Below are 144179 nucleotides of genomic sequence, written 5' to 3' on the forward strand. Positions count from 1 at the left end.
TCTTACAAATAAATTGAAATTGAGTTGACTTGAATATATAAATATCAAATATATCGGAGATATAAAGCAAAAGAGATTTATAAATAAATTGAATAGAGATTTGATTAAGAATAGATTTCTTCTTCAAATTAATTAGAATCTAAGCTTTAATCACATTTAAAATTACTATATTAGTCTTTTAGAAAGGGATAATAAGTATTTCAGGTATAATCAATACTATGGTCAATTGTTTATTATCAAATCGATAATATATCTCTTCCAATCAGGTATTCCAATTATTAGCATCTTTTTATTTCAAATAATTAATTGTAAATTATTAAAGACTATCTCTAATTAAAAGTATATTTTTTGATAAGAAAATAATAGAAAAATACTCAAAAAACTATTCAAGACATTGATTAAAACAATCAACTTTAATTTGGATTTCTACCAACTATTTGTAACCTAGAATTACACTATATAAACCCAAATCAATAATAAAAATAGCAAATAAGATTATTATTAAACATCAATTATGAAATTAAGAAATATAAAATAAATAATAGCTTTATTTTATATATTATTATAGCTTTTGATTTTAATTAATAATTCGAGTAGTATAAAGTAGAGTTTGAATATAGGGAATAATAATAAAAGGAATATTATATCGATAAAAGCAAGTCATTTGCTTCGGAATCTATAAGAGATTAAATATTATATAAATATTCGTTTTTCGAAAATATATATAATAAATTCATAAAATCACTTCCCATTAGTTTTATCAAATCAAGGAATCTTATATTCCGGATTATACTTAAAAAAGAACTTTTATCTAAGCATATTAATTTAAATATTAATCTTAATAATACAAATAGACTCGATAGCTTTTACTTACATTTCTTAGTTTATATTCTTCTCAATATTCTTTTTTATATTATAGAACTCTTTATTTTCTCTAATCTTTTGGATTTCAGTTATAGTGTTTATATTATTTGTATATAATATAAAACTGCAATTCACTCCTAATACAAAAATGGTAATACTATAATTGAAATTGTTTTCTGAAAATAGAGTATTATTTAACTTAAAGATTCTTATATAGCCAGTAGAAGTACAAGGAGGATATTAAGTGTGAAACTGAGTAGATGAATTCGAATTACTCGATAAACAAAGAGTGCTTCTAGAAATAGTTAACGAATCAATATTACTAGACAGCTTTTTAATTGTTCTATAATGATTATATTCTCAAAGTATAACTTCGAGTTTATCGATTTTAATAAGCTTAATAGCTAGATCCTTAATAGTATAGTATTTGTTAATATAAAGACTAATAGCTTATTAAAAAAAATCGGATATTTTTCTTCCAGATTGTAAAAAAGAGTTATCGGATTAGTGATTTCTGTTTGTATAATTAATAATCTAAATCTATAATATTATATTAAAAAGTTTTCTTATTAAATATTATTAGGTATAAACCCAATATTCATACTCAATTTGTATATAATCAGCTTTAGTAGGATTCTTATAAATAACTACAAGCTAATTAATCAATTACTATTCTATTAAGCGGGGGACTTGAGTGTATAGCGAAAATATATATTTTTATATCTCTCCTTCCATTTGATCTACTATATAAAATTATTATTGTATTTCTGAAATAAGCGAATTTTTGTAAAGTTTGAGTTGTTTAATAATCAATAACTATTAAAAACTTGCTTTCAACTTTATATCATCTTTGAATTTGATAAAAAATTAATAAGTTTCAAAATATATGAATACTCTATTACAATAATAAATAAACAAGAATAAGATATTTAGTAAATTTGTAAATTACTTAACAAAACAATTGAATTTGAAAGGTGTCACGAGAGAATATGCCTATATAAACCCAATTAGCTTAATGCTCTTGGTGATATCACTTTTAGCGTGATAAAAGGGATCTATTATTAATATTCAAAAAGGATTGTTATAAAGATTAACTTTACAAGCAGAGGTTTTTCTTATTCTTTTTTTTTTAATAATAGGAAATATCTTCTCAATAAAATCGATTAGAATATTAGGAGTCCGAACTTTGCGATTCGCAAGAAAATCTGTATAATATTGTTATTAATATTTTAAAAGTTAAAATAGATAAACAATATTAAAATTATACTATAATAATTCGTTTTTGAATTTTACAATTTCGTTTTACAAATCCTCAAAGTTTTAAGGGTCGGTATTTGTTCTTTTTGTAACAAAAGAGTGTATATTGATATGCTATTTTTGAGAGTTAATACCTCAATCAAGGAATCATTTTTAGATTGTTTATCCTTTCTATATCTATTAATATTTATATTAGAACTATAAGGATTGTAACCATTACTCTATTAAAATTAACTATTATCGGCGAGGAGTATTCAGCTAGCGAAAAGGGAAGAGTGATAGAGTTTTTTTAAGGTAAATAAATTGGATATAATAATAGTACTTGTAACTCTGTATATTAAAGATTTGTTGTCTTTTATCGAATAGATTTATTCGAAATCAGTTCTTTTTCTATAAGTAATATTAATATTCTTGATATATTTAAAAAGGTATTATAATTATAAGGTATTATTTGATTGGCTATCAAATAGTTGTACGATTATATAATAAGTTATAGATAATATAACATTTTGCTTTAAAAGAATTACAAGAGCAGGATATAATTTATTCTTAGAATCTATAATTATAGAATTAGAAGCAAAATGTTTGTAAAGCGTTCCTATATATTAGCTATATATACATGATCGTGCATATGCGCAAGTACGCATATAAGTGATTGCAGCTGCGATTGGGTGCGATCCGTGACACTATATATAACTATCTCATAACCTTAGAACTAAAGTTTTTTTTTATATTAACTAAACAAGCCATTTATTGAAAGACTCTTTTCACTTATATTATTCTAATATTAACATATTAATCGAATTTGAGATTCGGATCAAACTAGATATCAAGCCATCTAATTAAAGATTAGGATATTATTATTTCCAAATTGAATAAAGTAATAGAATATTGAACTATTAATTTGAAAAAGAAAAAATGTATTAGTTTTATTTTAACTAAATCGAATTGAATTATATTCTTTGAGCTGAGTTTGTATAATTGTTTTATAGTTTTTTCTAACAAATTAATATTCTTTCTCCAAGTAAATAAATTAGTAATAAAAGCGATATTATCAATATATAAAAGGAATTTGATTGAATTGTTTTGGAAAAGATTTCTAATATAAATCAAGAAAAGGATTAGCGAGATAAGGCTGCCTTATAATATTCCGGTTGAAATTGACTTGAAAGATTCGATTTGATTATTAAAAGATAATTTTAATTGTCTTTGTTGAAGAAATAAAACTATCCAGAAAATAAGATTGGTTAGTAGTCTCAACTTTTTGTAGATATTTAATAATCGATTTTTTAAAACATAATCGAATGCTTCTTTATATCCATAAATAAAATCGAAGTTTTATTATTAGTTTGCTTGTTGCTTTCAATCTCTATATTCAAAAGGAAAACTGTATTGATTGCCGATTTTTTTTGTTGTTCTTTTATTTGGTTATAATATAAAAGATGGGTAGTTTTCTGCTAAATATTCTAATTATTAAACTAAAATCCTTTTATTTACTTTTCCTAAACAATTGAAAAGTACAATAACTCTATATACTTTTGATATCGAATAATCTAGTTTCGAAGTTTTTTTAAGAATTACTTTAATAACTTGTTTCTAGTATTATAAATAATATTCAATATTGAGAAGCTTGTTATATAAAATAAAGAAGATTTGTGAAATAGCTTTATATGCTTTTATAATGATTTCTTAAATAATACTATTTGAACCAGGAGTTTTCCCTTGAATTTTAGTTGAAACAGGTATTCTTAGTTCGTTTTTAAAAAGATCAGACTATTTCTATTCGTTGAATTATTGATATCCTTCCCATTTAGATTTGGCTGTAATAAAAGATTAAAGAAACAAAATAGTTCGAAAAGTAAAGCATTTTTTTTCAAAAGAGATTTCTGAAGCAATATCAGGAATCCTTTGATTTTGATAATCCTTTATATAAATCATTACTTTGAAAATAATTTGAATGTTTTTTTTTTTCTAGAAAATCATTCTAATAATTCTTTTTTATTGTTTTAATAGCTTGAAAGTATTTATTTCTAATAATTCGATAAGCTTCTTTTGAACTAATATTTTTGAGATTGAATTCAATTTATTGTTTTACTTTTTCTAGTTCTTTTCAAAGGCTTTCAATTCAGGAGATCATTATAGCTTAGCTCTTTTGTTTATTATAATCTTCGGAGTATAGCTTTTTATTGCCTTTTGAATAATCCTTATAAGTTCGCTAGCAGCATAATCTAATTTGGAATGATATATATTGTTTTCTTGAAGGAAATCAATTAAATCTTGTATAGTTGTTATAAATATACTTAGTTTGATTAGAATAAGCAAATGTTTTAACTTTGAATTGTAAAATAGATTCAAATAGCTCCCAATTGGCTAACTTTGTATAATATTTGATTATTGGCTCTTGATAAAGGGTATTTGGATTCTCTTTTTCTTTTAATTCAAATAGAATTCCTAAATGATTGGATCCAATATTAGAAAGTGTTTGTCAATCTTGTATTCTTGAAGAGATACTTTGAGAAGCTAGTGTGAGGTCGAATATACTTGGATTTATCAGATTAAATTCGAAAGAAAGTAATAATACCAGGTTTATTCAATAAACTTAGATTTTGATTTTCAATTTATTTTACTAGTTAATCGGTATTAACACTTTTGTTTGAAAAGGGATTCTATAATGAATGATGGGAATTGAAGTCGTTTAATATTATTGTTTATTAATTAATCAATAGATTATAAAGGGACCGATTAATTGTATATCCTTTTTCTTATACTTGATCTGCTTTGTTATATATATTAATAATTTGAAAGGTTTCGCTTCCATTTTGGCAGTTTATTATCTATATATCCGGGTTTATTAGCAAATGAGGGACTAAATTAACTATAGCTCGGAAGTCTTTGGAAATATATAGAAGGATTTGGGATTTGAGATTGGGATTGAAGTTAGGAAGAATTTGTATAAAATTGGAGTGTATAGTCAATCTGCAATTAAAGAAATTGATTCCATTTTTTTGAATCTAAGATTCCTGAATTAAAATCAGATTAATATTAAGCTCAAAAGCAAGTTATAGAATATTTTCTATAACTTGAAGACTTTTGTTGAGATTTATTTGAAAAAATCTGATATTATTATACACATTGATTAATACTGTTAGCTTTTTTGTTAAATAGCTTTGAAGATTTTTATAGCTTTTAAAGCTAGCTATATGATTTCCTTGACAATTAGAGTATTTGATAATAATATAAAAACAGAGTTTTCCTTTTAAATTACAGATTATACAGAGATATATTACTATAATATATTTGCTTTTATATAATTTGTAAGAAAGGTTTTTTTTACAATATAAACTTTAATGCCTAAAGCCCTAGCATTTTTGGTATTGTGTAGTAGGTTTGGATTTATAGAATTATTCTATTCTGATATTAATACCTACAATATATAACCACTTTGAATAACTAGTTTGGTTTTTAATTTTGAGGCAAAAGCTATAACGATAACACTATCTTTTTGATAAACTCTTTTGATTATTATTATTATTATTATTAGTAATTTTCAACCGGGCCGTATAGGCAAGCCTCCCAGGGGGCATTACAGTTGGGCTAACTGCGGGATGATCTTCTAGTTTACATGATCCCCTTTTCTAGAGATAGGGTCTCAATACCCTCAATAGCCTCCCAAGCGATGGCTAGCGCACTTGCGCCTTTATCTCCGATCCTCTGAATGTCTCCATACACACTTTCCGATTTCCTATATAATATTTGTTTGAAAATTGTTTTATCCTGTAAGGATAGCTTTTGTATATATTCTATTACAGTATAATATACTGTATACTTCAATTTTCTTTCATATAGTTTTTTCTAGATCTATTCCCTCCTATTCTCTACTTATGTTCGCCTAAATCAATTGATCTCTTTCCTTCTCTCTTTCTATTCTTCTAATAGTATTTTAGAGCATATACTTTTATAGAAATCTGTTATAGCAATGAATTTAGTGAATTTGGCTAGTATATATATTAGTTGTTTCAGTAGTCGTTTTTGAACTACTTGATTATAGGGTGGGTATTTGGGCTTGATATCTGGGGGCCAGGTTTCATAGGTCGTGAGGACTTTGTGGCAATGTACAATATGCTTGGGGGATTTGAATACTCCGCATGAGCAGTGGATTATTGCTTCCTTGTATTTAAATTGTCGATGGTAGTTTTCGAAGTTGTTATGTACTGAATGGATTGCTAGTATGTAATAAAGAGTTGTTTATAAGAGTTTTAATTCCTTAAGATATTTGTTTATACTCTTTAGATTTCATTTTTTGATATTGTTTGGAAAGTATTAATATCTATTTGATTCACTACACCTATACTGCTGATTCCATAGTAGTTTTTGCTATAAAATGGATATCACTTGCTATAGATCGATTTGTATACCCTAAGACTGATTTTCTTGTTCCTTTATTAGCAAGTACATCCACATGCTCATTTTCTTCGATCCTATATAGCCTGGCAATTATTTGATCTGAATCAAATGCGTTTACATTAGTTTGTAGCATTTGAAAAAAGCCTATTACGATATAATAAAGGCTGTGCCTTTTATTCCCTATATTACCAATATATTATCGATACACATACAGATTTCCATTTGTTTTATATCAATAATATTTCTAATCGCTACTTGAAAGCCTCAGTATACCCCGATCACTTCCATATCGAATATATAAGAATTGTAATGCAATCCATTATTTCCTTTATATACTACTGTCTATTCTCTATATACAATATATCCATATCCTACTTGCCTACTATCCTTATCAATCTGTTCCGATCCATCAGAGAATATAGTAATCTGATCATATATATACTTGTTCCACCATTCCTGAAACTGCTCTGCCACTACCTTTTTTATAAAGCCTCTAATAAGATCCATTCGATATTCTGATATATAGTAAGGCCCTGCTAAAGTTATTTTCTTGATTTGGGGAAGGTATTGACTGATTATCTAAACCTTTATTCTAATTGACTGCAATTGACCTTCCCTGCTACCGGAGGAATAGATGGCTCTTATCCCTTGGTGATAAAGTGAATGTTTTGGATTAATAGTTTAGACACGAAAAGCTACTCTCCATTTTATTTATTCTAATACTATTTCTATTAATAAAAGAGCGCTATCCCTTATTATCATTATATTCAGAATCGTTCACCAGACTAAAAGGATTCCTCTGATTGCTATTCATAGGATCTTATTGATAATTAGAATTGCTCCTTCTAATCGAATACTCATTATTACTAATATCCCATCTCGATATTGTTCAATAGTTTTTGTTTGTTCTGTATACCATACCTCTACCCCATAAAATAGAACTAGGTATAAGCAAATGATCACTGCTTTCCATAAGGATGCTATTGGGGATCTGTTTGTAATCCAAGCTAGCTCTTGAATATAATAAGCCAATTTCCAGCCTTTGGCTGCTCGCATTTCGATATACTGTTTGAATATAAGCTTGCAATCAAACCACACACCTAGCCATTATAGAGCTGATCCTAATGCGATCGGTGAGATAGTGTAATCGCAATTTATTTCGCATACCGAGTTGATAGAATACTTATACCATATTATATAGATCATCTCCATCTTTTCAAATACAAAGATTATTTTATTCCTAGCTCCCCAACGGAATATGCTTTTCACATCTCTTGCTAGCATTGCAACGTTTTGTTGAACGCTTGCTGATGATCGGTATAAACAGATGTCGTCTGCATACCCGAATCGGAGTTTAGGGTCTTGCTGGAGTAGCTCTGCGAGATAAAGCATATACAGGATTGGCGAAAGAGGTAAGCCTTGTGAAATATCGCATTCCATTATACTGTAGCCAGTTATTGCTTTGTTAAGTCTAACCCTAAATTGCCTTTAGATTAAGAAGGAGTCAATCAAAGCAATCAGATTCTATAGAAACCCCTATCCCCTTATTCATTTCAGAAATCTGTTTTTAAGTAAAGCATTGAACACTCCTTGTACATCCAGCATAACCATTGTGATCTCATAGCCTTTATTGAGCGCTACTTCTATATCGTAAACAAACAACACTACTAAGTCCATAGTCGATTGTTTCGGAAGGGCACTGCAGTGTTGTGGACTGAGTATTTCTTGTATTAGGGCTATCCACACTAGACGTCTTACTATGATCCTTTCAAGGCCCTTCCCAATACAGGAGAGGAGGGCAATAGGCCACTATGATCGTGGGGATGTTCGCGTGGGGATGTTCGGTCTGTCTTCCCCACTTTTGGTAGTATAACTATCTCTGCTTACTTTCATACTGTAGGAAAGTGATTGAGCTGTAAACATTTATTGAAAATGGTATATAGAACTGGGCCTATTTCCATTCAGATAGCCTTCAGTAATCTCACTATGATCCGATCTGTCCCCGGGGATATACTCGAGACCCTTATAATGTTATATTTCATTTCCTTTATAGAAATAAACTTCCTCTAGGGTAGTTTTTCCTCATTTTGATTGTATCCGAAATCCGGGAAATTGTTGATGACTTTGAAGCGCTACAGAATCTCCGAGCATAGCAGCTCAGCCTTTTCTTTATCTAACATAGCAGTACGTTCGCTTATTATGATTGATAAAAAGCGGTATATAGGGCTTAGGTTATACTATTCGATTACTTTATATAAATCTCGATCTGATTTTATCTTATTAAGGAATTTCCTTTAGTATCCTTTTTTGGCCTGTCATATACACAATAGAAATGCTCTGCATTCTGTAGAGTAATCGCTATTGGTTATATGGCTCCAAAAATATATATCTCGAGCGATTGTGTAGTCGGGTATTCACCAAGGAGCCGATTTTCCTATCTTTCGATCCGGTCTTCTTGTCATTTTGATTATCTGTTGTAATACTTTCTGTATGTTTTTAACAGCTCGATTTAGGACTATACTTGTGATTACTGTTTGTGCTTCCCGTTTGATTTCTGTTATATTAATTGATATTATTTTTTGAAACAGAGGTAGGTTTTCCTCTCTGATACAATATGTGTATTAGGATCTTGATGCTAAGCTTGCTTTTTGTATAATAATGAGAAGAGTATTGTAATTGAATCCACAATGTATATTAGCCCTGACTTTTATATATATTTTTGGGATATTGGAAAAGATTAGATTGATTACATATCCTGCTCTATGTATCACTTGCCCCGGAATGTTTATGAACTTGAAGCCTCTATCACTAGACTATTCCGTGAGCCTATTGCCATTATATACTGTATTCATACCTGGCTTGAATAGTATGTGGTAAGCATTAAAGTCTCCCCTAATGATTGTGTCTCTAATTGATATTAGATCAAGGATCATCTCTAGAACTCCTGAGGTATTCGGTTCTCTATATAGATTTAGTAGTTTAATTCTGTTTATAGAAAGCCATATATAATCTCTATACTCCTCTCCTGCTAATTGTAGTACTTGTAATCTAGTCTCAGTTCTGATATATATCATTACTTATAAGCGTCCCTACCCTTCCTCACATATCCCGCTCCCCCTTCAGGAAGTCACTAAGGATAGACATTAATATTCATTATATGTTTGAATATATATATTGGATATTTAGGGCTTTTGTATACATATTATATCGATCTTTTCCTCAAACGCTCACTGTAATACTGCTACATACAGTACAAGGCTTTTCTGTGTATTTATTTAGATAATAAATAGTGGTTTCAATCTATTCATATAGATCTTTTATTGTTATATTATATCCCCCAGTTATAGTCTGATTACTCAAAGTTTCAAGGTTGAGATTCTTATTGATCTTTACTGCCCTATTACGGGTAATATGTTGGCCTTACACATTCCATTCTTTATTCATTAAGCTCCCCAAGATATCGTTCACTTGCTTTTTTCTAGTATCGCTTTCCGAGTTGCTACTATCTTTGTATTGGGAGATTGCATCTATCCTAGATTTCCTTTTCTTTCCTTACATTATTATTGATATTTGAACTGTTATTGCTAGTGCTGAAACGATAGTAGTGCTGATTTCCCCTGCTCGTCGAATGATCTAGATCTGCTTTTGATTCGAGCATACTATCTTGCTATTCACCTGTTGGGGCTTGGTGGGGCAGTTGTTATGATCTGCTGGGAAGGGCTCGCGGTATCCTGCGTATTGTATTGGGTGATTACAATCCCTGATTGGCTTATAAATAGATAACGGATATATGTACTTTCTGCATACCGCTTCTCTTTTGCATTTCCAGCTTTCATAATATTACTAATACTCTAGGTCATATCTTCCCAAAGCTCGTCTTTTACTTGCTAGGAATATTCGGATCTCGTTGAATAGGTTATAACGAGGTGGCTATTCCTGAAAGGATAGTATTTAGGTAATCCGATTTTGCTTATCTGCTTTGAGCTTGGATCTCGCTATCTGTATTGGATGTAATTCTGTTTGATATCAGATTTCTTTCCTCATTTATTTTTCTCTAATCTCTGTGGACATTCCCAGGAGATTGGTAATGATTATCGGGACCCCTGGTGCTATATATGTATATTATGGCTTATTGATTGCGAGATCTGTAGCTTTAGTAGCTGCTATAGCCTGTTGTTTGTTCGCAAAAAGGACTATACAGGCTTTTAGGGAAGCTGTGACTGCCCACCTAGTTCGGGTGGTTATTACTATTGCAATAACTCTAGCCCCTAGAATAGCAATCTTTGGGATTACCTTTACTAGCGTCTATCTGATTCCCTATAAGAATAACTTTATTTTAGTTTATTCGTCAAATCGGAAAAAAAGTCTTTCATCTATATATTCTAATCTCGGTGCTTCACTGATCACCTACTTGGGCTTATTTGTAATCTTTACTTTTATTATTGAACCGGAAAAAGTAGCAATCACGGTTTTAAAGATTTGAAGTATCCCCACATACATTTATATAATTAGCTTTACGCTTTCTATTGCTAACTTCGAATTGAAGATCCCTTTTGTACCATCTGTAATGACTGTTAATGCTCTGCATACTAATTCTCCTGCTAGTCGGCTCAGATCCTGTTCCGCAAATTGCGCTGCGAACTGTACAAGGATCATCTCGAAGCTGGTAAGTACTAGAGCCTTGTCTGCAATGCGCTTCCATTATATATCGATCTTCTTCTGAATAGCTGTCTTCACAACTGTTTTAATAATATTCTGGCCGCTTTTGAGCAAGCTTGAGAGGGGATCAGCGTTTTTGTTGCTAATCCGCACTCTCTTCGGAGCAATGGTTGAGGAGCGGTTATCGAGATCGATTGGGGAGCCCGCTGTTTCTGTAGGTAACAGCTGGCTCGCCGGCCCTCTCTGATTCTGCTGCGACAGCATTCTCGAGCCAAGCAGCTCGGAGCGCTACAGCGATCGCGCTGGTATGTATTGTATAATATGATTTCGGGATATCCGTAGATATGGTTGTTATGAGCTCGTTTGTGTTGTTCTCTTTTGATTATTAGAATAAACCAAAAAGGAGTTTTTATTGGCTTAAAATCTATATTGAAGATTTTAATTTTAATTATAATCAAATTTATTTCTTTGAGCTCAGAGAATTTTTTTATAAGGATATTGTGAATAATAATCTTATATCATTCTTGGTCTTTTTGAATCTTTTCGAATTTGATAATATTTTTCTAGATAGTTTTCTTTTTAATTAAAAATTATATTGTAAAGAGATTATTAGTAATAATAATGATATTGTTATTGAAAAAGAATATTGCTACAGCAACTATTAATTCTTTGATTCCAATTTCCTGGAAGGCTTTATTAATCTTGTTTCGAATCATTAAAAACAAGAAGGTTTGGAGTTAAGGATTTCTGGTTTGATTAAGAGTAATCATTTTTGGATAATATTAATCTTTTTCTTTATTAGAATAGATTTGTTACTTTTTCCTTTAATAACTAGATTTTATTCCCCTTCTTTTATAATATTAGTGTAAAAAGATTTTAATATTAATATTGTGGTATTAGTGGGAGTCGATTTGGTTAAAACTTTAGTTTGAGATTTGATTTTCCGTATAGCTGTTTTCAAATAATTGATTTGGGATATAATGATTTTGGAAGCTGTAATGAGATTTCCTTTTTTAATATATTCTTTAAAGATTTCTAAAAGGTCTAATAGCTTAAATTGTTCATCACATAATTGAAAAAGAGTGGAAACTAAAATTATAAGATCTCTAGTTTTTAGAATAACTTTTGTTAGAAAAGGTGCTCATACCGCATATCACACTATGCTATATCGGGATTAGCCCGCATGTGACACTGTCGAGTCCACACATATATATCATATAGTCAATATAGAGGCCTCTTCCACCCAATCTTCTAACAGGTTATGAGCCCGGGTTCGCGTGGCGCTAGGATTAGTCTTCCGGAGTCACTTGATTAAAGCTGCAACAGATAGTAGCTACTCCGTCAAATCCGGAGACTGTCGTCTTCGTAAATATAATTCAATCCTAAAGACATCCAGATAGCATCTGGCCCAATATGATTGAGTAATTGGGGGAGCGCAACTCTGCTCAGTGAATGAATCTAGCTTCGATGCTATTGTAAGATTTCGGTATCCTGTATGATATTGTAAAATGTACAGTGCTATCACGGTAGAGATCGTAATAAATACTCAGATGCACAGCATTACAGTAATCTAATCTATAGGGTTGAAGACAATAGAGACCATACAAAATACTCAGATACACAGCACCACAGTGATCCAACCTATAGGGTTGAAGAGAGCGACAAAGCTCTAATAGACGATTACTACCCACTTTTATTTTCTTTTAACAATTCGAGAATCCCAATTACAATACGATTCCCTCGATTTCCCATCTTTCGATTCTTTTCTTCATCTCGATCCTTATAAGCTCTATATCAATAACAACAATACGGTATAAATAATCAATAATGCCTTACAAATCGATTAAACTTTATACAATTAAGGGTTACCTATAGAAAACCTTGAAATTGAGAATGCTTTGGATATAGTTTATAGGAGAATTACGAAAACCCATTTGATTTAATAAAGATTTTCTTTATCTCAGAAATTTTCCCACCATCCCCCCCATTTCTTCAATAGTTTTCCAATCATCCATATTTATAATCTAATAAATATAATGATTATTGGATTATTGTTTTATTTAATATTAGTTTTTATAATATTTAATTTGTTTCGCTTACCAGTTCCGCTATTTTACAACATCTTAGCTCTCAATCTTATTTCCTTTCGATTTCAATCTTTTTTCACTTATTTATAATTCGTGTAATATATTCTATTCTGACAGATCAGTGTATATTATTAAGCACAAATCGACTGTCTTTCTTTTCGATCACCGTTTTCATACGATTTCGACTTCGATCTTCTATATCGATAATGGCTACACTAGCAATCAAAGGGAAGGAAGAGTATATAAGGAACCGGAAGGTCTATAAGGACCCAAAGACATTGAGTGTAGGGAGCCGGAGATTCCAAAGGGAATTGAAGGCGATCCGAAACCATATATAGAGAAAAAACGGATGACTACGATAGTGGGAGAACGTGTATTATTATATTTAGATAGGAGATGATGGAATCATCTCCTATATTCCTTATGGTAGAGATCAGCAAGACCAAGGTGATTAAGGGTATCACTATCAGTTTTGTATTCCCTCTTGGATATGTTCAAGAGGGAGAGGAAGAGTTGTAGAATATACTCTATAGGGGAATGCCCTAGTGTTCCATTATATAGAAGAGGTATACAATATTTCCTATACTCTTATAGAGGAGAGCAAAGATCAAGGGATCCTATATAATCAGAATGATTATATAAAAGACTGTATCCCAGCTTTTTTATTAAAAGGGAAAAGCTATAGAGATACAGACTTTATAGGTCAATAGGTATTGTATCACCAATATAATCTTTATACCCTTAGAAAAGCATCTACATTAGGTATTGGGTAATCCTAAAGGAGAAGTTTTTCTTTAAAAAATTGATTAAAGATATTGGTTTCTGGAAGAGATATTATCAGTGATCAAATACTCCTATAATTATATTACTTGCTGATCCGAGAACGCTTCCTAGTAGTGTATGAGATCTGATCTATTAATTTTATAGCGATTTTGATAACTACAATCTCAAAGCACTTTCTGGCATCCGTTGGAATCAACTCGCTAGCTTCAAAACATTTGTTAGCGATCCTCGAGATTCACCGAATGAGAGTAATCAAACACTACACACATACCTATATAATACAGATCATACCGCTTAGCTTGATTGAGATCAATTATAGCCCCAACTTACAATATAGCCCTCCATAGCTTTCGATAAGCTACATAGCTTCAGATATGCGATATCAGTATAAGGGAGTGTTAGAAAAGGTGCTCATACCGCATATCACACTATGCTATATCGGGATTAGCCCGCATGTAACACTGTCGAGTCCACACATATATATCGTATCGTTATATAGAACTTAATAATATTAAGGCTTTTCCACCAACTCATATATGATCTTCTAACAACTTTTTTAAAAGTAATTAAATTGTTTTGGATTTTGAATTGCTTATTTGGATTAATAAATAATATAATAGAATTTCGCTTTTTGTTTTGATTGAAGATTTAAGTAATGTTGTTTAACTTTTGAGTAATAAAAGGATCACTAAATATACTGAAATCTTGTATTCTGATTTCAGAACTAATTATTTGATTGATTGATAAAATAAGACTTGATAATTCGATTAAAATTCTTCTGAAATAAATAAACAAATTTGAGATTATAAGAGAACTGAAAGTGATTGCTAGATAGATATTTGGTATTATAAATTGATCTAAGATAACTTCTCTCATATCTATATCTAAAAGAATATTCAGATTAATATTTGAAACCTCTACAACTATACAATCGGAATATTCCATATTGATATTGAAATTAGATTATCTATTCTAAAATCTTAGAACAAAGTTTTTCACACATTTTTTCACATACATTTCGTATTTCGAAGCATCGACAACAATATCACAACAACTACTGGCCAGAATCACTTAAAAATAATTGCAATGAAATTGTATTGATAACTATAATCTAGAGCAATCATAAGAAGATCATATTTCGAAGAAAAAGTTTCCTTCGAAATTTGTTGTGTGGCAATAAGTTGGTCGTGGAGGTTATTAAGAAACAAGAAATGGATAAGATATACTATAAACAGTACTAAGCCGTTATAACTCAGCTCTATAAATAGCAAATCTCTACTTATCCAAACTACTATATTTCTAATGTATACTTCCCCCTTTAATATAATCAATCTAATTGATAGCAAATGTTTTGATAAAACATTCGCTAATTGATTATTTATTAATTAATATAAAATTCATATTCAACTTTTATTTTATTATCAATAGCTTTATTTAGCTAATAGCAATATAGCAGATATTATTATGGAATACTTTATTATATCTATAGCAATAGGATTATATTTAGAAACCTGAATATTCTTTATTACAAAACTCTTTTCCGATATATCAATCATTTTTGGCTTGCTATAATTATAATGTTATAATCTATATATAGATTGGGTGAATATAATACTTTCTTTTATTTCTCGATATTGTGTAATGTAGTGTTATTGTAAGGGGAGCTTGTGCTTTCAAGTATTTATAATCAAATCGATTTAGTAATAATCTAATAATACCTTAATTCTTTAAAGTATTAATTTAAAGACCAAAAGGGTTTTGGATATATTATCGTCACCAAAGGTTGTTTTCTAAAAAGTTTATAAGACAAAAGATTATCGATTATTATATGTAAAGAATAATAACAAATTTAATAATAATTATAGATCTAAAGATCCTAATATAAAATAAGATATATTTATTGAAATAATACTCACCTTTAATACAAATCATTATTGTATAAAGGCTTATAATAGAAATACAAATATACAAACATAAATAATACAAAACTAGCCGAAGATATATCTAATAATAGTAAATAAGATCGTAGAATAAAGATAAAGAAAACCAAATTTAATAAGAAAACTATTATTATTCTTTTCGATATTATTACTAACAATTCGAGAATACGAAACAAGTCTAAATATAAAGGATATTCGATAATTACATATCTCAAGCTTTGTTTCTTTTTATCAATAAAATAACATTTATATAATACAAATCACCTAAAATAAATTAGATTAGACTATAGTATTCAAATATAAGCTTAATTATATTTCTATAAACAATTTTACTAAAAATGAGCAAAGTTATAAAGATATACTTCAGGAATGTAATAGCCTAACGAAAGCACTTTTTATAATACCATCACACTTATATAATTTTATTCGAAATTACTATAAATCGGCTTACCTATAAAGAATCTCTGAAACTGATATATCAAAATTCTTAGTAGAAAAACCAGACCTCAATAATGAAAAGATACAAAACACATTCCCTAATTGGCTTTGAAACAAATTACTAGCTTTCCTTTCTCGAAATACTAAGGTACTATCACCACAATAAGCTTGGGATTATAAAATCGAACTAATGCTAGACAAAGAATCATTTTATTTCAAAAACCGGCCACTATCATTATTGAAACTCAAAATAATTTGAAAATAGATTGATAATAATCTCTCTAAAGGATTTATTTGGAAATCAAGATTTTGTAATGCAGTATTATTCCTTTTAATAACAAAGTCAAAAGGTAGAATCTGTATTTATTAAGATTATTAAGAATTAAATAATATTATAATAAAGAACCATTACTTTCTATCTATTATATAAAAAACTCTTAATACATTATATAATACTAAGGTTTACTTCAAATTAAATATTATCACTACCTTCAATAAACTATATATCACAAAAAGAGATAAATGGAAAATAGCTTTTATTATATATTTTGGATTATTTGAATCCCTTATTATACTCTTTGGGTTATACAATACACTAGCATCTTTCCAGTATTATATTAATCATATACTTTTTAATAAATTTGATAAATACTATACAATATACCTTAATAATATTCTTATTTATTTTAATAATAAAACAGAATACAGGGAATATATATAAATAATTATCCAAAAACTCACTAATGCAGGTTTATAGATCGATATCAGTAAATACGAATTCAAGATAACATTTATATAATATCTAAGCCTGATTATCATCACAAACGGTATTAAAATGAATACCAATAAAGTCAAAGCGATTATATCTTGAAAGTAATCTTTTTTAGTAAAGGATCTACAGTGTTTTCTAGGATTTGTTAATTTTTATTAATAATTTATAAAAAACTTCTTGAAGATTTGTTATTCTTTGAATAACTTATTATATAAGGATATTTTCTGAATATAGAATTAAATATATAAGAATACTTTTGAAATACTAAAATAGGTTTTTATAACTACACCTGTCCTTGTGTATTTTGATTATAATAAATATATGGTTTTAGAGACTAATACTTTGGATTAAGCTTTTAAGGAAATGCTTTCTCAATATAACAATAAGAATGTTTTACAACTAATAGCCTATTTCTTATTAAAGCACTTAATAGCAAAATGTAATTACGAAATCTATAATAAAAAGCTTTTAGTAATAATCAAATCAATAAAAGAATAGTGATCTGAACTTCAGGGCTTGCAATAAAAATTCAAGATTCTCATAGATTATAAGAATTTAGAATATTTTATTACAACAAAGACCCTTAATCAACAACAAGTTAGATGATCTGAGTTTCTATTCTAATACAACTTCTGTATTATATACAGACCAGATACTAAAGCTATTTGTCTGGATGCCTTGAGCTGTAAGCAGGAAGATAGATCAGATCTTTCGAATTCTGATAATAAGTAGTTGAAGAATAGAGAAAAAATAGTTTTATTAGTATAAAGATTCAATATTGATCTATATAAAGAATTGATAGAGAAAATAACACTAGCATCTATGGATTTAACAATATTTATGGGAGATAAGCCTATTGATAAATTGATTAATAATATCTATACAAAATCCGATATGGCATAATAATTATTAGCAGCAATTAGAGATTCGTATATACAAAAATAACCAGTAGAATTCCGAAAGACTATAAGAATTGTTATATAGAACTATGGAGTATCTAATAATAGAATATATTATTGTAACAAGCTTTGGATATTGCTTGATAATAAGCTGAAAGTACAAATTATCTATAGAATACACTTTTCCGGTCTAGTTGATCATCCTGGACATACTAAGACTATCGATATCATTTCCCAAACCTATTAATAATTAAATATACACTAAGAGATTGGTGTATATATGTAAGCATATACGTTGTATACTTATACTAAGTCATCAAAGTCAGTTTCATTAGAATTCTTAAGATCTCTTTCAATCTCATTTCGAGTATGGTCTGATATATCAATCGACTATATCACATCTCTTCTAGAAAGTAAATACTATAACTCGATATATAAGCACATCCTAATAATGATATATAGATTAATAAAAATATGTCACTTCATTAATATAAAAATCTTAACTATAGAAAAACTAGTTAATATATTTATTAGTCAGATATATATCCTATATAATACACCAAATAATATTATCTCGAATCGAGGCATACAGTTTATATCAGGATTCTGGGTGCAATTGTTGAAAAGACTAATAATAACTTTAAAACACTCTTCAGCCTTCTATTTGCAAATAGATAGGCAGATAAAACATATCAACTCAGTTCTTGAGCAATACCTATACACTTTTATTAACTTCTATCAAGATAATTAGATGAAATGATTACTATTAGCAGAGTTTGCCTTTAACAATATGGTTTCGGAAATTACAGAATATTCTCTATTCTTTGCTAATTACAGTTTTAATCCAAATATTAATATAGAGTCAAGCAAACCCTATCCATCAGAAATAATATTAGCTTAAAAATATGAATTCTTTAAGGATAATAAAACAACAAATAGAATAAAGAGGATTCTGGATTAACTTTAAGTACTCGCTAGGCAAGCCATAGATATATACAAGGAGCATACAAATCGATACCAAATCGACTTGCTTTGATATTATATAGAACAGAAGATATTCGTTAATATAAAGAATATAAAGACCTTTCGAAAAGCAAAGAAACTAGATAATAAATAAATCAAATTTTATAAAATCATTAAAGTTTATTCACAATCTTGTTTTATTTAATTACCAAAGAATATACAAATCTTTTCTATCTTTCATTATTCTTTATTCCTACCAATATATAATAATAAACGATTCCTAATGCAATCCCAGATCAATAAAGTAGAAGCTATTACTACACAGAATAGAGTCCTTGAAAGGGAAAACGATAAAGAGGAGCTAGTTCAGAAATAGGTATTCGAAGATATTTTAGATAATTATAATAAGAATGAATATCACTACTTAGTCAAATAAAGATATTACACCTCAATTTAACAACCAGCCTCAGATTTTAAAGATAATGAAAAGATTATAGCTTACTATTATTACTTACACTCAGAGAAACCAGGTCCATTGAAATGGGTACTGGAAAACCCAGAGGCTAAGGCAATTTTGATTTCTGAATAAGAAGCTGTAAAAGAATTTGGGGAGCAAAGGTATTTATTATAACAAAAGAAAGTGTGGTTTGTATAGTATACTTTCTCTCAGTTTGTTTAGAATAAGCAAGTTTTAAAGAGGGAGATACTATCATAGATTCACTAGCATAATATATTAGCGTAGTGGATGCTTAGTCATCTTTGCCATTATATGGCAAAGTTACATTGTACCACTTTCAACCTCTTTGTAGAATATCATATATCCAATCTAGTACCTATCCCTTGCACCGTAATATATTTACATTTATTATTATATTCAAGTTATTTAATTTAATTATTTAACATTAACTGTTTTAACAATCTGAAATGTTTATATAGTAATTAAATTGATGGATTTATCAAGGTATATATCAATTATATTTCGAAGGTTGAATTCTTTATAATTTTCAAAGCTATATATAAAGAATCAATTATCTTTTAGAATATAAAATCAGGGTTTCAAGGAACAGGTTTAATATCATTTAATCCTAAAGCTGTATTCTCAAAATTAGATATTCGAATTTGTATATCTATCTCCCTCTCTTTCGATTTAGAATAATGAATCTCTTAAATCCCTTGCAATCTAATTGAAGTTCTTTTTTAATCAATATTAGTTAAATCTCAAATAACTTATTATCAATCAAGTTCCCCAATACTTATATTTGAGATTATATTAGCTTTAGCTAAAGGTATAAAGAGATTAGTTTATAAAAACATACTTTTGAATATAGAGATTTGGATCGAAAGGGGAGGGAGTAGGTGTATGAATTCGAATATCTAACTTTGAGAGTACAGCTTTAGGATTAAATGGTATTAATCCAGTTTCCCAAAATCTAGTTTTTATATTCTGAGATGTAATTGATTGTTGATATGTAGCTTTGAAAGCTATAAAGAATTCAATCTTAGAGATATGGTTGATATATACCTTAATAAATTCATTAATTTGATTATTATACAAGTGTTTCAGAATATTAAAATATCCAATATCAAATAGTTGAATTAAATAATTAGAATGCACTAATAGCTTTATGTATACTATATTATTTGCTTTACAATATAATTGAAAAGGTATTGATTTATAATTTTCATATCCATCCAGTACTAATATTCGATATTTGCCCTTTCTTCAATGAATAGTATGTTTGTTGAAATGCTTTAACCATTCTAATCCTATCTCATTATTTGTTCATTCATTGGAAGTAGGTTTAATAGCTTAATCTACAGAAAGATCGGTTTCGGTAGACCAATTCGAAAGGTGGATTTGTCCTTGAATTATCAGAAATGGAGGTATAGTTTTACCTTCTCCATTACCACATATAATTGCTGTAGCTTATTCTCGATTGTTTAACTGTATTGCCTTGTTTCTACCATTTCGTTCAGTATTAGTTATAACTATATAGGTAACTATAATCTCTATTATGAAGTCTGTTTTATCAAAATTGTAGAAATCGCAGTCTTGAATATTATATTTCGCTTATATATTTATTATTATTTGAAACCATCTTTCAATAAGCTTAGGATCTTTATAGAAAGCTTTTTGAAAGTTATAAATACAATTAAAATATGTTTTTAATTCCGTATAATGCTTTACAAATCAATAAGCCCAAAGCTTTTTAATCTTTTTTACTTTTTGTAATTCAAGAATATAATTCATTATATTTTCTATATTATTCAATTTAGATATAAACCGTCTATTATTTATATCAATTATATATTGAAGAAGTACTTTCTTTTCTAATTCAATTATTTTATATTTATTTACTCAAATTTCTATTTGATTATTTCAATCATTGATTTTATTGTGTAATGTAAATCGAGGTACTAAATAGACTTTTGCAATTTTTATAATTGTTAAATTTTTAGATTTTCGAATAATTTCAATAGCTAAAATAATTCAAGCTTCTTTTGATTATATTTCTATAATAATTCATTGAGATATTGTGAATTGGAATTGAAGTGGTTGAATAATAAAAAAAGTGGCGATCTGGTGATATTGGCGACCCGATGATAAACCATGTTATTCGAAATTATAGAATTCAATAAAAACATTTTATTTGATAATCGAATTACCTCCTACATCCAAGTAGAACTCAAAATTAATAATTATATCGAGAAAAAGATTGTTTTATATATAATCGAGTTAGTCTACTATTTTATTATACTGGAAATAGCTTGATTTAAGAAATACAATCCCTGTATTGATGTCACGGGGTGACACTAAGCCCTTTCTGTCCTGTCCTGTCCTGCTATATATATGAGAGTAAGATAAAACTTTCAATTCTACCTCCTAGTCTTTTAGACGTTTAGCTCAACAATAAAGTTTCTGAATACTCCCAAAAGTAATCCTGTAACATTAAATAGAATTACCCTTGATTATAAATAGAAATGTATAGGAAAGCCCACTTATAGCTTATAGGCTATTAATCTGAAGGCTAGCATATATAGATCCTATCTGCCTATCTAAATGCCTAAAGCATTAGAATCCAGAATTCTAAAACCTTTTAGTAAGTAATAGTATAGAGATTATATCTTAAGGAGGAAGATAATATTATAAAATAATACTAAGCCCTTTCTATTCTATTCTATCCTACTATATGTCACGGATCGCACTCAATCGCAGCTATAATCACTCACGTGTATGCTTATGCATGTGCATAATCATGTGTATATAGCTAATATATAAAAATATTCTATAAACGCTTTACTTTTGATTCTGTAATTATAAATTCTAAGGATAAATTATACCCTACTTTTGTAATTCTTTTAAGATAAAGTATTATATTATTTATAATTTATTATATAATTGTATGGTTATCTGGTGGCTGATTAAATAATATCTTATAATTATAATACCTTTTTAAATATATTAAGAACATTTGATATTATTTATAGGAAAAGGATTAATTCTGAGTAAATCTATTTGATGGAAGATAACAAACCCCTAATATACAGAGTTACAAGTATTGTTATTATATCCGATCTATTTATTTCAAAGGGACTCTATTGCTCTCCCCCTCTTACTAGTTGAGTATTCTCAATTGATGATAGTTAATCTCAATGGAATAATAATTATAATCCTTATAGTTTTAATATAAATACTGATAAATATAAAAAGAGTAAATAGTTTGGAAATGACTTTTCGATTGAGGTATTAATTTTCGAGAGTAGTATATTGATATACACTCTTTTATTACAAAAAGAATAAATGTTAATTCTTAAAGACTTTAAGAATTTATAAAATGAAATTGCAAGATTCAAAGACGAATTATTATAGTATAGTTTTAATACTATTTATCTATCTCAATCTTCAAAATACTAATAGCAATATTATACAGATTCTCTTATAAATCATAGAATCCGGATTTCTGATATTTTAATTAATTTTATTCAAAAAACATTTCCTATTACCAGAAAAAGGAAGAACAAAAAAAATCTCTATTTGCGAAGTTAGTCTTTGTAATAATCTCTTTTAAATACCGATAGCAGATCCTTTTTAAATCTGGTTGCTTTATCGAGCAATCTACAAATTCATTAAATATTCTATTTTTGTTTATTTATTATTGTAGTAAAATATCCATATATTTCAAAGTCTATTAATCTTTTATTCAAATTCAAAGATGGTATGGAGCCAAAAATAAGTTTCTAGTAGTTATTGATTATCGAGCAACTCGAACTTTATAAAAATTTGCTTATTTTGGAAGTATAATAATAATCTTATATAATAGATTAAATGAAAGGAGAGGTATAAGAATATATATTTTTGCTGTATATTTAAATCTCCTATTTGATAGGATAGTAATTGATCAATCAGCTTATAGCTATTTATAAGAATTCTGTTGAAGTTAATTATATATAAATTGAGTACGAATATTGGGTTATATCTAATAATATTTAATGAGGAAACTTTTTAGTATGGTATTGTAGGTTTAGATTATTAGTTATATAAATGGAAATCATTAATCTAACAACTCTTTTTTGTAATCTGGAAAGAAAAATATCCGATTTCCTTTAATAAGCTATTAGTCTTTATATCAATGAATGCTATATTATTGAGGACCTGGTTATTAAGCTTATTGAGATTAACAAACTCGAAGTTATGCTTCGAGAATGTAATTGTTATAGAACAACTAAAAAGATACCTTTTAGAAAGCTATCTAGTAATACTGATTTGTTAACTACCCCTAGAAGCACTCTTCGCTTATTGAGTAATTCGAATTTATTTATTCAGTTTTATATCTAATATCCTTCTTACACTCCTATTAGCTATATAGGAACCTTCAAGCCAAATAATATTTTATCTTCAGGAAACAATTTTAATTGTAATATTACTGTTTTTGTATTAAAAGTAAATCGCAGTTTATATTATGTACAGGTAATGTAAATGCTATGGCCAAAATCTAAGAGATTGGAGAAGACAAAGAGTTTTATGATGTAAAAGAGAATGCTGAGGAGGATATAAATCAAGAAGTGTAAGTGAAAGCTATCGAATCTGTTTGTATTACCAAAAATCAATGTTTAAATTAATATGCTTAGATAGAAGTTCCCTTCTAAGTATGATCCGGGATATAAAATTCCTTGATTTGATAAAACTAATGGGAGGTGATTTTATGAATTTATTATATACATTTTCGAAAAACGGATATTTATATAATACTCAATTTCTTATAGATTCCAAAGCAAATAGCTTTGTTTTTATTAACAAGATACTCCTTTCATTATTATTCCCTATATTCAAACCCTGCTTTATACTACTCGAACCACTGATTGAAGTCAAAAGCTATAATGGTGTATAAGGTGAAGCTATTATTTATTTCACATTTCTTAATTTTATGATTGATATTCGATAATAGTTTTATTTGTTATTTCTTATTACTGATTTGGGTTTATATAGTGTAATTCTAGGTTGCAAATGGTTAATAAAAACCCAAATTAAAGTTGATTATTTTAATTAATACTTTGAATAACCTTTTGAGTATTCTTCTACTATTTTCTTATTAAAAAATATACTTTTAATTAAAAACAATCTTTAACAATCCAGAATCAATCATTTAAAACAAAAAGATACTGATAATTGGAATGCTTGATTGAAAAAGATATATCACCAATTTGATAATGGATAATCGATTATAATACTAATTATATTTAAAATACTTATTATCTCTTTTTAAGAGATTAATATAATAATTTCAGATACAATCAAAATTCAGGTTTCAGTTAATCTAAAGAAGAAATCTATTTTTGGTTAAATCTCTATTCAATCTGTTTATAAATCCTTTTTGCTTTATATCTCTAATATATTTGATATTTATATATTCAAGCTAATTCAATTTCAATTCATTTGTAAAAAAGTAAGAATTATAAGATCTTTATAATCATATATATAGAGATTGATGATATTATTTTGATTCACAAATCTAATCAAAATAATAATTATCAAATCTCAATTGCAATTGTTGTCTTAAATAATTCTAAATCAGAAACTATCGCTACTCTCAATCACGTTATTACAAATGTCGAAATAGAACCTCTGATTCCCAAAGTTTACTAGCAATATCATTAAGTGTTCTTCAAGTGCAAATCCGATATCCTATCTTTCTTCCGGTTGTATAATTATAAGATTATATTTGAAAAAGAAAATGAAAAAGCTTTCAAATACAATCCTTTGTATAAAATATCACTCAAACAGCTTAAGGTCGTTAAAGAATATATTATAAAGAATTTTGTCAAAGGATTTATAGAACCCAGCCAAGTATTATTCACAATGCTGATTCTCTTTGTGAGAAAGCTGAATGGAAGTTTAAGATTTTGTATAGACTTTTGATTATTCAATTCTTTAATATACAAAAACAAATATTCTCTACCTTTTATTAATAAGATACTTGTATGATTTATTAATACAAAGATGTATATTAAATTAGATATTCAATAAACATTCCATTATATCTGTATAAATTCAGTTTTCAAAGAATATACTACCTTTCGCATTCGATATAATTTCTACAAATACAAAGTTTTACCTTTTAAACTAATAAACGGCTCTACAATTTACCAATAATATATAAATAATATCCTATTTGATTATTTAGATAATTTCTGTATTGCTTACCTTAATAATATTCTTATATATTCTGAAAATAAAGATGAATACGAGGAATATGTTAAGTGTATCCTCAAACAACTTGAGTCCACTGGCCTCCAGGCAAATCTCAAGAAGTGTGAATTCAATATCAAATGTATAAAGTATTTAGGTTTTATTATTTTTATAGATAGTATATAAATCAATCCAGAAAAGATTGAAATAATTGCTATTTGGACTTATCCTATTATTGTAAAGGGTGTTCAATCATTCTTAGATTTTTATAACTTTTATTACCAATTCATTAAGAATTACGGTATAATAGCAAAACCTTTTTATAAATTCACAAAAGTGAATATCAAATTCCATTTTAATAAAATCTATCAAATTGCATTTGATATACTTAAAGACAAATTTATCTCTACTTCTTTCCTATAGTATTATGATTATATACTACTTTATATATTGGAAACCGATATATTTGATAGTGTAGTTGTTAGTATGCTATCTTAAAAATACAGTAATGAATAATTACCAATTGCTTATTTTTCGAAAATGATGGTTGCTATCGAGTTGAACTACAAAGTTTATAATAAAGAAATGCTTGTAATTATCAAATCCCTAGGTTACTGAAAAGCCGAACTTACTAAATCCTTATATTAGATCAAAGTGTATATCGATTATAAGCGTTTAAGTATTTTATATCAATTAAACAGCTAAATATTTAATAAATATGCTGAACAGAATTATTTACTGATTATAATTTTATTATTATATATCATATTGAAAAGAATAATTCATTTACAGATGCGTTTATATGCTACATTAACAAATTGGATTAACAGAATAATATTAAGAAGAAGAATTGTTTTCAATAGCTTATAAAAGATAACCAGGTGAATATAAAGATTATATGCGAATCTCTATAACAAGATCTGGATATAGTTGCAAATATCAATATACACATAATCATATTGCTTTTTGATATTATAAATTACATTATTGAAGCAAATAGATCCTATTCGAGTTTAGAAGCTCTATGTGTTTAGATTATCAAATCGTATAAGCATCTTATGCTCGAGAAAGGACTCTTGCTTTATAACAATCGATTTTATATATCGAATACCGAAAATCTGTGAATCTATTTGATTCGTGAAGTTCACGATTCAGTTTTCATTGTATATCCTGATGTTAAAAAGATCTACGCTTTTTTGGCTAATTAATACTATTGGAAGAATATGAACGATACAATCGATTAATATATATGGAATTGCTACAAATGCAAGTGTAGTTCTGTACCAAGAGATCGCACTCCCAGTCTCCTCTATCTGCTCCTAATCTCTACGCGAGCATGGTAATATATCACTATAAACTACTACAATTTCAACAAGGATAAATATAGTTACGACAATGTATTTATTATTATCGATCGATTAACTAAATAAGCTATTTCGATATTCTATTATAAATCAATCGATTCAAGAGATCAAATCCGCTTATACCTATACTATATATACAGATACTATAATGCCTCAGAGACTATAATCTCTAATCGTAGTCCTCAATTTATATCCAAATTCTGATAAGAATTCAATAATATCTTAGAAATGCAAGTCAAGTTATTTACCGCTTACTACCTGCAAACTGATAATCAAACTGAGATTTATAATCAATATTTCCAATAATACTTATAACCCTTTATAAACTATTATCAAGATAATTAATCTGAATTCCTATTAATAATAAACTACGCTCAACTTACACTTCCCCATAAATCATTAGATAATTAAACCCTATATAAAACCTTATATGACTATCTATCCCATAATCCCTGGGATTGGAAATTCGACTTCATCATATTTATCAACAATTTGAATATAACCGATATTAAAGAGTATATCAAACACAATAAACTAATATTCAATTGAATAAAAGAAAATATCTTGTATATACAAAAAAAGATATTTCAATTAGTTAATTTGTATTACTGTTTAATCAACTTTGATATAGGAGATTATATATAGCTTAGTATAAAGAACTTTTTGATACAATAATTATCCAAAAAATTGAATTACTCTATTCAAAATAGATTTAAGATTATTGATTGGACTAGAGATTCCTTTCAATTGAATTTATCATTTATTATAAAAATTCACCCTGTATTTCCATCTAGCAAGTTCTGTAAAGCGGCAAATAACCCACTTTCCGGATAAATCCTTGAACTATTGCTTTTAATAAATATTATTAATAATACCAAATAGGAAGTGGAGTATATTCTAATTATAAAAAAAGTATGCTGATAGTTTAAGTATAAAGTATCATAACTGAATACTAATAACAATCTCATCTGGTACCCTACCTCTAACTTAAAAACTGCTTTATACCATCTCTGTGATTTTTACTTACAAAATCCCATTCTGCCAGAACCCTCTGTACACCTACCGAAGTGAATTTATCTCTACAAGAATAAAAAGAATGATTATGATTTCATAAACAATAATCAATATATAAATAAAAAAGATAAAAAGAACTTCTTTAATTTATTATTATAATAAAGAAAATCCTAATTACACAAAAAGCTGAAAGCAACCGAACAAAGATGAAATATCAATAAAAAAAGTCTTTTTCCCTACTCGACAGATTTAAACCAAGCCAAAAAGAAAGCTTTTACAAGTATCAACAATTACAATCGGGTAAGATATAATAGCAAAAACTGAATGGTTTAAACCGAAATATCAGTTAAGTTCTTAGCTAATAGTAATAACAAGCACACACAGAACAACTACAAGCCAAAAGATAAGATAACCCTTAGTTACAGTATACACAACAACAAGACCAAACTAGCGCTCAATCACACCCAACTATTTGCGAATTATCAAAAGCTCTACTTTCATTTGAATTAGAACGAGCTAATATTATTACTCCAATTCATCTCCCCGCACTGCAATCTCCGCCATACAACGCTCCGCGGCTTCTCGAGTAAAGATAAGAGAAAGCATTTCTTTCGAAATACAACTCTTTAGCTTTTCTTGTATATCAAGCTACCTCAAAAATTAACTTTGCTAAAAGCTAGCAAAAATTATAACTTACCTTTACTATATTGCTATACTCAGTAATAGCTGATTGATATTGGAAAAATATCTTACGCATATTCTTATTAAATAAGTATTTATATTTATACTTATTAGCTAGATAAAGTAAATAGCAAGATTAACCAGATAATTATTTAGGAAGTTGATAATAGATACTATCTCTCTTACCGGAAATATAATTGTATACACAGTCAGCACAAATCCAATTGTTTTTTTAAACATATTATTCCTATTGTAATATCATCTTTTTTGATAATCTCTTATTTAAAGATCCCCATTTATTAATATTAACAAAGCTAATACTTTTATAATAAGATATATTGAATTTATAATCAGATTGACTTTAATATAAGGCCTCCAGAATATCTTTTTTAACTATCTCGCCATCATTTTCGAAATCACAAAAATGATATACCACTACAATCAACTTATTAGCAAACTTTTTTTCGTAATTATTAATACAATCAATCAAGAGATTATATTTTTCCTCCAAATTCTGTTTTGAAAGATAATAAAACGGATATATCCAATAAGCATATCGAAAATCAACCCCACCCTTAAGCACATTGCCTTCAGCATCTATAATTGTATTTATTAAATAAGTCAATTACAAATCAGAAATATCAAAAAAAAGCCTTACTTATATGCATCTTTATTGTTCAATCTATCTTTCTTATTATTCTCCTTTTCGCTAACAGAATTATTACTACTCCCATTACAACTCGACTTCTTCTCTTCCTCAATAGAATACTTACCTCATACAACAAAAAAGATAAATATTTTCTTTACTGCAAGCTATAAAAAAGTATATCAGCAAAATAAATATAAAAGAAAATAAACAACTTACTATTGTATATATATCCTCCCACTACTTCAGCTATATTAATAACAACTTGCTCTTATTATTATATTTTCTTGATAATATAGAAGACATATTGATTATTAATCAAGAAATATAAAAAAAATAAATAACCAAAAAAAATTTAGAAAAGAAAGGAAAATTCAGGTAATCTATATATTTCAAAGACTTCGCACTATTACTAAACTATAGGACGGTTTCCTCCATTTCCCATATGCTTTTTTATTATGAAAAAAGCAAAATTTGTGTATATACCCATTTACCATATTATATTATAATATAAACAACAACACTTTATTAGAATTACTAATACATCTACAGATTAGGTAATTATAAAGTTTAAAGGCAAGCTTTTTCGAAAAGGGGAGTAGTATTATGGATTGCATTCAATTACAATTGTAATCATTTATATATATACTTGTGCATATATATAATCACATATATATAGCTAATATATAGAAGTGCTCTACAAGCACTTTGCTCCCGATTCTGTAGTTATAGATTCTAAGGATAAATTGTACCCTGCTCTCGCAGTTCTTCTAAGGCAAAGTATCACACTATATATATAAAAATAAAATAGAACTTCTAGTTCTACCTCCTAATCTTTTGGGCATTTAGCTCAGTAGTAAAGCTTCTGAATACTCCCAGAAGTGATTATTATTATTATTATTATTATTATTAGTAATTTTCAACCGGGCCGTATAGGCGAGCCTCCCAGGGGGCATTACGGTTGGGCTAACTGCGGGATGATCTTCTAGTTTACATGATCCCCCTTTCCTAGGAATAGGGTCTTAATACCCTCAGTAGCCTCCCAAGCGATAGCTAGCGTATTTGCGCCTTTGTTTCCAATCCTCTGAGCGCCTCCGTATGCGCTTTCCAATCTCCTATATAGTATTTATTTGAAAGCTGTTTTATCCTATAAAAATAGCTTTTATATATATTCTATTGCAGTATGATATACTGTATACTTCAATTTTCTTCCACATAGCTTTTCTAGATCTATCCCCTCCTATTCCCTACTTATATTCACCTGAATCAATCAATCCCTTTCCTTCTCTCTTTCTATTCTTCTGATAGTGTTTTAGGGTATATACTTTTATAGAAATCTATTATAACAATGAATTTAGCGAATTTGGTTGATATATATATTAGCTGTTTCAATAATCGTTCTTGAGCTGCTTGATTGTAGGGTGGGTATTTAAGCTTGATATCTGGGGGCCAGGTTTTATAGATTGTAAGGACTTTGTGGTAATGCACAATATGCTCGAGGGATTTGAATGCTCTGTATGAATAATGGATTGTTGTTTTCTTATGTTTAAATCGTTGGTGGTAGCTTTCGAAATTGCTATATGCTGAGCGGATCGCTAGTATACAATAAAGAATTACTCGTAAAAGTTCTAATTCTTTAGAGTATTTGTTTGTACTCTTTAGATCCCATTTCTGATACTATTTGAAGAGCATTGATATCTATTTGATCCATTATATTTGTACTGCCGATTTTATAACAGTTTTTACTATAAAACAGATACTACTTACTATAAATCGATTCGCATACCCTGAGGCTGATTTTCTTGTCCCTTTGTTAGCAAGTGTATCCACACGTTTATTTCCTTCAATCCCTATATAACCTGACAACCATTTAATCTGAATCGAGTGTGTTTGTATTAGTTTGTAGTATTTGAGGAAAGCCCATTGCGATGTGATAGAGGCTGTGCCTTTCATTCCCTATATCACCGATATGCTATCGATGCACATACAAATTTCCATTTGTTTTATACCGATGATATTTTTGATCGCTGCTTGGAGGTCTCGATATACCCCGATCGCTTCTATATCGAATATATAAGAATTGTAATGCAATCTACTGTTTTCTTTGTATACTACTATTTATCCTCTATATACAATATATCCATATCCTACTCGCCTACTATCCTTATCAATCTGTTCCAATCCATTAGAGAATATAGTAATCTGATTGTGTGTACGCTTATTCCACCATTCCTGAAATTGCTCTACCACTATCTCTTTTGTAAGGCCTCTAATAAAATCCGTTCAACACCCTGGTATGTAGTGGGGCCCTGCTAAAATCGTCTCCTTGATTCGGGGAAAGCACTAACTGATCACCTGGACCTTTGTTCTAGCTAGCTGCAATTGGCCTTCCCTGTTGCCAGAGGAATAGATGGCTCTTATCCCTCGGTGATAAAGCGGGCAGAAATGAATTATATTATAACTACTTTCTAGAATATATTATAACACAAAGTAGATTCGCTACACCTACAGACGCTTTCCCAGCTCACTTGTGATAAAGCCACTAGTACTAGACTTCTGTAGAATCTTCTGACTATATTAAACCACCTATTGTATAATTACCTTCGGAAGTTCCAGCCAGAACCAAAACCATTCCTTTACACCTCCATTCCTGTTTGCTTCTTAAACCTATCTGATACCTCCATCATGCCCTCTGCCCTATAATATCCAATTATAAACCGACACACACATCTATCCTCTCGAGCTATATAAACAGTATCGCTATCGCTGTCATTATATACTATGCCTTACAGCTAATAACCGTTTCATATTACCTTGCCAGATCTCTCCTGTACAATAAGGCCGATTATATCTTACAGACTTACTATTTCAGATTCTTAGTCAGATAGCTTTTCTATAGTATTTCTAATCCACTAACTAAAGCTCTACTTGTAAAATCTATTCCCCTAATATATAATTTGTAATCGAAAATAGAACACTAGAAGTGCATTACATATATATATTATAGGATTGGCCTCTACCTGAGATCCTCCACCGCTATAATATTAATCGAGCATTGTTGAGTGTGGCTTGCTAAAAGTATTCTTCCTATACCAGAGCTCCTCTATTATTATATCGCTCCTGTGTATTCGAAAATAAGATACTAAAAACGTCCCTCCTCCTATTCCATATATACTCCCACCAGCCCCAGTAGATATTATCCTAGTCTTTGTATACTTCCTATTACTCCCCTTACCATTTATAAATATCCAATCCGGTATACCCATAGATCGTATATATTGTTGGGTTATGAAAACTCTACACGCTAGCGCCCCAAAAGTGTTCTATCGATTTTCGTTTGTCAAGTTAAGGATATCGGCTTTGCTCCCAATACAGGTTTCAATCAGACTCAGCTATATTATAGAAGCTTCATTATCCGCTATTTCAAAGGCTAGTTCCGCTTCACAAACGTTCTGCCGCGATATGCTTTGGCTCTACTCCCCATACAGATTCATAAAGACATAATTCCGCATCAATCCCACTCCCATCTCCCTTCCATTATCGAATAGTTTTCATCTCCATTTTGCTAATAATCCTTTATTCCAAGTATCTTCACGATCACCCTCTAATAATCAGCTACGCATACCTTCGCTTCCAGTACAGCCTCCGATTAGTATACAACCACCACCCGGCTCCAGCTGACTCTACTTAGCTCTCCGATCGCACGATCGAAGGTTCGTAGGATACACCACGTACAGGTGAGAGTCATCGTATCCCTCCCAGAAGTGATCCCGTGACAAATCCTCCTATATAGATTCTAATTCAGATTCTAATTCAGATTCTAATATCGAAAAACGTCTAAGGCGATTGTGCCTCAGGCATTGCTTACAAATACTCCTTTAACTACGCCTTCAAATATATCTTTATTAATCCTTTCAATTCAATTAATAGATTCTATTACTATTATAAAGCCTATTATAAAACTAATAATAACATTGAAAAGCCCTTGATTCTTTTAATCTAATTACTTCTTTTTCGATTACTTTATTCAATGATTTAAGATTGTATACTAAATTGAAGTAGTTTCGTAGGCATTTAGCCCCCTCATCGATCAGAATAACCCTGTCCTAATGTTGACGGTAACTTATAATCTATTAGAAGAAAACTTAAAGTATATCAACTTGCAAATTTAGCATGCTTATAGAGATATATGATTACATAATACAGGAGTATTATCACGGGGGCAGGCGGGCGGGATAGGGTTCTAATAACTTTACCCTAATCTAGCAAAGTTATATTGATTCGAATAATAGGTTCAGATTGAGAATTAAGATATAGCTCAAAAAACTATAATATAGGATCTTCTAAATTGAAGATATACAGAATTTTTACAACAAGCTAGCCCAATCAGGCTCTAGTTTGCTTGTACTTTAATATAAGTATTCTTTTGATTTTCTTCAATAAAACTAGTATATTATATAAACTCATATTATAACATTACCCCCCTTCTAAGGGTCGAGCTTTGTTGAGGTGGTATATTATGGTTTATAATCTACAGATAAACAGGATTCGGTCAAGCGGGATTAAGTTTGTCAGGGTATTTATAATAAAAGTTGTGAATTAGTTTTTATATGTTTTTTAAATAACTTATAGGTTTTTCGATTGATATATTATAATCAATCTAATAAATAATATATTTCAAATAAGATCCTTTATAACCTTTTCTTTTCTAATAAAAGTTTAGAATTTTGATAACCTCAAAATATTCGAGGTTATTTACTTTTATAAGGAATGGTAATGAATTATACTGCCCAGAAATAGGATTATTATATATAGAATATAGTAGGTTGATATAGAAAACAGAATAAATCTTTATTGAAACCAGAAGCTTTAGTTTATAGATATAAAGACTTATTGGATTTAAAATTTTAAAAAGCTTGAGATTCTTCCAATCGAGCTTCTTTTGTAAACACAGAGTCTTAATATTTCTGGTATTCAATTAGACCAAATCGCTGGGCAGATATTTATAGACAGGGGAATAATAGATATTAGCATTTTTCGAATATTGAGCTTAATTAATAATCAGTTTGGTTTATAAATACAAAAAAATGGTTTTTATTTTAATAATGAATTCTTTAGTGTTTTGTATAATAGAATAGTTATTTTAAAATGATATAGATTTGAAATTTAGATAGAAGTGGAATCTATAATTTGAGAAAAATAGGGTTATCTGGATACTTTTGGATCAAGTATTGTTAATAGAGAATTCGGTAAGTAGGAACTATTCTGCTTAATCATTCTATAGATATATTATATATAATTGGAGGTATTACTTTAACATTGTATTAGCCTTTTCAATTTGTCTATTAGTTTCGGAATAGTAAGTGGTCAAGAGTTTAATAATTATATTTAAGCGTTTGCAAATATGTTTTTAGAATTCAGAAACAAATTGAGCTCTGTAATCAGATATAATGAATAAAGGTAAGTTATAGAGTTTCTAGATATTTTTCTGAAATAGATAAACAATTTCTTTAGAATTATAGATATTATAATAGGGTAAGAAATGTTTCATTTTTGTTAATTGATTGATTATTATTATAATAATATCGAAACTAATACTTTTGAGTAAATATATAATAAAATCTATCAAGATATTTTGCTAAACTCTTTATAGGATCGGGAGCGGGTAGAGAATTCCCTTTTGGCCTTTACAATTCGGGGCAGTTGTCAAGGTACGGGTAAAGACTTATATTGTACCATAAGGGTAGAAGAGCTATGGAAGAGTGAAGCCCTACTTATAGGAAGTAGGGCGTACTAGTATACTGTGCCTGAGGCATAAAGGCAATTACAGATTATATAGTTAGCGTTGTAATAGTACTCCCCGCTTAAAGCAATTGGTTCACGATCACAATACCAATTGATCTTTTAGAAAACAAAATAATATTAAAATACTCTAATTTCTATTATTGAATTAAAATAAACTTTCTTAAGAGTAATAATTAATTACCAAAGCTTTTTAGATCTGCCTCGGCCTTGATTCGGGGATACACTTGGTATAAATACTAGCAGGGGATCAGGAATAATAAATCTTTTGAAGTCTACCCAAGCGGATGGTTCTGGTTTATCTGGATTTGCTAAATGGAAAACGATGATTATGTCTTCTTAACCACAAAGGTTTTCAGCAGGTTGCCAAGATATTGGGTGATGTTTCTATTTGATTTGGTAGTAAAATTCGTCCTCGTTATAGTAGTCAAATAGTTTATTGAATTCCCACCATTTGATTTCCTCATTCGTTTCGTTATCTTTTTCTAGGATACAGTTTTAGTTTTGATGGGATTCGGCTTTATTGATCGCTTCTTGACCAGCTAATCCAGATGAGCAGTGGAATGATTGGAGTAATGAGTTATAGAATATTAGAAAAATCTTAAAACTAATAAGGAGCTGAAGTAGATAGACTTGTTTATAAACTTTTAAAATCTTATAAAAACCATCCCATTTGTTATTACCTTTCTTTATTGAACAATTGGTTTTTATATTCTTAATACTAACCCATACTTTGTTACCTTCTTTATATAAAAGAATGTTGGTGCAAGTCTTATTAGCATAATCTTTATATTTCTGAATGAATTGAACAACTAAAGCTTTTAATTTTGTTAGAATAATATTAAATCGATCTGCAATCTCATTGGTCTTTAGAAACTTGCGTTTGTATTGATATGATAGGTTTAGGGGAACAGATGAAGAGAGCTTAATATCGAGGTGTAAGTAAAAACCATAGTTAGCGAAGAATAGGGATATGCTGGTAATCTCTGAGATAATATTATTAAACACAAACTCCGTGAGTGGGAGTCAATTATACCAGTCATCTTGGTAAAAATTCATAAAAGCCCGAAGATATTGTTCTACTATAGCATTAATCCTCTTTGTTTATTCGTTAGACTCGGGGTGGAATAAGAAGGATTGTTTCAAAGTAATCGATAGATGTTTGGATAAATGCTTTTAGAATTCTGATATAAATTGTAAATCTCTATCGGATACTATATTATTAGGTATACCATATAGGTAATAGATTTTTTCGACAAACCAATTGGTGAGCTCTTTTGCGGATAGTTCTATAACTAGAATGAAATAACACATTTTTGTTAAACGGTAGATAACTATAATGATATATTAATGTTTTTTGTTATAACGTTTGTTAATTAATAATGGTGTAATATAGTTAATAGAGATATTGGATCAGAAATAGAATAGTATTGGTAAAGGTTTTAGGAATCTGGGTACAGCAAGATAGAAGGCTTTGGTTCAGAAACAGAGTTGATAGACTTGTACATAAGTTTCGATTTCCCTTGATATATTGAGCCATTAGTATGTACGAGAAATAAAATCAATAGTTTTAACTCAATTGGGATATCCTACCAGACCAGTAGAATGCATTCGGTATATAATCTGGGTGCGAAGTTCAGTAGAGAAGGGAACAAAGAGGTGATCGTGATAGAAAATTTTATTATTAATTAATTTATAATCTTGAAAAGCAATTTGGAAATCTTTTCAAATTGATAATAGTTAATAATAAGCAGTTGGATTCTAAAGTATTTTACACATAATAATGACTAATTTGAATGATTTGTATACTTTATCGATAAGATTATCGATCGGCTTCTCAATATTGAAGATAATCATACCCATAAATATTACAGTAAGATCGATGTTATTATTTATTTGTTAGATGAAGTTCTTAAATACAACAATATCGAATACTTTTTTTGGGAAAATTGTTTGTAAGCGATTTTTGATTCGGTTGTTATTAGGGTTGGTATGTACAAAGCGATCTTTTGCTTTTCTATTTAATGTATTGGGGCGAATTGCTTTAAAACCCAATCTGTATATAATACAAAAGTTGAAATTAGTCAGGAATTCAGTTTATCTAGTTTATCTTTGATTCAACATCTTTATCGATATAAAGTACTCTAGATTCTTATAATCAGTAATAATCTTGAATAACTTTTGAATTCCATATAGTTCGGGTCTCCATTCTTCTAAGAACTTGATGATAATTAATAGTTCCTTATTATAGATCTTGTAGTTGCATTCAGTAATATTATATTTTGAGAAGAAGTATATAATCGGGTATAATCGGCTTTTATCGTTATATTGAGAGAATACTCTGTCTGCAGCCTAATCAAAAACATTTGTTTTAATAACTATATGGTGGTGGTAATCAAATATTACAAGGACTAAAGCAAAGGCAAAAGTATGCTTTAGATTTTCAAAGGCATTTTCTTAATCAGCAATCTAATTCCATATATTCTCTTTTTTCAGTAAGCAATTTAAAGATTCCATGATTTTAAAAAAATTGTGAATGAAGTGTTGATAAAAATTAGTGAACCCTAAAAAGTGTTGAAGATCTTTTAACTTAATTAACAACTTTTATTCAAGGATAGTCTTAATCTTGTCAAGGTTCATCTCGATATTATCAAAAATAATAATTAGATTGAGATACTTTGTTTTTCTTATTTCGAACTTGTATTTGTTAATGTTAATTTATAATCCAGTATCAATAAGTTTCTACACAACTTTACAAATTTGTTTTTGATAATCTATAATATTCTCAGAATAAATCAAGATATTATTTAGGTATACTATACAATTCTTATTTAAGAAATCAAAAAGAATATAATTGATATAGTTCTAAAACAAGACAAAAGCATTACAAAAACTAAAAAATATTACTAAGGATTCGAATAAGTCAAAACGAATTGTAAAAACAATCTTTCATTCATGATCTTCCACAATCCATAATTTATTAAATATAACAATAATATTCAATTTGGTATAAACTTTAGTATAACATAAGGTATCAAGAGTTTTTTTAATTAGTGGCAACAAATAACAATTCTTAATAATAACATTGTTCAATCTATAGTTGTCGGGATATCGATCATGTGATCTAAGAGGGCACTGTATTGCACTAGCGTATATACTAACGTATGCACTAGCGCTAGCACTTCTACTATATCAAGTACTAGCTTCCCATAATTAATAAGGATCAAGACAAATAATATAATCAATTATATTAATAAGAATGAAGTACTTTACACTTTAATCAACACCAAATTGATACCAACACTAATTAGTGATATCACAAATTAGGGCCTTGAATTCTACTAGAAAGCACTAGGTGTTTAAAAGTAGTATTCAGGATTAATAGAAATTCTGAAGAGACCACAAAGAAAGATATCATTGTACTGGATACAGTGCGCTTTCTCTCCTTGTTGTACTAAAGAATATACTCTGGATAATTGTATCAGGAAAACATATTCAAAAGAATCGACTGATCAAATATAACAAATCGATTTTGCATCCATCACATATTCACCTTTGTACTACATATTGTATAAAGTAAACCCTTTATTTAAATACCTTTTATATACCCTCTCATATCTCTTATATCTATAATCTACCTATAATCTTCAAAATATCTATAACCTTCGAAATACCCCTATACATATTCTATCATATCGGACAATGATAATACCCCGATTACCTTTAAGGTTATCAGCAAGGAATTATATACGGAAAAGGAAGAGGAGCACTGCGAAGAGTGATTAAGCCTATTAAAGGAACAACAGGCTGATAGTGGAATTGTTGATTTTGACTTTAAGGAGTTCACCAAATACATCAAATTCAAGTACAAGCAATACGACTATGAGGATATCAACAATAACAAACTAGCCGAGATCTTTTATAATGACTTTAGTATATTTACAAATAAGCAATTCGCAAAGATTCATTAGTTAGATACACGAAAGCTATGTATGGTACTATATGCCCGAGGGGTATAGATACCGAAATTAGGTGTTAAAGCATCTACAGCTTTATATAACCAATTACATAGGTCTACTATAGATACATGAACGAAAGACTAAGTTCAGAAAGTTCTGAAAGATTATAATCTTAAAGAACCTAAGTTTAGATTCAGAATAATTAACAGATTCATTAACAACAACTTCGAATACAACGAAGATAATCAAAAAGATAATAAAAAGAGTAACAAAAGAAGAGATCCTGATAATAACGATAATGATAATAGTGATAGGAAGGACAATAGAGATCGACACAATAGGGATAAGAAACTATCAACACATTCTAATATGTAATCTCTTATCAGTTTATCGAAATTCTACACTAATAAAAAGAAATATAATGGGGATAACAATAATTTCGACTTCAAACTCTCGATATTCTACGAAATCTCACGATATGTGGAGGTGCCTATGGATATGTAATACAAGGTATTCCCAATCATACTAAAGGACAGCGTACTCGAATTCTTTTATGCCAACTACAAAGCACTATTATCTACATTCAGAAAGCTTTGCACTTATATACGGAGTAACTTTGAGGGAGAAGAGTACTAATACAATATACTATCTAAATGAAACAGTATTACTTTCAAATCGATTAAAAAGGAGTATAAAAACAAGCCACTTAATGAATATCTTATCATCATAATCAAGCAGCTACACATACTACAGCATTAACTTGATCCTGCTATGCAGCAGATATTATATTTACATAATAAGTTTATACTAATATGTAAAAACATTGAGGTATGTAACCTAGCTTATTTCGACCCCAAAAAGGAGATGTCTGGTTTAATCAACCAACTGCAACAATCTATTAATATGTAGGAGAGATTGCATAAGGAAAAAGATACAGTGCTATTCACTAACAGAAGATTCCGTAGCAATAATAACCAGAATAGTTCAGGTGGTTCTAGAGGTTTCAGAAGCAGTAAATTTCAGAAGCAATAGCTTCAAGAGCAATACTAATAGATTTCGATAACAATCTAATTCTTCGAATCAATGAAATCGTTGCTAGATATGTAAGAAAGAGGAATATCGATCAATAAAGCATTCCTAGGAGGAACAGAATAAAAACCGATGTGAATATCGGGAAAAGATCAAGGATGATAGTAATAATACATTTAATAAGCGCTACGATCAATGGTTGATTGAATACAAGGGAAAAGCTATTAATACAGAATCTGATTCAGAAACCGAAATGGAACAATTCTTTGCAGATCTTGATATTGATAATACTAAAGAAAAAGCATTTTTCGTTAGTTCAGAACCTGTGAATAGCCAAGAGATATTCAATCAGTTATCAGTCAATACGATATTGCATATATTGATTAGAGACCCTGTTGAAACTACTCTACCAGCAGAAAGTGCGATAGATGTCTTTTATACAAGTTACACAAGCAAGGAGTTTTTCGGTATATATATCAATATAGCTTGTGCAGGTAAATCTACAGTTGGGATTAGACAATATCATACATGGCAATAGGTATACCCAATAACGTATAATTCATAAACAGCGGGAGTGGTGAATATACGTTTTGGGAAGGGGATTGTAATATCAATAGGTTCATTTTGTATCGATATACTATTTGGATACATTATTTTTCATATTGTGAATATCGATATTCCATTTTTATTGGAACTTAAGGATATAAACTGGCTTAAAGTATTCTACAACAATATCACTAACAAATTCATCAATCCAACTGGTCAATATTCTATTATTAGGAGATACGGGCATGTATTTTTGATATAAAAGATAAATATGGATTAGTTTATTCAAGAGTTTATTTATTAGAATAACTGCTATTTAATAACTACTAAGCTATAGCATTTATATCAATAATTCAGCCATCTATCTGTATAATGCTTTTATAGTGTATTACAATGCGTAGGCTATAATGAGAGCAATAATGTTATAAAACATCTTACCAAATATTATAAACACTATTAAATGTATAGTAAGTCACTCGGACGTTTCAGGTTCATTTTATTAGAGGATACTAAATTTAATTATACTATATACATCAATGTTATGTACATTGCAGGCGAACCAGTTTTGTATATTGTTGATGAGGCAATACGCTATCAAGCAGCTCGATTCCTTGAAAATATTTCAGCTAAGTATATATTCAATATTTTTTGAGAGTGCTGGATTGATGTATATATAGAACTACCAGATTATATTATTCATAATGCAGAAAAGAACTTTGTGAGTAAAGAGTTTGTCCAGAATGCAAAATCTATGTCAATCACCATTAAGAGCGTACCAGTTGAAGTACACAACTCTGTAGGTATAGTGGAGAGATATCATCACTCTTTATGCTGTGTGTACAAGATCTTGACTAAAGAGCTTGAAGATGACAATTTGACGAAAGCAATGATCCTGCAAATGATAGTGAAAGCTGTGAATGATACAGCCGGACCGAATGGGCTTATTCTCACACTGCTAGTTTATAGGATATATTCTAAATTGAGTGATATTAACCCACCAACCCCAATAATTATTCAACACACGAAAGCTACAAAGAAAGCTATAGTAGAAGTACGTTATATACAAGCTAAGAGACAGATCACAAAAACGCTCAGACTGAGGAATAAACTATTTACAATATCAGTTCTTACTCTACTGCTTAATTCACAAGTTTTAATATAAAAAAAAGGAAAAAGTAACAATATATCAAGCAAGTGGACTAAACTATATACTCTGATTGGAACGAATGGGGAAATATATGAAGTGGAACTCACTAGTGAACCGACTAAATTTCGATCTATATCTGTATAACCTTTTTATGAAGAGCCTGAAGAAATCGAATCGAATAACGGTAATGATACGAATAGTGATGACGACGGTAATATTATAATAGTTGATATATTACAAATAGAAACACCACAATCACAAACACTATCACCAGCAGTACAACCAGATATACAATTATGTTGTTGTATGAGAAGCAATTTAATTAATATAATTAATTTGATAGATATCGATATTAAGCTATTATTATTATAACTAATTATATTCTTGTAAGATGATATATCTATATAATATAAGGAATTACGATGCAAGGAAGTTAACAGACTAATAGAAAATGGAGTCTTTAAAATTATCTTAAAAGCTAGTATACCATCCGGAACACAATTATTTAAATCACAATTTATTAACAAAATAAAAGAAGAAGGTATTGATAAAGTATACACAAAATCACAACTAGTGGTTCAGATATATCAAAATACAGGCAAAACTACTGTTTTGATGTAATTATTAATTATTCAATATGTTAGCTAGTGTATTATATTTACATTTGCCGCTATTTTGCAAGCGTCAAACAAGCATATTCAGATCTATTTATGGGACATCACACAGGCATACACTCAATCAACCACGACTTTGAACAGATCTATTTATATAGAAGTATTAGAAGAGATCAGACTTGATTTTGGATATGTGCTATATATCATAAAGCCTTTATATGGTGTACCAGAAGCAGGAAATCATTAGTTTAGAACCTACTACAATCACCATAGGGATAGGCTAAATATGACACAATCTATATACAATCCCTATTTACTTTACTCCAATAACAATATCGGCATCGTAAAACTACAAATTAATAATACTCTTATAATTGCAAACGAAAGATTTGTACAATTAGAATAAGAGTAGTTGGAGAAAACCGGATTTATAACTAAAAACAAAAAGCAACTCACCAAAAATCATCTATTTAAGTTTAATAGTGATTTAATTACTTTTAAGGGTAATAAAATCTATCTGAATCAGGAGAAACAGTATAATAATCTCCGAATAATCACACTGGGGAGTATTGATATACGGGGAATAAGGGGAAAGATTTGAAAGAATGTCACTTCGAAGAACCAATATATTGTTCAACGTACGAGAAGTATGTATATTGCAACAGTATATCAATCAGAAGTATTATATCATCTTTCAATTACTACCCAAATAATAGATTCAAAGAAAAAAGATGCTATTAAGCTCAATAAGATTATCAAATAGCAAATGAATAATTCAAGAAGAGGATTAACCTTTATATCTCTCAATATAGATTCTATCGAATTAATTGTTTTTACCGATACATCCTTTACTAATAATATTAATCTATTATTGCAAATCGACTATATTATATGTTTTGTAGATAAGTACAGCAATACTAATATCATCTATTGGATATCAATCAAATGCAAGAAAATCACTAGGAGTGTACTAGCTTTTGAGCTATATATATTAATTCTAGATTTTGATATTGGAGCTGTTATTAAGAGTATTATCAATACTATTCTCAAATCTAAAAAGTGAATACCACTCATGCTTTGTACAGATTCTAAATCACTATATGACCTATTAACTAAGCTCAATACAAACACGGAAAAACAACTCCTGATCGATATTATAGCTCTACAACAATACTACAAAAATAGGGAGATTACGGAGATTAAATGGATTAACGGGAAATCGAATCCTGCAAACGCCATGACTAAAAACAATGCATGTCAAGCTTTAAAAGATTTGATTGATATTAATAAAATAGTCATTAAAGTAATGCATTAAATAAAAAAAGAATAATGAAAAGAGAGCTAAAGGAATAGGAATAGAACACTATACTTAAAATTGAATAATAAACTTAGGCTTAAAGCATATAATCCATTCAATTTAAGAGTTGCCAGTATCGGGATATCGATTATGTGATCTAAGAGAACACTGTATTGCACTAGCATATATACTAGCGTATACACTAACACTAGCACTTCTATTATATCAAATACTAGCTTCCCATAATTAATAAGGATCAAGACGAATAATACAATCAATCATATTGATAAGAATGAAGTACTTTACACTTTAATCAACACCAAATTGATACCAACAATAGTAATCCTAGCAAATTCGAACACCCCCCCCAAGCTTTACAACTAAAAAGAGTAAGGCAGCTGATTAGAAACAGGATTTGTAAATAAATTCTTTATTTAGGTTATTATCAAATTATTTACAAATAATTTGGAGCTTGGCTGGGGATATTGGGTGATCTTTATTATACAAAGACTCTTTGCCTGGTATAATCTCAATCTTGTAATCCCAAAAGCATTGTAGCAGGAGCTTGTTGGTAAAAGAGAATAAGAATTCAGTGAACAGATTACAAAGTTAGGGTAATAACTTGTTCTGAATCTCTATTATAAATGGTACAGGTTGGTCAGTCTTTTTCATAAACTTCTTGATATCGCTTTTCATGATATTGCAACATAATTGAATAGAATTGTTTGTTATTATACAGTATAACTCACAAGCTTTATCTAATTTATCCCAGGTTATTTTTGTAATATAAACTTTCTGATCTTTATAGAATTGAATAAAGCTATTAATTATAAGGAACTTTATATCATTTATTTTCTATCAAATATTTCGTAAGGCGTTAGTCAGTTCCTCAAAAGGCTTCTATAGCGATAGAAGATTCAATGGGGGTAAAACGTTTTGATTTTATAACAGTCTTTTGTGTATCCTAAAGTCTACGATGATCCACACTAGGGTTGATTTCAAGATTGGCCGGTTTGATATTATTTTGATGCGAATCTCTATTTTTCCATTGATTCAATGAGTATAGCAGTGGTTTGAGTTGGATAATATTAAATCAGCAGGATCTATATTATAGAGGTTTCTATTAGTATTTTTTTTTATAACTAGAGTCGGAAAATCGTATTCCAAAAGTATTGATTGGTTTTGAAATGAGAAGAAAGGAGTCTGAAGACTTTCATTAATAACTTCTTCAGTAAAGGCACAATATAGGGTTGAGGTAGATTTCTTTGAAGTAAATTTCAAAATAGATTTCCTAATAGATGTATATAGTATTGAATTAAGCATTATATTTGTTGGGGTCGGTATATCATTACAATCAGGGACAACAATTGCAGCAGAGTTAACTAGACAGTAATATCTAGAGCAGTATGTGAATGTGAACTTAAGAATCATTGTTACCCAATTAATAGTAGAGTTATAATACTGAAGCCATGGAAGATCGAGGATTATAAGGTCTGCGTCGGAAAGATTGGTAATATAGAATAAGCTAATTTCTTTATGATTATTAATTCGTAGATTTAATAGTGTATACTGAGATAGGATATCAGAAGTTCTTTTGTCTGCAAGTAATAGGTTATAGGTAGTAGAGAGAGGATATATAGGGATACTAAGTTTAGATATAAGGGTTCTATCTATAAACCTATATCTCGCAGCTCCACTATCTACTAAACCAATGAATGGGATAATTATGTTAGGTGTAAGGAAAATTTCCATTAAGATTTTAAGAGATTTGCTATTCATTGTTCTAAGATACAAAGGATCCTTAGATATAATCAATCTCTTAATCTATAAAGACAAACTTTCCACAACAAATCTTGATTCGCGATTATAAATCGAGATTAGTTTTTTAATATGCTTGGCTGGGGAATTGAATTTCCGTTATTATTTGAATGTACAAAGCCTTCAACAAATCCACCCAAATCTCTGTTGTTAATAGGGATTGAAAAGGCGTATCGAAATAATGCCATAGCAATCGGGAAACAATTAGCAAACGGGAATATATTCTGGTAAGTAGGGCTATAAGCATTGCAATAGGGTTCGGGATTGTGATAATAATCAGTAATAGGAAAACGATGGATATTCGGAGTGTGTTGGTTTGTAGTAGGGGGATGATTGGGGTATTGTATAGTTCCTGAGTTGGTATTATATTTTGCATTATTACATCACTTTTCTTTGCAGTTGAATTTGATATAACCAGGCTTTTTACAATAAAGATAGAAGTCAAGATCTAAACATTGTTCTTTATTGTAATGTAATAAAGATCGCTGGCCTTAACGAGCAGTATCCAGTTGCATATGATCTCCAAAGGGATTAGGTGTAGGTATTACAGTAACAATAACAGGCTTCTTTTTATTAGGTTTTTTCTGATCACTAAAGTTAATGCCTTGATTCTTGTGTTGATTATCAAAATAAATCTTTTCTTTTAAATCATTGTAAATGCCTTGCCACTAGACTACCCACACATCGATGTCGGTGGTAGAAGGTTTATTGAAGCGGTTAACTGAAGCATCGATTAATTCTTGTGAGATTTTGAGTTTAAGATCAGTGATTTGTTGTTCAGTAATCTTCTTGTATTTGATAATGAATTGCTTGAATTTGGTAATAAAATTACCAAATGGGGTTTTCTTCATTTTATATTTATTATAATCCATAAAAACTTTGTGTGAGAGATTTAGAGTTTAGTATTGCTTGTTTAATTTATGTTAGATACCTGTTACAGTGTGTTATTCAGAGGGTTAAAGGTTGGAATTATACGTGTTGTTTATAATTATATCAAAGTATATCTGATTATTCGTATAAGCAGGGCTAGAAAGTAGACTAGCAAAAAATATGATTTTCTGAAATTCTGATTCATTTTCGTAATCCGTAGTCAAGTAATAATTAACTGTATTACAAAAAGTTGTGTACTAATCTTGGTACTTTGTAATATCTTGCTTATTACCATTAAACTTTTCGGGAACAGTGAGATATTTGCAATAAGATAAAGCTTGTGAATTATTATGAATAATAATTTTCAATATCTTAATTGTATTTTTCAATTCGATAATCTTTGATTAAGCATCAGTAGCTTAGACTTAAGCAATGACAACTTGAGTTTATAATAAGCCTGCAATCAATTCGATTGATTCAAATATAACTTGAGCAGTAGCGAAGTATATAGCATTTAGATTATTGAATAGATTTGTAAAAAAAAAAATATCGGCTTCAGTAAAGTTGAAAATGTAATTTAAGAAAAGGAACTACGGAGGTAAACTAGATGTAGATGCTTTTGATATAAATACTTATTCATCTATTTTCGGCATTTTTTGAAGTTTAAAATATTAACGGTAGGGTGTACAATAAATCAATGATGGGTGCAATCGGTATGATCGGGACAAAACATCAGTAGAGCTTTGAAAATAAAATAAAAAATAAAGCTGTAATAGTTTATTTGAAGATGGTATAAACTATCAAAGTATAAGTAAAGACTTATATTATATTATAAGGGTAGAAGAGCTATAGAAAAGTGAAACCCTACTTATAGGAAATAGGGCGTGCTAGTATGCTGTGCCTGAGGTATGAAGGCAACTACAGATCATGTAGTTGGCGCTGTGACAGCAGTGTAGTGATAATTATAATAGTTATGGATTTATTGTGTAATATAATCATAATATCTAGGTTAGTAATAATTTCGAAATAATAATTCGAAGGTTTGGGTATGATGCGGGTGATCGATAGCGGGCGATTCATGATATAGACAAAGCAGGTAGGTTTTCAGGGGATTGTGGTTGGGAATGTATAGTTTCTTTCAATAATACAATAGATTATTGTTTTCGATATATTTGACAAAAATGATTTTTGGATATTTTGGGAATCCTTTTTATAGAGATTTCAGAATAGATTCGGATATAGGATCGGCTTGGTAGTCTTTGTGGAATAGGGTAAGCAGATCAGCAAAAAGATTTAAAAGAATTTCTGAATCTTTTAGTTGTATTATAAGGTTGGATACAAATATAGCAAATAGAATTGTAGGCTTTATAACTTTGCTATTTTCTAACAAAGTTATAATATTATCGAAATCTAAATGGTTGATAATATCGATAGGATTAGGGTTTCTTTAATTGTAGGTAGTTATAACAAAGCATATTTTTTTTAGCAATCTTGGGTTTGGTTAGAGTAATAGTGATGGGAAACAGGTCGGAATCCAGATTCTCTTGTTTCAGGATAATACAACTTTGATATAGAAAGTATTCATCCTTTTCTTTAAGGAGATTTTCTAATCTCCTGATTAGTACATCAAGTTTGGCATCTAGCTTCCCAAGACAATAAATGATTCGGAAATTAAATTGAGATAGAAATTCAGATTAGTAAGCTTGATAACGGTTCAGTAGCTTTGTAGTAGTGAAATACTCTAGATTTCGGTAATCGATAATGACTTGAATTAAGGAGACAGTGCCTTTTAGCTCCGAGTACCACTCTTCAAAATAGCGAATAATAACTAACAATTCTTTATTATAAATCTTATAATTACATTTAGTTGCTGAATATTTTTTTAAGAAAAACATAATAAATCTCAGTACTCCCTCATTATTGTATTAAAAGAATACTTCAATAAATATATAATTGGAAACATCAATTTCTAAAATGACTTTCTTTTCCTAATCAAAGGAAACTAGGATAAGGGCTTCGATAAATACTTGCTTCAATTGATCGAACGCTTTTTGATAGATAGGGCTTTACAAAAATGAGATATTCTTTTTGATTAAGTCTACTATCGAGCTGATAATCTTCGAGAAATCTCTAATAAATCGTTGATAGAAATTTGCAAACCCAATAAACGCTTGAATGTCAATTATAGTAACAAGTAGTTTTCAATCCATAATAATTCTGATTTTCTTTAGATCCATTCGAATATTATCCCTTCCTATAATAAGACCTAGAAACTTAATTTCGGATTTCAGAAATTCGTATTTTTCGAATTTAGTAAACAAACCAGCTTCCCGCAATGCTTATAGAACCTTTTAAATATAACAAACATATTCCTTTCGGATTCGGCTATATATCAAAATATTATCCAGGTAAGTGATACAAAATATATCCAAATATTTTTACAGAGAATTATTAATAAACCTTTGAAAGGTTGTAGATATTTTTATCAACCCAAACAGCATAACTAGGAATTCAAATAATCCAAATCGGATATAAAACACAATTAGATATTCCTACCCTTCTTTTATTTTTATATTATTGAAGGTAGAGATAATATCAATCTTATTGAAATACTTTATTCCCTTTAGATTGTTTAAAGATTTTTTTATTAATGGTAAAGGGTATCGGTCCTTAATCGAAAGGTTATTCAGAGCACAATAATCTATACAAAACCAAAGGCCTCTATCAATCTTCTTGATAAACAGAATAAAGGAAATAATAAGGAAAAAGTTTAGCCAAATAAATCCTTTTCTAAGATTCTCTTCCAACTATTTTTTCAAAGCTTTTAATTTGGGACGGGATATGGAGTACAAGGTATTGAAAGAAGGAATAGCTTCTTCTTTAAAACAAATCTTATAATTGTATGATTGATAAGGGAATAGCTTTTTTGTATTCTTTAAGGAAAAGATATCTTTCTAATTTTAAAACTCAAATAATAGATTTTTAAGATTGAATACCTTCTTTTTCTTATTTAGAATATTATCGATTTGTTTAATTGATATTTGGAACATTTCATATTTCCAGCAAACATAAACTAAATAGACTTTTAGAGAGATTGTAACTATATCCTTATTCTTTAATCCTTTAGGGTAGACAAATAGGTATATAAATCAGGCTTTTGAAGAAATATCTAGCAAAGCTTTTATATAGAATAGGTAGAATAGAATATTATAAAATTCATAGCAAAACAAACTATCAAACTAAAACAAATTTATTGTGAAGTCAATACAAAGGTTATGTTTCTTAAACCAAACTATTTTCAATATAATAGAATAATAAACTAGCTCGATTATATACAAAACAATCTTCTTCTCGATATAATTGTTGATTCTGAATTCTATTTGGATATAAAAGATAACTCAATTATCAGACAGAATGTTTCCATTAAATTTTATAATTTTGAATGCTATAGACAATTGGTATATTGATATTTTCTGGGAAGATATTCAACTTCGATTTGCAAAGGCAATTTCTTTATATCTACTATCAATTATAGTGTATATCGGAAGAATATCTTTTTCCAAAAACAAGGTGACAAATAGAATTATCAGATCCACACAATTATTTAGTTTATCTTTTAAAGAAAAGCTATAAATAGTAGCAGCAAATAAACGGAGGATACACAAAGAATCATCCTGATTGCGATTTAGATCAGGCATATTCTATTTCCCGAATTGACTAAGCTGATTAGCAAGTAAGAAGAAGAGCAAAATGGGGAACGGATAGGGACTCGGCCTTTTGGAGGATTGTTTGATACAGGGCTGATTCTTGTAGGGCTGGTTGTAATAGTGATAACTTGGAATTGAATAAGACAGATATCGGGGTATGGGCAGTCTTGTATTAGGTGGCTGGCAGAGTTGCAGCGATAGCATTTGTTGCATTCCTGTTGTGAATCCAGGTTTCTAGTAGTGTATTCCTTTTTTCCTAAGCTCAGGTTTATTGGGTCTCCAGGAGTAGATTTCGGGCTAGTGAGTTGTAGAGACGGAGTAGCGATTATTCTTTGGAGTGAAGTTTCGAAAACAACAAAACGAATACAATAGACTTATTGTTAATATTAACAGAATCAGTTATCAAGTTGTTATAGATAGTTAGTATATTAACGAAATTCACGGGTCGAAGCGGGGTTATGCAATAGCATGTCTTGTAGTTCGCGAGAGATTCCTTGAAAAAGGAGCTACGTAGTATCACGGGGGCAGGCGGGCGGGATAGGGTTCTAATAACTTTACCCTAATCTAACAAAGTTATATTGATTTGGATAATAAGTTCAGATTGAAGATTAAAATGTAACTCAAAAAGCTATAATACAAAATCTTTTAAATTAAAGATATATAGAATTTTCATAACAAACTAGTCCGATCAAGCTCTAACTCGCTTACGCTCTGATACAAGCACTCCTTTTAATCCTTTCCAATAGAATCAGTATATTATGTAAGCTCATACCATAACAAGTATAAAAAAACTAAGGTTAGCTTCTACAAATCTATAATTAAATGAATGTATATATTAATCAACTATAAATACGATTACGATTATAAGAGTCGATTAATAAATCAACTGAATTAAATGAATCTCTAGATAATATTTTATAATAAAAAGATACGTTTATATTCAATTGAACATTAGAATATTCTTCTAATTTTGTCACGGCGCCAAGTACTCTACCACTAAGCCACGTAACCCCAAAAGGGTATAAGTAGTTTGATCAACATCAAACCTACTAAGTAGAGTTATAACCAATCCGTGACAAATTTAATGAATAAGTTATAAATAGCTTTTATTTTAAATCTATTAGAATTTTCCTATAATTGATAGTCTTCATTTGTTTAGGAATAAATTAGTGTTTAATAATTTTTTAGTTATAAAAGAAAGAACTATAAATACTATATATCCTTATCACGTGACCTGCAAGTCACGTGCTTCCCACGCATATTATAAATAATATTAATCGTAAATAAAAAGATAAGAGAATATACTTAGAACTAAGTATATAAATATAAAGGATTAAAGTAGAAGAAAAAAATATTAATTGTCTTCTTATTGTCACGGTGTGAGCTCACGTGATATGCTGGTCCTATCGGAGAGGACCGAAAGGAGCGCTCGCACCGGAGCGCAAGCGAGCTAGGGCCCGATCGGGCTAGCTCGCTGTGAAAATTCTGTATATCTTCAACTCAGAAGATCCTGTATTGTAGCTCTTTGAGCTACATCTTAATCCTCAATCTGAACCCATTGCTTGAACCAATATAACTTTGCCAGATTAGGGCAAAGTTATTAGAACCCTATCCCGCCCGCCTGCCCCGTGATACTTATAAGTTTTTAGAAACAGGGACTATAAATACTAGCTTAAACATTACGTGACTTTCAAATCCCGTTTTCCGCGTACATTACTAGTAAATTAATGCTCGCTCATCTAGTATTCATAAGAGGATGATACTAGAATATAGAAAAAGGAAGGAGGGTGTAAAGGTAAAGCCAGTATATATGATATACAGAAGAAACCGTGAATTTTGAAATTAATTAATGATAAATATAAATGGAGGAGCATGATAAAGAAGATGGAAAGAGTTAAACTGTCTCGTTTCCCATGAGGGGTGGATGATATTGATTATTTTTGTGTCTATTATTTTTAAGTCTGTCATTGCTTTGTGTTTGTTGAGCTCGTTCATCAGGACTTGATCTGCTGCAGATTTAGGTGAGATTCTATCTACATGATACCTTGCAATCTGATGTATAGTCATTCTGATATGTATTATACACATTCAAAGCTCCAATGATAGTTCAAGGAGGTAGTAAAAAGGATCACACTGATAGTCCAAGCAATTCTAAGGTTGGTACTTGATTTCCCGCCCTACTGCGAGTATGCAAAAGGAAGTATTGACTCTTGGACACCCCAATATAAATCATTCGAAAGTCAAATTTGTGATCGAAAATTTCTTCTTCGGCCATTGCCTCAATCGCTTTCTCTTATTGCTATCCATAACAAGACTGAAAACCCGGATCAGGACGACCGATGGGCTTGCCCAGACTCCTGGTTCCCTAATGTTGAGTATGAGGAAGCTTGAGATGGCTTCTTTGATTTGAGCTCGGGCATTTCGATAGTGGCAACATTCTTGCCGCTTCCAACCAATGATCTAGTTGAATGCATGGAATTTGGTTGCTCGAGACCTGATGACGGGATGTTGGACGCCACGGACCTTCTCAGTCGATGTAAAATTCCATACTGTAGTGTTGAGTAGAAGCGGCTTTTGATGACTGTGCCGATATAGAACGTGGAGAGGGCAGGTATACAGCTAATGATGACAAGGGCAAACGTTTCAGCATATCTGATTAGATAAACATTAGTAACTGTATGAATGTACTCCATCCTTCTTTCAATCCAACCATTGCAATGATTGTGGCTTACACAGTAATGATAGCAATCATGCCAACCCAGAAAGGATCTCCGTGTTCTCCAAGATCGCCGTACGTTTTATAAGCCATGCCAACACAATCCGCAATGATAATCCTGAAGTGATGTCAGCAACTTCAGTTACTCAGAATGATGAAATCCTCGAAAGAGTTTTTCATATGAACGACTTACAGAGCTTCAAAACAAAAGACCCCATAGATGGCTCTCCTTTTTTGGGGAGACATATTTAAGGTAGGTACAACAGCCATGGGAACGAGGAACAGCACGATGTCAACTATGGTGGAACAGACAGCATTGGCGATAGCTGAAGATGCAGTTTTCTCGGTCCTCAAAAGCGCAGCTTGGATATTGTTGGCATCACCTTTTCTAGGAGTGTACCAATATCTGGCGATTCCAATATTTTGGACCTGTATCAAGAAGAGGAATATATAAAGACCGTAGGAAACAATGCGAACCCATTTGAAAACACCAAAAATGCGTTTATAAACAATGATGATGCTGATGTGATGGCAAACTTGACCGGCGATATCAGGATTTGGGACGCGAACTGTCTCTGAGATCAAGGAGATGAGTATCTTGCCGAGTCAATGTGATATTAAAGAGGTCTTACATTGGTATAAGAGTCGGAGAGGAAGGAAAGAGGTACATCCCAACTGTGTCTTCCCCAACCTTCCGCTGCCACTGATTACCACGCCGGTAGGTAAGTGAATGATCTGATCGATTATTGTGAAGACTTGGGACTTACATGAGTATATGATTCCCCAATATCCAATAGCGCCTATGAGTCCAAAGATGGAGCAATCTAGAAAATACATCAGTATGAATATTTAATAACAGTAAAGGTTGATATCTCACAGTCGTCAAGATGTAGTCTCTTTCTTTGCTTCAAGCTAGTATTCACTCGAGTACAAACGCATAACGTGCTGATTATGATGAGAAGTATACCCGTCCCAAGAACTGTTGGAGCCTGAGTGGGAGGGTCAATGAAGTTTGTTGGAGCTCCACTGGGGTTCACAGATAGAGGGGTTGTGTTTGGATCAAGGATTGGAGTATTCATTGTGTTCCAAAGTGTCGGGTAGATGCTTCCAGGAATCGAGGCATTATTGTGATCATGAAAATGGGCTAATGATTTTCATCTTATATCTAATTTAGTGTACGTACATGCTATGCCTCATATATTGACGCTGAATCTTGGGCGCCAACTATATGCACCGGTGAGGCTAAGGAGAAGGCTCCCAAGCATCTACAAAGAGTTTTCCTTGTCAAATACAGATTGCTAGGAGGTTTGAAGGTTGTAACATCGTATCAGTGAATATCAGACTGTGCCACATGCACTGGTAAGCACTGCAGCTGGGTAATTAATTCCCATAAGTTGACTGTCTGAGAATACTAGAATATCCAATTATCATGAGGCTCGTCTAACCATTATAGGCCGACTTACTTATATGTTCTTGGCAATGCCTACCTGGTCGCGTAACACAGGACTGTTCCACCCGAGGGTGGTAAGCAGAACACACGGAGGCAGTGAATGTCTGTATTTAGGCGCTTTTAATTGCAATTACACAGTCTTAGCGGTAAATATAAAAAGGGTACTTTGTTAGAGTGTAATCTTTATTTCCCATCACAACCATATCGATCCCACTTACAATCCATTCGCAACCCCTACGCAATAGAGAACACCAAAGAATACTACCATCATCATGCTTAATCACTTCTCATGGCGGCACATTCCGGCCCTCTTGACTGCGGCCCCTATGTTCCTGGGGGAACTATTTCATGGTCTTCTTGAACCAAAAGCCGCCCTCCTCACATGGGGTATGGTGGAGGAGGTTGCTCAATCACGCGAGGCTCAGATTGTCTATTACGGACACACGATGAGAACTAGTACACTGGGCATTATCTTTATTGCTGTGTGGGAGCTTACGGTCATTGGCATTGGCAGAGTGGTATTGGGGGAGGGACACAGCACAGACGGTAATACGGAGTGTATCGGATTTGCAATGGACTATCGGTATTGATGAACGAAACCAGAAAACTATCGGATGTCTTGGGTGGTAGTCGGCTGGATAAAAATATAAAGACCAGATTTTTGGGTGCATCCCTGTCACTGTTTTTATTTTCGCCTCGTTCTTATTCACCTATTGTGGTGGTACCTTTCGTTAATGGTAGTAATTGCTTGTGAGATCTGATCACGCTTCTGCACCGAGAATTGGAAACAGCGCCCTATTCATGATGCTTCCTATCATGTTATTAGCTTACAAGCTCAACTTTCCATGTATATATACGAAGGATAGATTATTACTCACCATGAAACACGCCCTATAGCCCAGAGCTGCCAACCTGGAACGGACACAAATTCCGATGATTTGCCTAACTCTGGTATCTCGAAATTAGTGGCCTCAAGAATAGTTCTGTAGAGGAATGGCTCAACAAATCTGAAGCCGTGAAACTCGGATGACTTTGCATAGTAGGCAGAATCACGATGCATTGCACCAGGAGCTGTACAGACCCATTCGCCGACAGGGACCTGGTGACTGCCGGAAAGTTCAAACGGTTTAAGGGCTACGCGCCGCGTGCTCACTATTTGGTCAAGTCAGATTTTGAGATTTGAAAAAAGTCGTAACATGTTCTTGCTAGCTTCGACCGGGTTTAGTCGAGATGATTCTTTCATGAAGCTGTCGAGCAACGGGAACCCCCGACCCTTGGATGTATCGAATGACTCCCATCCTATCGATTCAATTTCTAGGCGGATAAGAGGGATATACTCAAGGCGAAGGCAGAAATCATGCAGCACAAAACATGCGGTCTGGTCTTGTCAGAATCTGGTCGATCTCACAATAATCAAAAGCATACCGTGGAACCATTAATAATCCATTGTATACAGTCATGCTGCTGTGCTATTAGTTGTGTACTCAGCCATTACAAATCACAGTCTCGTTCTTACATGCTCGGGAACTTCATGCCCGTACTTCTTCCGTTCTCTCTGTTCAAGTCGCTGTTGAACGATCGGCATCAAGGTATCAAATATTATAGTTTGAGAATTAAAGTGGCGGGCTAAGAATCTCCCCACGATACTAGCAAACATGGGTTAGCCGTGTTCAATCTAGCCAGCGGTATCTGAACCATATTCTTACGGAGCAACCACGTGAGGGAGTACTCGTACTATCTCAGAGATAACTAGAGTATTTTCAATAAAGCCAACACTGGCTTTCATAAAATCAGGATTCTGAACTGAGCGCGAAGTTAGTTGATTATTACATCGATATTTATTCCAGTTGCTCATACTCACCCAAGTCTTTACCAAAAAATGCCATAATATTGGAGTAAGCAATAGCCTCAACCAATACTGGGAAGAGTTTAGGAGACCTAACGCCTAAGAAAATCAGTTAAGCATTCCATTCAAAGATTAGTCTGAGTTATCTTTTACCGTTTTTGAGCGGTCCAGCTAGAATTTGTCGATCAAATGTTACCCTAAGATGGCAGCGCAGGTCTGGGAGTAGATTAGGTAACCAGTTGGTAAGATATGTCTGCAGTGTTCGAGTGAGAGGCACCGAATCGTGACGCCTAGAGTTTGCCCAATTAAACTTATGCATCGTGTACTCAGGCTGGAGAATCTCTTTTGCGGTAGCGGTCAACGAAAGTACAGTATCCGGAACAGCATTGATTTCTTGGATATGGTCCCAGGTAGAAACAAAATGATAGCGATTCTCTGGAACATCAACGAGGAAAAGTTTCCCATTTGCCTGTCAAATATTGTCAATAATAGCGGTTCTTGATCCAGCGAAGGGATAATCTAATTGGTATATTTTTTGATCAAAACCTAGGGATCAGAGTTAACATGCGTCACATACCTGTCGAGCTTTTAAAGCAGTACCTCTACGCATGTGTGTTCACCCTTGTACATGTAGTCTCCTCCATCATCACAATGCATATCGGACATCTGAATCGTATCAGGCAGGTCAGGCGAAGGGGTGTGTGAAATACTCTTGATTTTGTGGAACAATAACATAACTCAACTTAGCCATTCATTGGAAGAGGTGAGCTGCAGATGAAAGATGGGATGCCAAACTCAATGGAGTAGCAGTGACGATGAGGGGGGCAGCCTCAATGCAGCAACAGCCTCGAAAAGAATCAACCTTGACGCATCAATCATTAACCTCATTGCCACTTATTCGGTTAATCCATGTCGTTGCTCGCGTGTATTTGATCAGTGAAATTGAAATTTTTGACGTTGATGGTGTTGTCGATGTGGTTTGAGGGCGAAGTCCTTGAGGGGTTGATCTGGGTTCGCCCCATCCTGTGATGTTCTAATAAGCCAGTTATCAAATTATCAGCATTAAGTACCTATTTTATGAATCTTAATTGTAATCGAAAGCCAATCATATCTAGTATGAGGGTCGCCGGTTGGAAACTTAAAAAACTGCCATTGCTATTGGCCGTGTTTCCCACTTTAATCACATTCAAAATGGATGGGTGTAAAACGTCTTGTCTCTTTGCAGGGATATCTAAAATGTCCAATAAGCGCCCTCCAAGCCAGAATACTGGCCAAGAGGTTCAAATCAAATTGCAAAAGTTTGGACCGCCGTCTAATTCCGAACAATTGGTGGTCGATTCATACACCGGATACTTCCTCCACCCATTGTATCAGAGAATCATCAATTGCTTCAAACACAAAAAAAATCAGTTCGTACGTCCCTCTCGATCCCCCTCATAGCACACGCGCACGCTCTGTCCAGAAGGAGAAACCGCGTGTATGTCGGCCCTAGCTCGGAAAGATGATCTCCCAATACACGTTTCTCAAGAATCAGAGCAACTACCGGTGCAGACTTCGGACGGTATGTTGAAGGTCAAAACAAGAGAAATCAATGGATGCGAGAATCAAGATACCTTCCGGCACTCGTGGGATGTCATGGCAGTGTTTTTCGCGTTGCTACTGCTGTCACTCATGTCTTCTATCGATGCCACTATTGTAACAACAGCCCTTCCCACAATTGCTCGAGAATTCGGTAATGGTCAAGATTATATCTGTGAGTTACTCTTGTCCTTCAATTTTCTGGAAGAAACTTGCCAACATTTAATCATTTAGGGGTCATTAATGGATTTTTATTTGGATCCACTGCGACACAACCACTTTTTGCACAGGTATCCAATATCTTCGGTCGTCGAAATCCGATGATCCTTGCTCTTTTTCTCTTCGCATTAGGCAGTGGAGTCGCTGGCGGTGCACTTAACTCAGAGACACTGATCACCGCTCGTACAATCCAAGGCTTGGGTACGAGTGGTTTGTATGTCTTAGCCGATATTATTCTCTGCGATATCATTCCACCACGGCATCGAGTGCCTTACTTAAACGGTGTACTCTCAATGGCTGCCGTCGGCTCGACAGTGGCTCCTGTTATTGGGGGCATTCTGGCGCAGAAAAATTGGCGATGGGTTTTTTGGATAAATCTACCTGTGTCGGCTGTTGGACTCATGATTATCCTATTATGCCTAAAAGTTAATTACCCGCCAAATCCAAACTGGAAACATGCGCTGGCGGAAGTTGACTTTATTGATAACGCTATTTTCATACCGAGTATAACTGCAGTACTTCTCGGCCTGGTCATGGGTGGCTCTCAGTTCTCCTGGGGATCGTGGCATATCATTGTTCCCTTAGTATTTGGCTTCTTGGGATGGGTGGCATTCCATATCTTTGAGCCTTCCACTCGGTTGTGTAAGCAACCAACAATGCCACCGAGATTGTTCAAACATCGCACATCTGCAGTTAGCTTTGTTCTTATCTTTCTCGGATCTATCATTATAACAGCTGCCAATTACTTTCTTCCTGTGTACTTTCAAGCCGTGAAGAAAATATCGCCTCTTGATTCTGGAGTTTACTATCTTCCATTTGCGCTCGCTATCATTCCAATTGGTGGCCTTGGTGCAGGATTCATATCCAAGACCGGCCTCTACATACTTCTACATCGGATCGGATTTGCATTGTGTGCCATCGGGGCAGGACTTTTGTCTACTTTGGCAGCATCTTCCAACAGCGGCAGTTGGATTGGGTTCCAAATCATTACATCAAGCGGAGTTGGCCTCATATTTACATCTACCTTGATCTCTACACTTGCACCGTTAAAATAAAAAGATGTAGCTATTGCTACTGGTGCGTACTCATTCGTGCGCTCTTTCGGCTTTGTGTGGGGATCGACCATTACTTCAATCGCATTCAACAGCCAGATTAATAGATATCTGGGGATAGTGGAAGATGAGGCAGTGCGTGGCTTGATGGCCAACGGACAGGCATACGCGTACTCAAACAAGGGCACGATTAACGCATTGCCCGCTACCGCGCAATCTCAAGTCATAGAGGTTTATGTGAAGGCTCTACGAGTGATTTGGCTGATACTTGCCGCTATCTCCTGCTTTGGATTTTTTGCACACTTGCAGAAAAGCATGCGTAGTTACGGAAAGAGAAGAGAAACGAGTTTGGGTTAGCTGAGAAGAAGCCCAAAGACCGTTGGTCAAGGAACAGACCATCTGATTCAGGTCGGAAAATCTAATGAATTGTTGGTGGTATGACTGAGTACAATTGGATGACAATGGAATATGCCCAGACGCTTTTGACTGCAATTTACGGGGCCTGCAATGTACTGGTACTATGTTATCATATGGACTTGCAGATTTCAAACCATCGTCTGTTTATTAGTAGCCAAATGGGCTAGAAAATTAGTTACAACCATGTAGAACAACTTACTCAAGCAAGCAAGGATTGATATAAATTGTAACTCCCAACATGTTACTTAGCCTCATGCTTCCATACCATTGTGAGTCACGTGCTCGCTAAACCATGATTGTCGATGGTATGAGTGATTAGTTGGTGCCATAGATTTTGTAGGGCATTAATTATCTGCATATTTTTCAAGCCACCCTCTACGTAACCGAAAAAAGCGGCGGAAATTGAGTACTCTTTTAAAAATCTTTTTTAATAGTTTATAAATTCATTTCAAATTAAATATTGAAATTTGAAAAAAGCTAATGAAAATTTGAGTCTTTTTTGTATTGATATGGCGTGTTTTTATTATTTAATATTATATCGAAAAGAGATCTTAATTGTTGAAGTTCTTTTGAATGGTGGTTAATTTCCATCGCTTTTTTCGGTTACGTAGAGCCTCCTTCCTTGATGGAGGGGCATTTGATTAGCCGAAAACGAGGGGAGGTCAATGCTCAGCGTTATGACTAGTTCTGACAGACCATTTTCCTGCATAGGAGCGGCGTCGAAATTCGTATGAACCTTGATTGTAAGATTTTACGGAGGTTATAAGGGTAATTAATGTAAACCTCACTTTTACTAAAATCTTGCTGTTTTTATAGATTCTATTGCTGCTTTAAGCGATTTGAATAGATATTGAACTATTTCCTCTCAAAATTCAATATTAAAAGCTTTTACTTGCTTTTTATCAATTATAATAACTTTACAGTATTTAAAGTATTTGAGGCTTTCTATAGGTTCTAAATAGATTTAAAATAAGAATTCGAATTCAAAATTATCACGCTAAAAGTGATATTACCGATAGTATTAAGCTAATTGGGTTTATATAGGTATATTCTCTCGTGATACACCCCCGAGATTGCTGACTAGCTGATTATAGGTGTCACGGGCAGGCAGGCGGGATCAGGAATCTATATTCGATGGTGCTAAGAACAATAGGTACAGGATGTAGATTAAGATGTAGCTCGAAGAATTACAATACAGAATCTTCCAATGTAAAGATATACAGAATTTTCATTTATAAGCTAGTCTAATAGGGCCTAGCTTATTGCTTATTGATTATATATATCCATATTATAATATTATCCTCTTCTTTCAGATCGAGCTTCAATAAAGCAGTATATCACAATTCACAATCTTATAGGCAGGTAATTCAGGTTAGATAGGTTCAGGTTTATTAGGATATTTATAATAGAAGTTGCGGATTAATTTCTATGTATCTTTTAAATAGCTAATGGGTTCTTCGATTAGCTTATTGTAATTAATCCAATGGACAATATATTTCAAACAAGGTTCTTTACGATCTTTTCTTTTTCAGCAGGAATTCAGAATCTTGGCGGCTTTGAAATACTCCAAGCCATTGATTTTTATAAATAATGGTAATAGATTATATTATTTAGAAATAGGATTATTATATGTGGGATATAGTAGGTTAATATAAAAAACAGAGTGAATCCTTATAGAGATAGGAAGTTTCAATTTATAGATATAGGGGTTTATTAAATTCAGAATCTTGAATAGGCTAAGGTTCTTTCAATTAAGCTTTTTTTGTAAATATAGAGTTTTGATATTTCTGGTATTTAATTAAATCAGGTCACTAGGGGTATATCGATGGGTAAAGGAATAACGGGAATCAGTATTCTTTAAGTATTGGGTTTGGTTAATGGTCAATTCTATTTTCAGATATAAGGAGATTGCCTTTATCTTGAAAACGAATTCCTTGATATTTTTTATAGCAGAATGATTGTTTTTGGACGGGGTAGGCTCAAAGTTTAAATAGGAATAAAAACTGTAATTAAAGAAAAACAAGGTTATTTAAGTATTTTCGGATCAGGTATTATTAATAGAGAATTCAATAAATAAAAGCCATTTTGCTTAATCGTTTTGTAGGTAAGCTATATACAATTTGAGATATTGCTTTAGTATTGTATTGATTCTTTTAGTTTATCCATTAATTTTAGAATGGTAAGTGATAAAGAGTCTGGTAGATACTTTTAAACACTTATAGATATACTTCCAGAATTTGGATACGAATTGAGCTCTATAATCGGAAATGATTGTTAGAGGCAAGTCATAAAGCTTCCAGATATTCTTTCGGAATAGGCAAGCGATTTTTTTAAAGTTATAAATATTATAATAGAGTAGAAAGTACTTTATTTTAATCAGGCGATCGACTATCACTATAATAGTATCGAAATTAATACTTTCAGGTAGATGTGTAATGAAATCTATAAAAATATCTTGTCAAACTCTTTGTGGGATTGGAAACAAGTAAAGGACTTCTTCCTAGTCTTTATAATTAGGGGCAGTGCGATAGCAATTATAATAATTGCGAACCCACTGTGTGATATAATCATAATAATTAGGCTAGTAGTAATTTCGGAATAACAGTTCGAAAGTTCGGGTATAGTACGGGTGACTAGTGGTAGGGGACTTGTAATATAGGCGGAGCAAATGAGATTTCAGGGGATTATAATTGGGAATATACAGTTTCCCTTGATAGTATAATAAGCTATTATTTTCGGAGTACTCAGTAAAAATGATTCTCGAGTATTTCGGGAATCCCTCTTATAGGGATTTCAGAATAGATTTGGGAACAAGGTCAGCTTGGTAGCCTTTTTGGAATAGGAATAACAGGTTGGTAGGCAGGTTTAAAAATGTTTTTCAATTCTTTAGAGGTATTACAGGGTCGGGTTCTAATATAACAAACAGAAATTCAGGTTTGGGTATAATAAAATCAAAAGGATTAATAGTATTAGAGTTTCTCTAGCTTTGTGTAATATTATTATTATTATTATTATTATTAGTAATTTTCAACCGGGTCGTATAGGCGAGCCTCCCAGGGGGCATTACGGTTGGGCTAACTACGGGATAATCTTCTAGTTTACATGATCCCCTTTTCTTAGGGATAGGATCTCAATACTCTTAGTAGTCTCCCAAGTGATGGCTAGTGCACTTGTATCTTTATCTCCAATCCTCTAAGTGCTTTCATGCACGCTTTCCGATCTTTTATATAGTATTTATTTAAAAACTGTTTTATCCTGTAAGGGTAGCTTTGTATATATTCTATTATAATATAATATACTATATGCTTCAATTTTCTTTTATATAGTTTTTTTAGATCTATCCTCTTCTATTTCTTGCTTATGTTTGCTTGGATCAATTGATTCTTTTCCTTTTCTCTTTTTATTTTTTGATAATATTTTAGGGTATATGTTTTTATAAAAATCTATTATAGTAATGAATTTAGTGAATTTAGTTAGTGTATATATTAGCTATTTCAGTAATCATTTTTAAACTACTTGATTACAGAATAAATATTTAAACTTGATATCTAAGGGTTAGGTTTTATAGGTCGTAAGAACTTTGTGGTAATGCACAATATGCTCGGGGGATTTGAATGCTTTGTATAAGTAGTGGATTGTTGTTTTCTTGTATTTAAATTGTCGATGGTAGTTTTCGAAGTTGTTATGTACTGAATGGATCACTAGTATGTAATAAAGAGTTATTTATAAGAGTTTTAATTCCTTAAGGTATTTGTTTATACTCTTTAGATTTCATTTTTGGTATTGTTTGGAAAGTATTAATATCTATTTGATTCACTATATCTATACTGCTGATTCCATAGTAGTTTTTGCTATAAAATGGATATCACTTGCTATAGATCGATTTATATACCCTAAGGCTGATTTTCTTGTTCCTTTGTTAGCAAGTGCATCCATACACTCATTCCCTTCGATCCCTATATAGCCTGGCGACTATTTGATCTGGATCGAGTGTGTTTGCATTAGTTTATAGCATTTGAGGAAAGCCCATTGCGATGTGATAGAGGCTATGCCTTTCATTCCCTATATCACTGATATGCTATCGATGCATATACAGATTTCCATTTGTTTTATACCGGTAATATTTCTGATCGCTACTTGAAGGCCTCGGTATGCCCCGATCGCTTCTGTGTCGAATATATGAGAATTGTAATGCAATTCATTGTTTCCTTTACATACTACTATCTATCCTCTATATACAATATATCCATATCCTACTCGCCTATTATCCTTATCGGTCTGTTCCGATCCATTAGAGAATATGGTGATCTGATTGTGTATACGCTTGTTTCATCATTCCTGAAACTGTTTTGCCGCTACCTTTTTCGTAAGGCCTTTAGTGGGATCTGTTCGACACCCTAGTGTATAGTGGGGCCCTGCTAAAGTCGTCTCCTTGATTTGGGGAAGGTACTGGCTAATCACCTGGACCTTTGTTCTGACTGGCTGCAATTAGTCTTCCCTGTTACCGGAGGAATAGGTGGTTCTTATTCCTTGGTGATAAAGCAAGTGTTTTGAATCAATAATTTGGGTATAGAAGGTTGCTCTCCATTTTATTTATTTTAATGTTATTTCTGTTGATAGAAGAGTGCTGTCTCTCATTATCATTATATTCGGGATCATTCGTTAGACTGGGAGGACTTCTCTGATTACTATTTGTAGAACCTTATTGATAACTAGAATCACTCCTCCTAATCGAATGCTCATTATTACTGGTATCCCATCTCGGTGCTGTTTAGTGGTTTTTGTTTGTCCTATATATTATATCTCTGCCCCATAGAATAGGGCTGGGTATAAGCAAGTGATCATTGCTTTTTGTAAGGATGCTGCTGGGGGTTCGTTTGTGATCCGGGCTAGTCCTTGGATGTGATGAGCTAATTTCCGGCCTTTGACTGCTCGCATTTCGATATGCTGTTTGAATGTGAGCTTGCAATCAAATCATATGTCTAGCTATCGTAGAGCCGATCCTGGTACGATCGGTGAGATGGTGCAATCGCGGTTTATTTCGCATGCCGGGTTGATGGAATGCTTGTGCCGTGTTATGTGGATCATCTCCATCTTTTCGGGTGCGAATTGTGTAATAATAGCAAATCGTACTTTCTTAACAATCTTAACTTCTTTTGATATATTGATATTAAAAAACAGATTAGAATCTAAATTTTCTTTTTTCAAAACAACTTGGCTTTAATACAAAAAATGTTTATCCCCCTCTTTAAAAAAATCCTCTAACCTCCTAATCAAAGTATTAAATTTAGCATCTAGCTTTTTGGGATAATAGATAATTCAGAAATTAAATCAAAATAGAAATTCAGATTAATAAACTTAATGATGGTTTAATAGTTTTGTTATTATAAAATATTCCAAATTCTTATAATCCATAATTATCTAGATTAGAGACAATATATCTTCAAATTCAAAATGCTATTTTTCGAAGTAATAAATAATAACCAGGAGTTCTTTATTATAGATCTTATAATTATATTCAATAATGGAGTACTTCTTCAAAAAGAATATAACAAATTTCAGAATCCCCTCCTTATTATATTGAGAGAGAACTCCCACGGAAATATAATCCGATATATCGGTTTTTAGAATTATTTCCTTTTTCTAATTAAAGGAGGTTAGAATAAAAACTTCAATAAATACTTTCTTTAATTAATCGAAAACGTCTTAACAGATATTATTCTATAGAAACAGGATATTCTTCTTAATCAGCTTTATCATCAAACTGATTATCTTCGAAAAGTTCTTAATAAATCGATAATAAAAGTTCGCAAATCCAACAAATATTTATATATTGATTATAGTTTCGGGCAATTTCCAGTTCACAATAATCCATATCTTCTCTAAATCCATTCGGATACTATTCTTTCTCACAATTAGATCAAAAAAGATAATTTCAGATTTCAGAAATTCGCATTTTTTGAATTTTACAAATAAGCCAGCTTTTCTCAGTACTTACAGGACTTTTTGAATATGGCGAATATATTCCTCTTGGGTACGATTATATATCAATATATTGTTCAGGTATATAGTACAGAATATGTTTAGGTATTTATATAGGGAGTTATTAATAAACTTTTAGAATATAATAGGTATCCCTATCAGCCCAAATGATATGATTAGAAATTCGAACAGGTCGAATCGGATACAGAATACAATTAGATACTTTTATCCTTTCTTAATTCTGATATTATTGAAGATGGAGATAATATTGATTTTATTAAAATACTTTATCCCTTTCAAATTATTCAGAGATTCTTTAGTTAATAGTAGTAAATATCAATCTTTTACAAATAGATTATTTAGAGCTCTATAATCAATATAGAAATAAAGGCCTTCATCGGCTTTTTTAACAAACAATATAAGGAATGTAGTAGGAAAGGAATTGGAATGAATAAATCCTTTCTTTAGATTTTCCTTTAGCTATTCTTTTAAAGCTTCGAGTTTGGTTTGGGATATGGTATATAAGGCTTCAAAAAGCAATACAGATCCCTTTTGAAATCAGATTTTATAATTATATAATTAATATAGTAATAGCTTATCAGTATTCTATAGGGAAAATATATCTTTTCAATTTCGAAACTCGGGCAGAAGATTATTCAAATCGAACTCTTTCTTTTTTTTCAGAATGTTATTAATCTGTTTAACAAAGATTTAAAACATTTCATACTTCCAATGGGTGTATGTAGAATAGGCCCTCAGAAAAATCGCGGCTATATTTCGATCCTTAAAACCTTCAGGACAATCGAACAGGTGTACAGATCAGGCTTTCGGGGGAACATCGGGAAGAGCTTTTATTCGGAATGAACGGGATAGAGTGTTATAAAATTCATAGTAATATAGACTATTGAATTGGAAGAAGTTTGTTATAAAATCGATATAGGAATTATACTTCTTAAGCTAGGTTATACCTAATACTACAGGGTAATAAACTAATTCAATCATATATAGAATAACTCTTTTCTCGATATAGTTATTAATTCTAAGTCCAATACGAATATAGGATATAACCCGATTTCCAGGTAGAATTTTGCCATCGAATCTAATAACTTCGAAGACAGCAGATAATTTATATTTAGGGATCTTTTGGGATAGTATTCAACTTTAATTAGCAAAGGCAGTCCTTTTACAATTACTATCCACTATGGTGTAGATTAGGAAAGTCTCTTTTTCTAGGAGTAGGGTAACAGGTAGGATTATTAGATCTATATGATTATTCAATTCATTTTTTAAAAACAATCCTTAAATGGCAGTAGCAGATAGACAGAGTTTACATAAAGAGTCGCCCTAATAGCGATTTAAATTAAGCAAATCCTGTTTTCTGATCCGGATAAGCTAACCGGAAAGCAAGGCAGTAATCGTAATAGAAAGCAAAGCGGGGATCAGACGGATATTCTATCCTTTGATGGGCTTCTCGGAGTGGGATTGTATCTGGATAAACTGAAAATCCCAATTCTGAGCTGGATAAAGCAGGTATCAGAATATAGATAATCTCGAATCAAATGATTAATAGAGCTATAGTGATAACATTCTTCTCATTTCTTTTGGAATAAACTATTATTAATAATACAATATTAAAAGCTGAGATTTATAGAATCTTTTCTCTGGGTGGGTGGAAAAGCAGTCTTGTTTGTATAGAAAAATTGGATTACAGGGTTACAAGTAGATTCGGATAATAAAGCGGGAGTCTTTCTTTTAGTGGAGATAGAAGTGGTAGGATGGTTTTAAGAGATTTGTTATTAATACTAATAAAACCGATTATTAAATTATTATAGATAAGCAAAGTATTTCTGAAAATCATAGAATAGGAGTAAGTTATAAAACAATATATCTTATAATTCTTAAAAGATTCCTTGAAATAGTAATAGAATCAGAGCGTTATCAGGTATTTTGTCTTTCAGAATTAGTTTCTGAAATTCAATAAAGTAAATATTGAAATCAAAATGTTTTTATTTGAGCAGATACAATTGATTTTGGGTATTCTGTTTGTAATTGGGATTCCCAAAAATATTCTCTAAATATTCCAAAAGTAGGTTATAATTAATGAATTATGGGATACTGTGGATAATCTTGGGAAGAATTAGTTTATAAGCTTTTCCAATAAATCTTCTAATGGTATAAGTCAGATAAGCAAAGGCAATAAGAAAACAATCAGAGTTCAAGCTTATCTTTATATATATCTATTAAACGAATCTTTACAGATCGGATTGGGAATTATCAAATTCTTTAAGATTAGGAATATATTCATTTAAACAGATAGTGTCACGGATCGCACCCAATCGCAGCTGCGATCGCTTATATGCGTGCTTGCGCATGTGCACGATCATATGTATATAGCTAGTATATAGAAACGCTTTATAAGTGCTTTGCTCCTGATTCTGTAGTTATAGATTCTAAGGATAAATTGTATCCTATTCTTGTAGTTCTTTTAAAGCAAAGTGTTATATTATTTACAATTCACTATATAATCGTATGGCTATTTAATAGCCAATCAAATAATACCTTATAATTATAATATCTTTTTGGGTATATCGAGGATATTCGATATTATTTATAGAAAGAGGGCTGATTCTGAGTAAATCTATTTGATAAAAAACAATAAATCCTTAATATATAGAATTATAAGTATCACTATTATATCCAACTTATTTATCTCAAAGGGACTTTATCGCTTTCCTTTTCTTGTTGACTGAGTATTCTCAGTCGATGATAGTTAATCTCAATAGAGTGATGGTTATAGTCCTTATAGTTCTAATGTAAATACTGGTAGATATAAAAAGGATAAACAGTCTGGAAACGATTTTTTAATTAAGGTATTAACTTTCGAGGGTAGTATGCTGATATATACTTTTTTGTTATAGAAAGAATAAGTACTGATTTTTAAAGACTTTAAGAATTTATAAAACGAAATTATAAGACTCAAAGACGAATTGCTATAGTATAATTTTAATATTACTTATTTATTTTAACCTCCAAGATATTGATAACAATATTATACAGATTCCCTTGCAAATCATAAAGTCCGGATTTCTAATGTTCTAGTCGATTCTATTGAGAGAGTATCTCTTATTATTGGGAAAAGGAAGAATAAGAAAAATCCTTGCTTGCGAAGTCAGTTTTTGTAATAATCCCTTTCGAGTATCGATAGCAGACCCTTCTCAAATTCAATTACTTTATCAAGCGATCTACAAATTTATTGAATACCCCACTCTCGTTTATTTATTATTGTAGTAGAGTGTTTATATATTTTAAAGCCCATTAATTTTTCATTCAAATTCAAAGATAATGTGAAGCCAAAAGTAAGTCTCTAGTAGTTATTGGTTATCGAGCAACTCGAACTTTACGAAAATTTATTTATCTCAAAAGTGTAATAGTGATTTTATATAATAAATTAAATAGAAGGAAAGGTACAAGAATATGTATTCTTGCTATATATTCAAGTTCTCTGTTTGACAGGATAGCAATTGATCGATTAGCTTGCAGTTATTTACAAGAACCCGGCCGAAGCTGATTATGCATGAACTGAGTACGAATATTGGGTTATATTTAATAATATCTAATAAGGAAATTTCTTAGTATGATATTATAGGTTTAAATTATTAGTTACACAGACGGAAATCATCAATCCGATAACTTTTCTTTGTGATCTGGAAAGAAAAATATCCGATTTTCTTTGACAAGCTATTGGCCTTTATATCAACAAATGCTATACTGTTGAGGATCTGGCTATCAAGCTTATTGAGATCGACAAACTTGAAGTTATATTTCGAGAATATAATTATTATAAAACGACTAAAGAGATATTTCTTAAAAAGCTGTCTAGTAATATCAATTCGTTGACTACTTCTAGAAACACTCTCTATTTATTGGATAATTCGAATCTATTTATTTAATTTTATATTTAATATCCTTCTCGTACTTCTATTAGCTATATAGAAACCTTCAAGCCAAATAATACTCTATCTCTAGGAAACAATTTTAATTGTAGTATTACTGTTTTTACATCGGGAGTGAATTGTAGTTTTATGCTATATATAAATAATATAAACACTATAGCCGAGATCCAAGAAATTAAAGAAGATAAAGAGTTTTATGATATAAAAAAGAATACCAAGAAGAATATAAATCAAGAAGTACAAATGGAAGCTATCGAATTCGCTTGTATTATTGAAGACTAATATTTAAATCAACACGTTTAGATAGAAGTTCTCTTCTAAGCGCGATCTGGGATATAAGATTTCTTGATTTGACAAAACTAATGGGAGGTGATTTTATAAATCTATTATATATATTTTCGAAGAACGGATATTTATATAATACTCAATCTTTTATAGATTTCGGAGTGAATAATTTTGCTTTTATTGATAAGATATTTCTTTTATTATTATTTTCTATATTCAAATCCTACTTTATATTATTCGAATTACTGATTGAAATCAAAAGCTATAATAATATATAAAATAAAGCTATTATTTATTTTATATTTTTTAATTTTATGATTAATGTTTAATAATAGTCTTATTTGTTATTTCTTATTACCAATTTGGGTTTATATAGTATAATCCTAGGTCGCAAATGGTTAGCAAAAATCTGAGTTAAAGTTGATTGTTTTAATTGATGCTTTAAATAGCCTTTCAAGTATTCTCTTACTATTTCTTTATTAAAAAATATACTTTTAATCAGAGATAGTCTTCAACAATCCAGAATCAATCACTTGAAATAAAAAGATACTGATAATTGGAATGTCCGATTGGAAGAGATGTATCATCAATTTGATAATAAACAACTAACTATAGCACTGATTATATCTAAAATATTTATTACTTTTCCCTAAGAGATTAATATAATAATCTCAAATGCAATCGAAGCTCAGATTCCAATCAATCTGAAAAAGAAACCTATTTTCGATCAAATCTCTATTCAGTTTGTTTATGAATCCCTTCTATTTCATATCTCTGATATATTCAATATTTATATATTCAAGCCAACTCAATTTCAATTTACCTACAAAAGAAGTAAGAATCATAAAATCTTTATAATCACATATACAAAGATTAACAATATTATTTCGATTTATAAATCTAATCAAAATAACAATTATTGAATCTCAACTACAATTACTACTTTAAATAATTCTAAATCAGAAATTATTATTACTTTCAATTACATTATTGCAAACATTGAGATGGAGCCTCCGATTCCTAAAGTTTACTAGTAATATCACTAAGCATTCTCTAAACACAAGTCCGATATCCTATCTCTCTTCTGGTTATATAATTATAAGATTATATTTGAAAAAGAAAGTGAAAAAGCTTTCAAATACAATTCTTTGTATAAGATATTACTCGAATAGCTTGAGGTTGTTAAAGAATATATTATAGAAAATCTTGTTAAAGGATTTATAAAATCCAGTTAAATATTATTCGCAGTATTGATTCTCTTTATAAAAAAGCTGAATGAAAGCTTAAGATTCTGTATAGACTTTTGACTATTTAATTTTTTAATATACAAAAATAGATACCCTCTATCTCTTATTAACAAGATATTTGCATGATTCGCTAATGCAAAGGTATATATCAAATTAGATATTCGATAAGTGTTTTATTGTATCTGTATAGATTTAGCTTTTAAAAAATATATTATCTTTCGTATTCGATATGGTTTCTATAAATATAAAGTTTTATCTTTTGGACTGACAAATAGCCCTATGACTTATTAATAATATATAAATAATATCCTATTTAACTATTTAGATAACTTCTATACTGTTTACCTTAATGATATTCTTATATATTCTGAAAACAAAGATAAACACAAGGAATATATCAAATGCATTTTCGAACAATTTAAGTTCGCTAGTTTTTAGGCAAATTTTAAGAAATATAAATTCAATATCAAATATATAAAGTATTTAGGTTTTATTATCTTTATAGATAGTGTATAAATCGATTTAGAAAAGATTGAAGTAATTACTATTTGGATTTATTCTATTATTGTAAAGGGTATCCAATTGTTTTTAGGTTTTTGTAACTTTTATTATTAATTCATTAAGAATTACGGTATAATAGTAAAACCTTTTTATGAATTCACAAAAGCAAATGTCAAATTCCATTTTGATGAAATCTATCAAATTACATTTGATATATTTAAAGACAAACTCATCTTCACTCCTTTCCTATAGTATTATAATTATATACTATCTTGTATACTAGAAACCAATATATTCGATGGTATAGTTGCTAGTATGCTATTTTAAAAGCATAGCAACGAATAGTTATTAATTACCTATTTTTCGAAAACGATAATTATCACCAAGCTGAATTACAAAGTTTATGATAAAGAAATGCTTATAATCATCAAATCCCTAGGCTACTGGAAAGCTGAATTTGTTGAATCCCTATACCAGATCAAAGTGTATATCGATTATAAAGTGCTTGAGTACTTTATATCAATTAAACAGCTGAACACTCGATAAGCGTGCTGAATAGAATTACTTGCTGAGTATAATTTCATTATTATATATTATACTGAAAAGAATAATCCACTTGTAGATATACTTATATACTATACTAACAAATTGGATTAATAGAATAGTATTAAGAAAAAGAATCGTTTTCAATAGCTTATAAAAGATGATCAAGTGGATATAAAGATTATATACAAATCTTTGTGATAAGACCTGGATATAATTGCAAATATCGATATATATATAATTATATTGCTTTTTGATATTATAAATTATATCATTAAAGCAAATAGATCTTATTCAAATTTAGAAACTTTGTATATTTAGATTACCAAATCGTATAAATATCTCATATTCGAGAAAGGACTTTTGCTTTACAATAATCGACTTTATATACCGAATATTGAAAATCTGCGAATCTATTTGATTTATGAAGTTTACGATTTAGTTTCTATTATATACCCTGATATTAAAAAGATCTACACTCTTTTGGTTAATCAATACTATTAAAAGAATATAAACAATATAATCAATTAATATATACGGAATTACTACAAATACAAGTATAGCTCTATACCAAAAGATTGCATTTCTAGTCTCCTCCACCTGCTCCCAATCTCTATATAAGTATGGCAATATATTACTATAAACTATTACAGTTTCAATAAGGATAAATACAATTACAATAATGTATTCGTTATTATTGACTAATTGATCAAACAAGCTATTTCGATATCCTATTATAAATCAATCGATTCGAAAGATCAGACCCGCTTGTATCTATATTATATATATAGATATTACAATACTCTGGAGATTATAATCTCTAATCGTAATCCTCAATCCATATCCAAATTCTAATAAGAATTCAATAATATCTTAGAAATACAAGTCAAGTTATCTACTACTCACTATTTGTAAACTAACAATCAAATTGAGATTTATAATCAATATCTCTAATAATACTTGTAATTCTTTATAAGCTATTATTAAAATGATTAATCTGAATTCCTATTAATAATGGATTACACTTAACTTACGCTTCCCTATGAATCACTAGATAATCAAATCCTATACAAGATCTTGTATAACTATCTACCCCATAATCTCTAAAATTGGAAACTCGACTCCATTATATTTATCGATAATTTGAATATAACTGATGCTAGAGAATATACCAAATGTAATAAACTAGTATTCGATTGAGCAAAAGAAAATATCTTGTATATACAAAAAAAGATATCTCGATTAACTAACTCGTATTATTATTCAATTGATTTTGATATAGAAGACTATGTATAGCTCAGTATAAGGGATTTTCCAATACAACAACTATTCAAAAAACTAGATTACCCTATTCAAAATAGATTTAAGATTATTGGTCAGACTGGAGATTCCTTTTAATTAAACTTATTATTTACTATAAAAATCCACTCTGTATTTTCATTTAATAAATTCTGTAAAATAGCAGATAACTCATTTTCCGAACAAATCCTCAAATCACCACCCTCAATAAATATTATTAATAATACTGAATGGGAAATGAAGTATATTCTAGCTATAAAGAAAATATATCAATAGTTTAAGTATAAAGTATTATAACTAAATACCAATAATAATTTCATTTGATACCCCGTCTTTAATTTAAAAACTGCCCCATACCATTTCTATAACTTCTATCTATAAAATCTCATTCTATTAGAACCCCCTATGCACCTACCAGAATGGATTTGTTTCTACAAGAATAAAAAGAATAATTATAATTTTATAAATAATAATTAATATATAAATAAAAAAAATAAAAAGAATTTCTTTAATTTATTATTGTAACAAAGAAAATTCTAATTGTATAAAAGGCTGAAAGTAATTGGATAAAGATAAAATATTAATAAAGAAAGTCTTTTTCTTTATTCAATAAATTTAAATCAAATTAGAAAGAAAGCCTCTATAAATATTAACGGTTACAGTCAGGTAAGGTATAATAGCAAAGACTGAATAGTTTAAACTGAAATATTAGCCAAGTCCCTAGTCAATAATAATAATAAGTATACATAGAATAATTACAAGCCGAAAGACAAAACGACTATTAGTCACAGCATATACAACAATAAAGCCAAGTCTGCATTCAATTGCATCTAATTGCTTACAAGCTGCTAAAAGCTCTGCTTCTATTTGAATTAAAATAAACTAGTATTGCTATTCCAATTTGTCTCCCCGCATTACAATCTCTACTATATAATATTCCATAGCTTTTCGAATAAGGATAAAAGAAAGTATTTCTTTTGAAATACAATTCTTTAATTCCTTTTATATATTAAATTATTTCAAAAATTAATTTTACTAAAAGCTAGCAAAGTTATAACTTACCTTTACTATATTACTATATTCAGTAATAGTTAATCGGTATTAGAGAAATATCTTGTATATATCCCTGTCAGACAAGTGCTTACACTTATACTTATCAGTCAAACAAAACAAACAGCAAGATTAACCAAACGATTATCCAGAAAGTCAATAGCAGATACTATCTCCCTTACTGGAAATACAACTATATATACAATCAGTACAAACCTAGCCGTTTTCTTGAATACATTGTTTTTGTTATAATACCATCTTTTTTGATAACCTTTTATTTAGAGATTCCTATTTATCAATATCAATAAAGTTAATACTTTTACAATAAAATATATCGAATTTGCAACCAGATTGATTTTAATACAAGGCCTCTAGGATATTTTCTTTAATTATCTTGTTATCATTTTCAAGATTATGAAAATAATGTATTGCTATAATCAATTTATCAGTAAACTTCTTTTTATAATTATCAATACAATTAATCAAGGGATTATATTCTTCCTCCAAATTCTATCTCGAAAAACAATAAAACAGATATATCTAATAAGCATATTGAAAATCAACCCCACCTTCAGACATATTGCCTTCAATATCTGTAATCGCATTTATTAGATAAGCTAACTGCAAGCTGGAAATATTAAAAGAAAATCTTATTTATATGCATTTTCATTATCTAATCTATCTTCCTTATCATCCTCCTCTTTGCCAACAGGATCATTACCACTTCCACTATAGCTTGACTTTTCCTCTTCCTCAATAGAACATTTGCTTTATATAACAGAAAAGGCAGATACTCTCTTTATTATAAGCTATAAAGAAATATATTAGCAAAGCAAATATAAAAGAAAAATAAACAATTTATTACTATATATGTATTTTTCTGCTACTTTAACTGTACTGACAACAACTTGCTTTTACTACTGCATTTTCTTGATAGTATAAAAGGCATATTGATTATTAATTGAAGAATATAAAGAAAATGAATGATCAGAAAAGATTTGAAAAAGAAAGGGAAATTCGGGCGATCTATATATTTCGAAGGCTTCGCACTATTACTAGGCTACAGGATGGTTTCCTTTGTTTCCTATGTGCCTTCTCATTGCAAAAAAAGCAAAATTTGTATATACACCTATTTATTACGCTATATTACAATGTAAATAACGATGTCTTATTAGGATTACCAATACATCTACAGATTAGATAATTGTAAAGCTTAAAGGTAAGCTTTTTCGAAAGGGGGGGTAGTATTACGGATCGCACCTAATCACAATTGCGATTGCTCACAATTGCGATTGCTCACGTGCGCGCTTGCGCACGTACACGATCACGTGTACATAGCTAATATATAGAAGCGCTCTATGAACGCTTTGCTTTTGATTCTGTAGTTGTAGATTCTAAGGATAAATTGTACCCTGCTCTCGCAGTTCTTCTAAGACAAAGTGTCACAGATAGTAGCAAATAAAACAGATATAGTAATATCAAACAATTCGAGAGTAGATTTAGTAGATATTGTTTTAGAAAATATAATAGAAACAGGTACAGATTTAGCAAAACAATTAAACAAGCGAATATTCTATATAGCGATCTACTCGTGTAAAAAGGCCTCAATATATCTTTTAATAAACATTTTTCGAATTTTATATTCAAGAAACAAATTGGCTTTTTTTAATCCAATAGTATATATAGCTGTTGATTGAAGGTATTGATATCAAGTTTGAAGATTCTTTGCCACAGTTATATTGAGCTCAAAGGTATCCTCCGGGTAACTGAACAAATATAGAGCTAATATTACTATTGCAATGATATTAGTAGGAGCTATATAATATCACAAGATAGGCAGGTGGGATTAGGAATTTATATTTGATGGTGCTAAGAATAGTAGATATAGAGTATAGATTAAGATGTAGCTCGAAGAGTTACGATACAGGATCTTCCAACATGAAGATATACAGAATTTTCACTTATAAGCTAGCCTAACAAAGCCTAGCTTATCGCTTATCGATCATGTGTATCCATACCGTGACAATAGGCAGTAACCTTTATACTAGCTTTATCGAGTTATGTATATACAAATCTCTTCCTATATCCGTGTACTGCCGAATCTAGGTTCTTTATTAATTGGATATATCTAAATCTAGGTTTTTTCATTGGATATAACTATTAGGTTATATGAATATAGTGGGGTAATAGAGCAGGCTCCTTACATCAGCTCTTATAGGCCAAGATCAGATGATTAATATAGGTCTGTTGAAATATTCTTTTATAAGTGGGTTCTCCCAAACCTTACAAGAGAGCACGGTAAAGTGAAGAATTATACCATTGTGTTATAAACGCATACCAGGCTCATAACTATCAGGCTAAAAGTGATATTATCGATAGTATTAAGCTAATTGGGTTTATATAGGCATATTCTCTCATGACAAAAATCCAATAGAAATTAATGATTTTGATAAAAAAAAGTAAATAACTTTGAAAAAAACGTGATTTTTACAATATTTCTACCACCTAGAGTTCATTATATAAATTTTCAACCAGCAATGTGATTTGATTTATCCAAAGGCTAAAAGTGGGGACACATTTAGGTGCATTTTACATTACTTACCCTTCCAACGTCCGTACATGAAATTTGTAGACTGATTTGGAATTAATACAACATGGGTGATGGATTTAATTAATTCTGATTTTGATGCTTCCGAGGTCGGTTCTTTCAGACAAATTGATCAAGGGGCATATCCCAGTATTTGGGCAACAATAAGGCACAGCAACTGCATGTCTCATTTTAACAAATTATTCGATCGGCAAAAATGTAACGATAGGCGGATTAACGAGCAGAGCTTATCTATAAAGACTACCAATCGGCAGATCGCATCTGTACAACAACTAATTTGGAATCGAAACGCGTACATTATCCTTCAAAAATTGGTTGCTTCTTTCTCTTTCCATTGCTTGAGTCTACAAACTGTCGATGGTGGGTGGGTGCTGTAGCTACAGTGCCATCGCATCTTCCAAGCCTCTGCCTAGAACTGATGCTGAATACTCTTGACCATTATTGGCCGTACCAATTTTCGAGCTCACACCACTTCACATCACCCAAGTAGGCAGTTCTAAAACTGGACCAAATTTGTCAGTTTCCTGTTTAGAATCAATGGCGTTGTATTGATCTTCTGGTAACACTTGTCAAGACCTATGGGCGTGCAGGTAGATTCGTTATATCGAATGAACTGTTTCAGTAATTCATCGGAATAGCTATGATCTGTGACCCCGAGTCAACTCTTGAGGGCCTCAATCGAATCGTGGTCGACGAAAATCTTTCCATAAAAATTGTCAATTGAGCTGTTGTTCTACAAGAAAATGGTACCAGATTTGTGGTAGTTCCAACCACGTTCAAATCTTTCCTTTCTCCCTCCATCCGAGAGTCAGTAATCATGCTCTTCCTTGCCATTGATCTTCTTCAATCTCCCCTCCTCCGCTTCTTTACCTACGTGATACTCGCCTTTACACTTCTTTTCCTATGTCTTTTCCGCCGCTCCGGCCACCCTCTTAATGCACCACAGCTACTCCCTGTTTCCGAGAACTATCCAATTCTGGGTGCTGTGCGATTCTTTACTGCACGATGGGAGTTTTTTTCGCGAAGGTATGCGTGGCTCAAGTTCAGGAAATTTTTTGAAGATCAAATTTATATTCGTTGAACAGAGAGAGGATAAATGAATGGATTTATTTGCTGTTTATCGATCCGGTATCCATGAGGGGGTGTTTAGCGGCGATGAAGTTTGATATTGTTGTAATTTGACTTGTGGGACGGTGACGATGATGATGATGGCGATGATCAGAGTTCTAGGGTATCCAATAGTCCAGATTGTAGTTGAGTAATACAATGCTTTGAAGATCGGAAAGCAATTAGAAATTTGAAAATAGTTCAATGTTTTAATCAAATTCAATATCTCGAATAATTTGAATATTCTAATTGGTTTGGGGATTGGATTGTGTTTATTGCTGGATTGTAATCCGGATTATGAGACACCCTGATTGTGTATAAAAGAGCTTGTTGATCTATAGAACGGAGTTATGTTTAGAGTCTGTTATTATGAGTATTACTTTGTTGAATTTGACTATGAGTTATGGAAGAGGGGTATTTTAGTAATACTCACTTCATTTTAGTTAAATTGCATTATAACCAAGTTATCTTTTGACTGTGGTTTTTCTCCTATTAGATTACGTACCTGGCAGGTAGTTGTATGTATTTGGACACTCCACGAAAGATTTAATTCCCCATGGTAGACGATCTGCAAAAGCACGAATCACAACGTATTATCATTGAAAAGATCGAAAGCTACAAGTACCCTCTCCATTATCAAGCCATGTAAATAAGCAATTGCGCGCCGTCTTACAGTATGCAATCGCCAATGATTATGCTTCGATTTACACCACCGTTCCATCTAGCTCCCGGAGTAGGCACGATATCTGTACTCCCATCGAACCCAACTCACGCATCCGATTTCTCAACCTCCTCAAAGTAACTACTCATCTCATTCAACGGATTACTCTTCTCCAACGCCGTCGTCCCATGCCTCGCTACCTGAATCACATATCCCATATTAACCAGCAGCTCCAATCTCAACTCTTCCGGAAAATCCTTCGAATTCGTTTCGAACAACAAAGGCGGCATTTCCCACGTCAGTAAATCGAGAAGAAATTTGCGTATCAGCATACCCTTAGTTGTATATTTCCACATGTAGGAAAGCCATGGTGTCATAATGTACCCCGTGGCTTTGGTAAATCTGTATTACTTTGCAATGCACTGGTTCTTGAGTAGTGGTAACTTGGCCATGTCGGCAAATAGATACAAATCGAGAAGATTGGCCATGTGTGGATAACAGAAGTTTGTCAGCGCTACATTGCTGGTGGCATTTAGATCTCCGCCTATCATCTCCAGAATCTCGTTTTTCTGCGAATCGCGAATTTTCTTTGTGTTTCCCTTTCCCTTCGAAGTGTCCAAATCGATGAGCGATCCTTCATCAGCTTTTTGCGCCTCCTCCCCAGTTTTCACCTTCCTAGCTTTCCATTGCGCAATTTCTTCATCAGCATCGCCTAAATCCAGCTTGTAAAGCCAGGTCTTAAACAACTTGAACACCACATCATTTGTTTGTGGAAAGTTGATAGCGCTGTGATCAAGTCCTCGAGAATAGTGTTAGCAAGCCCCTTTGAGAAATGGGGCATGTCGGTATAAAATATCTTTTTCGAGTGTGTATAAGTTTTTATGCTTGCCTACTCTGACTTGGATTGTATTCCGTTCTTTCTCTCTGGGGTGGGTTAGATAGTGTTCTCACACTTCCGTTCTCTTGTGCAGTGTATGAAAGCTCTATAGGATGAAGGACGATCGGACTTACTTTTGCTTTTCGATTAGAGCTTTGATTGTTGGGGAATTGCGACTTGGAAGTGACATCTTAATTTTTCTCTGTTATCAGTCTTTGGAATTTGTGAATGTCTAGTTGAATCTTGTATATTGAGTTGTGAAGAAAGACTAATCTCAAGTTGGTTTTAAAACACTTAGTGCTGCTGTGTTTTTCAACTTTCTGTAGATAAAGTATTTGTATACAAAACTGTCTTATAGAAAAGTTGTATATACAAGTATGTGAATCTCTCAGTCCATTTACTAGATACTTTATAAACATATGAACTTCGTTACAGCCGTACAGAAGCGAGGAGTAAATACGGTTCATATCAAATTTGAGTTCTCGGGAATCTAGAATCCTGATTGTATAATATACGCTGAGAGATCAGTTTATTGGATTAAAGAGTGTTTGCATATAATACATTCATACGATGAAATGAAGAAGTTAGTTCACATGACTTGTTGACGTAGAAAATTTAAAAAGTGTTGGTTCGCTTGTGAATGTTTGATTTTTTGTATGTAGAACACAGATGTTTTGTTTTGTATTGTGTCTAATCATTTGGAGTTAATTAAATATGGATTTTTCAAGATAGAAAGTTCTGAGGGTACCTACTGTGATTCTTCTCTTTGATTAATTCATTAGCAGGTGAAATGTTACAAATTACATACAGTGTTTGACTTTTGTGATTATCATACTGTTACCTAGACCTCTTTTTGTTCTGGATAAAAGTGAATTCACATTCATTTCAACATTTATGAGTTTATACTGGTTTGTTTGTCTGAAATCTAGATGTGAATCAATCGTATTTACGACTTCTGATACCTAGGTAGTTGTTAGTCTTTCGGTTACATGACTTACAAAATTACTCTCAATTCCTCAACTTTAAATCTTGATATGGAATTAACAAGATGATGTTGAAAATAGATTTTTGACACAAAATATTTGTCAAACTTGGTTCTAGGCAGGAGGCTTAGACAAAAGTCTGGCTTTTCGACCAGCTCTTCGACCCTAGCGACCACTCATATTGAAAGACCCCCGACTCAAACCTCACCTCCTCCTAGCACACACAACCCTATAAATGCGCACTCCGCCCCAAGCTAACCCACCATTCACAACATGTCTCACCATGAAAAGTTCTGGCGCGGCGACGACGACGGCAAAAAAGGCAAAAAGCAGGCTCGTCCTCCCGCCAGACAATACAATGAGCGAGGACCCTGGAATACCGTGAGCCACGCTCTCGGCGTCTATGTTTCTCCCGTGCATAAATATTCCATACATGTATATCTTATTTTCCATCGATTCGATAACATGCCGTCTGGAAAATTCGTCGCGACGATGTCGTTTCGCACGATGTATAATGATTTTAGGGGTATGAAGACAATGGATCTTTCGCCCGCTTCCGAGGATGCGGATCCGCTATTTGATGAGAATGGAGGGGATTTGAGCGGGGTGATGGTCGCGAGGAGGACGTTTGCTTGTAAGATTGGGTGGACGAAGAGATTTGAGGAGAAAGATAGTGTGTATTTGCGGGTTGCAAGATGTTTGCCATTGCCAATAAGGCCGGAGGGGATGAATGATGAAGAGTGGGAGGAGGTGAGACCCAAGGGGCCAAGACCTAGGACGGAATGGGTTTTAGAAGCTATTAGGGCGTTGAGGGAAGATAGACATTGGGAGAGTTTGCCGATAATACAGTTCCAGGCGAGGCATGATGAAGTGAAAGAGGTAGCGGGAAGAAAGAGGCGGGCAATTGGTTTAAGATCAAGGTCCTCGTTCGACATGGAACAGGCGAGGTGCTTGGATAAGATTATGAATGATGTCGGGACGGTTTTGTATTCTAAACGTGAGGAAGAGTTGGAGAAGAACCCGGGAAGACGTAGAAGAAGGGGGATTGACGCAGGGTTTTAATTTTGATCTTATAGGAGATGATGTTTTGTAAGCAAGCCATGAAGAGGCAAAGTTTCGGTTTTGGAGAAACGAATATGTTTTAGAGGAGAGCAGAGGGGAAATAAAAATTAAGTAGACAGAATGGTAAGTGAAGGATGGAATGAGTAGAGGGGAATAGAAGGAAATACGAAGTATGTTTCCCGAAAGAGTAGCATTGTATCAGTTGCCTTAACACTACTTGGTATTTTAAATGCTCATATGAATCACAAACATTTAAGTAATCCAAAGATCTTGGACATCAAGCTTAGCGATTACACTTTTAGCGACATAGGAATGCTATTATATACCTAGGTCTTCAAAAAAAAACATCTTCAAACTGCCAACAGATTTTTGCGACCATCCGATGCAAATTTAGAAAGAACAGCTTTGCTTTAACGGAATACAATCATTGAATCCATCGGTTGTAAGAGTGCAGGTATTCGTCTCGTCAAAACGATTCAGATAGATAAAAATTGGATAGTTTCTTGATAGAGACGCACCTTGCACGTGAAATGTGAGTTTGCTTTCGATTCTCCAAAGTATATATGTACGAAATTTTCTCACAATCATTCGTTCTGCTCCTAACCTTTGTTATCTATATCTGTTCTTTATCAGAGTTTCCCCTCCTGCCCCTCCTAGGGTTAATGGTAATCAAAGTTCCCCTTTTTTGTAGATTTTGAACGTTTCTTCATCAATACTGCCTTGGTGTCTAGACGGGTCTAGATTCAGCATCTACCCCATACATAGACGTCGAGAGACTACCGAGGAATTGATGCATAGTACACATTCTCGATGCTCATACAAGTTTATTGAATATCAGGAACACTGATTCGTTTTTCCACACTTTGTACCTAGGATGATGAACAGAGTGATGTCGTGTCGCCCTCGATCATACCGCCCTTTCAACGTAAAGTATATATGGATGTACTACGTAGATGATTTGTTTCCGAGTAAGTGCCGGTAGATATGCATGCAGTACATCTGTCTCACCACGAGACTTTGAGGCTCAGAGTCTGCGAACTGATAGCCATTGGGTTGGTCGATCGTTTATGCCTTGTGTGATTGAATTGTGGTCATTGGGCCATTGGGCCATTGGATCTGGGAATTGTTGGTTGGTACAGACTAGTTGGTCTTCCGACTTTTCGGGTGGAGACGTCGAATGGCAACGCTGCGTTGGTTGTGTAGGATGTGTAGGATGTGTACATGTATGTACATATACCCAGGTAGTTCTAGTCGCCAGCCTCCAGCATTTGAGTCACGTGTCGTATCAATGACGTAGTTGAGGCGTAATTCCCCTTATCTTCCCCTTGATTTTTGCTTGTTTGCTTGTTGGTTCTCTTATAAATCTCACTTCATGCAGTCGATATGCACGATGATACAATGGATCGCTGCAATCTTCACTCCGGCCTCACTCCCCCCACGCAAACATCGGGATTCCGTTAATTGAGTGCCACGCATACAAAAATTGCGAAGGGAAGGGAAAAAAGGGCAAAAAAGGAAAATAACCTCATGACCCTCAATTGGTAAGACGATAAAGCTAAGAAGAATTTCCAATATATTGGAGACGGTTTATCCCTTTACTCTTGTTACTTTTCTTTCGACGTTTGACATTTGACGTTCGACATTCGACGTTACTAGATATTCATACGTTTTATAGGAAATCTAAAGTTTCTGGAATTTACTATCGAATCATTTGTTACTATCATATCACATCAAACATCTATTATATACAACGGTACAAGGTATACATTACTACCAAGTAACCAACAAACCAATTACGAATCGTCCCGTCTTAAGGGTCACCCCTCTAAACTCAATTCAACCCCTCCAAGCTCTTCATTTACTTTATTCCGTCCAATACGAATCGTCAATCCAACCTTGCATCATAGTTCAATCAGGGAACGAACCTTAACTTTCATCATTACTCTACGAACCATACTATAGACCACGCTATACTACGGGCCAACCCGAATCTATCAAGATGGATTACCTTCCCATAGGTCTCCAAGCTACTGATGTTCTCGTCGACAAACATTTTCATAAAATTCCCGACAAAGCTTTTAGGAAAGAAACCTACAAACCGCGTATTCCTTCTACATTGAGTAGGAGAAAACGTAGGGAGAAAGAGGAACGGAGAAATTCTCGAGATCAAGGAGAAGATCCAGAGCGACGAAGAGATTCAAGAGATGAGCGAGAGCGAGACGATTGGGAAAGAGGAACACGAAAGAGACAAGAAGAACCATATAGGAATCCAGAAATCGAAGAAGCAGGTTACGATTCCGAACCCGATTACACATCTAGACAACGCGAAAAAAATATGAGGGATAGGAATTGGGAATCGAAAGGGGAGAGAGATAGAGATTTGAGAGATATTCCAAGACATAGTGGCGCGGGTACAGGTACAGGTTATGGATATGGATATCCTTATGAAGAATCAAATCGATCCAATTCTCCACCATCGCAGATATACAGTCAAGAACCACCACGTCTTCGTCCTGAATATCTTCCAAAGTACAGTGCTCCTCGACCATTAGATCCTGCTAGTCCAAATCCTTACTATTTTCCTCCTCCGCCTATAGCACCATTCCCAGACCCATTCGAGAGAGATGAAAAGAGAGGAAACTATGATTCAGATGAACGATACGAAAGAGAAAGAACACGCAGACCAAAACCCATTCAAAGAAGTAGTTCCTACGATGATATCCACAGTCAACGCAAATCTTATCCCTCAAATACAGACCAAAGACTTTCCACTCATAACACCAGTCGCAGACCTCGATCTGATCATAGTGAATCTAAAGATACACATACGGGTAGTATGAAGGATCGTGCCGAACGCTATGGACTTAAAGATGAAGTCAAAGGATTATTTACAGATTCACCAAAAGGATTGGTAGGAGGAGCGTTCGGAGCACTTGCAGGAGGATGGGCGGCGGAAAAGCTTCAAGAATCAAAGACGGGGAAGGATAGAAAGGATATGGGAGATCGGGCAAAGATCTATACGTTGATTGGAGCGGCGGCGGGAGGATTGTTGGCTAATGCTGTGGTTGATAAGTGGCAGGATGGAAAGGAGGAGGCGAAGGAGAAACAGAAGAAATGGGATAAAAAATACCCGGATGGGAAGATTGATGGGAATGAAGAGAGGGAGGATAGAGATGGAGGAAGAAGTGGAAGGGAAAGGAGAGATTCGGTTAGGAGTCGAAGAGATAGGGATAGAGATGATAGTCGGGAAAGATATATGGCTTATGAGGAGAAGACTAGGAGAAGTGATGGAAGAGGTTATGAGGGGTGATTGATGAATATTACTGAACCGGGGTTTGATGATGTTCATGATATGAACGAAGGATACGACCCATCAGCGATTTTAGAGATGTGATTGGAAGGTTACCAGCGAGCGTGGATTTGTTGCTCGAACTTGAATGGATGAAACAGCACTGTATTTTATTACGAACTTACGAAATGATGAACTTGGGATTTAGAGAAAAGGAAGAGAGATGGAAATGGAAAGAAGATCTAGGATGGGATGGAAGCGATGATTAATTATATTTGATTTACTTGGTTTACTTGCCTTACTTTACTATTCGCTTGTTCATCTTCGCGCAGGAATTACTATACTTGTTTATGATTCTATCGATTAATGAAATGAAATGAGATGATTGAAATACTCGAATAGGAAATCTACATACCTAGTATAGTAAAGTACTCTTTCCTAGAGATTTGTTTCGCTCATTCATTATTACTACTTGGGATATACGAGTAAAGTAGAGCCAGCTACCTCATAGTCTAGCTTAGCTTTCTTTCTAATTGATCTCAAGATAATCGCGATTAAATTTTTGAAAAAAGGAAATTAACGCATGGAGATTTTGTTCATTCGTTGATATGAAGTAGATAGAAGTTATATTTAATAGATATATAACTAACTATCTCATTTTTTTATTGCTTTTCGCATACACCCACCCTCCCTTCCATTTACCCCACCCAGATCTGTGTTAATATACTTAAACAGCAGCGCCCCACCATAACAACATCAAAAATCAGCGTTTGTGGTTTAGTGGTAAAATCCATCGTTGCCATCAATTTCTTCCTTGATCTGGAGTGTGCGACACAACTTCGATGGGCCCCGGGTTCGATTCCCGGCGAACGCAGTTTTTTTGTTTTGGGGAGTAGTGGGTGGTTAAGAGGGGGAAGGGGGTTGTGTGTTTTGTGGTGGCTTGGAAGGTTGGGTTTTGGTTTCGGTTTCGGTGGGTAAGTAGGTGTGAATTGGGATGGGAGTTGCTTTTTGGAGTTGAGAGTGAGTGGTTTTGGATAGATGGACTTTTTATTTACTTGGATGGAGAAGGGGAGTGAGTGTGGGTTGGGATTGGGATGATAGAGGATAGTGAGGAATGGATGATGTACCGAGAATTGAAATGATGATGATGATGTGTTATTATCATATTGAAGTAAAAGATGTTTTTTTCTTAGACAAAGTGATTCTTGTGGGCATTTTTTAATGAGATGGTTATTGGTATAAGTTGTGCTTAGAGGTAGGTGGTGATTGGAAAGAAGTTGCTTTGAATTGGAGTTTGATTGAAGTTTGATTGATAGAGTAAATAAATCACTTATTATCTATCAATCATATTACAGGCACAAAACACAGTTTGACAAAGTGTAAGATATGAAGAAGCGATTTTATTAACTCATTAGATATACTGAAATATTGAGGTTCTAGTCAATAATATCAACGATTCAATGTAAAGACAGAAGTCTATTAGTAGATATCGACATATTTATTCCCTTGCCATTTTCGAACTTTTCTTGTCAATTGATTTCTTTAGCATTCACCACTTTGATTTATTTCCATCGCTCGCTGCCCCTGTTAATATACATCAACAATCGATTTGTAACCTATCGTTTCCCATTCCCAATACAATTCTTTCTCTATCAAACATGACCATCCTCCTCTATTAAATCACCAAATTCTTCCCAAGGACACAGACCTCCATCATCACTCTTCTCATCGCGAAGATTATCCCCTTCGCCAACTCACAACCACCATGTTCTAGCAGCTGTACTTACAAAAACTCACTACCCGCTTCGTAATATCCCTCACATACGATGGCTGAACAATATCTGTCGTTTAGTTGTGTAATGTAGTTTTCTCCGACGTTTGTGTCTAGTACAGTAGGTTCGATCTCGTCAAACGAGACGCCATGATTTTCTCCTAGGATCTTATATGCTATATACTTTACTCTGCTGATGACAGCTCATCACATGTACTCATCCAGGATTTGGACCATCGTTGATCTGGGTTTCGGTGTGATGTATGTCGCCCGGTACTTGGTCCGTAAGCGAAGGTATGTTATCGCTATGAAGTATTATAGTAATTGCAATTGAAGGGACCGTCTCTGGAATTCTATACTCAGGATAATGATTTCCGAGCCGTAGTATGAATATGTTATTCAAGTATAGAATCAAACCCCTTGGAAATAATCATTTATAATAACAAGCGAAATGAACATTTTTTCCTTTATTAATCAATTCACTTCAAATTTTATTCTCAGTCGTATAATCAAAACCGAAACTTCCTATTATACAAGTAGATAGATTTTGATATAAAACTATCACTATCGCAGCTCCTGAAAAGAATACAAATCTCCAAAAAGAAATGGAAACTCATTCTTCGCTCACAACCAACCATAAATCCCTAGGTATCTCAACCCCATCATCAAAATAATCCTCCTACAAATCCCAGAGCCAGCACAAAAAGAAACCACCAACATATCCACTACCCATCACTCCAGACTCTCAGACACGAAATCAAACCGTCCCTTTACAGCCAAAGATCGGGTTCACCAACCGCTTGATACAATAGTTCAGTTCACCCACTAGTCAATCCATAAAAAAAAGAACCCCATCCTACAAACCCCATACGGAAAACCAACTCTTGAAAAACTTGGAGCAATCGCGATCATACACAGTCCATTTGCAGTCCACGGTACTCAAGCTAGACATGAAAAGATGATTCCCCAAGCTCCAAGCTCCACGGTCGCACAATCACAGATAGTTTTTCGGCCATCGAAACATTCTGTCCCCTCAGATATCTCAAAACCTCCCCGCCAAAAGATAATTAACTACCATCTCGCAACAACGGGAAAAGTGATTCCGTCCAAGAAGCGATCAGCAAATGAAGAAAGCACTGGACAAGTCACAAAGTCCACATCCATACAATACCGAATTAGTGATAATCAAGTGAACAAGCTCCCGGAAACTCGGTAATGTTATAGATTTATAAGTGAGACTTCAGGGCTTGGCGGCCAAGCTTCAGTAGGTACCCGCACAACATGGTTGCGTAAGCTCTGAAAAACTTACCATGATATTCTATCCTATAAATTCGATTACACGTAATCTTTCTCGAAGAGTATTAGCTACGATTGGGTCGTATGAAGCTGTAATGGCATCGTCAGGAGATAGAGTTCGAAATCAATGCAACGAGGATGTCAGCGAGCCCTTTTAAGTATACGCACCATCTGTAGCAATTATTCAAGTATAGACCTCACATGACCATCTCAGCCGAGAGCCAGAGGACGAATAATCAGGGTACTCAGCATTTCGAACTCCAAACCCAATCTAATAAGCTCCCAATATTCAAAAGCAGTACAAAATCAATAGTGCGCTCAGTATTTCAACTCGTTCAAACCATTCAATTAGATTTATGAAACTTCCAATTATCACACTACGATCTGAACCATTGAGAACCCAGACATGTACTTCACATCATTACCACCTCACCACTTAAGAACCAAATATCAAACAGCAAACAACTCAATAAAACCACGAATATTCATGCTCATTACTCAAAAGTCCATGCATACATTCTTAACAAGCATGTACTCTTCACCATCCGTGTTCACTTTACTTCACCTCACATACAAATTCCCATCGAATCCATCTCCCCTTCCAACCCACCATTCCATACCATACCACATACATCCATTCGTCCATCCCTATTAAAAAGCGCACCCAAGAAGAAGAAAGATGATACCAGATCCATCCATCCAGCCTTCAGTTTCTGTTTAAATCTTTGCGAACACTGACAAGATGGAAGAATCGAAGCTAGCAAATAAATGCAAAAAAGCAAAAAGTAAAGTTGGGTATAGAAGGGTTTTATATTTCGGGTATCGGGCAAAGTATGTCGATTTATTAGACTTTAAAATAAAGTCAAGTCAAGACAAGAAACCACCATGAACTAGAACGTTTGTAGGTGACGCATTAAAAAAGTCGAATTAAACAGTCGAAACATGATGAAAAATATCGGCGACGTAGAATGAATAGAAGGCACTGAAGAAACAGTTTGCTGATTAAGAAGTTGACATAAGTCGAGCTGAGACATGATGCGCAAGAATTGCGGAAAAGGTTGAAATTCTGAAATACGTTGGAAGATTCTGGAATGAAAGGAGGATAATATTATGTCAAGAGCTATTCATTACGAGCTGGCCCAGAGACGTCTGAAATTGATTCTAATGACCTAGCGTGAGCAAAACAATCTATAATCAGCCGAGATTTCACACTTCGCAAATTTCAACACCAATGTAATAGCAATTAAAACGCAAGCAGCAAATCCCGTGGAAAAGCGGAAGGAATAAAGGGGATGATGTGATTTGAATGGCAGGAAAATGAGATCCAATTCGATTGGATGCAGAAAAAAGGGTTTGTGTGAAATGGGAGGATTGGAAAAGAACAAGAAAATAACTACCTCATATTATCCTTTTTCAAATCATCATTCATCTTTTCCAATTGTTCAACAGTAACTCTAGCTTTTGCTAACTGTTGATTTGAGTCATACGTTAGTAAATGTTTCCTTTCTTGTGTGTATGAGTATTTGAATCAGGCTGGTATGAGAAGGGAAAGACTAAGTATCTGTGTACGAGGAAGAAAGGAATTAGGGGTGAGGTATGTGCAAATAGAACCAAGGAAAAGGAGAATAGAACTGGGCAACAGAAGCACTAGAAAAAAGGTTCGCCAACCGAAGCTAACGCGGCTGATGAATTATCATGCTCACTTTCAGGTGTAACCACTGCATCTGTGCTTTCACCCGTTCCCTCGGAATCCTTACCATCGGTATCGGCGAATCCCCTAGAAAAAAGTCCTCCGAATGTTGGTGTTTTTGGTGGGGATGTAGTTGAGAGCTTGGTCTTTATTGTTTCACCATATTGAATTAGCTCAAGTACCTAGTACTATTATAACTACATAATCAGAAGGAAAATTGAATTCATACCTTTGCCTCTGCAAGTTCAGCATCTTTGACTTTGAGTTGAGCTTCTGCTTCTTTCAAACGAGCATCAAGAGTTTCACAATCTTTGCTAGTCTCTTCAAGGAGCTCCGTCATAGACTCATGCATTGTCTTGTAGTCATCCTTGCTAGTCTTAACTTTTTGTTCAAGAACAGCTTTCTCTTTCTCGAGTTCTGCCTTTGCTGTCTCCAACTGTGATTTGCTAGCTGTAAGCTCTTGAGTGGCCATTGCTGCTTCTTGTTGGGCTGATGCAAGAGCAGCCTCATGTTGGTTCTTGAGAGCTTGTAATTCTTGACGTAAGGCATCAAGTTCGGAAGTATCCAATTTCACATTTCTTGCAGCCTCCAAATCAGCCTCAGCATTGGCCTTAGCAATCTTTTCGGCAGCCAAAGCTTGCTTGAGGGCTTCCAACTCATCTTGCGCTGTATACAAAGACTGTTTAGACTTGGCGATCTCATCTTGCAATTCGGCCTCAATAGCCTTTTGTTTCTCAAGATCCGAAGAGGCAGTAGCGTGACTAGTTTCATGCTGTTCTCTCAAAGCGGCAATCACTTCATCGTGAGTTGATTGAGCATTAGCGTGCTGGGCTTTCAGAGCGGCAATATCCTCAGCATGACTTTGAAGCAATCTCTCCAACTCCTGTTCGTGAGCTTGTTGAGCACCCTTTTGGGTTTCAAGATCTGAGGAAGCATTAGCCAAATTGGTTTCATGCTCAGCTTTCAAGGCAGCGATTTGCTCATCATGCGTTGATTGGGCATTAGCATGTTGGACTTTTAAAGCAGCGATGTCCTCCGCATGACTTTGAAGCAATCTCTCCAACTCCTGTTCATGAGCTTGTTGAGCACCCTTTTGGCTTTCGATATTTGACGAAGCAGCAGCCAATTTGGCTTCATGCTCGGCTCTCAAGGCGGCGACTTCTTCATCATGAGTTGACTGAGCATTTGCATGCTGAGCTTTCAATGCAGCGATATCTGCAGCATGGTTCTCAATCAACTTTTCCAACTCTTCATCGTGGGCCTTTTGTGCGATCTTTTGACTCTCCACGTCCGACGAGGCGGTGGCAATATTGGCTTCGTGGTCTGCCTTCAAGGCTGCAATAGCTTCTTCATGAGTTGATTGAACTGAAACATGTTGAGCCTTCAAGGCAGCGATATCTTCAGCGTGGTTAGAAGTCAATTTCTCCAATTCCTGCTGGTGTGCGGCTTGAGCAGCAGAAGTTGCTTGGCTGTGTGCGTCGTCCAATACCTTTGCATGAGTCTTCTCAAACTCGGATTTCAAATCGGCAATGGCAACGGCATGACTATGCTCGAGCTGTTGCAATTCTGAGGAGTGAGAAGAATGACTAGCAGATATAGCTCTGTCATGTGCCTCATCCAATGCCTTGGCATGATTTGTCTTCAACTCGTCCAATGCACGTTGATGGGCCTTTTCATTAATATCGAGCTCAACAATGGCTGCAGCGTGGTTTTGCTTTGCCTTCTCGAGTTCTTCTTGATGAGCCTTCAAAACCTCCGCATGGGCCTTGGTGAGTTCCTCATGCTTGGTCTTCAACGCATTGAATTCGTCTCTGATGCCAGAGTCTCCTGATAATGCATCAATCTCCTTTTGATAATCATTCGAAATGGTTTCCAGTTCTTTCAAGTGCTTCTCATTGAGCGTTGAAGTTTCTAATGCATGCTTGTCCAAAAGTTCGGAAATCTCCTTGGTTTTCTCATCTAACGACTGAACTGTTGTTGCAAGCTCCTCCTTAATCTTCATGTGTAATTCATCCTTGCTCTTTTCATCAGAACCAAATTGTTCCAAGGTGTTTTGAAGTGCAATGACTTCCTGCTTGGACTTTTCTAATTCCTCTTTAGCTGCGGCGAGTGCGGATTCGGACTCGGTTCCAGTAGATTGCAAGCCATTGAGTTTTTCAGTCAATTCGACAACTTGCTCTTGTGCAGAGGCAAGTTCCTTTCTGGCAGCCTCAGCCTCAGCCTTAGCTTCAGAAATTTCCTTTTCTGATAATGCCAATGCTACGGAGCTCTTTTCGAGACTTTCTTTGAGACTGGTGACCTCACTTTCCAGACTTAGAACCTTCTCGGCATGAGCAGATTCCAAAGATCTTTGAGCCTCGAGAACTTCATCAAGTTGTTTTTGAACAGCAGCCAAGCTCTCTTCGTGTTTCGTAGTCAATTCAGCGATCTGAGATTCGTAAGTGGAGGAAGCATCAGTGTTGCCCTTCGCAAGCTCCTCCGAATGAGCGGACTTCAATGCATCAAGAGCAATAGTGTGCTCTTCGGTCAAAGTCTTCTTCAATTGTTCCAAGGCGCTTGCATGTTCGCCAGCTTGGGTTTCAAGCTGCTTTTGGATGGCGGATAGATTCTCTTCATGTTTGTTGGTCAACTCAAAAATTTGTGCTTCATAAGTTGAGGAAGCATCGGTATTTCCTCTTGAAAGTTCTTCCGAATGGGCAGACTTCAATGCCTCCATGGCAGCATTGTGCTCCTCCGCCAAGGTTTTCTTCAACTCTTCCAGAGAGTCTGCATGCTTACTGGCCTTGGACTCAAAGTCTAATTCTAAGGCTTTGACTTTCTCATCATGCTCGGCCTGTAGAGCTTTCAATGATTCAGTTGCAGCTGCACATTCTGCAATAGCCTGCTCGAGCTGAACTTTCAAATCTGTGATTTCGGCCTCTTTCTCGGCGGCTGCAGCGATAGCACCGGCATTTGCTTCTCTAGCGGCAGCCAATTCGGCATTGACTGCATCTAAAGCATTTGCGTGCTCGCTAACATGTGTATCTTTGGCAGCCGCTAACTCAGCGTTCAATGCCTCCAAGGCGGCACTGTGTTCAGTCTTTAACTTTTCTAAAGCTTCCACATGCTCAGTGGCACCTCTAGAAGACGCAGCTTCTTTTGCCTCCTCAATAGCCGCCAAAGAAGCTTCTTGAGCTGCTGCCTTGGCATTCTCGGCTTCCACCAATTGGGCCTGCAAATTCTCTAAAATGGCTTTGTGATCGGCATTGAGCTTCTCGACAAGTTCGTTGTGTGTTGCGCGGATGGTTTCCTCGGCATCCGAAATACGTTTCGACTCTTCTTCAGCAGCTTTGCCAAGATCAAGAAGTCTTTCTTGTGATGTGGTAATTTCCTTCTTCAATTCTTCGACCTTGGTCTCACTCTCCGCCAATTTTGTCTTCAGCTCATCGACTTCTTTTGTGGATGCGGCCGCAGTTGCTGTCGCAGTCGCAGATGATGTTCCACTGACGGAGCGAGAGGATGACAATACTGATGGCTTTGGTGCTGGGTGGGTCGATGTACCACTTTGAAGAGCGTTGAGACGCTTTCTAGCTTCCGAAACTGCACCGCCGCTGCTAAGGGCGCTAATTGAAGGCTTGGAAGAGTGTGCTGGGCGAGTGGTAGTTGTGCTATTTACTTATCAGTACTGGACACACCCATATTCACAAGATAAAACTATAATGGGACTTACGCAGAAGCACTCGTTGGCTTTGGGGCAGTTGTACTAGGAGTCTTCACAGCCTTTGGACTGGTTTGACCAGCTGTTGTCGTGGATGCAACAGGTTTTCTTGCGGTTGTTGTTGCTGCTGTGGTTGTAGTAGTAGTAGCGTGCATAGAGGCAGGTCTGGCCCGGGCTTCAGCCGCTGTACCAGGCGTCTTTGAAGTATTGGTATGGCTTGGTGCAAGAGAAACCCGTCGTGCAGAGGTAATGGCAGGTTTTTTCTCGTCTGCATGAGTTCCAGCAGCAGATGGAGCTCTATGACTGGCACTGGAAGATGTAGCTCCTGTTGCACTGCTTGTAGGCTTTCGCACAATAGATCCAGTTGCTGGGCGCGTTGGCGGTTTGCTCAAACCTCCTGTAGTCTTTGTTGCGGATGAAGATGTGGGTTTGATCCCAGAAGAGGCCGTGGGTCTTGTTGCGCTTCCTGAAATTGGACGTCTTGGTGCCGCAGATGAGCCAGCTCTTTTGGGAAGTACATTTTCCTTCTTCACACCACTTATAGCTCCTGTTGCGGTCTTGCCTGCATCGTTGCTCTTGACAGATTCTTTCTCTGTCTCTGTATCTACTTCCGATCCTGCTCCGGTAGTTTCATCTGCCACAGCATCTGCGGTGCCCTCAACGGGAGCTTCAACAGGGGTGATAGGAGTGACAGGAGTATCATCTAATGTATCCAGAGATGATTCTTCTGGCTTGAAAGTCTCTTGGGGGATAACTGGGCTCTCAACGTCCGCCATATTGACAATGATCGAGGAAGAAGGAGATTGTATAACGAAGGACTAATATTTGCGACTATAGTTGTAAAAATCAAAATCAGTCAGCGATATTCATTTATAATTCATCAATGACCGTTTCCCCAACCCAATTTTCCTAGCCTCACATGTGCATATGTACTCCACCAAACAGCGCGACATGTAACATATCATTGATCAATGGAAAGACCCAAATCTCACTTGGTAGCGCAAACGGTTGAATCTGCCAAACAGATTGATACACCAGAACCCTCAATGTGACTCGAGACTTACGACGTGTTCAATCGCAGCGCAATACGAAGCACACCTATCTTGCAATGGTGTTCTCCAATTGCGCAAATTCCAATGCTCCAATGGATGAATGTGCGATTTGGGCTTCTATTCGGGATTGGATTGGCTATCAAAAATGACTGACCTGGATCTTTATCTTTCCCTATCTCTCTCTCTCTCCCAATTCCTCTTGGGTATCTCAAACACTTAACAGATTGATTTATGAAGTTTTGAGTAAAGGAAAGTAAGTATCAGAAAATGATGTGCAATGCTAAAATAAGAACTGATCAATGCAAGTTGGTGAGAGTTCAGGGACCAGAGAGGGAAATTGAAGGCATTGAGCTTGTTGACTTCTAGAAGAGAGCAGTTAAATTTTAGAGGGGACTTGCCCCTGCGGCCGATTTACATGGACCCACCATATTTAATCACGTATCTAACGAAATTAACCCGTATTGGACAGACAACGTTATGAAAAGAAAAGAAAAGATATATACTTATTAACTTATTGGAATTCACTGAGTAGATATGAGAATGGATTCATTTGATCATCAATATAAGGGAAAAGAAAATCAAAGACATATAAGTACATTTTTGACATGTGTTAGGTTTGATAACCGTATCGCTTGTTGCTAAAGAACCAGATCAACGCCAACCGTTTGAGATCATGTCGTGAAACATTACTGCCATCGAGTCATCTGCATTATCTCTTTTATGTCACCGCAAAAGAAAACATTCAAATGAAATAAACACTCAGTAGATAGGGGGTGTCTTGGAAAGCCTCACATCAAAGCTTTTTTTTATCTACACCGACATCAGTTCGGATATCATTGGTAGAGCGCTTGGAGCCCCTGAGAGATTGAGCAAAATAATAATTTGTATTTACAGATAAGTTCCCCTTTTCCCATATGTCGTTGCTCGGTACCAGAGAACTGCTTTGGACATCGAAGTCATACTAGCTTTTCGCACCTAAAAATATATATGCCAATATGTATCCCATCCATTGGTTCCATTGTAGCTCCACGTCTTGCAAGCTCCATCAAATGCAAAGCCCCTTCAAAAATAGTTACTGTTTGATAAATAGCGATATTTGTTACCCATTCCTTCCATATGCTAGCCGGCCACATAATAGTCGTAAAGTCATAAATCGAAAAGTCATAATGACCCTCCGATGAGAATTAATAATTTTGTCGTTAGAGATTGAATTAGTCGGTGAAGATGTCGAAAAGTCACACAAACCTTCCGATTTTACTTCATCTCGCTCAAGTGGATTCCATTACTTGAATTGACATCATTGTGCAATGTAGTAGAAGCCTTGAAGGTAATTTGTGCTTCCTCTTGTAGTACTTTGTCTCGTGCCAGTTGTGTTAACGCTCTTGGTCTTTGAATTCGTGGAATCCAGTGTTCGATTTGGCGTAACTGTATCGTGGTTTCTGCTATTGCCCAACCTGTTCCTATCAGTATCGCTTTGTAAAAAGTTGGAAAGTAAAAACAAACCTCCAACGAAGAGACCCAGGTTACGAATCAAAGATGGCGGAAGACCATGACTACCAAAGAATAGAGTAACCGGGGGCAAGAGTATTCGAAGAGCATTGTTAACAAATGGCTCACCCATACTCATAATACCGTTCCATGAATTCGCGGCCTCAGCCGCTTTCCCAAGACTTTCTCGGATACCGGTTGCTGTAAAGCTGGCTTGTTCAAGGCTTTCCGAGTGATCCTGGATCAAGGTGGTCATATTCACGACGACATTACTCAGTGTATCGAACCTCTGTAAATGTCAGATTAATCTTGTTTATCATGAGCCAAAAACCCTTACCTGGTCCAAAGTGTCTTGTCTATCACTCATGGATGTGATCACAGGAATCAAGAGATCCTACATATAATCAGTCATGTCACCTGAATATTCCGTGTAACTTACAATTGCGTAAGTCAGTCTCTCGAATGATGATTCGGCGTTTTCTGCCAATGCGTTGATGTTTTCCAACTTTGATTTTGCAGTTCCAGATGTGGCCACAAGAGCCTGTTCTTGTGCAGCGGCCATCTCGGCATTACTTTGAAGAACAGTATCGACGACATTTTTCATCACTCGTTGAATATCGCCAGTACTGCCAAGTATTGATCGAAGCACGCTTGCAACATCCTACATATATGAGTCAATTTTGTAGCATATAATACAGACGAGTAGTGGACTTACCAATGCCTCTGATGAAATGACATCGAATGCCCCTTCAACCTTGGTCTTGAGTGCTTCAGCCTGCGTCATGACTCCTTCAAAGTAAGAATCCGCTGCTCTTGCATTATCTGCCATATTTTGCTTAAGATTATGAAGGTCGTTCTCGAGGTCTGCCGCAAATTGACTCATGATCTCCACAAGCTTTTTTTGTAGAAGAATAGATTGATCTGGAGACAATTAGGCAGGCTCTCATGGAATGAACTGGCGACATACCTTTGTCAATGTCAGATCGAGCAGCTTGACAAATCAAAAGACAATTGTCCCGATAACTAGTCCAACTCAACCAATGGGACGGATCTTTACCGAGTCCCTTTAAGCAGGCTCCAACCTCATTCTGTGATACTTGTAATTTCCCTTCTGCTTCTTGCGAAGCACGTAACAAAGATGGAAGTCGGAAAGGCTCGCAAGCATCAGGAACGACCATACTACTACGTTCCATATCACAAATAGCGAGGCTTGCAGCAAGGCTCTCCACATAGTGCCTCTGAACACGCCCACTATATAAGTCGTATTCTTTTTGATTAATGTCTTCCAAACCTTCACAATTGCTCATTAAAAGCTGTGCAGCTACTCGATGGCAAATCGGTTCTTCCTCTAGTCTCTTCAACTCAAGCATCGCACTCGAGTACAATTCATTGTTGCGAGATCGAGCATTTACCAGTTCCGACTTAGTATTCTGGTGTTGATTTCTTCCAATTTGTCGTTGGCCAGGAGTGGAATCGTCGACAACTTTGGACTTCCATCCGAAGGCAGATACTGATACTAACCATATTCCAAGGAGAAGGAGTTTGAGAAGTAGCATCTTGAAACTTTGATAGTGCTTTGGGGGTCTTCGAGTTTTCAAAGTTATAGACCAGCAGTAAATTTGAGTCGAGTCGCAGAAGCAAGGTAAAGATCAGAAAACGATAGATCGGAGAACTTTTTTAAACGGTTGCTCGTCGTAAATTAAGGAAGCTGGAGATAATTCAATGAGAAATAGATAATGGAGATGGAATAGATTGAAGTCTTCGAGGAAGAAGAAGATAGTCACTGGCGTTGAAAAGAGTTGTTATTGCTAAAGATTTGAAGATAGAAGAGTTGAAGAGAAAGGGTGAGGACAGAAGAGATCGAGAAAACTGAATTAGAAGACGCTATCTTCTTCGTCGGGGCAGAAACAGGACATGAACAGATCTGAAGGAAGTGAATTATATGAGATTTAAAAGAGGGTGAATTGAGGAGGGGATTTCTCTTCCTTCCTAAAGTGACATGTAATTGTGATGCATTCGAGGACGTTTGACTACCTCGATACTTTTCACCTTTGGGTTTCAAAGAATTTTATTGTACACGAACTAAGAGTCATAATTTTGAGAAAACCCTATCCATTCTATTCAATTGAATTGGGAAATTTGGACCATTTTTCATCACCCCAATATCTACGCGTTTTCATCTGGTGTTCGAGACTGGAGAACATCACTCAAGTCCACGCGGTCACGTGTTATCTTGAGTATACGCTAACCACATTTAATCCGACCTCAAATTCTATCGACGGCGACCCTAACAACAAAACAGCAGCAACCCGCCCACCATGTTGTCCACCGCTCGATCTAAAGGCATAAGCCAGGTCCTCACATCCACTCCCTCCGTATCAATCCCTTCATTTCTCCTCCCCGCATTCCCAATCGCCTCACGATCCTTTTCCGCATCAACATGTCGAAACTCTCACATTGGAAGCGCAGTATTATCTATTCCTCCAGAAGTAACCTTTAAAGTTATACCACCGCCTCCGCCGGCGAGAGGCTCTGCGGTCGCTGGAAGACCGGTCGTCAAAATTGAGGGGCCATTGGGAAAAATGTCCATGTCAATCGAGCCATTTATTAAAATCGAACATGATGAGAATACACGGAAAGCAACTGTCAGAGTGGAGGATAGAGAAGTAAAAACCCAAAGAGCGATGTGGGGTAAGTATTTCCCCTTTGTGTCCAGTTTATGTTCTGTCTCGCAGTTTGCTAACAAGTCCCCGTAGGAACCACCCGCGCCTACCTCCAAAATCATATACTCGGTGTCTCCGAAGGTCACAATGCTATTCTCCGCCTTGTCGGTGTTGGATACCGTGCTACAGTCGAACCCGCCTCCAATGTTACCACCAAAACTCCCGAATTCGAAGGCCAACAGTTCGTCGTCCTGAAAGTAGGATATTCTCATCCCATCGAATTACCCGTTCCAAGATTCGTGAAAGCGAGTACGCCACAACCTACACGTATATTGTTAGAAGGACCAGAGAAGGAAGTTGTGTTGCTCTTTGCGGCGCAAATTAGAAAGTGGAGAGTTCCAGAACCATATAAAGGAAAGGGAATCTTTGTTAATGGGGAAGAGATTAAGTTGAAGAATAAGAAGATCAAGTAGGGGTTAAATATCAAGAACATTAGTAAGGAGATAATGTCACTTCTAGATCTCATAGATGTATCTGTGGCGATGATGTACAAGCGTGTAGAAAGTATCATCGCTGACATTCATGACAAATATAAAAATATATGTACAATTTATTTCTTGGCCCCCAAAACTTCCTTGACTACTTCTAGAACATGGCCGTGAATGGCCGCTGGAGCTGCAACAACACCCTTGTTCTCAGCCAAAGTTCTTCCTTTACTGAAATCCAATCTACGTCCAAGGGAATCAGTAACTTGTCCACCTGCCTCTCTCACGATTAAGTCTCCAGCAGCATGATCCCAGATCTTTTCTTGGTAGGTTGCGCTAACTGGAAGTCTGAGGTAGATATCTCCAGCGCCTCTAGCAATTGAACCATATTTGGCTTGAGAATCCATACGAACACTGGCTTTGGTGACACCTAATTTGGTAGCAATAGCATGTTGATCGCCATGAGAAGAGTGACCGGCTTCAACACTCTCACAGAAAGTAGCTTGAGTTAAGTCGGTCACTGGCTTCATCTGAATAGATTGGCCTTTTGCTAATGCTCCAGTACCCAATGGTCGACTGGTAGCACCTTGTCCCAATACGGCTGAGAATAAAACACCCTTCCCTTCGTCATCTGATGCATCCTTGCCAGCATCAGCTGATAATGGAGCGGAGTCATCGACTGGAAGGTTAGGACATCCAAGAACACCGACCTTGACATCTCCATCGACCATCAATGCTAAGCAAACGGCATATTGACCCCCTCTCAAAAATCCCTTTGTTCCATCAATAGGATCCAAAGCCCAAATTCTTCCTTTGGCTCCACCAGCACTGTTTCCAGCATCGATCGCATCCAACATAGCATCTACACTTTCCACTGGGCCACCTAAAACCTTCTCAGCCTCAGGGTCCGAAAGTTTCGAAGCCTCGACCAATTCCCAAATCTGATCTCTCAATTTAGAATTTTCTCTCAAATCACTAGCTTCCTCTTCTCCGACCACCTCGTCATTAGGGAAGTTCTTCTTGATAGCTTGGATAATTAAAGCTTGCGCTCCAAAATCTCCAATTGTCACGGGTGATTTGTCGTCCTTGGATAATGTTCCTTTAGATTTTTCATGAAAGACCTTCTTGGTCAAGATAGCTGCTCTTTGAACGGCCAATTGCGCCACTTCTAATTCTTTGCTGTAGTTGGACATTTTGGAAGTCGAAGCTGTAGAGAGTGGATTGATATGTGTCGGAGAGAAGTGATGAGATATGAGAGTAACCCGGGGCCAGAATCTATTTGTGATGAAAGCCAGTATGACGATCAGGAAAGATGTGAAGAGAATTCTTTTTGGTGAAAAGTAATTGGAAGAGGGATTATTTTTGAGTGACGGCTTTGACATGAATTTATGTCAGGTACGAAGGTAGATACGAGTATAGATATGTAAGAGGAAATCTGGATCGAATCGAGGGGTATTTCAATCTCTTTGTTGTCGTCCCAATTTTCTTGGTGGGGTTTTCCCAATACTAGGGATAGGGACTGGACTGGTGGACGAGGGTACGTACGGGTACCAGGTATGTACTACCGTACTACGCAAGCAAGGTCGAGGTAAGGCAAGGCAAGCAATCGAGCAGAAAGTGTGAAGCTACTGCGGGCGGCACGGGCCTTGGCTCTTCCTATCATAACCCATACACTTGATTCATTATTGCAGGGGATTTGCTTCACGGCTCATCTAGTCATTTATTACTTTTTGTACAAAGTACCTACCTCCCAGTACTTACTACGAGTAGTACCACGTAAACAGCAACCAAATAACCGCCGGTAAATAAATAAAAGGGAACCCTCCAGCTTCACATTATCATTCATCACATTCCTCATCAACTTCATTCTGATATTACGGCACCACGAGAGTGTCACTCAGTGTCACTATCTCAGCCGCGAAAATGAATACAACCAAAAGAAAATTCAACGCCCTCCTGAATGGCTTGGGAAGCAAAAAGTCGGATTCCTCCTTATCAGCACACGAAGTAAATAAAACTCCCGAGAAACCTCAAATTGAGACCGATTCCAATATGAAGAAGCCACGAATTTCATATTCCTCTTCCAACGCGACTCGATTATCTTCTTTAACTCGCGCATCATCTGCGGCCCCATCCGAATTTGATAGCGCCCGTCAGAGATTGGCACCCGTCCACAAACTCTCTGCCACTCCCGTCTCGCCTGCAGAGCCTCCCAAATGGACCCCGTATGATCGCGGGGAATTTCTCAAAAGATTAAAGTCTTTCTCGAATCTAACGGATTGGACGCCAAAACCAGCAAAGGTTAATGAAGTGGAATGGGCAAAGCGAGGATGGGTTTGTCAGAAGAAGGAGAGAGTTCGATGCTGTTTCTGCAATGTAGAGATCCTGGTTAAGCTAAACAAGAAAGAAGAAGACGGGAAAGAGAAGGAAGTTTATATCGCGGAAAACATTGGTAGGGGATTTCTTTCCATCGCAGATTCTCGGTGATTTAGCGCTAACTAACTCAGTAGAAAATGCGTTGGTCGATAAATATGTTGAACTTATTGTCGCGTCCCATGATGAGAGTTGTCCATGGAGACAGAGAGGATGCGATGGTACGTTAAAAATTCCCCTTTCACGCGCTCAGTCCTAATTCTGTCCTAGATGTTATATTCAAGCTACCCCTCAACAAACCTGCAGTTACCATCCAAACCCTTCGCGAACGTTACGATGAACTCCAACAAAGAATCGATCACCTACCATACCTCTCTAATATGTCACCTCCTGAAGGCCTTGATATCGATCGCGTTACAAGCTATCTTCCCCAAGAATTTCTCCAATCATCTCCTGCATCAGGGCAAATAAACTCTCCGGACAATATCAATAAAGTGGCTTTAATGATGTCTCTTTGTGGTTGGCAAGGTCACAAGCATGATCGTCTTGGCCAACAACTCGAATCCGTCTCATGTCAAACATGTTACCGAATACTTGGTCTCTGGATGTTCAAAAGTAGATCGATTTCTGCTACAGGTGTAGAAACCGAGCCAGCTATCGTTCCTGGTCTCGATCCTATCGCCCAACATCGCGAATATTGTCCTTGGCGCAATCCGGTATCACAAAATGGACTTGCCGCTACGCAGAATCAAAAACTAAGAGCGCTTGCGGGATGGGAAGTTGTGCTACGGGTATTGAAGAGTGAGCATGGATTGAGAGTTGGTAGAGAAAAGAATGAAAAGGGTTCAAGAAAGAGTTACATTGCACCTGCAACGACCGAGAGTATCGATGAGAATGGTAATGATTTGGCACCTGATTTCGCAGATGAAGAGGATGCAAAGAGTATCAGGGATGCAAAGGACAAGGATTTAATGACGAGATTGAGAAGGGTCAAGACATTTATTGCATTGAAGAAGCGACCCAGTGGAGACGTCAAAACCAAGAGGTTTAGTGCTACTTGATCGCAGGCATAGGAGGTATCTTGCTGAAGGCAGAAAGTGGAGAAGTAAATTAATGATGTACGATCACGAGTAGGAGAGCTTATGGGTATTGTTTTCATTGCGTTGGCGTTGGAGTGGAGTTCATTTCCTTCATACTTGCATCTAGCTCAGGTCAACAGGTGTAAGGGGGTACTGGTATGGCTGCACGCTCATTTATTGAAAGATTGACAACCGTCCTCTGTCGGATAGTGCAGCGGCCTGGTGTTTTTTTCATTATTGGATTTTGGGCGGAAGGATTGTAATATATCGGAATCTTTGCTGTAACATTGAGATAGGGTATTTGGGACACGTGCAGTATAATACAACATTTGCAAGATTGGGCGTCGGGTTGCCTCTCAGTGTGATGTGAGATTATAATGTTCCTGCTCTGTATTGTATTCTGAGCTTGATAGACATTGATACTCTCCCCTCTGATTTCGCAATGTGTCTCGCCTCCTCGTTAATGTTCATTCTTACCCCTATCCCCCCGCGGATGAAAGAAATTAAAGTCGCCTATGTACCGAATCCGCGTGTATCAAGTCCAAGGAACTTGATTTCTCTTGATCTTGACACATCACATTTATTCTTCGATAGCTTGATATTAGAATTTCTCTTTTTGTTGTTCAATTTACGATTTAATAAAAGAATGAATAAATGAATCGTTGCGATAATTGCTGAGATATGAATACTATTGATATCAACTTGATTGATAAGTATAAGTAAGTACCTTAGTCTATTATGATTGCATTCGTTATTATCTATGGGAAGCTAGTACTTACTTATACTTAATATATGGAAGCGCTAGCGCCAAGCTAGCTAATGCAGTACAGTGCCCTCTTTGATTATATGATCAAGATCCAGACAGATACGTATAAATCGTAGTATCAAAAAATATTTCGAGATCTAGTTTTGTAGTGTTGTTTTGTTGGTTTAATTATTCGCTGTACTGGTGGAGTCTACTAGTGGGCTCTTCTGATAGCTTGTTTACAAATAAATACATCTCGAGATTCGAGAAGCACGTACTAGAGATTTCATTATAAGGAAAGTTTTCCGATTATATATTTTTCGGAAATGAAATGAAATGTAATGTAATGTAATGTACCGTACCTAGATACGCAACAGCTTAATCCTATCAAGGGTCAAGAGAGGAGTTGTGTACTTTCTGACCGTACGAGTATCGAGAAGCGATTTGCTGTTGGTCGATCGTGCATATGGAGATATCGGTATTTAGCCGCGGATTTTGCTATTATGGGGATTAGTAAATCCCGTCGCGGACTTGTCTTGTGGTGTAGGATTGTTGTATATATCATATCATTGATACTAGATATTAGAGTTCTTCACTTACTTCCATTTCACATATCATTATCAACTTTACAAATACTTCAATCTCGTCTTACAAATTGATTTATCAGATCCTAGAATGGGTCTATGATATCACTATTTATATAGGTGTAACACGGCTTATATTTTATATTTTGATACCACGTTGTTGAGATTTTGCAATTGAGCATATATTCAAGTGCTTAGAGGAACGTTTATATATCAATTCTTGTTATAGACTTCGAATAGCACATAAGGACTACTGGGTACGCACTCAGCACATCGCCTTACGGTCCAGTCAGTCACGTGTCAGTATACTCAACTCTGAGATTCCTCTGGACCAGTCCCACTCACAGTCCCGCACTACCTACTTATAAACAACCCCTTCTCCGAAAATGTCCACCAAACCCACCACCTCGATCCGAAAACCCCACATCCTTATTTCGGGCGCCAGCATCGCCGGTCCAGTCCTCGCCTACTGGCTCAACCGCGCCTCAATAACCGCCACGATTGTCGAACGATCTCCCTCTCTTCGTTCCGCCGGTCAAGGAGTTGATATTCGAGGCCCCGCTCGTACAGTCATATCACGTATGGGTCTCGAATCCACAATTCGCTCCAAAGTAACCCATGAATTTGGTCTTCAATTTGTTGACAAGAATGGTGTCTCCAAAGCTACTTTCCCAATGGAGGAGAATGGAAATTCCTTCACGAGTGATATTGAGATCATTCGGGGAGATTTGTCCGAGATTTTTTATAACAGTACAAAGGAGACGTGTCACTATATTTGGGATGATTACATTACGAAACTTGAAGAGGTGAATGAGGGAGTCCTTGTTACTTTTGCAAAAGGCAAACAGAGAATTTTCGATTTGGTTGTGGGAGCAGATGGATTGCGTTCGAAAACTAGACGACTTGTTATTCCTCTTCCAAACGATGGTCTGAAATCGTTGTATCAATATGCATCATTTCGCCATCCCCAAACAATCTCAGGATGATGAATGGGGTAAGTGGTATAATGCTTCTCGTGGACGTTCGATATTACTGCGTCCGGATAATATATATGAGAGTACTACTACACGAGTATTCCTCAGTATTACCGATCCCAACAAAACATGCAAGTTAGTAAAACATCTCGAAATGACCCCCGAAGAACAAAAACGCGCGTGGAGAGAAGAAATGTCTGATATGGGGTGGGAGATTGAGAGAGTTTTGGATGGAATGGATAAAGCACCAGATTATTATATGCAAGAAATCGCCCAAATAAATCCTCCTCAATTTTACAAAGGGAAATTTGCACTCGTGGGAGATGCAGGTTATTGTCCCTCACCTCTGTCGGGGATGGGCACCAGTTCGGCGATTCTAGGTGCGTATCATCTTGCAGGAGAACTCGGAGCTTGTAAGGGAAATTGGGAAGAAGGATTGCGGAAATATGAAGAGAAGATGAGACCGATTGTGGAAAGTGTACAGCAGCTTCCGCCAGGGGTTCCTGGGTTATTAAATCCACAAACGGAGTGGGGAATTGCGGTTATGCATAGGGTTCTGGGTTTGATGTCTTGGAGGGGGTTGGCAGGGTGGTTGATGAGCTTCCTTCCACATGGAGATGAAAGTTTGACTCAGTATGAGTGGAGTGATGGTGAAGATAAAAGTTCTTAGAGATAGTTTAGTTTGTTTATGTTTGTTGTATACATCTGCGGAGATCATTTGGAAATGTTATATTATAGCGGAAACGAGAAATCTCTGCTTTTTATGTTATTATTTCTAAACACCTACTGGTTTTCAACTTCTTATTTCATTACAAGCTTCAAATCATCACTAATACCCATCCCCTAATTTTTTTTTTCTTAATCTAGAATATTATTAGCTCAAACGATATTAACAAGATGTATCCTCCTCTATATTTTAAGTATACTATAGATATATTTAAATGAGATCCTGATCTCAATTTAAATCATATATTAATCAAGCTTAATCTACCTAAAATTAGTAAATTGTTCAAGTTTATAAAAATCTTGAAGTCGATAAACCTCTAATTACTCTCTTTCATATGTATACGGAGAATACACTATTGAAAATAAGTAAAAAATCGTTTCTTGAATAGTTAATAATTGAAGAGATAAAGATTCATTTTTGTAAGATATATATATATACTAGATTAAACAGCTAGTTCAATTTTATATTATAGTAGTATAATAGCAAGTAGTCTTTAATAAATACCTACTAACTTGAACTTACAAATAAAGAGTAGTTTTCCAGTAAGTAAGTGAGTAAGCGAACGGTTTTATTTATGCTTTCGTATTAGGAGGCGGTTTCTTTTATTAGTATAGTAGAGAGTAGTATTGTTATCTCATAGGGAAGTATCTAGAAGGTATATCAATGTTTGGAAATTTGAATAGAATAGATTTCTCGATACTTGATTATTATTATTAGTAGTGAGAATAGTTTAGATGGGTTGAGATGAGTTTATATGAATCTTGAACGGGAAGATGGATGTATTAGGGGATGATAGAGTAGTGTATTTGTTGAATTGAGATTGAAGAGTAAGAGTAAGGGAGAGGTAGAGGCGATACGTATAGATTGTTTTGATGAGGAATGAGAATATAAGTTCTGATAAAGTATATATCTTGATGAGGATAATAGTTAGAGTGATAAAAGATAATGAATAGTCAATGAAAACATCTTCGATGATATATCACTATTGATATCTTTTTGAGTTATATTTGATTTCTATTTCTATTAGATATACTACTTATTTACATTCAAATAGAAATCTATTCTTCTCAAGTCATAGTCCTATGCTCGATTTCAAACTCATTCTAATATTGATTATAAATCTAATCCCCTGATATCTAGCTCTAACTACTCCAGTCTGAATTCAGTCGAAATACAATTCTCTTTCGTTATTTTCATCTCGCTTCGAAATCGAATAGTCCTAGACAGTATATCTAATAGTTCGAATTATAGATCAACAATCAAGATTCTTAAAGTATTCAACTCTGTTTTTATAATCAAATTGTCTTGAAGATTAAAATGTTTTTAGTAATTTAACAAATTTGAAATCATAAGCTTTTAAAATCGATAGTTATTATTGAAATCTAAAGAGTAGATAGAGTATCTTTGAATAAACTATAGTCTAAATAAACTATTAGAGAATCTAATCTTATATGACATATAGGCTATAGGGAAGCTATATTATACATATAAACTTTATATAGTCTAGCTGTAAGTCGGAGACTCAGTACTTGATATCACCGTAAATGATATTTCATTCTTTCGAGATGATAATGAGTCTATACTTGGATTATTAAGACATTACTCATCTACGGAGTACTATATTAAACGCTGAATGAACAATGCCTCTTCTTCAAGTCATAAATATAAGATTAGAAATAATAAACGCACCGGACTCTGAATACAAAGTAGTAAAAAGGTTCAAGATATGAATTGACTGAAACGATCAAATGACTATACATTCTTGAATGAATCTCTAAGCTCTGGGATGAACTAGACGCATATTAAGCTTCACTTGAGTGAGATGTTAATTTTTCTCGAGGGCGAAGGTTCATTCCCGCATTTCGAAAGAGCGAGGGGGAGAATCCCTTAGGCTTTCATCATTTTAAAGGGGGGGTTTCGTTTCCTTCTGGTTTCTACGGAGTAGAACGCTAAACCCATCCCCACCGTGTCCACCAAATTGAATCATCAAAATTTTCGACTGACCGTTGTTCGACCATTTCTCAATGCAATTAAATGCAAAAAAGATTTTGAGGACCGTGGGATTCGAACCCTTTTAATAGTTGTTAGTATAATGATCTGAAGAGGATAAGGTAATGTGAACTTACCACGCTCTTTCGAATTGCGGATTCGGATTATGATCTTCTTTCGAAGTACCTAAACACAACGCCTTAACCACTCGGCCAGATCCCCTCCTATGTTGATGTAAGTTCTGACATGATTTAAATAATTAAACTAATATAATCACATGACAGAGCTTTTCTACGCTTAATCTTGTTTCAAATTTTCTCTCTCTAGCCACTTGTGAAAAGCAAATTCTTAGAGTCGTTTTACTACTCTTGCTACTCTTGCTACTCTTGCTACTCTTATTATTCTTACTATTTCAATTACTTTAGTTATTATTAATCAAAAATATCAATTCGTCTACTTTATATATTCTCGAATATTTAATATTAATTGTCATGGTACGGGTAAAGACTTATATTGTACCATAAGGGTAGAAGAGCTATGAAAGAGTGAAGCCCTACTTATAGGAAGTAGGGCGCGCTAGTATTCTGTGCCTGAGGCACGAAGGCAACTACAGATCATGTAGTTGGCGCCGTGACATTAATAGAGTCGATAATTAGTAATATAATATTTATAGACTATAGTTCTAATTATCTAATCTCTTATATAATAAAGAGGCCTTGTTTTCTAGTAGTATATATATAATAAGAAAAATATTTCAAAAATTTATACATTAGATCTTTAGAAAATTTGAGTAATAATATCCTTCTTATAAAAAGTTCTTAAAATAGAAATCGATATTAGAATAATAAATTCAACTGTATAACATGGTTTATCAGTGCGTGGCCCATATCAGTAGATAGCCCACTTTCACCTCAATTCGACTCCCTCATTTCAACACGCGTTTTATCAACAATTCATAATAAATTCGAATAATAAAGAAGCCTGTATATTACTCGTTATCACAACTATTCAGAAAAATAAGAAGCTAAATACTCGAAAGACTGCAATACTATATAATATCCCACAATCAACACTACAACATAGAATTGACAATATATCTCCTTATATAGAAATTCAATCTAAATCTCAAAATCTCTTGAAACTAAAAGAGGAAATCATTATTCAGTATATAATTGATATGGATTTAAAAGGTTTTGTATTTAAATAAAAGGGAATAGAAGATATAGCAAATTATATTCTTGAATCTCGAAGTATAAAAAAAGTTGGAAAGCTCTAGGCTTATCGATTTATTAAATATTATATAAAGCTAAAAACATGTTTTAAATATATTTATAACTTTCAAAAAGCTTTTTGTAAAGATCCTATACTTATTGAAAACTAATTCCGATTTATATCGAATATGCGAGTGAAATATGATATTCTCGATTGTGATTTATAGAACTTTAATGAAACAGACTTTATAATAGAAATAATAAATACTAATATAATTGTTATTAATACTAAGAGATACAGCAGAAATAAAGCTATATAATCAGGTAATCGAGAATGGGCTATAGCGATTATATACAGTAATAGTGAGAGGGATACTATACCTCCATTTCTGATAGTTTAAGAATAGGTGCATTTTTTTAATTGGTATACAGAAACCAATCTTCCTGCAGATTGGGCTATTAAACCTACAAGCAATAGGTGAACGAATAATGAGATAGGATTAGAATGATTAAAACACTTTAATAAATATACAAGAAATCGAATTAAGGGTAAATACAGAATGCTAATGCTGGATGGGTATGAAAGCTATGAATCAATACCATTCCAGAATTATTATAAGGAGAATAATATTAAATGTATATATTTATTATTGCATTCAACCCTTGACAAAAAGACCATTGTCCTCCGCAAGGAGCCTGGCTGATTCAGTGGTAGAGTGATCGGGTCACTCTCCTACTGTTCTACGACTTATGACTATAGCGATCTGATCCGCATAGATCCACCCTATATACCGCCTCATAGGCCACCTTAATATAGACCTCCTGACACAGCTCCACTGAGCTCCAACAATCTACCGCTAACCCTAATAGAGCTTTTCTATTATAGGCCGCAAAAGCGATCGATCGAATACTAAGGGAGAACTAATCCCCCCTCCAGCCGCCACCACTACACCTATACGCCATTCCGCTACTCAGCGGAACCATCATTCCAATTGCTCCTCTCGAATAGCCCAATAGCCAAATCCTCCACTCCTCTAGAATACTATCATACATACACCCGCTTCTTTGAAGCAACACACCTGTACACACCGCTCCTATCCATAAAACATAGTTCTATGACAGAAGTAATTATACAATCAGAACGCTCCTCTCCATAAGCAAAAGAAAGCGTTAGGAATATAGGGCCAATCAAAACAGTTCTATTTGCAATAATTACACTAACTTATTTAGAATATATAAAAGGAATTGGATTTACCCTGTAAGGTTTTACTAGCATACACATCAGCGCCTTTCTGTATTTATAACTCTAAATCTAGCCACATCTTTCATACCCCTCGGGAGATCCTCTACAAGACATTAATCACTATAAATAAATAAATAAATAAATTATTGCATTCAAGTTATTTAATCTAGCCTCTTAATATTGAATACTTTAATACTTTAAAACGAGAGTATAATATACAAATTGAAGGGTTTATAAGGGTATATATCAATTATATCTTAAAGATTGAATTTTTTATAACTTTCAAAGCTGCATATCAACAATCAATTACAAATTAGAATATAAAATCAGAATTTCGAGAAGTAGGATTAATTCCATTCGATCTTGAAGTAGTGTTTTTTAAGTTAGATATTCGAATTTATACATTTACTCCTTTTCCTCCCAATTCAGAATCTTAGATCTTTCAAATATCTCACAATTCTATAAAAGTGTTTTTTTAATCAATACTAGTTAAATCTCGAATAACTTATTATCAATCAAGCTCTCCTATACCTTTATTTGAAACTATATTAGCTTTAGCTAAAGGTATAGAGAGATTAGTATATTGTGACACTTTGCCTTAGAAGAACTGCGAGAGCAGGGTACAATTTATCCTTAGAATCTACAACTACAGAATCGGGAGCAAAGCGCTCGTAGAACACTCCTATATACTAGCTATGTACATGTGATCGTATATGTGCACAAACGTGTATATGAGTGATCACAGCTGTAATTGAATGTGATCTGTGATATTACTCTCCTTTCGAAAAAGCTTGTCTTCAAGCTTTACAATTATCTAATCTATAGATATATCAGCAATCCCAATGAGGTGTTGTTGTTTATATTGTAGTATAGCATGGTAAACAGGTATATACACAAATTTTGCTTTTTTCGCAACGAAAAGGCGTATGGGAAACAGAGAAAACCGTTCTGTAGCTTAGTAACAGCATGAAGTCTTTGAAGTATATAGATTGCTTGAATTTCCTTCTCTCTTTTAAATCTTTTCTGGTCATTTATTTTCTTTGTATTTTTCGATCAATAATCAATATGCCTTTTATATTATTAAGAAAATGCAGCAGTAAGAGCAAGTTGTTACCAGCACAGCTGAAGTAGTGGGAGGATGTGTGTGTGGTGGTGAGTTGTTTATTTTTCTTTTGTGTTTGCTTTGCTGATATGCTTTTTTACAGCTTGTGGCGAAGAGAGTATCTGCCTTTTCTATTGTACAAAGCAAACGTTCTGTTGAGGAAGAAGAGGAGTCGAGCTGTAGTGGGAGTGGCAATAATCCTGTTGGTAAGGAGAAGGATGATGAGGAAGATGGGTTGGATGATGAAGATGTATGTAAGTGAGGCTTTCTTTTGGTGTCTCCGGTTTGTGGTTGGTTTGTCTAACAAGTGTGATTATAGATGCTGAAGGCAATGTGTTTGAGGGTGGGGTCGATTTTTGATATGCTTATTGGATGTATTTGTTTTATTGTTTTTCGAGGTAGAATTCGGAGGAAGAATACGATCCCTTAATCGATTGTGTTAACGATTACGAAAAGAAGTTTGCTGATAAGTTGATCGCAGCGGTACGTTATTTTTGTGATCTCGAAAATGATGACAAAATAGTTGAGGAAGATATTCTAAAGGCCTTGTGTCAAAGTCAATCTAGTCACAAATTCGATACGCTTTGTTGTAGAAGTGTTAGCTTTGTTAATATCAACAAATAAGAATCTTTAAGCAAGAGATTACCAAAAAAGATAGTATTATAGCGGGAACAATGCATTTGGGAGGATGGCTGGGTTTATGCTGGCTGTGTATGCAGTTGTGTTTCCGGCAAGGGAGATAGCGTTTGCTATTGATTTTCTGGATAATTATCTAGTCAATCTCGCTGTTTGCTTTATCTGGCTGGCAAGTATAAATGTGAGCGTTTGCCTGATGGGGATATATGCAAGATATTTCTTCAATATCGATTAGCTATTACTAAGTACAGTAATATGGTAGAGGTAAGTTATAACTTAGCCAGCTTTTAGTAAAATTAACTCTTGAGATAGTTTGATATGTGAGAGGAGCTAAAGAGTTGCGTTTCGAAAGAAATACTTCCTTTTATCCTTACTCGAGAAGCCGCAGAGCGTTGCATAGCGGAGGTTGCAGTGCGGGAAGACGAATTGGAGTAGCAGTACCAGCTTGTTGTAATTCAAATAGAAGCAAAGCTTTCAACAGCTCGCAAGCGGTTAAATGCAACTGAGCGCCAGTTCGGTTTTGTGGTTGCGTGTGCTGTAATTAAGGATCGTCTTGTTTTTCGGCTTGTAATTGTTCTGTGTATACTTATCGTCGCTGTTAGTTGGGGATTCGACTAGTATTTCGATTTAAACCATCCAGTTTTTGCTATCGTACCTCACCCGACCATAACCGTTAATAGTCATAGGGGCTTTCTTTTTGGTTTGGTTTAAATCTGTTGAATAGGGAAAAAGACTTTTTTTGTTGATATTTCATTTTTATCCAATTGCTTTTAATCTTTTGTGCGATTAGGATTTTCTTTGTTATAATAATGAATTAAAAAAGTTCTTTTTGTTTTTTTCATTTATATATTGATTGTTATTTGTAAAATCGTAATTATCCTTTTCATTTTTATAAAAACGAATTCATTCTGGTAAGTGTGCAGGGGGTTTTGGTAGAATGGGATTTTGTAAATAGAAGTCATGGAGATGGTGCAGGGCAGTTTTTAAGTTAGAGGTGGGGTATCAGATAAGATTGTTATCGACGTTCAGTTATGATACTTTGTATTTAAGCTATCGGCATACTTTCTTTATAGCTAGAATACACTCCACTTCCCATTCGGTATCACTGATGATATTTATTGGGGGTGGTGGTTCGAGGATTTGTTCGAAAAGTGGGTCGTTTGCCGCTTTACAGAACTTGCTAGGTGGAAACACAAGGTGGACTTTTATAGTGGACGGTAAGTCCAATCGGAAGGAATTTCCGGTTCGACCAATAATCTTGAATCTCCCTTGAGTAAAGTAATCCAGTTTTTTGGATAATCGTTGTATCGGAAAGTCCTTTATATTAAACCATACGTAATCTCCCACATCGAAGTCAACTAAGCAGCGATACAAATTGGTCAATCAAGATATCTTTTCTTGTGTATACAAGATATTTTCTTTTGCTTGATCGAGTGTTAGTTTATTGTGTTTGGTATACTCTCTAGCATTAGTTATATTCAAATCGTCGATAGGTGTAGTGAGGTCGGATTTCCAATCCCAGGGATTGCGGGGTAGGTAGCTATACAAGGTCTTGTACAGAGTTTGATTACTTAGTGATTTATAGGAAAGTGTGAGTTGAGTGTAATCCATCATTAATAGGAATTCAGACTAATCATCTTAATAATAGCTTATAAAGGGTTACAAGTATTATTGGAGATATTAATTATAAATCTCAGTTTAATTATTAGTTTGTAGGTAGTGAACAATAGATAACTTGATTTGCATTCCTAAGATATTATTGAATTCTTATCAGAATTTGGATATGAATTGAGGACCACAATTAAAGATTATAATTTCCAAGGTATTATAGTATCTATATACATGGTATAGGTACAAGCGGGCCTGATCTCTCGAATCGATTGATTTATGATAGAATATTGAAATAGCTTATTTGATCAATTGGTTAATAATAACGAATACATTGTCATAACCGTATTTATTCTTATTAAAACTGTAGTAATCCATGGTGATATATTACCATACTCACATAGGAATCGGGAGCAAATAAAGGAAATCGGGAGTGCAATCTTTTGATATAAAGCTGTGCTTGTATTTATAATAATTCCGTATATATTAATCGATTATATTATTCATGTTCTTCTAATAGTATTGATTGGCCAAAAAAGTATAGGTTTTTTTAATACCAGGGTATATAGTAGAGATTGAATTGTGAATTTTGCAAATCAAATAGGTTTACAGATTTTCGATATCCGGTACATAAAATCGATTGTTATAAAGCAAGAATCCTTTTTCGAGTATAAAATGCTTGTATGATTTGATAGTCTGAATGTACAAAGCTTCTAAACTTGGATAGGATCTATTTGCTTTAATAATATGATTTACAATATCGAAAAGCAATGTAATTGTGTGTATGTTGATATTTGCAATTACATCCAGATCTTGCCATAGAGATTCGCGTATAATCTTTGTATCCACCTGATTATCTTTTATAAGCTACTAAAAACGATTCTTCTTCTTAATACTATTCTATTGATCCAACTCATCAGTACAGTATGTAAGTATATCTGCGAGTGGATTGTTCTTTCCAGTACGATATATGATAATAAAGTTATAATCGGCGAGTAGTTCTGTTTAGTGTATTTGTCGAGTATTCAGTTGTTTAGTTGATATGAAGTACTCGAACACTTTATAATCGGTATACACTTTAATCTGATACAGGGATCTGACAAATTCGGCTTTCCAGTAACCTAGGGATTTGATGATCACAAGTATTTCTTTATTATGAACTTTGTAATTCAGCTCGGCGACGACTATCGTTTTCGAAAAGTAGGCAATTGGTAATCATTCGTTGTTGTGCTTCTGAAATAGTATATTAGCGATTACGCTATTGGATACATCGATTTCCAGTATACAGGGTAGTATATAATCGTAATGCTGTAGGAGAGGAGTGGAGATAAATCTGTTTTTAAGTATATCAAATGTAATTTGACAGATTTCGTTGAAATGGAATTTGATATTTGCTTTTGTAAGTTTATGAAGAGATTTTGCTATTATACTATAATCCTTAATGAATCGGCAATAAAAATTATAAAAACCTAAGAATAATTGGATACCTTTTATAATAATAGGATAAGTTTAAATAACAATCACTTTAATCTTTTCTGGATCGATTTATATATTATCTATAAAGATAATAAAACCTAAATACTTTGTACATTTGATATTGAATTCACACTTCTTGAGGTCTGCCTGGAGGTCAGTGGACTCAAGTCATTCGAGGATGTACTTGACATATTCCTTGTGTTCATTTTCGTTTTTAGAATATATAAAAATATCATTAAGATAAGTAGTATAGAAGTTATTTAAATAGTCAAATAGAATATTGTTTATATATTATTAATAAATCACAGAGCTGTTTGTTAGTTTAAAAGGTAAAACTTTGCATTTATAGAAACCATATCGAATACAGAAGGTAGTGTATTCTTTGAAAGCTGGATTTATACGGATACAATGAAATGCTTGTTGAATATCTAATTTGATATACATCTTTGTATTAACAAGTCATGCAAATGTTTTGTTAATGAGAGGTAAAGGGTACCTATCTTTGTGTATTAAAGAATTGAGTAGTTGAAAGTTTATATAGAATCTTAAGCTTCTATTCGGCTTTTTTATGAAAAGAATCGGCGTTGTGAATGGTGTTTGGCTGGATTCTATAAATCCTTTGACAAGGTTTTTTATAATGTATTCTTTAATAACCTTAAATTATTCAAGCAATATTTTATATAGAAAACTGTATTTGAAAGCTTTTTCACCTTTTTTTTCAAATATGATCTTGTAATTGTATAATCGGAAAAGAGATAAAATATCGGACTCACACTTGGAGAATGCTTAATGATATTGTTGATAAACTTCAGAAATCGAAGATTCCATCTCAATGTCTGTAATGATACAATTAAAAGCAGCAATAGTTTCTGGTTTAGAATTATTTAAGGCAACAATTGTAATTGAAATTCGATAATTGTTATCTTAACTAGATTTATAAATCGAAATGATGTTATCAATCTCTATACATATAACTATAAAGATCTTATAATCCTTACTTCTCTTACAGGTAAATTGAAATTGAATTGGCTTGAATACATAGATATCGAATATGTTGGAGATACAAAGTGGAAGGGATTTGTAAATAGACTGAATAGAGATTTGACCGAAAGTAGATTTCTTTTTTAGATTGACTGGAATCTGAGCTTCGATTGCATTTGGGATTACTATATTAGTTTCTTGGGGAGGGGTAATAAATATCTCAGGTACAATCGGTACTATAGTTGGTTGTTTATTGTCAAGTTGGTAGTACATCTCTTCTAATCGGGTATTCCGATTATCAGCATTTTTCTGTCTCAAGTAACTAATTCTGGATTGTTGAAGACTATCTCTAATTAAAAATATATTTTTTGATAAGGAAATAGTAGGAAAATGCTCGAGAAGCTATTTGAGGTATTGGTTAAAACAATTGACTTTAATTCGGGTCTTTGCCAATCATTTGTAATCTAAGATTATATTATATAAATCCAAATCGGTAATAAGAAATGACAAATAAAATTGTTATCGAGCATTAATTATGAAATTAAGAAATGTGAAATAAGTAATAACTTCACTTCATACATCATTATAGCTTTTGACTTTAATTAGTGATTCGAATAGTATAAAGTAGGATTTGAACATAGAGAATAATAATGAAAGGAGTATCTTATCGATAAAAGTGAAGCTATTCGCTTTGGAATCTATAAGAGATTGAGTATTGTATAAATATCCGTTCTTCGAAAGTATATATGGTAGGTTTATAGAATCACCTCCCATTAGTTTTATCAAATCGAGGAATCTCATATCCCGGATCGCACTTAAGAGGGAACTTCTACCTAAACGTATTGATTTAAACATTGATCTTCGGCAATACAAACAGACTCGACAGCTTCCGCTTGCACTTCTTGGTTTACATCCTCCTCGGCATTCTCTTCTACATCATAGAACTCTTTGTTTTCTCCAATCTCTTGGATCTCGGCCATAACATTTACATTACCTGTACATAGCGTGAAACTGCGATTTACTCCCGATACAGGAGCGGTAGTACTACGATTGAAATTGTTTTCTAGAGATGGAGTGTTATTTAGCTTGAAGGTTCCTGTATAGCCAATAAGAATGCGAGGAGGATATTGGATGTGAAACTAAGTAGATGGATTCGAATTACCCGATAAACGGAAAGTGCTTCTAGGGGTAGTTGACGAATCGGTATTACTAGATGGCTTTCTAAGAGGTATCTTTTTAGTTGTTTTATAACGATTACGTTTTCGAAGCATAACTTCAAGTTCGTCGATCTCAATAAGCTTAATAGCCAGGTCCTCGATAGTATAGTATTTATTAATATAGAAGCCAATAGCTTGTCAAAGGAAATCGGATATTTTTTTTTCCAGATCGCAGAGGAGAATTATCGGATCAGTGATTTCCGCCTGTATAGCTAATAATCTAAACCTACAATACCATATTAGAAAGTTTCCTTGTTGAATATTATTAAGCATAATCCAGTATTCATACTCAGTTCATACATGATCGGCTTCAGCCAGATTCTTGTAAATAGCTGCAAGCTAATCGATCAATTACTATCCTATCAAGCAAAATACTTAAATATACAGCAAGAACACATATTCTTATACCTCTCCTTCCATCTGATCTACTATATAAAATCGCCGTTGCGCTTCCGAGATAAGCGAATTTTCGTAAAGTTCGAGTCGCTCGGTAACCAATAACTGCCAGAGGCTTACTTTCAACTTCACACCATCTTTGAGTTTGAATAAAAGATTAATAGGCTTCAGAATATACAAACACTCTACTGTAGTGATAAATAAACAAGAGTGGGGTGTTCGGTGAATTTGTAGGTCGCTCAGCAAGGCAACCAAATTTGAGAGAGGTCTGCTATCGATACTCGGAAAGGATCGTCGCGAAAACTGACTTCGCAAGCAAAGGTTTTTCTTGTTCTTCCTTTTCCCGATAATAGGAGATACCCTCTCAATAAAATCGACTAGAACATCAGGAGTCCGGACTCCGCAATTCGCAAGGGAATCTGCATAATATTACTATCAATATCTTAAAGATTAAAATGAATAAACGATACTAAAACTACACTATAGCAATTCATCTTTGAATCTTACGATTTCGTTCCACAAATCCTCAAAGTCTTTAAGGGTCGGCACTTGTTCTTCCTGTGACAGGAAAGTATGTATCAACATGCTATCCTCAAAAGTTAATGCCTCGATCAAGGAGTCGTTTCCAGGCTGTTTACCCTTTCCACATCTACCAATATTTATATTAAAACCATAAGGACTGTAACCGTCGCTCCATTGAGATTGACTGTCGTCGGCTGGGGGCACTCGGCCGGCGAGAGGGGGAGAACAATAGAATCCCTTTAAGATAAATAGATCGAACATAATAACAATACTTGTAACTCTATATATTAAGGGTTTGTTGTCTTCTGTCAAATAGATTTACTCAGAATCAGCCCTCTTCCTATAAATAATATCGAACGTCCTCGATATACCCAAAAAGATATTATGGTTATAAGGTATTATTTGATCGGCCACCAGATGGCCATGCGATCGTATAGTGAGTTGTAGATAATGTAACACTTTGCCTTAGAAGAACTACGAGAGCAAGGTACAATTTATCCTTAGAATCTACAACTACAGAATCGGGAGCAAAGCGCTCGTAGAGCGCTCCTATATACTAGCTATGTACACGTGATCGTGCACGTGCGCAAGCGCGCACGTGAGCGATCGCAGCTGCGATTGGGTGCGATCCGTGACATATATGAGAATACACTTTTAAGTGTAGAGATTTATATACTTCGAAAAGCAAATAAAATATTAAGTAAATATCGATGTGCAAAAAAAACCCAATTATGTTAAGGAGGAATATTTATTAGATAGGAAGCTGTAGATATATTATTTCAATAAAAGGTTGATATTCAAATTCGATGCGATAGGTATCAAAATGAAGGAAATTCTAATATAAAAATATTCTCTAGTCGATATTATAGCAAGTATGGAAAGACAGGTTATAATATAAGAACCTATAAAAATGATATAATAGATTCTAGATTATTAGATTTATAATAGCTTTAATCAATTGATTCAAAGATTGTTAAGAAATATGAATTTGAAAGTATAAATTGAAGTGAAAGTGGGCTATCCACTGATATGGGCCACGCACTAATAAACCATGTTAAGCTATCTAATGATACAATTTTTTTATAGCTTTTATAATATTTTTCGATATTTAATACTTTAAGATGTTTATAGTATAGAAAAATAATAAGAGGAGTGCTAGTGACGCGAAATTATTCTTTCGGTACCGAGGGGCCGCAGGCAAAGCTCGTCTTTCAATATCATATGGATCCGGTTGGTCACTAGATTCTGTACATGGACCATCAATCGGGATTTCGTCGGAACCGATTAAGCCTTTCTGCAAGGCTGAAAATAAAATTTACACACAGCTATACCATCCCACCAGCTACTCAAACAGCGAACCATTGCAAGAGCAAACCATAACAAGAACAAACCTCACTCGACAGAATGGCAGATATGGATGAAGATGCGCCCATCAATTCCCTTCACAATCAACCAAATGACGATAACGAAGAAGGTGATGAGACCCAAGATTTCCGACTTCTTGCATCCCTCAGCTCAAAGACAGGCTCACTTCCTAAACGTGGAGAGAAAGATTTCGAACCTCACGGTACACAACAACAAGATGGTGTGTTAGCTGCATCGAGGCAGGCAATGCATGATGCATTGGATTATACAAGATTTCATCTGCCAAAAGCGCATGTGAGGGCTTTTTACTACGGAGAGGGAGTGGGAAAGGAACTGGAGAGAGATGAACTAGTGGCAGAGGAATGGAGGAAAGGCTTAGAGCCAGATCATGTTGTGGTAGTGGAAGGACCTAGAGGACCACATTTCAGAACAATTGGCAGAGCAAACGAAGGGAAACACAAGAGCAGTTTGTGGTTATTACCTGAGGAAGCATTGTATTTGGTTGAGCGGGGAAATTTGGATTTGTGGTGGCCGAATAAATCTTCTTACAATGGAGTTGAAGATGGGGAAAGCGAGAAAGCGGGACAATCGGAAAACGAAGATGACGGTGCACCAATGAGTTTACAAGCTGCGTATGCTATGCTTATTGGTCTGGATGGCGAGAGAGGAAAAATCAGTTTGGAAAGATACAATGTCTATGCAAATCTGAAAAGAAATGGATATGTCGTCATGAGAGGTCCAGATTGGGACCCAAACGTTCCCACCAAACCCTTTGAGCAAGGACCCATACCCGGAGAGTCAAAGGGTATGTTCACTTGGCTTTACGATCTTTTCGCCAAAGACATCACACAATCCCCATATGGTCCACTAGTCAAGCCAGGCTTATACAGATCTTACGACTCTATCTATCGCCAAATGGCCATAATACCCCGCTACAAACCTTCTCCAGTGCCAGATATATCGTCACAACCTCCATCTCACCCATTCCGTGTTTGTTTCCACATATGGAAACCCAGTAGTATTCCTACATTCGCGAAAACCAATCCAGGTCTTCCAGATTTCCGCATAGCCATTGTCGAGGCGAGAGAAACTTTCGTACCTACATTACCGGAGGTGGTGTCATTATTCGAAAGCTCACCCTGGGATCCACCAGGAAAAACCATGGAGGGCCCAAATAAAATGTATCATAGAATCAGACATGGATATAGGAATGTTATCTTGGCAGTCAACGATCAGGGAATAATCAGCTACCTGAGGATGGGAGATTGTGCGTTTGGGGAAGAAAAGTTGTACGAAAGGTTCGATGAGGGCAATTCACGTGGCAACAAGAGGGGTGGGAGACGTGGCAGAGGCGGTGGAAGAGGGAGGGGCAGAGGAAGGGGTGGAAAATAATTATTTTAGAGGGAGATAATGTATTCCTCACTAGAATTTGATGTATGATTAATGATGATCCAATGACATGATACTTGCCCCCAACAAACAAGTTGCGCAGGCTCCTTTCTACGGCTTTTTACAAATTCAAAGAAATTCGGTTGCATCGTAATAGTAAATATGTGAGGATAATACAAAAAGAATAGTATTTAAGTAGAACTGTCGTTCACATTGATAATCTCGCGGCTAATGCATACCTAGAAAACTGATTACGTCAATGACGCTATGAACACGTCGCTAAGTCGAAAGCTACAAAACTAATCCAAGTGGTGCCGAAAGTTAAATAGTTTTAAGGGTCGCTCGCATATAAGGAGGCGGCTATCTATACAGAAAGATCTACCTGGAAATCTAGTTGTAAAGAAGAAAATCCATCATTTGAAATCGTGATTTGCACTCTGAATCCAAGGCGAACATTTCGAATTTTAACTGGTATCAATTGGGCGTATGCAAACTAGTGATAATGCTATGGGGAGGGTTAAACTCGTAGAAAGAATTGTGGATTTACTTCATCAATATTTTTCATCTCATGACAAAACAAAGAAACGCTAGAGATGATTTATGAAGTAATCGATATATATTTTTATCAGGAATCAATAGACCATGAAGACTCAGGTACATCGTTTTCCGATTGACTCCTAGTCTAAAGACCGTTATTGAAACCCAGGATACGAAAGATATGAAGACATGAAGATATGCCGATACTCATTCTCTGGAGAAATCCAACGCGCATGTACGCATTACTGTGCGTGCCTGGTCTGCTTGCCGCTCTCGTTCGGTACTCCTACCTTCATATTAGTCAAACTCATTAAAATGAATATAGGATTCCTGGCTCGATATAAACAACGAGATCCCTCACAATTGTAATGATTATTGGCGCATACAATCACGACGATTCCTTCAAGAATAGATATGTCATCACTGGTCGAATAGCCTCCTGTATATCTAATCCATGATTAACCTCCCTTCTCGCCTCTTTCTTGAACCAAAATCGCTTCGTCTTTGTTGCGATTTTCCTTCCCACGCTTGACCCCTGGACAAAATATGACTGGGCGTTTAGGCATCATTTTTTGAAGCCTACCGATTTGGTGGTGAGAATTCTACGAAGCACTCGCTATCTGAAATGGGAGCGAATAGTCAGATATCTGCGCGCGGTGTCCAGATTTTTCTTAGATGTGAGTGCAGTCTCTCCGACAATATTTGAAAGTGATGATCTTAGATCATGGGCACCCTCTATCTCCTTTTCGGTTAGAAAGCCAAGACCCTCTCGAAGGAGATGCTGAATCATAACCTTATGTGTTAATTGGATCATTGATTTGATAGGAAATGGAAGTTTCCGTTGAGGTGACAATCGACTTACTGATCAGAGAGGTGTTGCTCGACCTAGAAATTGAAAAATTTAATGCATATTGATAAAAAATACTAAAAGGGGTGGAACGGTATTGTGCACAGTCTTCCAAGGTTGAGAGATGTCTTAGCTCCAAAAATCGGTTACCCATCATACAAACGCTCGCTTATCTGTGGCTTTGAAAGGAAGGTGTCTTGCGTTTAGTTGCACACTATAACAGGGCTGACTGCGGTATGTATCCGATGGAATCTCATCATTTATTCTCAAGTTTCTTACCCTGAAAACTTTTAGAAGCATAAGCGTGTACATCAAGTTGATCTGTCGACTTGAAGCCTCGTCAATTACACTACTTGGTGCACGGTTATGTATATTACAGAAACTAGGTGTATAATATTCGATTACTACATTTCGCTTGCCTGATGGGACTATCCCTCTATAAGCACCATCAGATAGTAGAAATCATGCTATTATAGGATTATTCAGTAAATATCTTGTTCTTAGCATGGAATTTTATATCTGTAATAAGTCTTTATTGAGTAATATATACGGTCAACTAGTGTTGAAAAAAGCTCTTAGTCTTACACTTTTCTCCTACATCCATCCATGCTAAAGAGGATCAAACTATGAGAGGAAGCATACTGAGGGGAAGTATATTAAGACTAACTGTACGGAGTATATCAAATCCCGAAGAAGAATATTCTCAAGTGATGGATTTCACAATTATTAAAGATCTGATCAAACAAATCGTCAACTCCAAACGAAGATATAATTCAATTGATGTGCTCAGAGCTCATAGTAACTTGGTCAAATGAAGAATTTTCGGTCACAAAGCAGTGGGTGCAGGGATTTGTAAGGCTCCTATCCTTATTTCTGAATTGGAGTTCGCCTGCATGTATCAATTGTCATTCAACTCGCCAGTGGAACTCAACCCATTTCCGATGGTCAGGGTCTTCGCGGTTTGAATATTTGATTTGACAACTCATTCGGTGGTGACCCGATGGATAAGGACATCCGGGAGCCACGAAAAAGGTGATTGGTACAAAACATTTTCCCTGGTAGGAGGCATTCTGATGTCAAAAGAAATTCCATACTCGGTAAGATGTATATGTAGGATCATTTTCTTCCAATTTTTCATTGTTGCAACATCGCTAGAATTCATATTATTTGGCTCGTCGAATCATAGTTTCTCTTGGTAAGTTCTTTTCGAACAATTCCTTCACACTTTTTCTTGAGAGAAAGTCTTGCAGCGAATGATTGCTAGAGTATCAGATTTATCTAGTCTCAAAGTCATCGGTTTATTGGCCAATAAGCTGTGAAAAGAAAATGGACAACAATGACACAACCTCAATCGAAAATGCTGCTGCTGGCCAACACAGCCGCAAAGCACCCAAGGAAAGAGATGTCCTCATCGGCACCTGGTTGGGCTCCGCTGGATTCGGCCCCGTTAGTGACGAGAACGTTGTTGGCGCAAAGATCGACGAGACCGGCATACTCAAATACGTTGTGCATAATCGAAACACACGAGGTGGCGTTCTAGAGCGCCCTTTTCCCGGTGCACAACAGCATCGTGGTATTTTGATGAGAGAAGCCAGTATTAGATGGTATCCTCATCTCAAACCATTGAGTGTTATGGAGAGAAGGGAGTATGTTAAAGTCCGTAACAAATATGTCTCGGGCTCCACAATCGAGCTTTCGGGTGCAGATGATATCCGAGCAGTTCGAGAAGCTCAGGAGACTGTTCGTAGATTTGAGTCTGTTGCTCACCAAGAAGCAAACACGACCAACATGATTCCAGTCATATTACCCCGGGACACAACTCATCAAGCCTCGAACTCTCTCGAAAGACACTCCACATATAGCTCAAGGCAAGATTCTGTTGATCTTGGGAGACATAAAACAAAGAGAATTAGATTCGAAAAAGAGAAGCATGCAATAACAACACCCATTACTCCAACACAACATCCAACAACCGCAACTCATAATTTCCCGACTGCACTTGACGTTGCTTTGCTGTCGAAATCAGTTCCTGTCGCTCCCTCCACCCAGGTATCCTTGATTAACATACCAGCGTCATCGAAAAGTCAAACGCAAATTTCCCATGACGCAACTAACTCCACCAATACATCTGACTCACTTGTAGGCCCAGAAGGGGTTTCGCCACTACGAACATCCCAAGTCCAAGCCTCACGCCATGATAAGACGATAGTCCACGATGGTGTTGAGTATTCAAAGAGATATAACGGTATGTTTCAGGGGAAGCATGTTTCAGTGCCCAGTATTGTACATATAGACGGAGAAGATTATCTAAAGTACGTTGTTTTAACAAAAGCGAGTCAGTTTTAAGAGAGATTCTAGGTGGCGGGGATATGTTGCTTGTGTTACGAATAAATGTTACTTATCCTTTTCACAATCTAAGAGTCTAAAGTTTCTTCATGGAATGAGAACACTCTGTAAGATTGATCTTCTTATGTAATCTATTCATACTACTTCATGTGATAATACTCAATTTTGTATTATCAAAGCTTTAAGGAACGGGGCTATCAAATTCAAACTATCGTTTGTTAAAATTTCACGACGTAAAATGCTGTGACTTATTTTCTTCAGGAATTACTGAGTATCGAATGACTGAGCGCCAAGGAAACAAAAACTAATCCTTCAGTAGATAGATAGCGAAAGAAAAACAAGCGATGTCTATCTAATAATATCTATATAAACAAACTAATAATCATATAAATAAAACTCGATAGAAAACAATATCAGATAAACAATATATTGATAATACAATCTTCAAAAAAAATCTTCCAGTAGTAGAAGAGAATATTTTGGTTAAATATATTATAAGATCATTAAGTCTACTAAAAGTCTTTTATCCATCAAAAGTCTTTTGTCTACCAAATGTCTTTTATCTATCAAAATTTTTTTGTCTATCAAAAGTTTTTTGTCTATCTGTCACGGCGCCAACTACATGATCTGTAGTTGCCTTCATACCTCAAACATAGTATACTAGCACGCCCTATTTTCTATAAATAGAGCTTCACTTTTCCATAGCTTTTCTATCCTTATAGTACAATATAAATCTTTACCTGTATCTTAACAGTTTATATCATCTTCAAATAAGCTATTATAGCTTTATTTCTTATTTTATTTCTAAAGCCTTACCAACACCTTATCCCGATTACATTAATTACACTTACTATTGATTCATTATACACCCTACCGCCGATATTTTGAACCTCAAAAAGTATTAAAAATAAATGAACAAGTATCTATACTAAAAACACCTACATCTAACTTACCTCCACAATTCCTTTTCTTGAATCACATTCTCAACTTCACCAAAGCCGATATCTCTCCTTTTACAAACCTATTCAATAATCCAAACACTACACATTTCACTACCACTCAAGCTGTATTTGAATCGATCGAATCGATTGTAAACTTATTATAAGCCCAAGCTGCTACTGCTTAGGCCCAAGCCATTAATGTTCAATCAAAGATTATCGAATTGAAAAATATAATTAAAATATTGAAGATTGCTGTTTATAATAATTTACAAACTTCACCTTATTGTAAATATCTCGCCGTTTCCAAAAAGTTCAGTAATGATAAGCAAAATATTGTAAAGCATCAAGATTAGTATACAATTTTTCATAATACAATCAATCGCTATTTAACCGCGAATTACGAAAATAAATCAGAGTTTCAGAAAATCACATTTCTTGCTAGCCTACTTTCTGACCCTGCTTATACGAATAATCAGATACACTTTGATATAATTATAGATAACATATATAATTCCGACCTTTAGCCCTTTGAATAGTATACTGTAACAGGCATCTGGCATAAATTAAATAAGCAATACCAGATTCTAGATCTTTTATATAAAGCTTTCATGGATTATAATAAATGTAAAATGAAGAAGACCTTATTTGATAACTTTATTACTAAATTCAAGCAGTTTGTTATCAAATACAAGAAGACTACCGAATAATAAATCACTGATCTTAAACTCAAAGTCTCACAAGAATTAATCGATACTTTAATTAATCGCCTCAATAAACCTTCTATCACCAATATCGATATATAGGTAGTCTAATAACAAGGCATTTATAATGATTTAGAGGAAAAGATTCATCTTAATAATCAATGCAAAAACCAAGGTATCAATTTTAGTAATTAGAAAAAACCTAATGAAAAGAAGCCTGCTATTACTGCTGTAATACCTATACCTGATTTCTCTGGAGATTCTATGTAATTGGATGCTACTCGCTAAGACTAGCAATCTTTATTACATTACAATAGAGAACAATATCTAGATCTTGGCCTCTATCTTTATTACAAAAAGCCTAATTATATCAAATTCAATTATAAAAAAAAGCAATATAACAATGCAAAATATAATATCAACTCAGGAACCATACAATACCCCAATCATCCCCCTGCTACAAACCAACATATTCCGAATGTCTATTGTTTTCCTGTTACCGATTATTATCACAACCTCAAACCTTATTGCAACACTTATAGCCCTATTTATCAGAATACATTCCCACCTACTAATCGTTTCCCGACTGCCGCAGCACCATTTTGATACACCTTTCCAATCCCTATTAATAACAAAGATCTGGGCGGATTTGTTGAAGACTCTATATATTCAGATGATAGTGGAAATTCAATTTCCCAGTTAAATATGTTAAAAGATTAATTTCAATTTATAATCGCAAATCGAGGTTCTTTATAGAAAATTTGCCTTTATGGATTAAGAGATCAATTATATCTAGGAATCCTTTATATCTTAAAACAATAAATAGTAAATCTTTTAAAATCTCAATGGAAATTTTCCTTATATCTAATATAATTATTCTATTTATTAACTTAATAGATAATAAAGCCACAGGATATGAGTTTATAAATAGAATCCTTATATCCAAGCTTGGTATCTCTACATGTTCTTTCCCTATTATCTGCAATCTGTTATTTGCAAATGGAAGGACTTCTGATATTCTATTTCAGTATATACTGTTAGATTTATGAATTAATAATTATAAAGAAATTGGCTTATTCTATATTACTAATCTTTTTAATACAAATCTTATAATCCTTAGTCTTCTATAGCTTCAGTGCTATAATCCTATTATTAATTGGGCAACAATGACTTTTAAGTTTATGTTCATGTATTACTCTAGATATTACTATTTAGTTAACTCTATTGTAACTATTGTTCCCGATTATAATAATATGTCAATCCCAGTAGATATAGTGCTCAATCCAATATTATGTATATCCATTAGAAAGTCTATTTTGAAATCTACTTTGAAGAAATCTATCTCAATCTTATATCGTGCTTTTGCTGAAGAAGTTATCAATAAAAGTCTCTAGACTCCCTTCTTTTTACCCCAAAACTAATTGATATTTTTGGAATACGATTCTTTGACTCTAGTTGTAGAGAAGAATACTAATAGAAACCTTTATAATATAAATCCTACTAATTCAATACCACCTAATTCAAATCACTGTTATATTCATCGAATCAATAGAAAAACAAAGATCTATATCAAGATAATATCAAATCGGCTAATTCTGAAACCAGTCCCAATATAGATTATCGCAGGTTCTAGGATATATAAAAGACTGTTACGAAACCAAAACGTTTTATTCTTATTGAACCCCCTATCGCTATAGAAACCCTTTGAGGAATTGATTAACACCTTACGAAATATTCGACAGAAAATGAACAATATAAAGTTTCTTATAGCTAATAGCTTTATTTAATTCTATAAAGATTAGGAAGCTTATATTACAAAAATAATCTGAAATAAATTAGATAGAGCTTGTGAGTTATACTATATAGTAATAAATGATTCTATTTAATTATATTGTAATATTATAAAAAACAATATCAAAAAGTTTATGGAAAAGACTAACCAACCTATATTATCTATAACAGAGATTCAGAATAAGCTATCACTCTGGTTTCACAATCTGTTTACTAGATTCTTATCCTTTCTTGTCAATAAGCTTTTATTATAATACTCTTGGAATTATAAGATCAAGATTATGCTAAGCAAAAAGCCTTTATATAATAAAGATTACTTAATATCCTTAGCCAAACTCTAAGTTATTTGTAAATGGCTTAATGATAATCTAAATAAAGGATTCATCCACAAATCCCATTCCCAATCGGCCATCCCACTCCTTCTAGCTGCAAAGCCCAAGGGGAGCGTTCGAATTTGCTAGGATTACCATGAACTGAATAATGTTACTATTAAAAACCATTATCCGCTATCACTAATTAAAGAAATTCTTGATGCTTTATGCTATACTAAAGTTTATATTAAATTGAATATTATCACTATATTTAATAAACTATGGATTACGGAAGATCACAAATAGAAAACTGCTTTTACAATTCATTTCGGCTTATTCGAATCCCTGATAATGCTTTTCAGCCTTTACAATATTCCTATCTCGTTTCAGAACTATATCAATCATATTCTTTTTGATCTTTTAGATAAGAATTATACAATATATCTAAACAATATCTTGATTTACTTTGAAAATATTACAGATTATCGAAAACAAATTCATGAAATTGTTTAGAAATTTATTGATACTAGATTACAAATTGATATTAATAAATACAAGTTCAAAACAAAAAGAACAAAATACCTTAATTTAATCATTACTCCTAATAATATCAAAATAGATTCTAATAAGATTAAGACTATCCTCAAATAGAAATCATTAACTAAACTAAAAGATCTCCAATGTTTTCTAAGATTTGTTAACTTCTATTAATACTTTATTTACAACTTTTCTAAAATCACAAAACCTTTAAATTGCCTATTAAAAAAGAGAATATATAGAATTGGATTGTTAATCAAGAAAATGCCTTTAAAAACCTGAAGCATACTTTTATCTCCACTCCAATCCTTGCAATGTTTAATCACCATCACTATACAATTATCAAAACAAATATTTCCGATTAAACTGCAAGCAGAGTATTCTCTCAATATAACGATAAAGGCCGATTACACCCGGTTACATACTTCTCTTTAAAATACAGTACTACTGAATATAACTACAAGATCTATAATAAGGAACTACTAGCTATCATCAAGTTCTTAGAAAAATAGAAACCCGAATTATATAGAACTCAAAAGCTATTCAAGATCATTATTGATTATAAGAATCTAGAGTACTTTATATCAATAAAGATGTTGAATCAAAGACAAATTAGATAGACTAAATTCCTGACTAGTTTCAACTTTTGTATTATATATAAACCGAATCTTAAAGCAGTTTGCCCCAATACATTGAATAGAAAAGCAGAAGATCACTCTGTACATACCAATCCTAATAACAATTGAATCAAGAATCGCTTACAAACAATCCTCCTAAAAAAAATATTCGATACTATTATATTCAAGAACCTCATCTAATAAACAAATAATAACATTGATCTCATTGTAACATCTATGGGTATAATTATTCTTGATATTAAAAAGCCGATTGACAATCTTATTGATAAAGTATACAAATCATTTGAATTAATTATTATTATATATAAAACACTTCAGAATCCAATTACTTACCATTAGCTACTATTAATCCAAAAAGACCTTCGAATCACTTTTCAAGACTATAAATTAATCAATAATAAAATTTTCTATTGCAACCACCTCTTTATTCCTTTTTCCACTAAGCTTCACATCCAGATCATATATCGAATACACTCCACTGATTCAATAGAACATTCTGGTCGAATTAAAATTATTGATTTCATCTTCCGTACATACTGATAGCCCAATATATTAAGGGAAATTGAAACTTATATATAAGCCTATCAACTCTACTTCCGAATCAAAGCCTCCCGTCTTACTGCACCCAGATTCCTAAAACCCCTACCAATACCATTCCACCCCTAATCCGATATCTCCATTGACTACATTATACCACTACCAATCAACAAACACTATAGCAAAAAGCATTAATATATTATTACAATTATCTATTGCCTAACAAAAATGTATCATTTCATTTCAATTATAAGACTATCCACAAAGAAGCTTACTGATTGGTTTATCGAAAAAGTCTATTACCTATATAGTACATCTGATAATATAATATTTAATAAAGGTTTACAATTTATATCAGAATTCTGAAAGCACTTATTCAAATGTTTATTGATTATTTTAAAACGATCCTCCTCATTCCACCCTAAATCCGATAAACAAACAGAGAGGATCAATATCATAGTAGAATAATATCTTTAGACTTTTATAAACTTCTATCAAGATAACTAATACAATTAACTTCTATTCGCAAAGTTTGCGTTTAATAATATCATCTCAGAGACTATCGGCGTATCCTCATTCTTTATTAACTATAGTTTTCATTTATACCTCAGTATTAAGCCCTCTTTACCTATTCCCTCAAATCTATTATATCAATATAAATGCGAATTCCTAAAAACCAATAAGATTACAGACCGATTTGATATTATTCTAATAAAATTGAAAGTTTTAGCTATTCAATCTATTTAGAGATATAAAGATTACACTAACAAGACTCACACCGATATCCCTTTATATAAAGAAAATAACAAAGTATAAATTAATATTAAAAATATGAAAATTAATTGCCTAATAAAGAAAGGTAATGATAAATGGAATAGTTCCTATAAGATTCTAAAAGTTTATAAATAAGTCTGTTTATTTTAGCTTCCTATTAATTTTAAGATCTTTTTAGTATTCTATAATTTATTATTTCAATCACTTTATTGCTTATTTGAACTAGCTGGTCAAAAAGCGATCAACAAAATCAAATCCTGTTAAAACCAAAGCTATATCCTAAAAAGAGATAATGAAACAAATAAGGAAATCGAGTAGTAGGAATTTGATAAACTATTTGATTATTATAACGAGGACGGATTTTATTATCAAGTTAAATGGAAATATCACCCAGTATCTTGATAATCCATCAAAAACCTTTGTGATCAGAAAGATATAATTATTGCTTTCTATTTAGCAAATCCAGATAAGCTAGAATTGTTTGTTTAGATAGGCTTTAAAAGATCTACTATTCCTAATCCCTTACTAATACTTATATCAAATACACCCCTAAATCGAGGTCAAAGTAGATCTAAAAAACTCCGATAATTAATTATTATTCCTAAGAAAGTTCATTTTAATCTAATAATAGAAATTAGAGTATTTTAATATTATTTTGTTTTCTAAAAGATCAATTGATATTGCGATTGTAAACCGATTATCTTGAGCAGGGGGTATTATCACAGTACTAATTATATGATCTATAATTGCCTTTGTACTTCAAGTATAGCATACTAGTACGCCCTACTTTCTATAAATAGGGCTTCACTCTTTCATAGCTCTTCTACCCTTATGGTATAATATAAGTCTTTACCCGTACCTTGACACTATCTGTCGGGATATCGATTATGTGATCTAAAGAGGGCACCGTATTGCACTAGCGCTAGCATTAGCGCTTGCACTTCTATTATATCAAGTACTAGCTTCCCATAGTTAATAATAATCAAGACAAATAATATAATCAATTATATTAATAAGATTGAAATACTTTATACTTTAATCAATATCAAGTTGATATTAATATTAATTAGTAATATTACAAATTAGGGTCTTAGATTTTATTAAAAAGCATTAGGTATTTAAAAGTAATATTCAGAATTAATAGAAATTCTAAAGAGATCATAAAGAAAAATATTATTATACTAGGTACAATACACTTTCTCTTCTTATTGTACTAAAGAATATACTCTGGATAATTGTATCAAAAAAATATATTCAAAAGAATTGACTAATTAAATATAACGAATCGATTTTGTGTCCATCACGTATTCACCTTTATACTACACATTGTACAAAGTAAACCCTTTATCTAAATACCTTTTATATATCCTCTTATATTTTTTATATCTATAATATACCTATAACCTTCAAAATACCTATAATCTATCTATAATCTTCAAAATACCTATAACCTTTGAAATACCTCTATACATATTTTATCATATTGGACAGTAACAATACCCTAATTATCTCTAAGGTTATTAGTAAGGAATTATATACGGAAGAGGAAGAGGAGTATTACGAAAAGTAATTAAGCTTATTGAAGGAATAATAGGCTGATGGTGGAATTGTTGATTTTGATTCTAAGGAGTTCATCAAATACATTAAATTCAAGCGTAAGCAATATGACTATGAGGATATCAATGATGACGAGCTAATCGAGATCTTTTATAATAACTTCAGCATATTCATAAGTGGGTAATTCGCAAAGATCCACTAATTGGATACACAAAAACTACAAATAGTATTACGTATTCGAAGAGTATGGATGTTGAAATTAGATGTTAAAGTATTTATAGCTTTATATGATCAATCATGTAGATCTATTACAAACGCATGAACAAAAAACCAAGTTCAGAAAGTTCTGAAAGATCATAATTTTAAAGAATCTAAATTTAGATTTGGAATAATCAATAGATTTATTAATAACAATTTCGAATATGATAAAGATAATCGAAAAGATAATAAGAAGGGTAACGAAGGAGGAGATCCTGATAATGATGATGATAGTAATGGTAATAAAAAGGATAATAGAGGTTGATGTGATAGAAATAAGAAATTATCGATATATTTTAATATACAATCTCTTATCAGTTTATCGAAATTCTATATTAATGAGGAGAAATATAACGGGGACAATAATAATTTCGATTTCAAACTCTTAATATTCTATAAAATCTTATGATGTGTGGAGGTGCCTATAGATATACAATACAAGGTATTCCTAATCATACTAAAGGATAGTGCGTTCGAATTCTTTTATACCAACTATGAAGTATTATTATTTATATTCAGAGAGCTTTATACTTATATGCGGAGTAACTTTGAGGGAGAAGAGTATTAATACAATATGCTATCTAAATGGAACAGTATTATTTTCAAATTGATTAAAAAGGAGTATAAAAACAAGTTACTTAATAAATGTCTTATTATTATAATTAAATAGTTACATATATTACAGTATCGACTTGATCCTACTATATGGTAGATGTCATATTTATACAATAAGCTTATACTGATATATAAAGATGTTGAGGCATATAACCTAGCTTGTTTTGATCTCAAAAAGGAGATATCTGGTTTAATCAATCAATTATGATAATCTATTAATATGTGGGAGAGATTATATAAAGAAAAAGATATAGTGCTATTCATTAATAAAAGATTTCGTAGCAATAATAATCAGAATAATTTAGGTGGTTCTAGAGATTTCAGAAGTAATAATTTCAGAAGTAATAGCTTCAAGGGCAATACTAATAGGTTTCGATAATAATCTAATTCTTCGAATCAACAAAATCATTACTGAATATACAAAAAAGAGGAATATCGATTAATAAAGTATTCCCAAAAGGAATAGAATAAAAACCAATGTGAATATCGGGAAAAGATTAAGGATAGTAGTAATAATATGTTTAATAAACACTATAATTAATGGTTAATCGAATATAAGGGAAAAGTTATTAATACAGAATCTGATTTAGAAACCGAAATGGGATAGTTCTTTGCAGATCTTGATATTGATAATACTGAAGAAGAAATATTTTTCGTTAGTTTAGAATTTATAAATGGTTAAGAGATATTTAATCAATTATTAGTCAATACAATATTGTATATATTGATTAAAGATTCTGTTGAAGCTATTTTATTGGTAGAAAGTGTGATAGATGTCTTTTACACAAGTTATATAAGCAAGGAGTTTTTTGGTATATATATCGATATAGCTTGTACAAATAAATCTATAATTGGGATTAAACAATATCATACATAGCAATAGTGTGACGGAAACGGTGTTGTAGACCACGTGGATCAGATCATGTGATGATCAGGTATTCATTATATAGAATACTCCGGAGCGGAACAACGATAACCGGATCGGCCGCAGGACCGATCACCGCTCCCGTGATCGGTACCCGAAGATCACCCAGTATATAATCCGATCTCTTCTCTACGAGAAGAGATCAGTTCTAACTGTAGATGAGGAGATATACACATTCTTATACTTATACCATTATTGTCCAATCATTCCCCTCCATCGTGATATGCTATTGTCCTGTACGATAGTTATGAGCCCGGTTCGCGTTTAAATACAGCTATCTTGCCATAGACCACTCTTGTGATCAAGAGTGGGCATATCACGATCCATATCTGAAAATCCAAATTTTCACTGCCGAAATACCCGGATCAATCATGTCAACGCAACATACACATCCGTCGGTATATCTTACCACCCAATCGGATTGGCCAGCCTGGTACGATGCTCTTAGGGTTAAATGTCAGCTAGAAGATATTTGGGATAAGATTGATCCTGAACTTCTATCAAAGACAAATCCTTTAGCCTCTCTCTCCTTAGAATCATCATTCGAAGTGATCGATTGGCTGACCGCAGCTCCACCTGTTCCTCCAACTCTCGAGAGCACTCGACAGGAACAGGACAGGGCCAAGCGGCACGCCTATGAGGCAGAGCTCGTTGAATACCATGCCAAGTACCCTGAACGGAAAAGCGAAGATGGGGATACAGAAATGAAGGAATCAACTGATCACCCAGTTGCTCCTCCGCCACCATCTGAGCCTGCACCTACATCCGTCGTCGATGTAATTCCCTTGTTTACTGCTCTTGATAGGTCATATCGTAATGAGAAAATGACATATGATGACAAGCACAAATCCTATCGACAAGTCTATGAATGGATCCAATCAACCGTTGATCCAGCTCATCTCATGGAACTGTCCTTCTCAAACAAGGGATCAAAGGCTCAGCCACTTCATAAGGTGGTCCTCTCGCTCCGTAACAAACTGGCACCATCCCACCAAGTCATTGAAATGATCGTTCAGTCCGAATACCGTGCGCTGATTGCTCAGGCATCCAGTGGACGAACTGATCCGGTCAAATGGTTTCGGGATTGGGGCATTGCCTACTCAAAGGCATCCGCATACAGACTTCCAGACACTCATGGACCATTAGCCACCCGCACTTTCCTCAACGCTGTTGGGATCAGGATGGCACCTTCGTGGGCTCAACGCAAAATCGATGAGATCGATGAAAAGATTCACTTAGGCCAAGAATGTCAGACGCTTCAACAGGTAGCTACGATATTCGGGGGTATTGTGAGCCGCGATGCTGCATTACCTAAGGCAAAAGGAATCTATGCTATCGAGCAGCCCAAACCACCTGTTCCGTCCAAAGGAATTTCACAAGATCAATCCAAGGGTTCCCACTCTGACAAGAACATTGGGAAAGCAAAATGTCCTTGCATGTCTAAGAAAGATAGACAAAGGCGCAACTTTCACAAATGGGATCCTGAGGATTGTAGCAAGGTGGAAATTGCTTTGACCGGGAAATGTGTTGATCACCCAAGCACAACTCTCTCCGCAGATCAGATCAAGGAGATCAGGCAAAGGATCATGAACGAGTGGAAGCACCTTCACAGCACTTTCAGGAGCAAGGGATGGATGAAAGGATCATCTTATGATACCACTCCACCTATTGCCAGAATGCCAGACAAATTCATAGGTGTTACCATGCTGAAGGTGTTCGCAACCAACTCGACTTCAAGACCAGAGTTTGAATTCTATGACTCTACCCTCCTTGATAGCTGTGGAGCATTGCATGTTGTCAACGATATATCTCTTTTGGATAACCAATCATACTATCAATCCTCCGAGGATGATCAGGTGGACTCAGGACTAGCATCCTATCAAGTTGTCGGAAGAGGTCAGAGAACGATGAGAGGCATTCTTAATGGTAAGGATCTGATCCTCACAGACGTCGCCCTGATTCCTGGTTTCCACGTCAATATTGTTTCCGAGGCACGATTGTTTAAACTAGGTTTATGGTTTAGTGGTTTCGATGCTACTCTACGCTTTGGGGACATGACGGAGAGTGAGGTATGTGCTCAGTGTATTAGACACAGCAACCTCGTATTCTTAGAAATGAAGCCTTGTTCCTCTTATTCTCCTATTCCAATCTCAAATTGTAATCTCATGTGTCCTACTGCTTCTCGTAAGATCAACAAATCCTTTAGACGATCAAGGGACACCCCAATCCCAAGGGAGGATCAAGCAGAATTATGGCACGAGAGAGCGGGACATCTTGGAAAGGAAGCGCTTGAACACTTGGTATTTGCTGCGAGAGGAGTAAGGATCAAAGGCCCTCTGAGACAAGAATGCTCTGATTGTGCACGTACACACGCAAAACAGGTGATCTCCAGAGCACCTAGTGATCGTCAACCACCCAGACCTTTCTATAAGATACAATGGGACTTGTTCGACTTCCCTCGTGCACTCAACGGAGCAACATGGCTGTTGGTTATTAAAGAAATGTATAGCGGAAAGCTGTTTAGCTACTTCTTGGTAAGAAGGACCCATGATGAGGTGTTCCTGATCATCCAGAGTTACTTTGCCTGGGTTCACAGGAAGTACGGACTTTCGATTGTGGTGATCAAGCAGGACAACGACACCTCTGTCATCGGAATCATGGGTTACACAGCGTTTGAAAAATGGATTGAGACTGAGGGAATCGAGCTTGAGCTCTCCCCTAGCCATACTCACGAGACTAATGGAGGAGCTGAGCGAGCGGGGCAAGAGTTGGTAACCAAGCAAATCAAAATGCGGTTATCCGCAGGGTTGCCAACCAAGCTCTGGGCAGAGGCCATAATGGCCGCTACCTACCTCTATAACATTAGTCCCCTGAAGGCGAGATCATTCAAGTCACCGAATCAAGTGTTAGATGAGTGGTTCCGATCGTACCTGAAAGAAGGTGATCCGTCGCTCACTACCAAGATTACTGATGATCTTCGGCCTGACTGGAGTTCAACTTACAGATATGGATGCCGAGCGTACCCCTTGGACAAGGAACGCGAGGCTGGAGCACTAATAAAATGGTATAAGACGAATCCTCGAGCACACGTTGGGTATTTAGTTGGGTATATCCCTGGCACACGGATCTACCGCATCTGGATACCAACGCTCGATCGGGTTATTGTCTCTCGGAATGTCGTTTTTGATGAAACGTTTACCTATAAACAGGATTACTTTAGCCAACAGGTTAACGCCATGCCCGCGAATCAGCTGAGGCGATCAGCTAGACTGTTGGATATTACTAATCATGTAGATATGGATGGAACCCTCATCGAAAACGATGATAACGACACAGACACCTTTACCGTATTGGCAGGCCAGCTATCGTCCCTAGACTCATTCACCGCGCGCACTTCAGATGATCAATCATCTTCTTCACACTCTGAGAACTCTGAAGAAGGTGATCATCTGGGGGGTGGAAAGCAGAGAGTGGGCGAGACACTGAGCGAAGGGAAGTTCATCCGACTGTCCCCCGGACCACCAGACAGCTCTCCGGCGCCAGGAGATGGTGGGGACCCATGGCCACATATTGCTCCGACGCCAGGAGATGTGGATGGAAGACCGGCTTTTGCTACTCCTACGGATTACAACGCCCAAGTGCGGATAGGACATAGCGAGCCCGTGAATTTAGCTGCTCAGGAACAGGAGGTAACGGTACCTGATCCTGGGAGTTTCGTCGAAGAAGGTGATGATAGTTTGGAGGCAATGGACGCAGAGGACACAGGGGTTCCGACCGTAGTACTCAGAGCGGAGTATGAAAGTGACCCTGGCTCTCCATTGGCTGATCATTCACCCCACACCCGACACCGTGCAGGGCCTTCTCGAAAGGCAGTAGACTGGAATCCAAACCCGGAATACACTATAGAGGAGCTTGAGTCGCCAGAGCGATCATCTAGTCAGAAAGCAATCGAGCAGTCAAAAGAAGTTTCAATCTTTCAGGACGATCATCTCCGAAAGAGAGCTCGCAACATGATGATAGAGATTCCTAAAGTTAACCTGGACCCATCTCAATATCAGTCATTCACAGATGATCAGCTAGACCAAGCACGATTGAGTCCTCCTCGGAAGAGACGCAGGCGGAATGGTATATTCTATACCAACATTTCTGAGTTCGCCCGCTCAAGGATCAATCCTGGAAATCATAGTCGGATGCACAAATCCCTATATGATTTCCATTCTACCTTTTGGCCTAATCTCGAGGAGATCAAGGACCAAGAGAAGAAACACTTCTTCATAACAATGCATAATGTGATCGCCGCAGCGGTTGCAACGAAGAACGTTCAGCCATCCGATCCAATGATTCCAAACTCAGAAGATAATCCACGTATTCACCTCTCTCAAGCGCCCAAATGCCCAAGTCGATATCAACAGCTTGACAAGCACATCCTAGGACCGTGGTTCAAGGCTGATTGTCAAAAGGAGATCGATAACCTGCGTTCAAGGGAAACGTGGCGTGAAATAGACTCTGGATCAGAGTCTACCAAACCTATTCCACTGGTTTGGGTATTCAACTACAAAAGTGATGATCAGGGCTTTATCACTCGATGCCGATCACGTCTTGTAGTAAGGGGAGATCTACAGGAGAAAACTACAATCGAGAGCACATATGCAGCGACACTTGCGAGTCAATCGTTTCGTATCGTAATGTCTCTAGTTGCGAAGTATGATCTTGAGACCAAGCAATACGATGTAGTTAACGCTTTTGTGAACGCACGGCGCGATCCAACTGGCAATCCTGTAGTATGCTTACTACCTGATGGATTCAAGAAACCAGGAAAGGATGTGATCATTGATAGAGCTTTGTATGGGCTCCGTGATTCACCATCCATCTGGTTTAAGGATTTCACATCAACCCTGAGATCAATTGGAATGATCGGATGCACAGAAGAACCGTGCATTTATTTCAACAAGGAGCACACCGTGCTAATTCTCTTCTTCGTCGATGACTTCCAGGTCATATATCATAAGAACAACGAACCTAGTGCTGCGAAGATCACTGATCAGATCAAGTCAGCTTACGAGCTCAAGGATCTAGGTGATACTAAGTGGTTTCTGGGGATCAGAGTTCTGAGAGACAGATCTGCAAAGAAACTTTGGCTAGCACACGACACCTATATTGAGAAGATCGCTAAGAAATTTAAGCTCAATAGAGGTAGTGCATGTACACCGCTGCCAATCATCGAATTTGTCAAGTTTGATGGAACAGCTGTCATATCAGTAATCAAGGAATACCAAGAAAAGGTAGGATCAGTACTGTACACAGCAATCACAATCCGCCTTGATATTGCATTTGCAGCCTCTCAGCTAAGTCATTTCCTTACCAATCCATCTCCTGATCATATGAAAGCTGTTGATCATTGTATCATGTATTTATGGAATACTCGCTTTTTATCCATAGAATACAGTTCCCAGCCAATCCCTCAACTTCTAGTATTCTCAGACGCATCGTTCGCAGACGACAAGGAAACCAGAAGATCATCTCAAGGGTATGTCATGTCACTCTTCGGGGGACCAGTTTCTTGGAAAGCATCACGTCAATCTACTGTGACCACTTCTACAACCGAAGCAGAATTGTTAGGTGTGGAACGAACAGCAAAAGAAACAATGGCCACTCTACGTCTTTTGAAAGAGATCGATCTTATGGTTCAAGAACCAGTAACCATTTTCTGTGATAACGCACAATCAATACGCCTAGTAGTCGGGGAGAACGAACGGATCACTACTAAACTCAGGCATGTTGATATACAGAATATGTGGTTACGTCAAGAATACGCCAAAAGAAGTTTCAATGTCACCTACTTACCCACTGCCGATATGACAGCAGACGGATTAACCAAGAATCTGTCTCGACAGAAGTTCGAGCGCTTTCGATCAATGCTCAATCTACAGGATATCAGTGCGCGGATCAAAGAGTTAAATTAAGAGGCCAGCTAAAAATACATTCATCTCTTCCTCTTGGCCGGAGATTGAACTCTTCCAGTTGACCCGGCACGCTTCCTGGCCTTTTCCTTTTCCAAGAGCAGATCGAGTTCGCGCTGCTTGTCCTCGGCAAGCCTCTTCGCTTCACGAGCCTCGTTCTCAAGACGTCGAACGAGGGCTAGCGACTTATCTTTGTTCACAGAAGCCTTCGGAACCGAATCCTTAGGAACATGCTTCTTGGTGGAAGAGTCCTTTCTCGTGAGATCGATCGTGGTGGCTTTACGATTAGCAGACTTGCGAGCCTCAGACTCTGCTAGGAGCTCTCGAAGGGTTCCGCGGAGCTTTTCCAGTCTCTAGCTTGGCTATCAACACCATGATCGATCGGGGGTGGAAGTAAGTACATACCTTTTTATCCTGTGCCTTGTAAGCATCGGCACAAAGTTTTCCCACAGAGACTATGGCATCCGAAGCGACCTCACACACGTGTGTTTTGCAACTCCAGCAACGAGTGCTCTTGGTGCGGCCGAGATCCTTGTGGCAATCACCTGAGGTCTTCGTTTGCCCAGAGACCAAGGACTTTATGCAGCCAAGACACGGACGATCGTTCACTGGCCCTTTGGTGAACTCGTCAGGTTGTGAGGACCGAGCTTTGGCAGACGCCCTTGGCGGATCACTTTCAGTCCTCATGTACTGAAGATCTGCAAGAGGCAAGTCGTCATCGGGATCACTATCGGAAGTACGGAGATCGTAGAACCCATGCTCATCGGGACTGTTGTGCGAGGGAGAGGGAGCGCGAAAGTAGCTGTCCGGATCGCGAGAAGGACGGTGCTTAGCAGGCGCGGCGGTGATCAACCCAGATCGGCCATCGAGAGGATTGGGGATTCCGAAGTCATCCGGATCCTCACACTTGATCTTGACCAGTTGGCAACCCTCCCTTGATCCTGCGGGAATCGCAATAGCCTCTTGAGAACCAGGAACAATCACTCCTTCCAAGCCATAGAAGGAACACAATTCAGGATTGTCACGACAAACTCCCGGGGCAGTACCACACAAGGCATGCTTTCGAGCGGACCATGTCTAGTTTCGAATCAGCACGTGGTCAACCCAGGGGCAATGACAATACCTACTTCTAGTGGGGCTACAGGCAGAGATCCTTGTTGTGTAGCAACAGGAACAGGAACAGGGGGAGTAACAACAACAGGGGCAAAAGGAAATACGGGGTTAATAGCACTTCCTAGTGGAGGGTGTTGGCGGGCTTGATGCATCCAAGCAAGGAAGGCAGCATAGTTGGGATCGGCAAGGCCATCATTCGACGGCAGAGCAGAAGGGAGCAGTTGAGGAAAACCAATCGAGGGATTTCCAGGAAGGTTTTCGGGAAGAAGTGGCTGCTGAGTCAACGGCAGATCAGCAGGCATACGTAGCGAAGTGAGGCTTCAAGAAAGCATCTACCCGCGATCCTTTGAAAATTTTCAGGCAATATGGTGGAAAATGAGAGATATCACCCCATAATGCCTGAATCAAACGACTTACCGACGGCTAGGGGCGCGTCAAAATTTCCTTTGTATCACACTCTCATACCGATCATATAGGGAATGGACATCAAAGCCCTGCCATGGTAGGGATAAGATGGTTTCATTGTATGATCTAGACCACATTGAGGCTCCAACAAGGCGCAACTGCGCTAATTTCCTTTGTTTGTTTATGCAGATCATCGCGATCTGGGGGGTGTGTGACGGAAACGGTGTTGTAGACCACGTGGATCAGATCATGTGATGATCAGGTATTCATTATATAGAATACTCCGGAGCGGAACAACGATAACCGGATCGGCCGCAGGACCGATCACCGCTCCCGTGATCGGTACCCGAAGATCACCCAGTATATAATCCGATCTCTTCTCTACGAGAAGAGATCAGTTCTAACTGTAGATGAGGAGATATACACATTCTTATACTTATACCATTATTGTCCAATCATTCCCCTCCATCGTGATATGCTATTGTCCTGTACGATAAATAGATATACCCAATAACGTATGATTTACAAACAGTGGGAACAGTGAATATACACTTTGGAAAGGGGATTGTGATATCAATAGATTCATTTTATATCGATATACCATTTGGATACATTGTTTTTCATATTATGAATACTGATATTCCATTTTTATTGGGATTTGAGGATATAAACCGGCTTAAAGCATTTTATAATAATATTATCAACAAATTTATCAATCCAACTGGTCAATATTCTATTATTAGGAAATGCGAGTATACATTTTTGATATGGAAAGTGAATATAGATTAGTTTATTCAAGAGTTTATTTGTTAGAATGACTACTATTTAACGATTACTGAGCTATAGTGTTTATATTAATAATTTGGTCATCTATCTGTATAACATTTTTATAGTGTATTATAATGTGTAGGCTATAACGAGAGCAATAATGCTATAAAATATTTTACCAAATATTGTAAGTATTGTTAAATGTATAGTAAGTTACTTGAATGTTTTAGGTTTATTTTATTAGAGGATACTGAATTTAATTATACTATATATATTAACGTTATGTATATTACAAATAAATTAGTTCTGTATATTGTTAACAAGATAATATACTATCAAGTAGTTTAGTTTTTTGAAAATATTTCAATTAAGTATATATTCGATATTCTTCGAAAATACTGGATTAATGTATATATAGGACTACCAGATTATATTATTCATAATACAGAAAAGAACTTTATAAATAAAGAATTTATTTAGAATACAAAATCTATATCAATCATTATTAAGAGTATACCAGTTGAAACATATAACTCTATAGACATAGTAGAGAGATATTATCATCCCCTACACCATGCATATAAGATCTTGATTAAAGAGCTTGAAGATAATAATTTGATAAAAGTAATAATCCTACAAATAATAGTGAAAGCTGTGAATGATATAGTCAAACTGAATGGGCTTGTTTCCACACTGCTAATTTATGGGATATATTCTAAATTGAATAATATTAATCCACCAACCCCAATAATCATTTAACACACAAAAGCTACAAAAAAAGCTATAACAGAAATACATTATATACAAGCTAAGAGACAGATTATAAAAACGCTCAGATTGAGGAATGGACTATTTATGATATCAGTTCTTATTCTACCGTTTAATTCACAAGTTTTAGTATAGAAAGAAAAAAAAGGTGGTAATATATTAGGCAAATGAACTGGACCATATACTCTAATTGAAACAAATAGAGAAATATATAAAATGAAACTCATTAGTAAATCAACTAAATTTCGATTTATATCTATACAACCTTTTTATAAAAAGCCTGAAGAAATCGAATTGAATAATAATAATAATATAAATAGTGACAACGACAATAACACTATAATAATTAATATATTACAAATAAAAACATTATAACTACAAACACCACCACCAGCAATACAATCAGATATATAATTATGTCGTTGCATGAGAAGCAACTTGACTAATATAGTCAATTTGATGGATATCGACATTAAGTTACCACTATTGCAATTAATTGTATTTTTACAAGATAATATATCTATACGATATAAGGAATCACGATGTAAGGAAATTGATAGATTAATAGAAAATGAAGTTTTTAAAATCGTTTCAAAAGCTAGTATATTATTTGGAACATAACTATTTAAATTATGATTTATTAATGAAATAAAAGAAGAAGACATTAATAAAGTATATACAAAATCACAACTAATAGTTTAGGTATATTAAGATATAGGCAAAACTATTGTTTTGATGTAATCACTAACTATTCAATGTATTAGCCAGTGTATTATATTTACACTTACTACTATTTTGCAAACATCAAACAAGTATATTCAGATCTATTTACAGGATATCACATAGGCATACACCCAATCAACCACAACTTTGAATAGACCTATTTATATAAAAGTACTAGAAGAGGTCGGACTTGATTTCGGATATATACTATTTATTTATTTATTTATTTATTTATAATGATTAACATCTAATATCTAACCTCCCAAGGGGTATTCTAGATGTACTAAGAAGCGGGCCTACAGGCCGCTAGTATTCCAGCCGCTCATAATAGTGTAATGTTAGCTAATCAGGGGCTTGTTGTTTCTGATGTTCCCCCACTCAATACTATTTATAAT

At 34.3% G+C, this 144179-nt stretch overlaps 15 protein-coding genes across 15 annotated transcripts; 9 read left to right on the plus strand and 6 right to left on the minus strand.

The window, feature by feature from the left end:
• Nucleotides 1-52575: 52575 nt before the first annotated feature.
• Nucleotides 52576-54043, minus strand: EAF02_001696 (uncharacterized protein; the record flags this gene model as incomplete). The annotated part of the gene is made up of 4 exons (XM_038897744.1): nucleotides 52576-52900; nucleotides 52981-53082; nucleotides 53158-53539; nucleotides 53932-54043. 4 exons carry the CDS (start codon nucleotides 54041-54043, stop codon nucleotides 52576-52578), a joined length of 921 nt encoding a protein of 306 aa, XP_038762719.1.
• Nucleotides 54044-54686: 643 nt separating this feature from the next.
• Nucleotides 54687-55004, plus strand: EAF02_001697 (uncharacterized protein; the record flags this gene model as incomplete). The annotated part of the gene is made up of 1 exon (XM_038897745.1): nucleotides 54687-55004. The coding sequence occupies one exon, from the start codon at nucleotides 54687-54689 to the stop codon at nucleotides 55002-55004; it is 318 nt and encodes a 105-aa protein (XP_038762720.1).
• A 205-nt stretch (nucleotides 55005-55209) lies between these two features.
• On the minus strand, nucleotides 55210-56870 carry EAF02_001698 (uncharacterized protein; the record flags this gene model as incomplete). Its single annotated transcript, XM_038897746.1, has 8 exons — nucleotides 55210-55225; nucleotides 55293-55566; nucleotides 55823-55883; nucleotides 55931-56060; nucleotides 56121-56217; nucleotides 56276-56359; nucleotides 56414-56729; nucleotides 56838-56870. The coding sequence occupies 8 exons, from the start codon at nucleotides 56868-56870 to the stop codon at nucleotides 55210-55212; spliced, it is 1011 nt and encodes a 336-aa protein (XP_038762721.1).
• A 1061-nt stretch (nucleotides 56871-57931) lies between these two features.
• Nucleotides 57932-59112, plus strand: EAF02_001699 (uncharacterized protein; the record flags this gene model as incomplete). The annotated part of the gene is made up of 2 exons (XM_038897747.1): nucleotides 57932-58013; nucleotides 58073-59112. 2 exons carry the CDS (start codon nucleotides 57932-57934, stop codon nucleotides 59110-59112), a joined length of 1122 nt encoding a protein of 373 aa, XP_038762722.1.
• Nucleotides 59113-78869: 19757 nt separating this feature from the next.
• On the minus strand, nucleotides 78870-79829 carry EAF02_001700 (uncharacterized protein; the record flags this gene model as incomplete). The annotated part of the gene is made up of 3 exons (XM_038897748.1): nucleotides 78870-79164; nucleotides 79207-79548; nucleotides 79774-79829. 3 exons carry the CDS (start codon nucleotides 79827-79829, stop codon nucleotides 78870-78872), a joined length of 693 nt encoding a protein of 230 aa, XP_038762723.1.
• A 1066-nt stretch (nucleotides 79830-80895) lies between these two features.
• Nucleotides 80896-81684, plus strand: EAF02_001701 (uncharacterized protein; the record flags this gene model as incomplete). Its single annotated transcript, XM_038897749.1, has 1 exon — nucleotides 80896-81684. The coding sequence occupies one exon, from the start codon at nucleotides 80896-80898 to the stop codon at nucleotides 81682-81684; it is 789 nt and encodes a 262-aa protein (XP_038762724.1).
• Nucleotides 81685-83683: 1999 nt separating this feature from the next.
• EAF02_001702 (uncharacterized protein) lies at nucleotides 83684-84994 on the plus strand (the record flags this gene model as incomplete). The annotated part of the gene is made up of 1 exon (XM_038897750.1): nucleotides 83684-84994. One exon carries the CDS (start codon nucleotides 83684-83686, stop codon nucleotides 84992-84994), a length of 1311 nt encoding a protein of 436 aa, XP_038762725.1.
• Nucleotides 84995-89160: 4166 nt separating this feature from the next.
• On the minus strand, nucleotides 89161-94203 carry EAF02_001703 (uncharacterized protein; the record flags this gene model as incomplete). Its single annotated transcript, XM_038897751.1, has 5 exons — nucleotides 89161-89209; nucleotides 89438-89508; nucleotides 89709-89876; nucleotides 89960-93377; nucleotides 93440-94203. 5 exons carry the CDS (start codon nucleotides 94201-94203, stop codon nucleotides 89161-89163), a joined length of 4470 nt encoding a protein of 1489 aa, XP_038762726.1.
• Nucleotides 94204-95358: 1155 nt separating this feature from the next.
• EAF02_001704 (uncharacterized protein) lies at nucleotides 95359-97523 on the minus strand (the record flags this gene model as incomplete). The annotated part of the gene is made up of 6 exons (XM_038897752.1): nucleotides 95359-95933; nucleotides 95983-96256; nucleotides 96305-96361; nucleotides 96407-96628; nucleotides 96683-96888; nucleotides 96935-97523. The coding sequence occupies 6 exons, from the start codon at nucleotides 97521-97523 to the stop codon at nucleotides 95734-95736; spliced, it is 1548 nt and encodes a 515-aa protein (XP_038762727.1). The 3' UTR covers nucleotides 95359-95733.
• Nucleotides 97524-98285: 762 nt separating this feature from the next.
• EAF02_001705 (uncharacterized protein) lies at nucleotides 98286-99103 on the plus strand (the record flags this gene model as incomplete). The annotated part of the gene is made up of 2 exons (XM_038897753.1): nucleotides 98286-98658; nucleotides 98724-99103. The coding sequence occupies 2 exons, from the start codon at nucleotides 98286-98288 to the stop codon at nucleotides 99101-99103; spliced, it is 753 nt and encodes a 250-aa protein (XP_038762728.1).
• A 137-nt stretch (nucleotides 99104-99240) lies between these two features.
• Nucleotides 99241-100308, minus strand: EAF02_001706 (uncharacterized protein; the record flags this gene model as incomplete). Its single annotated transcript, XM_038897754.1, has 1 exon — nucleotides 99241-100308. The coding sequence occupies one exon, from the start codon at nucleotides 100306-100308 to the stop codon at nucleotides 99241-99243; it is 1068 nt and encodes a 355-aa protein (XP_038762729.1).
• A 730-nt stretch (nucleotides 100309-101038) lies between these two features.
• Nucleotides 101039-102549, plus strand: EAF02_001707 (uncharacterized protein; the record flags this gene model as incomplete). Its single annotated transcript, XM_038897755.1, has 3 exons — nucleotides 101039-101567; nucleotides 101626-101709; nucleotides 101759-102549. 3 exons carry the CDS (start codon nucleotides 101039-101041, stop codon nucleotides 102547-102549), a joined length of 1404 nt encoding a protein of 467 aa, XP_038762730.1.
• Nucleotides 102550-104282: 1733 nt separating this feature from the next.
• EAF02_001708 (uncharacterized protein) lies at nucleotides 104283-105540 on the plus strand (the record flags this gene model as incomplete). The annotated part of the gene is made up of 2 exons (XM_038897756.1): nucleotides 104283-104801; nucleotides 104878-105540. The coding sequence occupies 2 exons, from the start codon at nucleotides 104283-104285 to the stop codon at nucleotides 105538-105540; spliced, it is 1182 nt and encodes a 393-aa protein (XP_038762731.1).
• A 13842-nt stretch (nucleotides 105541-119382) lies between these two features.
• EAF02_001709 (uncharacterized protein) lies at nucleotides 119383-120735 on the plus strand (the record flags this gene model as incomplete). The annotated part of the gene is made up of 1 exon (XM_038897757.1): nucleotides 119383-120735. One exon carries the CDS (start codon nucleotides 119383-119385, stop codon nucleotides 120733-120735), a length of 1353 nt encoding a protein of 450 aa, XP_038762732.1.
• A 2707-nt stretch (nucleotides 120736-123442) lies between these two features.
• On the plus strand, nucleotides 123443-124462 carry EAF02_001710 (uncharacterized protein; the record flags this gene model as incomplete). Its single annotated transcript, XM_038897758.1, has 1 exon — nucleotides 123443-124462. One exon carries the CDS (start codon nucleotides 123443-123445, stop codon nucleotides 124460-124462), a length of 1020 nt encoding a protein of 339 aa, XP_038762733.1.
• Nucleotides 124463-144179: the final 19717 nt, after the last annotated feature.

The sequence above is a fragment of the Botrytis sinoallii genome, assembly GCF_014898435.1.
Source record: "Botrytis sinoallii strain Bc 23 chromosome Unknown BSIN_002, whole genome shotgun sequence".
Lineage (NCBI taxonomy): Eukaryota > Fungi > Ascomycota > Leotiomycetes > Helotiales > Sclerotiniaceae > Botrytis > Botrytis sinoallii.